The following is a 136,868-nucleotide window of genomic DNA, read 5'->3' as shown; positions in this document are numbered from 1 at the left end:
AATCCTGTAATTACTCAGTAAAGTCCTGTGTTCCCACCAACCTGATTCCCCGGGGCCGGCTCGACCTGCAGAACCAAATCCAGCAAGTCCTCTTCCCCGAGATAGAAATTAGGGGCGCGGGCGGGGCGGGGGCCTCCCAGAGCGTCTTCACAGGTGAAGTATCCTCGGAGCCTTGAATACTGGGGAGAAATTGGCAAAGAAGGCAGGAGAACCTTCCTCTGTGTTCGAGAGGGAAGCAGGCACAAAAGGGAGAAGCCCCCAGGGCCCCAGACAAGTCAGGAGTTCAGAGCGTGGTCAGGCCGGGGGAGGGGGGGGGGGCTCAGACCACCCGGCCACCGCGGGGTGCCTTTGTCTCTGAGACCCGCTTGCTTTCTTCCACTGAGGGGCTGAGCCACACTGCACGTGTTGTCTTATCACAGAGGATGCTCCTAGCAAACGCCCCCAAGCAGAGGCTTTGGAAACAACCCGCTATGGCTCATGAGTCAGCTGGTGGCTCGGCTTGAGCTGGGACTTGCTCACAGGACTGGAGACACTGCCGGGGCCGCAGTGACCGGGCCACGCGTGTCCCGTCTTCCGCAGGCTAGCTCGGCCTGTGCACGCGGCAGTGGGCAGCGCAGGAGCCGCAGTGGAAGGTACAGGCCTCCTGAGGCCTGGGCTGGGAACCAGGACACCGCCACTTCTGCCACATCCGCTGGGCAAAGCGGGTCCAGCGGCCCAGAGGCGGGGGAGGGGGACCCTGTGGGAGGGGCAGCACCGCAGGGCAGGGGAGCAAGGGTGCAGGAGGGACGGGGAACTGGATCCATGTTTGTAATCGGTCCACCGAGGCCGGCTGCCTGGGGTTACTGCAGGACTTACAGGCGAGGCCCCTCAGGTTCTCTGCACATGTAAGTGTGCAGGAAAGTGCGGGTCCGCTGGTTACTAGGAGCAGAGCAGAGACAGGCGTGGGCTCCTGGCGCCTGACACCCAGGCCGCCGGCCTTCCCTCTGCGGAGACAGACGAGGAGGTCGGGCAGCCTGGATCTGGGTTAGGGCTAGGGTTAGGGGTAGGGTGTGGGTGCCTGCCCTGCCTACCCCGCCTGCTACAGCTGTGTGACTGGAGCAGCTTACTCCCCCCTCGAGGCCTGGTGTCTGCCGTGCAGAGGGGCGTAATGCCCTCCACAGAGCAGCACGGGGACAACAAGAGAAACTGGCCCTGGCTCTGGTCATTGTCACTTTCTTCTTAAATCCAAGCCCCACCTGTCTGGAGAATTTGTTTAGTTCTACTTTCTGTAGCTTCCATTACAAGATACAGGAAAAATAACTAATTTCCTTTCATTTTCCAAATAATGCGGTATTCTTTAATACAGAAATGCTTTGTCAAACCAGATATTTCTTCATGGAGATTCTGGTGCATTCTATGCGCCACACCCTGTCCTGCCCCCACCCCAGCCCCCATCTCCTCCCTGCTCCCCTTCCCCCACCGCAGCCCCATCTCCTCCATGCTCCCCCTCCCCCAGCCCCATCTCCTCCATGCTCCCCCTCCCCCAGCCCCATCTCCTCCATGCTCCCCCTCCCCCAGCCCCATCTCCTCCCTGCTCCCCCTCCCCCAGCCCCATCTCCTCCCTGCTCCCCCACCCCAGCCCCATCTCCTCCATGCTCCCCCTCCCCCAGCCCCATCTCCTCCCTGCTCCCCTCCCCCAGCCCCATCTCCTCCCTGTTCCCCCTCCCCCACTCCATCGCCTCCCTGCTCCCCCTCCCCCACCCCAGCCCCCATCTCCTCCCTGCTCCCCTCCCCCACCACAGCCCATCTCCTCCCTGCTCCCCCTCCCCCACCCCAGCCCCATCTCCTCCATGATCCCCCTCCCGCACCCCAGCCCCATCTCCTCCATGGTCCCCCTCTCCCACCCCAGCTCCATCTCCTCCATGGTCCCCCTCCCCCACCCCAGCCCCCATCTCCTCCATGGTCCCCCTCCCCCACCGCAGCCCCATCTCCTCCCTGCTCCCCTCCCCCACCCCAGCCCCATCTCCTCCCTGCTCCCCTCCCCCACCCCAGCCCCATCTCCTCCATGCTCCCCTCCCCCACCCCAGCCCCATCTCCTCCATGCTCCCCTCCCCCACCCCAGCCCCATCTTCTCCATGGTCCCCCTCCCCCACCCCAGCCCATCTCCTCCCTGCTCCCCTCCCCCACCCCAGCCCCATCTCCTCCCTGCTCCCCTCCCCCACCCCAGCCCCATCTCCTCCCTGCTCCCCTCCCCCACCCCAGCCCCATCTCCTCCCTGCTCCCCTCCCCCACCCCAGCCCCATCTCCTCCCTGCTCCCCCTCCCCCACCCCAGCCCCGTCTCCTCCATGCTCCCCTCTAGGCACCGTCTCCCCTCACCCCATCCAGGCTTCATCTCTTCCCCTGCAAGGTGCCGTCTCTGCATCTTTCCCCGACCTTCACTCTCTTTTCAGCCAACTCTCTCTGTCTGATCTAGGTCTCTGGCTTTGGGCACCAGTGCCTGGGGGTCCCTGACCTGGAGGGATGAGAGGGACATCAGTAGTGTCATCTACTCCCCTTCTTTCTGGGACCTGCCAGGCTCAGACCTCCCCAGCCTGCTCTGGCTTCAAGCCTGGGCTCCCCCCACCCGCCTGCTGCAGGCAGGCCTGGCCACTTCCCTCGGGCCACAGCTTCCACATCAAACCCGTCCTCATTAAGAAGTTCTGTGTGTGCCAGGGTGACATCTTTATTCGTGCACCCAGAGACTTCAAAGCTTTCAGCAGATCTCCTCGGTGGATTAGACATGAAAACTGTCGGAGATGAGACGGAGCAAAGAAGCAGACGGCCGCTCCGGGTGTTAATTAGGCAGGGGTGGGGGGCCCCAGCCCAAGGAACGGGGTGCGGAGGGCGGGCTTCTCCTGGCAGGGGAGTCCAGCCTGCCGCGGGCTTGCTGAGGCCACAGTCCCAGGTCGCCTGGAGGCCAGAACCTGCCCCCCTGCCGGCCGGGCCCTTGGAGGTGGGCGAGGCTGGACCCTCGGGAGAATTCACTCTACAGCCGGGATCCGCTCCACTGCTGGCCCACAAATGCGGGTTGAGCCTCCGACTGCGCAGACCTGTGATCCTGTTGGGAGGCGAGGAAGAAGGGGGCTCAGGCCACGCCAGGAGCTCACAGCCTGGGGAGGCAGGTAGGAGCAGTCAGGAGCTCCTGGGATCAGCTCTCCAGGAGAGGCGGGTCCAGGAGGCTGTGGGAGCTGGAATTCCCTGCAGAAGGAACAGCACATGCAAAGCCTTGAGCGTTTGAGGTGAGAGGCAAAGCCGTCCTCTGGCTGGAGTGTCACTGGCAGGGTCCAGGTTGAGATGGAGCAGAACAGGAAGCCACCGGTGGTCTTCAGCAGGGACAGCATGGTCACAGTCACGGATTTGAGGATGTGTTGGTGGCCTGGCTGAGACCCAGCCTTGGGGGCAGAGGGTCTGGACCATGGCCATGGTCCTGGTAGAAGATGTAGGCATGAAACAGGGGCAGCCGCAGGCACCCAGAGGAGGTAGGGGAAGGGAACCATCAGATGAGTCATGAGTGGGGCAGGGGGGCTCCCAAATGGTAGCTGGAGTTTGGGCCCCCGTTGGAAGCTGGGGCCATCGCGCGGTGAGGACACAGAGGAAGAGCAGGTGTGGGGAAGATGCTGGGGCTTGAGATGCCTTCAGGATACTTGGTGAGATGGTCAGAGGTGGGGAGTTTGAGCCCAGAGCCCAGGGGAAGCATGGAGAGACTGGGGGGGCCCACTGTCCACCCAGGATGTAGGGGCAGCGGCAGGCTCTCGCTAGGTGTCCTGTCCGCAAGGAGATTGGCTCAGACCTGCGGGCTGGGCCTGCACTGGAGCTCGAAAGGGAGAGGTGAGGAGCCACCGCTGAGGGCCAGGGGCCCAGCTGGACCCCGAGAAGGGACAGAGTGAGGGCCCAGGGAAGGACTGCCAGTGGGCCGAGCAGCCACAGGGGCCCAGTGTCCAGCAGAGCGCGGTAGTACGTGCTGTAAAGCGGAGGCGCAGACAGACGGTCCTCTCAGCTCCTGTGTGCTCCTTGCCCGGAGCCCGGGGAAGGTGGACGCCAGGCCAGGAGGTAGGACTCTGGCTGTCCCCACAGGTGTTTCCCGAAACATTGCCAAGGGGAGATGTCAGGTCAGTGGAGAAACAAACGTCTCTGGGCTCTCTCATGCCTGTGAGACGAGAAAAAAACAGAAAAGCTTCGTAAGTGAGCTTTCCTTCCCCCGCCAGGGTGGGAAGGGGAAAATGGAGCTATGGATTGGCTCATCTGGGGCGTCGACTTTGATTTGGCGTGTGTCGCCCTGGTGACTAGTTGGAGCAAGCCCGGCTCTGATCAGGGGGTGGCTTCAGGGTCTCCTGGCAGGGGCACCAAGGCTGCACGGTGGCTTCATGAAGGGAGGACTGGGGGTGGGGCCTGTGTTCCAACTAAAAGCGTAAAAGGAGAAAGAGAAGTAAGTCTGTGAGAACGACTGAGTGATTCCCAGAATGAATCCCCTGAATTCCAGGGGACCCCAGCTGGAAAGGCCCTGGAGTCAGAGACCCACATCCCGTCCCACAGATGGGTAACTGGAGCCCCTAGATGGGCCCCAAGACCTCACATTAGGACCAGGCACTGAACCTGTCTCTGGTCTTCCTTCCAGAGACGCCGGCACCCTCCCTGGTCGGGGGGAGGTGGGGCGGGAGCTCTGCAGAGGCCCCTGTGACCGAGCGCTGAGCTGCCTTTCCTTTGTTCAGGCTTATCGTCATTTGTAATTAGAAAATAAATTACTTTTTCTCAAAGAAACATGCCTGGTTCTAGCCAGGAGGGTAAGGGGATAAGAAGTGACGAGCAGTCCACGGCCTGACAGGTGGAGAGCCGGCACCCTATCAGCCTGTCCAGGCGGCTGAGGCCCAGACAGGGGAGCGCAGGAGGGGATGGGAGGGGGGCAGAGTGGGCAGCCGCTCGGCTGTGTGTCCGCAGCACCAGCCCAGCAGCCTAGAAAACAGAATCCAGAAAGAGGACCCCTTGGATTCTCGCCCTATAAGGGCCCCTCCTCGCCCCTCCTCCCCCTTTTGCATGGGAGTTGACAGCATCCATCCAGGTGTGGTTACCTGGCTGGAGCCTACGAGGCGAGGTCCCCCCAGGGGCCAGCCTGTGGCTCCCACCCCCTTCACCTCTCTTACTTCACCCACCCTGCTCCAGCCACTCATCCCCACCCTGGGGCCTTTCCCTGGCCCTTCTGTCTTCGTAGAGACATCCTTACCGCATGGCCTCTGTCCTGGAGGTCTCTGCTCTTGAGGTCCATCGCTGACCACCCCTGCAACCTGGCACTCCCTCTTACCCTCCCTGCTGATTCCTCCAGAGCACACATCACCTGTGGACACTCCGTCAAACTTGCACTCCTGTGTTGTCTATCTCCCCTACCGGATGTAGACTCAGCCCGGGGCTCCCGGCCCTGACAGCAGACCTGAGGTCCCAGGCCCCTGGAAGCTGGGCAGACCTGGAGCGGAGTTTACTTCACTGTGTCACACCACCCGCTTCAGGGCTTGTTGAAAGCCCCCAGCCCGTGGGGCAGTGAAGCAGGGCACAGGGGGACCCCGGTGGCTGGAACTGGAGAGAGATTCCCCGGGGCAGGGAGTCTCAGGGGTCACAAGTCAGTCAGGAAGACCCTCCATGGAGAGCTCCCCCAGGCCAGCTGCAGATCTGAGCGGCCTGGTGCAGGGAGAGGGCGATAGACACTGCTGGCAGCGCCCTTACCTGCGGTGGAGACACCTGGCGGTGACAGCCACCACCCGCCCCTGGGAGGGGCTAGGCCAGGCCTGATTGCGGGGAGCGCAAACCACAGCGAATTCCAGTCCCATCAGGCCTTTGCCAGAGTCCAGAGGGTCAGATCCCAGGACACAGCTGGATTCACACACCTCTTGCTTTGGCTTTCCGGTTGCCCCTGAGGTCCTGAGGGATGATTAGGGATTCAGGCCCTGAGGCCTTGGCCCCGATGTGACCCCCGTAATGTTAGAGAGGGCCTCAGATGCCCCCCACCATCTGTTCTTGGAATTGTGTGAGACTATAATTGCTGTGCAAAGCCGCCAGCTTCCCCGCATGAGGAATGATAACAGACGAGACACCTCGGATGTCACCCGCCCCCCAAAGGTGACCACGTCGCGACTTCTGACAACCCAGAGGCATCTTTCCGGCTCTCGAACCTTCCATCCTTGAGCCCTCCTGTCTTGCTCTCCATCAGGGTCGGCGTCGCATGGTCGCAGGCGGTTGGTACGATGCTTCAGCTCGGGCTGTCCTGGGGAACACTACCTGTCCAGGCTCCTGGTGACCTGCAGGCATTTCTGCTGTGCGCGGACCCCGGTGTGGAGCTGCCGGCTCGTGGGAGAAGGTGTGTCCGCTTAGTAAACAGTAGGCTGCCAGCAGCTTCTGGTGCGGGCTCGCCAGCTGCCTCCCCCAGAGTACCAGCTGCAAGGTCTGCCGGCCAGTGTGGCCTGTGGACGCGTGTGGCCACTTGGTGGACCTCACCTGTTTTTACTCTTTGTCTCCATGCTGACAGCACAGAGTGGACGTTTAACAAGCATTTTCATGAAAGGAGCCCAGGACGAGGGGGCCAGAGGGAGGGAAGAGGGAAGGGGGAAGTAACGAGGGAAGGAGGGGCCGTCCCTCACATGCGTCGGTGCAGCCTCTAAACGTCAGCAGTGGAGGCGCCCGCGAGGCCAGAGGGCTCCGCGGATCCAGTAGGAGCCCGCCAGCCCCCGACGACTCCTCAGGCAAAGATCAGAACAATCTGGGCGCTTCGAGCCAGCTCCTGCTAGGAAGAAAAAGTCCCTGCAGGCTTGGCGGACACCTCCAGACCAGTGCAGCCTCACGGGGAAGGAGAGGAGTCTCAGGGACAAGGAGACGCGTCCTCAGACAGCCCCTCTCAGGCAGGGGAAGGGAAGCAGAGAGAGCCAGCGGCACGGGGGGGCCGGGAGCTGCCCGGGGAGGCCGTGTAGGGCCCGGCCGAACCCTCCCCCGCTTGGTTTGAGGGCACGCAATGAGCTCTGAGAGAGGCATCGGGAACAGGACGCGACCAGGCCTCCTCTGCAAGTGGACAGAAATTAAGACGGGACGAAGGAGCCGGGAAGGTGTCAGACAGGGCTGAGACTCCTGCACGTGCGTGTGTTTAATTTAAACCTAACGAGAGGAGCAAGGGCGCCAGTGCTGGCATCAGACAGAGCCGACGCCGAGCGGCCAGAGGCTTGTCGTGTCTACAGATGGTGCGGCAAGGCCAGCGTTTGCTCGCCTGCTCTCCACCTGCCGACTCAGGCCCTCCTCACGGCAGCTCCACGCGCTGAATGCCCACAACCCGTTACAGAGACAGGAAAACCGAGGCACAGAGAAGTCACAGAGAGCACAAGGTGGGAGGGGCTTGAACCCCAGCAGTCCCGCCCAGAGTCCGCGCTCTTAGACCATCTCAAAAAAGGTTCAGTTAATCATGACTTCCCTTTTTCCTTTCTCTAACATTTTTTTTTAAGATGTCGGGGGTAGGAGTTTATTAATTTATTTTATTTATTTTTGCTGTGTTGGGTCTTCGTTTCTGTGCGAGGGCTTTCTCTAGTTGTGGCAAGCAGGGGCCACTCTTCATCGCGGTGCGCGGGCCTCTCACTATCACGGCCTCTCTTGTTGCGGAGCACAGACGCGCAGGCTCAGTAGTTGTGGCTCACGGGCCTAGTCGCTCCGCGGCATGTGGGATCCTCCCAGACCAGGGCTCGAACCCGTGTCCCTGCATTAGCAGGCAGATTCTCAACCACTGCGCCACCAGGGAAGCTGTCTAACATTTTTTAATGTTAGAAATAAAGGGAGAGAAATCTGATTACGGTAGGACTTTTAATTCACTAATACTCCTGTATGAAATATTAAATGAAAAAAGCACAGAGGATGTGAACTGTGTAATTAAGAGGATAGAATTAATATAGAAACATCTATCATTATAACCCACAAACAGAGAACATGCCGCTAGGGTGAGCGTCGTGGAGGGACCATGAGGCATCTTTGAAGCTGACCCCATAGAGTGCAAACGTCAAAAAATATCTGAACAGATCTTTTAGAGACAACAGTCTTGACCACAATATAATAAAACTAGAGATAAATACTTTCTAAAAATAGAAATAAAATTGGAGATTTAAAACTACTGTGGTAAGTAACATCTAGGTCAAGGAGGAAATCAAGCAGGAACAGACTTCCTAGAAAACAATGGAAACGCGGCCCCATGAATCAAAGCCTCTGGGACTGTCCCGCCCGCCTGGAGCCTCTCCCATAACTTGCAATGCGTTTATTGTCCCAAACCCACTTGCACACACCGAGGGAACATGAACAGATGAGCCTTTCAACCTCAGATTTCTAAGAAAAGAACAAACCCAGAGGAAACAGGAGAAAGGAAATCATAAAGATAAAAGCAAACAAATAAATTAGAGAACATAAAAGCAGTGAAAATAATAAATAAATACCAGACCTGGTTCTTTGAAAAGAAACTAATAAGAAAGAAAAACCTCCTACAAATCCAATCAAGGAAAATTCTGTAAATATGAAGTCTTCCCACTTCAAATTCAGTGCTGTTTAATTTGTTTAAAGGCAGGCAGATTATTAAACTGAGAAAAACATAATCTCCACTAAGGCCACAGGGAAGGAAACTTCAGCTGACACGCACAACAGATGTCCGTCCACAGGGCACCTGTGGAACAGGAGACCTGAAGGTCCCTAGCCTCATGCCAGGGGCACCCTGATTTCTGAGAGACAGCCTCAAAGGCATCTGGGGTGGGCTGTCGTCCGAGGTCCTGAATGCTGTGGTAGGTGGGCCCCGCGGCCCCCGAGCCCATTTCACGGATGTGAACGGTGAGCTGAGACAAGCTAAGTGACATCAGAAGGCCCCCAGCCCTGGCCCCCTTGTGCCCCCTGGAATGGCCTCCCAGCCTGCTCTCCCTTTCTCTGTTCTAAGTTTCCTTAATTCCCTTTTCTGTTGAATTTCTTTCCAGAATTCTTTTATTTCTAAGCAAGGAGATAGAGGTCTCAATGGATCCGAGTGGACGGCAGGCAACTTTGATCACCCACGAACTACTCCAGTCACTGAGGCCTACATGTGAGGGGCCCCGCTGCCCCCCCTGCCTTTCTCAGCAAATACGTGGAATGGTGTGTTCTGTCATCACTTTGACATGTAGACGAGGTGAGTTCACAGTGCACGCACGTTACCACGACGATCATATAAGGTAACCAAGCGGGGAGTTTCTTTTTGTGGTCAAATCTACTTTACGTGTCTTGGTGTGTTCCTTTTTCAGTTAATCCTGTTTGGGACTCTCTGCGCTTCCTGGACTTGGGGGACTGTTTCCTCCCAGGTTAGGGAGGTTTTCAGCTATTATCTCTTCAAATACGTTCTCGGGCCCTTTCTCTCTCCTCCTTCTGACACCCCTCTGATGTGAATGTTAGCGCCCTTGATGTTGTCCCAGAGGTCTCCTAGGCCGTCCTCGTTTCTTTTCATTCTTCTCTTTTTTTCTGTTCAGCAGCAGTGATTTCCACCACTCTCTCTTCCAGCCCACTGATCCGTTCTTCCTCTGTATCATTCAGCCTACTGTTGATTCCTTCTAGCGCTTTTTTCATTTCAGTTATTGTATCCTTCATCTGTTTGGTTGTTCTTTGTATTTTCGCTTTGTCAAAAACTTCTAACTTCTCGCTCGGGGCATCGTTCTCCACCCGAGTTCCTGGACCATCCTTAGGGTCACTGCTCTGGACTCTTCCTCGGGCAGGTCGCCCAGCTCCACGTCACTTAGTTCTTCTGGGCTTTATCTTTTCCTTCGTCTGGAACATGTTCCTCTGCCCCCTCGGTTTGTCTGAGTTGCTATTTGTATTTTATGTCTGTTAGTGACGTTTCTCGACCTTGGAGAGGGGGCCTCTGTAGGAGACGTCCTGTGTCCCAGCGGTGCTCTCTCCTCTCGTCACCCAAGCTGCATGCTCTGGGGGGCTGCGTGAGCCCTTCTGCGGCAGGGTGCTGACCGCGTGGGGCGTCTGGTGGGCCTGGTCGGCCCCTGGCCTGGCTGGTCGCCAGGCCTTGCCACGTGTGGATGCCGCTGGCTGCTGGTTAGCGGGGTCTGGTCACGAGGCGGCGGGTTGTGGAATCCCAGGGGACCCCAGGCTAGTGCTGGCTCCCTGGTGGGCAGAGTCGGGGTCCAGGAGACCCTGGGATGTTGCCCACCCACTGGCGGGTGAGGCCAGGTCCTGGGGTTACTGCCGGTCTACTGGCAGGCGGAGCCGGGCCCAGGGGTCCCCGAGCTGGTGTTGGATGGCTGGGGGCGGGGGGGCCGGTTCCTGACACAGTTGGGTCTGGGGTCCAGGATGTCCTGAAGCTTGCGGTGACCTTCCGGTGGGCAGGGCCGGGGCCCAGCTGGTCCCAGGGCGGACCTGGCCTGCTCTGGGCGTGCTGGGTCCGTGGGCTGCAGGAATGTGGTTTTTCTGGTGTCTGCCCTCTGCTGGGCAAGGCTGGTCTAGCGGCCTGAGCAGGCTCCCTGGAGGGTAGGGCAGGTGCCTGCCCACTGGTGGGTGGAGCTGTGCCGTCTGGTGGGCAGGGCCATGTCCCAGGGGGCTGTGAGCTCAGCAGGTCCCAAGGCAGCCTGTCAGCTGACGGGTGGGGCTCTGTCCCCCAGGGGGCTGTTTGGCCCAAGGCTCCCAGCACTGGACCTGCAGGCTGTTGGGTGGTGCTTGGTCTTGGCGCTCACAGGCCAAGATGTCAGCCCAGCAGCACAGCAGCTGTGTTCACGGGCCGAATGTCCCCCAGTGTATCTGCCACCGGTATCTGTGTCCCCAGGGTGAGCCTCAGCCACCCCCCACCTCTGCAGGAGACCCTCCAAGAACAGCAGGTAGGTCTGGCCCAGGCTCCCATCAAATTACTGCTTCTGCCCTGGGTCCTGGTGCGTGTGAGGTTTTGTGCGGCCCTTCAGGAGTGGGATCTCTGCTCCCTCGTCCTGTGGGGTCCCTGCAGTCAAGGTCCGCTGTCTTCACAGCCAGATGCTCTGGGGGCTCCCGGTGCCAGACCCCCGGGCTGGGGAGCCTGACGTGGGGCTCAGAGCTCTCACTCCTCGGGGGGAACCTCTGCAGGGTCGTTATTTTCCAGTGTGTGGGTCGCCCACCTGGGGGTCAGGGACTCCTACTGTCTCGTCGTCGTTCCTGCTGTTGTAGGAGAAGGGGCACGAGAGGATGGTCAGCTCCCAAGTCTCGTGAGGGTCCTTGACTTCGGGCAAGAAGGAACTCAGGAGCGAGACATAGTAAAGGGAAGGCGAGTTTCTTGAGAGAGGTGCGCGCTCCGTAGGCAGAACACGGATCTCAGTGGGTGAGAGCGGCCCTGTGGTGCAGGCGATGGGGGTAGCGGTTATGAGCTGGGTAACTGCACAGCTAACAGGTGGGGGGATTATTCCAGCTATTTTGGTGGAGGAGCTGGGATCTCCAGGAATTGGGCTGCCGGCCTCTGTCCTGGCACCTGTGGGGGTTGTTTAGCTGCTGTATTACCGCGAGCTGGTAACAAGGCTCGAGGTCGCATCTTCCGCCCTCTTGGTTCTAGTGGGTTCTAACCCGTTTTTGTCGTATCCCGTTTTTCTCAACAGCTGTGTCGTTCTTTCAGCGGTTGTGCCCTGCCCCCTTCCCTCCTGCCTCACTCCCTTATGCCTTTAGTTGCGGACGGCCTTTTCTGGTAGGTTCTGGCCTTTTCCGTCGGCGGTTGTCCTGCAGGTGGTTGTGATCTTGGTGTACTCTCGAGAGGAGGTGCTCAATGTCTACCCCGCCACCTGGCCGCTCGCCCCGGTATATATCCAGATTGCCAAGTCCACTTTAAATGCTCTCACGTCATCTTGAACTGACAGTCTCATTAATTTAACATTTTTATGTAACTGACTACATTTCAGGAGGGGATAAGATGCTGGTATTATGTCACTTACAACTTCCAGTGGATGAGAACCCAAATCAAACTCGTTTAAGCAAAACAAAACAAGACAAGTGGGCCTCTCTCGGCTGGGGCCCTGGGAGACCCTGAGGCTGCAGCATGGCCGTCAGAGGCTCTCCAGCGCCCAGTGGATCTGCTTCCTTAGTGTCAGGACTCTCAGCAGAGGCCAGGAGAAGTGCCTGGGCCCGGGGACCACGGATGTCACCTCTGCCCATGCAGGGGACCATGCTGCTGGTGACCACGGACGCCCCTGGATGGGCGTTTGAAAATCCCAAGAGTCACGCAGGTCTCCGGTGACCCGAACGTGTTCTCGAAGACGCAGCCTGAAGGGTTCAGGTGTCGTGATGTGTGTTACTTACGTTCAAGTTCAGCAAATATCGAACGCACGAAGACAGAAGGGCAGATGAGAAACTGGCAGAACTGTCCTGATGTTTGAATCCAGGTGCAGGTTACTCACATTTCTCTCCACCAGTCTTTCCATCTCTCTCCCCTTTAAATGTTTTCATAAGAAAAGTGTCAGAAGAGTTTCCAGCCAAATTTATTTTTCAACAAGAAAGGAAGGATGCAGATTTTGTCCATAAAGGCGGGCTTTCTTTGCATGAACCTGAGGGCCCTCCCCTGGCCTGGTGAGCACGTGTCCCGCACGGGAGCTTCCTGCCCTGCCCTGCACTATCCCGGGGTCTCAGCAGACAGGAGAGGGCGCCCTCCCCGAGTGTTTACAATCCAGCTCAGAAGCCTCAAGAAAAAGTCCTCTCATGGTGAAACCGGCCCTTTGTCCTAACAACGAAAAGTGCATGTGGAGGGGACACAGATGGGGCAGTGGGAGCTGTGGAAGGGCACAGAAAGTGCTGGGTTTTGAGCTGATCCACAAACACTCAGATTGGTCGAGGTCCTTTGATAAAGAAGGACAAGGTCTCGAAAGGAAGCAGCGTGCAGACTTTGGACTCACCTAACGCCACACACCTCCCAGCGACACCAGGCCTTTGTTGGGTGACCTTGGACAATCATTAAAGTCCCTTTTGCCTCAGTTTGCTCGCCTGTGGAGTGGGGATAAGAGCCCTCCCAACAGGGCTGCTGCGTTGGTTAAACAGCTCTCCCAGGTCCCCAGGTAAGGGAGCGGGTTGTAGACCCCAGCTCAGTGAGCATCAGGGCTGTCGGAATCCATGGGCCGCTGGCGCCCCTCCGGCCCCTGCTCCTGTCCTGCTGCTACCACCGCTCACTCCCCCAGACTCTGTCTTCTACAACCTCACGCCAGGAACACACGGGTGTGTTTGTTGCACTGTTCACGGTCCTGGGAAGACACATCAAGACCAGGAGGGAGAGAGCCCAGCGCGGTGCCACACGGGGCCCCTGTGTCCTGGGGCTCTGATCCCAGGTTGCGACACGACGGACCACATGGAGAGCCAGACCTAGACCAACACCATTTCCAGTAAATCTGCCGCTCCGGGAGCCCCAGGCAGTGCAGACGCGTCCAAGCTGAGATTCCCTATGGAGGGAAAGTCCACGCGTGCACACGCACAGAGGGAATAAAACCGGGAGTCAACAGAACCTTAAGAATCACAGTAACGTTCAAGCCTATCGAGTGTTTTGCAGCCCGCGGAGCCCCTCCTGCCCATCGTCTCACCTGGGGCCCCCCACCTGGCAGGGTTCCCTCTCTTCAGGCTCAGCTCCCGCCATCACCAGAAATCTCAGATGCCCTTCCATCAGGGCGCTTTAACCGCCCCGCCAGTCCTGGGGCAGGGCTTTCTACCTACTTCCCTGCCGGTGTCTCCCCAGCAGCCCTGGGCAAGGCGTGGGCCCCAACCTGTGGAGCTGGGGCTCCGGGGGCAGGGGGGGTCCTCCCGGGTCTCTGGGGGCCCAGTTTCTTTCCACCCCCTCGTGCCAGGGCTGGCAGAAGTGCGAGAGCAGAGGGATGACGACCAGTGGCTTCACCGCCTGGTTTTGCTCCTGTGCACAGACGAGCACCTGGGGCGCTGGAGGAGGCCAGTGGGCAGCGGACACGTGGCCCCGACCCCAGCGAGAGCCTTGGTCACCTGCACCCCACGGACCCTGGAGCCTGGGCAATGAATACGTATTTGCTGCCGGAGGCTGCAGGGTCCTGGGGTGGTTAGTTAAGCAGCGGTGATGTGGCCATAGCTGATGGACCATCTCTAACGAGGATGGATAGTAAAAAGAACTAATTATACCTTAGGTTAGTTTTCAAAAGACTTCTGCATCGATTTTATCAGGAAATACCCGTTTTACATGTGGTGACACTCAGAGAGCCAGTGGATGACCCACCCTGGGCCTCTGTCCAAAGAGCTCTTCCCTGGATGCCCTCGGGGGCATCCCTCACCGCCTGGGGTCTTTGCTTGGGAGTCCCTCCCTGACCTTCTGTTGTGCATTGAAGCCCCTTCCCACTGGCAACCCCTACTCCCCTCCCCCACTCCTTCTTCCCTCCTAGGGTTTTCACCTTCTAACAGGTGATGTCATTTACTTATTTCTTTCAATTTCTCTCTCTTCCCTGTCTAGGATGCACCTCTCTGAGGGCTGACATGTTTGTTCTGTTGACAGCTAAGCCATGACCCTGGTCCTGTTTCTCTTCTCCTCGGGACCTCAGTCCTTTCCCAGCATAGTCAGGGCCCCGGGCCTCCCCCTGCACCTCGCAGACCTCTTCCCCCTGCTCCCTCTTCCTCTGCCGATGCGGCCCCTCCTCGTCTTCAAACAAGCCAGGCACGCCCTGCCCCAGGGCCTTTGAATGGGCTGCTGCCTCTGCCCAGAACCCTTGTCCCCGAGATCGGCACAGGACTGCTTTGTCGCCTTCTCAGTAAGGGCTTCTCTGGGCACCAGGTTTAAATTGTTTGCGTTCAGGGAATTCCTCAGGGGTGCAGTGGTTAGGACTCTGTGTTCTCCCTGCTGAGGGCCTGGGTTCGGTCCCTCGTTGGAGAACTAGGATACCACAAGCCACGCGGTGCAGCCAAAAGAAAAAAAAAAAACTTGTAAGTTCATAGGTGCTCAATAAAAACTCATTGTATAGGGACTTCCCTGGTGGTCCAGGGGCTAAGACTCTGTGCTCCCAATGCAGGGGGCCCAGGTTCGATCCCTGGCCACGGAAACTAGATCCCACATGCAGGCCGCAACTGCGTCCACATGCCACAACTAAGAGTTCGCATGCCGCAAGTAAGAGTTCACGTGGCGCAACTAAAAGATCCCGCGTGTTGCAACTAAAAGATCCCGCATGCCGCAACACAGCCAAATAAGTAAAAATAAATAAAAATTTTAAAAAGAAGGAAAATTCATTGGGTAAATAAGAGGGAGGAAGGAGAGAGGAAGGGAGGAGGTGCTGAGTGAAGAGCCGCCAGCCGTTTTGCAGACAATAAACACTCAGGAGGTGGGACTTAGAAGAGGGCACCCTTGAGGCGTCCCGTCCTTGGGGGTCCGACACTCCACATCCCCAAGGCCTTATCTCTCCAGGCACAGACATCCCGAGGCCTGCCTCACGAGCTCAGCTGCCTGGGGGTTTGGTTCTGCCAGAGCAGAGAGAGAAAGCTCTGTGGATTTTGCACGTGGGGCGAGTGACAGTGTAGCAGGAAAGGGGACCCTTTCCCGTGCCCGAGAGCAGGCTCTTGTCTAACACTTGGAAATGAACTGTCCCGGGAGACACACATGCCGACAAAGCAAGGGGCGCCCGGCCGGAGAGCAGGAGGGTGAGGGGACCCAGGAGGACGGCTCTGCCACGTGGCTTGTGGTCTCAGGTTCATGGTGGTGGGGTTCGTTTCTGGCTTGTCTCTGGCCAGTCATCTTGCTTGGCCCGAATTTGGAGACTCAGGGTCCTTCCCGGCGGTGCATGCATCTCTCAGCCAAGATTCCAGCGCAAAGGACTCTGGGAGGTTGGCAGCCCATATTATGGGCTGGCGTCTCCTTCCGGCCCCCCCCCCCGAATTCTCCCGGTTAGTTTTCAGTGGCAGCACCGTGCTCCTTATCAGGAGCTCCTGTTGTGAGAGAGCTCAGGCAAGTGGTTTTCATCGTGCCTGTCCAGGCGGGTGGTTTCGGTCAACGGTTCCGTAACAGCAGACTCCCAGACCGCGCTCCTGCCAGCTCGAACCTGGAGGGGAAGCAGGCTGGCAGGCAGCCCAGGCCCTCCCCTCCCGGGGCCCAGGACTCCCAAGGCAGGGAAGGAGGCTGCAGAGGAGACAGCAGGTACAGGGCCCTCCCCACGCCGAGCACTGTGGTCCCTGAGCCCCCAGCCAGCTCCGAGAGGATGGGGTGGTGGAAGGAACACAGGCCCGACTTGCCCACAGAGCCCGCATGTCCTCGTCTATACATGGGCGTCACGAGAGCCGTGAGGTTGTGACCAGGCGAGAGCGCAGGGAGCCCGCGCTTTTCTCCAGACACGGTTCCGAGTGCCTTCGCGCTCATCCCACCCTCCCAGTGAGTCTCTGATGAGGCCGTGTCGGCGCCCCTGCAGGCGAGGACCCTTAGGGACTGGCCGGGCCTCACAGCAAGGGTGCAGCGGAGCTGGCCACCCACCCTGGTTTCACCCCTGTCTCCCCAGCTCGACCCCCAAAAGCCCATGCTGCGAGTCAGGCACGTAGAGCAGAGCGCTCACTGGAGGCTGTAAAACCCTCTCCTGGAGACGGGTCAGGGCAGGACAGAGAGTGGGGACGGCCAGATGGCACCTGCAGCCCCCTCCTCGGTCGGCACCACCCCTGTCCGCACGCACCCTGGGCTTCTGGACACCGAGAAAGGAGAGCAGGCGCCCCCCACTGAGTCACCAGGTTCTCCTCGGCCCCCGCGGCACAGGGGCCGGCTGAGCGCTCAGCAAAGCCCCATCTCGTTGCTCTGGGCCAGGAGGCCAGCGGGCGCCATGCCAGCCCCTTGCCTGTGGGCTGGCCGGTGAGCGTGTGGCGTGGAGGTGACGGTCGCCGCCTGGACCTGGACCACAGAGCCCCTGCACGGCCCTCCCACGTGCTCCTCCCGCGTCGGCCCTGCGGTTATGGAAGGCGGCAGGTCCCCGCCAGCCTGGTCCCTGGGTGCCCGCGGGAATCAGCCACGCCGCCGCAACTGCCCATCCACTGCGCGTGCACAAGCACGCGCTCCGCCACGTTGTTACAGCAGCGGGGCCCCGACTCCTCGTCCGGCAAACGGGGTTATGGTTCGTGCCTTCAGAAGTTGCTGAGCGGGTGAAACTACGTGTGATAAACCTCACGTGCTGGGGCTACGCCGTGAACGTTTGCTTAAACGTTTGATGACTGTTTGAGCGAGTCGGGGAGGGGGCCATCCATCCGGAGGGCTCTGGGCGCCCCCCAGCCCTGGTGTCAGGCCGGCCCCCCCCACTCAGACGCTGCCAGGGTCATGGCTCTTCCTACCCGCACTCACCCCTTCGTGGTCCCTGCCCACAGCCGTGGTACCTGCCCAGAGCCAGGAAAGGGGACTGGCCGCTTGTGGGCAGCGCAGCATCTGGCAGAGACGGGAGGGGCCAGGGGAGTTGGCCCGGGGCCCAGAGAGGGGCGGGGTGGGGGAGGGCACTTAGCAGCCTTGGTCGGGAGGGCAGCGGCTGTTGGGATGAGGGGCCCAGAAGAGACTGGAGCCAGGAGTGGGTGGAATCGGGGCAGAGATCAGAGCAAACACAGCTGCACGCACGCCCTGGGCCCTGAGCACCGCCACCCCAAGCGAGCTGGGCTGGGCTATCTTTGTGCGCTGGTCTGAATCCTTTCCTAGCAAACAGCAGATTCCCACTCAAACGGGTCAGAGTCTTGACCACGATGGATCGTCTCAGACACCAAAAAACCCACTTAAGGTCAAATTGGGTGGACCCAGGACTGTCCCTCCTGTGTTCCTCTTAGTGGGACCCACTCAGAAATCTCTTGTCTTACACTGGCCATGACCTTATTACATCCTGGTAGTTTAAGATGTAAATTCCAGGATCTGTTCTCTGTTGCTTGGGAGTCATATGTTTTCTAGTGAATGAGATGCATCTACCATTTGTTTTTCTGTGAGAGTTCCCGTTTTTCATTTACTGTGGTATCTTTAAAAGCATCTGGTACTCAATTATTTTTGATACTCCTCTCTGCACAAGGCAGTGTTTCATGGATGAGCTGTTTCATGCAGGGACCGTGGAGGGTTACGGCCAGGGCTGGCTGCAGTGTCGACCTGTCCCCACCTGGCGGGGCGGTCACCTGGAAGTCTGGTCCCAGGTAAGACTCTCCCCTTCTCACCGGGTCACATGGCCAGGGGCTTGCTGCCAATGCGTGCTCCTTCTGTCTAGGGCTGGAAGTCTGGTCCCAGGTAAGACTCTCCCCTTCTCACCGGGTCACATGGCCAGGGGCTTGCTGCCAATGCGTGCTCCTTCTGTCTAGGGCTGGAAGTCTGGTCCCAGGTAAGACTCTCCCCTTCTTACCGGGTCACATGGCCAGGGGCTTGCTGCCAGTGCGTGCTCCTTCTGTCTAGGGTTGCTGGTGAGGACAGTCCACTGGTTTTCAGACCCAAACTGAGTAAGAGAAGATACATTTTTCTTTTTCTTCATCAGAAAGGATTTGGGTCTTATGGTTAAGAGTTTGGTTCTCACTCAGATACGTGCACCTGGTCAATGGCTTCTGGTACCCGCAGCCATGGGCGCTGTCACTGTGTTTTCTCCTACATTCCTGTTCAAATTGTACTGCTTTTTTATGCTTCACGTACTTTCTTGATTTGATGTTTCAGCTAAATGCTAGTTCTGACCAACCCGAAGTCTGATTTTCTTGCTCTATCTGAGAGGTTTCAGTGAGATGGGGCTGTTTCCAAAAGCCTTGTTTGTATTTTTTAATTTTGTAACAATTTTGCTTTCAATCAATGTCATCGAATTTATATGTCATATCTGATATAGTAAGAAGACAAATTCATACCTAGGTCTTTGGAAAATACAGATTTCAAGGAAAACGTCTAGCTTATTCACAGAGCTTACGTGATACTGCTTTTGATCCTAGACGACAGCACGGTTTCAGTCTGAACATGGCATGTTACTATTTTCATGCTCTAGCAATCTGGCTTCTTAGTTGGAAAGCGCAAAAACCAACTTTAGCTGATTTATTCAGAAATAGAACTTGTTGAAAGGATACTGGGTATCTCACAGAATTATAAAAAGATCTACAGTAGCGGTCCCCAACCTTTTTGGCACAAGGGACCAGTTTCGTGGAAGACAATTTTTCTACGGACGGGGTGGGGAGGGGGATAGTTTGGGGGTGATTCAAGCACATTACATTTATTGTGCACTTTATTTCTATTATTATTACATTGCAATATATGATGAAATAATTATACAACTCACCATGATGCAGAATCAGTGGGAGCCCTGAGCTTGTCTTCCTGCAACTAGATGGTCCCATCTGGGGGTGCTGGGAGACAGTGACACACAAAGTATGTTGCTCATGTCCAGTCTACTCCGGGATCTCGTTTTGGTTGCCATCCCTGCAGAAAGCCCTGCTTCACAAAGATAGGATGTTGGAAATGGAAGGAGGCTTTTCAGTGCTTTTGCGGCAATCTCAGGATATTCCGCCTTGACTGTAATCCAGAAAGTATGGAGATTTGAAATTGTCTCAAACATACTTTTAAGGCCACCATCATCTGTGATCTCAAGCGGTTGATCCTTTCCTAGCACAGACAAAGTCGATTCCCCTGGCTTATTCACACATGGGTCGCGGACCCAGTTCAGGGGTCTTTTGTGGTTGGGAAGTAACGCTCAAACTCTTCTGAAAGCTGAGTTAGGTGACCATGCACCAGCTGGGAGAAAGAAGGCCCTGGCTCCGTCTCTTAAAATCTCTGCTAATGTTTGAAACATGTCAAAAATCCCAATGTTCACTCGTCGCCCCCATAATTCCAGTCGGGCTTTGAATGCAGCCACTTCATCTGGGGACTTGAACACAGTCGTCATTCTCCCCTGAAGTGACGGATTGATGTTGCTGAGCAGGTTGAATGTGTCACACGAGTAAGCAAGTTTTGCGACCCCTTCTGTGTCACTGAAACGTGCTGCCAGTGGTGACTGTTCTTCTAAAGGAAATCTCTGGAGCGGCTCTCGTGACTCAGAAACTCTGGCCGGTGATCTGCCTTTAGAAGCCATCTCACCTCTGTGTGTAAGAGAAGACGTGTGTGCTCTGCGTCCGTCTCCTCACAGAGCTGGGCGAACAGACGTGAGTTAAGGGCATGGACTTTAACGTGGTTGATAATTTTAGTCACATCCTGCAAAGCGTTAAGTTCAGGTGACATTTTCCGGCTAGCCGGCACTGCTCTATGGATGACACAGCGCGTAGACTCACGCTCAGAAGCGACTTCTCTGACCTGAGTAGTGAAACCAGAGAGCCGTCCAGTCGTGGCAGCTGCTCCATCCGTGCACATACCGACGCGAAATAACCGGTTCAGTTTTCTTGATATGTAATCATTCAAAGACTTGAATAGTTCTGCAGCTGTGGTGTCGATTGGCAACAAAAGTGCACATAACATATCCCCATGCACATCCTCCTGAAAAATACATCACACGAAAACAAGCATCGTGGCCTCGTTGTCAACATCAGTAGGCTCGTCAACCTGGATTGCGTGCCACGGGGACTCATTGATCCCCTCTAACAATTGTGCCTCAGTATCCTCTGCTGTTGCATCAGTTCGTCTAGTTACGGCGCCAGCCGAAAGAGGCACACGCGCCACCTTTTGAACTGCAGCCTCTCCTGAAAGTTCACGACACATGTCCTTAGCAGCGGGCAGGATCAACTCTTCACCAACGGTAAAGGGCTTCTTAGCTTTAGCAAAGTGGTTAGCCTCTAAGAATAATACTCTCAGCGCAAACACATTTGATGAAGTGGTGGTCTTCAATAATTGCTTCTGTTCTTCGTGTTCACGTTTTTTTTCCTTTGAAAAACTCCAAAGCGTTGTCTTTTAATGCAGGGTACTTGGTCTCCATGTGGAGAAGCAGTTTTGAAGGTTCCACGGCCTCATTGGATAGCCGGTCGCCACATATTATACAAAGCGGGCTTGGAGAATGTGAATCACCTGCTACAATGAACCCATAATTTAAGTAGGACTCTTGGGTTTTTTTGTTTTTTTTTTTTTTGGCTGTGTTGGGTCTTCGTTGCTGCGCGCGGGCTTTCTCTAGTTGCGGTGAGCGGGGGCTACTCTTTGTTGTGGTGCACGGGCTTCTCATTGCAGTGGCTTCTCTTGTTGCGGAGCATGAGCTCTAGGCGCACAGGCTTCAGTAGTTGTGGCACGTGGGCTCAGTAGTTGTGGCTCGTGGGCTCTAGAGCACAGGCTCAGTAGTTGTGGCGCACGGGCTTAGTTACTCCGTGGCATGTGGGATCTTCCTGGACCAGGGCTCGAACCCGTGTCCCCTGCATTGGCAGGCGGATTCTCAACCACTGTGCCACCAGGGAAGCCCGGTATTTTCTTTTAAATGCAGCCTTCTTTTTGTTGGCAGTCTTAGAGTCTTCTGCTGTCTCATCGTTGGGTCTTTCCCCCTTTTCAAAGAAGCTCTCCAGCGACGTTTGTGTTTTTACTCATTTTGGCTAGGGTTAGCTTGTGGGCTTACCAAAACTGTGACTGAGACAAGGGCGCAGTGCAGGAAAGAGGCGTGGACAGTAGTGGTAAATAAAAGAACGGGTGGGCCACACGTAGACTAAAACAAGTGCTGGATTCTGACTCAAAGCCTGCCACCAGATGCAGCTGTACAAGTGAGGTGCATCAACTCACCTGCCACTATAAGGCCTGCCACTAGATGCAGCTTAATTGTCACTTGCCACGCACTGACAGGGTTTATTTTTTGCGGTACGCGGGCCTCTCACCGTTGTGGCCTCTCCCGTTGCGGAGCACAGGCTCCGGACGCGCAGGCTCAGTGGCCATGGCTCACGGGCCCAGCCGCTCCGCGGCACGTGGGATCTTCCCGGACCGGGGCACAAACCCGCGTCCCCTGCATCGGCAGGCGGACTCTCAACCACCGCGCCACCAGGGAAGCCCTCTGACAGGGTTTTGACATAAGTCTGCAAGCAATTGATTTATGATGGACTCTGTGCAGTCACACCTCTCTGCTAATGATAATGTGTTCTTGCAGCCGCTCCCCAGCGCTGGCGTCACCGCCTCAGCTCCACCTCAGATCATCAGGCATTAGATGCTCATAAACAGTGCGCCACCTAGATCCCTCGCATGCGCAGTTCACAGCAGGGTTCTCGCGCCTATGAGAATCTAATGCCGCCGCTGATCTGACTTGAGGCGGAGCTCGGGCGGTGATGCGAGCGAGGCGGAGCGGCTGTAAATACACATGAAGCTCCCCTCACTCGCCCACCGCTCACCTCCTGCTGTGCGGCCCGGTTCCTAACAGGCCAGGGACCGGTACTGGACTGTGGGGGTTGGGGACCCCTGACGTACAGGGCTGCTTTCAGGGCTCCATCTCTGGACCACACTCCAGAATCCTGCTGCAGACCCCAGGCCACACCCCCGGCCCCGCTCTGCGCCCCGGGGTCTGGGGTGCGGGTCGTACGCCGTCTCAGGCCCTGAGTTGGACTGGAAGGAGGGTGCTGGGCTGTCCGTAGCTTCTGAGCGGTCAGTGGGCTCTGCCTGCAGCTGGACTCAGGAGGGGGTACTTTGTCCCTGTAGCTCCTCCTCCTTGTCCCTGTGGCTCCTCCTCCTCGTCCCTGTGGCTCCTCCTCTTCGTCCCTGTGGCTCCTCCTCCTCGTCCAGGGGCTGCCCATTCGCTCAGATGGTGCTGGCTTCCTTCTGGCCTGTGATGTCCACCGAACCCCTGGCTGGGGCGTCACCTGCCAGCAGCCCTTGTGCCCTGTATTCGCTTTGCCCCTCAGTCCCTCTGTCCCTGCCGAGGACCCTCCTGAGAGAACAAGGCCAGGGCTGCCCCTGACAGCTGCTTTCTGCCCAGTCGCCACCTCTGACAGGGGTAGCTCCCTGGATTTTCTGCCCTTTGAAAAGTGTCGAGGTCCTGCCCACAAGCTGGGTTCGTAGGGTTCTCTCATAAGTAGAACACGTCTGTAGGACTGTAAGAGGAATGTGCTGAGATTCTAGTTGCGAGACGGGTCAGCTGAGCACACGCTGGCCCAGGGGCTCCAAGGGTTTTGGTGAGTCCTGAGGGTGACCTGGAGGAAGTGCTGTGTCTGCTCGCAGATGCTCGTCTCCTAACTGTAGGTCCTCTGGGCCCTCTGGGAGCAGAGACCTGGCACTGTGCTCAGGAGGTGGGACAGTGGTGATCGTCCAGGCCCGAGGCAGCACCGGGAGAGGGACCCTTAGCCCCCAGCACGCACACACGGTGCCCCACCTGCGCCGACACCTTGCTGCGGTTCCCCCCGCCTGCCCTGCAGCCGGGGGCGCGCGACAGCTCATGTGCTGGGGAAACCTCTCTGTTTTTCTGGATAGATTCCAACTGGATGTTTAAAATAAAAAGTAAAGTAAAAAGAAACCTAAGATGATTCTAATTTGATTAAAAAAAAATCCGTACATACGGGCCTAGGGAAAACTATTAGAGGGTATATACCTACATGGTGACAATGGTCACCTCTGAGAGGGGAGATACAGGTGATTGCATTTTTTTCTTTTGGTTTTTCCCAATTTTCTAAATTCTCTACGGTTCTGTAGAACATGCACTACTTTTAGCATGAGTGGAAAAAAAGAAATAAAAAGTATCAACAACAACAACAAAAAAAGTGTCAACACCTGAAAATACAGGCCCGTATAGCCAGCAAATTAAATGAACATTTAGTCACTTGATGAAAGAACATTTCAGGTTTCAAAGGGGTTCACAGTTCTGTGAATAAAATAGGCACTCGATAAATATTTGCCGAGACAATTAATAAATGAATTCGCTCTGGGGTTTCCTGAAGCGGAGGCTCCCCAGTGCATCTTAAGTGAAGTCAATCTACAGAAAGGGTGATTTATGGGCTTCCCTGGTGGCGCAGCGGTTGAGAGTCCGCCTGCCGATGCAGGGGACGCGGGTTCGTGCCCCGGTCTGGGAAGATCCCACATGCCGCGGAGCGGCTGGGCCCGTGAGCCATGGCCGCTGAGCCTGCGCGTCCGGAGCCTGTGCTCTGCAACGGGAGAGGCCACAACACTGAGAGGCCCGCGTGCCGAAAAAAAAAAAAAGAAAAGAAAAGAAAATGTGATTTATACCTGCCCCCCCAACACATCCACTGCGAGAAGTAAAAGATCGGACGTGACTGAATGTTCTGGCTCCTGCTCTGCCACCGAGTTCAGTCGTGGGCCCCTACCCCCACCCCCAGCCCCAGTTTCCTTATCAGAAAAGGGGGACTAGCAGCCACCTGCTAGCAGGACACTTTCATGTTTGTGAAGGACCTTAGGAAGTGTGAACTGCCGCCAGAGAGTGTCAGAGCTAGAGTCTATGCGGACAGATTGGGGCCAAGGACACAGAGGGAGTCAAAGAAGTTCTTCACGTGAACCACGAACACATACAGAAAATTGCAGTAAACAGAAATGTACAGGTCAGTGAATTATCACAGGCCGATCCCAGGGAGCACCTGGCAGGGGGGGAAAAGCAAACACTGTGGATGCCCCCCAAGGCCCCTCGCAGGCCCCCAGTCCCTGCCTCTTCCCCCCTCCCCTAAATGACCACTTTCCTGACTTTCATGGTAATCGCTTCCCCTCTTTCCTTTATAGTTTTATCATTGTGTTAAGCCTGCATCCCTAAAACATGCTTGTTTAGTTTTACCTGGTTTTTGTGTGTTTTTTTATAATTTTTATTGGAGTAGAGTTGATTGGCAGTGTCGTGTTAGTTTCAGGTGTGCAGCAAAGTGAATCCGTTATCCATATACATAAAGCCACTCTTTTTTAGATTCTTTTCCCGTATAGGCCATTACAGAGTACTGAGTAGAGTTCCCTGTGCTGTACAGCAGGTTCTTATTAGTTATCTATTTTTAATTTTGCCTATTTTTTTAAAAAAAATAGGACGGAATCATGTAGTGTGTCTCCTTTATTGTTTGGCATTTTTCGTTCAGCAGTTTTTGTGAGATTCACCCACACTGTTGTGTAGTTGCAGTTCATTGCTGCGTGGTATTTCGTTGGGTAAATACACCTCAGCTTACAGCTCTGTTTTCCTGTTGATGGTCACGTGGGCTGTTTCCAGTTTGGGGCTTTGCTGGTGGTGGGCCGGGACCCACTGACCCAGCTCTGCCTTCCTGAAGCGCAGCCCGCATCCCTGGCCCGCACAGGTCCTGGGACGTTCGTCTATGACCTCCACATCTTCCCACCTCATCCCTCGCCATCGTCCTTCAGATGATGGTCCAGGAGGATGGCGTTTCATCGCACACACACAGGCCGGCAAATGGGAAGAGGCTACCCGGAGGGCCACGTCGAGGATGACCCTGAGGCTGAGCCTGGCTCGACAGGAAAGGCGTTCTCATCGCTCAGCAGTGTCTTCCCGGGCTCCGGGGACAGGGCCGCCCGAGCGCCAGGGCTCTCCCAGGCCTTCGCTCTGCTGTCTCCTTACCCGGCACTGCTTCGCCCCGGATCTGCAGGTCTGAAAGCCTCCCTCGGACAGCCCGCTGTCCTCACCGCTGTTTTCTGGGGTTCCACAGGCCGCCACTGGTGATGCGGAAGGCACAGGGTCTTGGAGCTGGTAGACAGGAAGAAGTGAGGGGCCGGGCGTTCCCTGGCAGTCCAGAGCTTAGGACTCGGCACTTTCACTGCCGGGGCCCGGGTTTGATTCCTGGCCGGGGAACTAAGGTCCCGCAAGCTGCATGGCCTCGGTTCTTCGCGCCTGTTTCCTCGTCCGCCGCTCTCCCAGGACTCGGGGGTGCGAGGCTTCACGGGGTGGTGAGTGCTGATGTGGGAGAAGCGTCCATCTGTGACCCCGGCCCTGCGGAGGCGTGCAGCTGAGGCAGGGAAGGCAGGCGAGACCTTCCACACTGGAGCGGGGGAACAGATGGGGGCAGGAGGGCCGTCTCCAAGGGCTGCCAGGGTGGGCTGTTGATTCCTGCGTCCCCAGCACACTCTCGCTGTGGTTCAGATGCCCCGTTGCCTTGGAGACCAGACACAGGCTTCCCAGGAAGGAGAAGAAAGCTCTGCTGGGGGGAGGGCGCCAGGTCTGGTGCAACCACAGGGTACACGACCCGCCCACTGCCCTCCTGCACGGACAGGGAACCAAGGCCCGAGAGGGCAGTGACCGGCTCAAGGCCAGGACGCCTTCCAGGCTTCTCAGCAAGCAGGGCCTTGAGCTCTCCCCGCACAGGCCTGGTCAGCCAAGCACAGCTGCTGGTGCCCACCAGGAGGTTGGGCTACTGGGTCCAAGCTGCAGGCCTCTTCCCATGCTGGGGTTGCCCCTTCCAGGGTGACAGGTGCTGCCTTTACATGGCACTTACTGTGTTCAGGTGCCGTTCTAAGTGCTTTGCTTGTTGTAGCTCGTTAACACTGAGAATGATTCTTTGAGGTGGGCACTTGGGTGATCCCCATGTTATAGGAGAGGAAACTGAGGCACAGAGAGGCTGAGAAACTGGCCCAAACTCACACAGCTAGTGAGCGACGGGGCCAAGGTGCGAGTGCATCTCCATCTGCCGCCCCCCTGTGTCTCAGTCACTCTTTGGCCTGCGCACCCAGGCTCCCTCGCACCCAGGCTCCCTCGCACCCAGGCTCCCGCGCACCCAGGCTCCCTCGCACCCAGGCTCCCGCGCACCCAGGCTCCCGCGCACCCAGGCTCCCTCGCACCCAGGCTCCCTCGTGCTGGGTGTGGCCAGTGGGAGGCCGCAGCAGCGGTGTGTGGGGTGGTGGCAGGGAGAGAGGTGGGGGCGTCCGTGCGGCCCCCGCCTGCTGTCAACTCTTTGCCACGGCTGAGCCCCGTCCTGCCACAGCTGAGCTCCACATCCGGTTGGGTTCTCTTTGGGGGACGTGCTCCATCTTCCGATCTCCTTCCACGCCCTTCCTTGAAATCCCTTCAGGACAGAAGCAAGTTGTATGCATTCGCTGGCGGCCAGGCAAGGGGTGAGTGGCTTGGTGTAGGGGCCAACGCTTGAGAAGAGACCCGAATGCTGAAAAAGAGCCCCCAGTGCATAGATGAGGGGCTGGTGATGGCAGAGCTGCCAGGTAGAAGGTGCAAAGGTCCTGGGGCAGGTATGTTCTTGGCATGATTGAGAAAAAATGTAGCAGCCAGTGTGTTGGAGCAGAGTGAGAGGAGAAAGTGGAGGGGACAGACCATGCGGGGCCCTGTCAGCCACTGAAAATCCTTTGGGGTTTATGCATGGAGTAGGGCGACGCGGGGTGGGGGCCTTGAGCAGAGGGTTATCTGACGTACTTGTCAAAGGTTCCCTCTGGCTTTTACCTGTAAAGTGAGAATAGAGATGGGGAGAGTGAAGGGGGCTGTGCAGATGTCTGGGCGCGTCAATGGTGACTGGGACCAGGGTGGCAGCAGTGGGGGTGAGAATTCCAGCTGGATTCTGGACAGATTTTGAAAATGGGGCGAACAAGATTTTTTGGCCTCAGCACCGGGGAGAATGGAGCTTATTTACCAACCCAGAGATGGCAGTTGGAGGAGTGGATTTCGGGTACAGGGTCAGGAGCAGCATGTCCACCGCACTGCTCGAGACTCATCCTGGATCAGTAAGTGGAGACACTGCGGTCAGTCAGTCTGGAGTCCTGGAGAGTCCAGCTGGAGATGAGACACGTCAGTGCAGAGACAGTATTTAAACAGCAAATAGTATGGGTCGTTGTTGAACTGTAGCAAGGAGACCCCCAGGCAGGGCTGGCCGCGTGGTCATCCATGGCAGGAGGGGTTCCCAGGCAGGTCAGCAGACAGGAAAGGAGAGGCCAGTCTGTGAGGCTTGGCCCTTGACCCTCCCACGTGGGTTCTGCCCACCTGTAGCCTGGCCCATGTCCCACATCTGGGCAGTTGCCCACCGGCGCCTCGCTACCTCTGTCCTTTACTGGACACCCTGGGCTGCCATGCTCCCAGCTGCAATGACCAGATGATTGTTTTTCTCCTCCGAGCTGAGGACCCCACACCCCAGAGCTGCTCCTGTGATGACGTGGGTCCATTGGAGTAACTCCAGGATGCCCATGGAAATGTCAGGAAAGAGGAGTCACTGCTGCCATAAAACAAGAACACATAGTAGATACAAGAGCACAGCAAAGACTGAGCTGGACACGAAGACAGAGCACGGCTGGCAGAAGCCAGGAAGGATCAGAAGCCGCACCGAAGACCGGTCGTCCGCCTGGACCCTCCGGCAGATTCTCTGATGCCCACAAGTACCCTGGTGACAAACACGCCCGCAGACCTGGATGTAATATTTCCCTCCCTGTGAATTGTCTCCTGTGCTATGGCTACCAGATTGCCCTCATTCCAGAGGATTTGTCTTCTGTGTGGGTTCTTTTATGCTGAATAAAGCCCTGCTCTGAGAGGTTTCTCACCCCCATTATTCCTACATGGCTTCTCACTGTTCACTTTTCTGAAGACCGTTTGAATTGTTCCCCTGCAGTCTTTGAATGTGCCAGATGCTCCAGCAGGAAGATGAGAACACGCCGAACACTTTCCTCCATTTCATGGCCTCACCAGGCTTGCTCACGATCGGAGCTGCTTTCACACCTGCCTCCCGGTTTGTCTGACTGGTCCCTACAACAGACATCCCCACATGGGAAGCAAGGCTCACTCCAGTCGCTTTCTAGCTTCACCCCAGGTCATGGTTCTTCATCTAAAATGCGCTGCGTGGGTCTCGAAGAGATATTTGCACACCCACATTCACAGCAGCATTATTCACAGTAGCTAAAAGGTGAAACGACCCAGGTATCTGTCAACAGGTGATGGATAAACACAATGTGGTCCATCCATACAGTGGACTATGGTTCAATCTTTAAAGAAAGGGCACTCTGGGGCTTCCCTCGTGGCGCAGTGGTTAAGAATCTGCCTGCCAATGCAGGGGACACAGGCTTGAGCCCTGGTCCAGGAAGATCCCACATGCTGCAGAGCAACTAAGCCCGTGCGCCACAACTACTGAGCCTGCGCTCTGGAGCCCACGAGCCACAACTACTGAGCCCGCGTGCCACAAGCACTGAAGCCTGCGCACCTAGAGATCCCACATGCTGCGGAGCAACTAAGCCCGTGCGCCACAACTACTGAGCCTGCGCTCTGGAGCCCACGAGCCACAACTACTGAGCCCACGTGCCACAAGTACTGAAGCCTGTGCACCTAGAGCCCGTGCTCCGCAACAAGAGAAGCCACGATGATGAGAAGCCCACGCGCCGCAACGAAGAGTAGCCCCCGCTTGCCACAACTAGAGAAAGCCCGTGCACAGCAACGAAACCCCAACACAGCCAAAAAATTTTAAAAACAAATAATTAATTTTTAAAGAAAAAGGCACTCTGAAACCTGCTACAACATGAACGAACCTTCAGAGCATTATGCTCAGTGACATAAGCCAGTCACATGGTGCACTTGAAAATGGTTAGATGGTAAATTTTTTAATTAATTAGGTTGCGTGAGGTCTTAGTTGCAGCAGGCGGGCTCCTTAGTTGTGGCACGTGGGCTCCTTAGTTGCGGCCAGTGGGCTCCTTAGTTGTGGCTCGCCAGCTCCTTAGTTGCAGCAAGTGGGCTCCTTAGTTGCTTGTGGGCTATTTATTTTTGGCTGCATCGGTCTTAGTTATGGCACACGGGATCTTCATTGAGGCATGTGGGATCTTTCGTTGCGGCGTGTGGGCTCTTCGTCGTGGCGCACGGGCTTCTCTCTAGTTGTGGCGTGTGGGTTTTCTCTTCTCTAGTTGTGGCGCGCAGGCTCCAGGGTGCACGGGCTCTGTAGTTGTGGCGCATGGGCTTAGTTGCCTTGCGGCATGTGGGATCCAGTTCCCTGACCAGGGATTGAACCCACGTCCCCTGCATTGCAAGGCAGATTCTTTACCACTGGACCACCAGGGAAGTCCCTAGACGGTAAATTTTATATTATATGTATTTTACCACAAATAAAATTTTTAAAAAATTTTAATGCCCTACATTGAAGCCTATTTTTCTCATGCAATCAAGGTTCCCAAATCTGGACAGTTGCCTTGAAAAAAAATTTTGACCCTTCATGACTTATACCCTCAACCCAGCTGGGTCTGGTTTGGGATCAGATGGCCTGGGATGCAGTGGCCAGTGTCACCTCAACCTGATGACAAGCTCTCGAGGAAGGGCTGTCCCCTCGTCATGTGGTTAGCGGCAGTGACAGGATCCAGCCTGGGGTCCTGAGTCCCCGCGCCCCCTGCACTGTGCCTCTTATGATATACATCCAAACGTGCTCTCGTGTGCACAGAAACTTCTGGAAGTTCTCTCTGGAACTGTGGGCAGGGTGCCGAGGACTTAGGGTGTTTGGGGGGGGGCGTCCCTGAGCACCCTTCCCCTCAAACCCCCATACATTGTACATCTGTTTTATAATCTGTTCTTTACCGCTTAACACGTTACTGCATACGGGGTTCTGTGCCATTAAATGGCCTACAACGTTCTTAATGGTTACCTGGCATTCTATTGTATGAATGCAAAATAGATGATTTAATCACTTCTTCTCTCCAGATTATGGTTGTTTCTAACTTTTTGCTATTATAATTGTCCCTATAGGGAACACAGTTGTAGCTAAATCTTTATTCACTTAATTATTACCTTGGAATAAATTACTAGAACTAGAATTGTTGGTTCAAAAGGTCTGCGCATTTTAAAGGCTTTTGATGCGCATTGCCAAATCGCCCTCCCAGAAACGTTCTACAAACATGCACTCAGACCAGCAGGGTGTGCAAGTCCGCATTCCCCTGCACACCCCCCAACTCCGAGTCTTATCTTTTTGGTTTCTTCATCTCTTGCCAATTGCACTGCTTTTTTTTTTAAAAAAAGCATCTTATTGTTGTTTGCATTTGCATCTCTATGATCGCTGGCGATGTCGAGCACTTCTCACATATTTATTAGCCACTTAGGGTTCGTCTTTGTCCGCATCCTTTGTCCGTCTCCCCATCGAGGCGCCCATCTTCTCCTTAATGATTTATAAAAGCTCTAAGTGTACCTGCTCTCCTGACGCGGGGCCCAGCTGCGCTCGGCACCCTCTCTGGTTGCTATGCAGATGTGTCAGTGGCAGGACCAGTCTCCATGGCCACGGATGCCCGGCTCTCAGTGAGGAGTGGAGTGGGGAGAGCGTTGCCATGGCGATGCTACCCAAGCGGGGCCTGGCTCCCCTCCCACTCGCTGAGCAGCTTTCCTGGCCGTGGGGCCGCCGGCCCCAGCAGAGGTTTGTTTGTTTGTTTGTTTTACATGTTACATTTTGTTTGTTTTATTTATTTATTATTATTATTTTTTTTTTGGCTGCATCGGGTCTTAGTTGCGGCTTGTGGGATCTTAGTTCCCTGACCAGGGATCGAACCCGAGCCCCTTGCGTTGGAAGGCAGATTCTTAACGACTGGGCCACCAAGGAAGCCCCCAGGCAGAGGTTTTGCAGGCTGCAGGGGGAAGGTGGAGGGAGCCCCCGGCCCTGGGAGACCCCCAGACAAGTTTCCCGTCTGCACCGTAAGGCCCAGGATGTGCCTGGCACGGCTGGTCACAGAGAGTCAGGCCACCCAGGCTCAAGGAGTCAAAAGTTTAGATGACTTATCCCTAAGTATAGAGATGCATGATCCAAGAAGAAGCTTCTTGTCGCGAAACTTGAAAATCATGTTCCATAGCCAGACCAGACAATCTATAATGCACCAGAGGAATGCTTTATTAGTAATATTGGAATTGACTTGTTATCAGCACAATTGAAGTGCATTATTTGTGTGAAGTGTGCTTTTGTTGGTAATTTATTAAAGTAACCATTTAAAATATAGACTAGGGAATTCCCTGGTGGTCCAGTGGTTTGGACTCGAAGCTTTCACTGCTGAGGCCCTGGGTTCGACCCCTGGTCTGGGAACTAAGATCCCGCAGGCCGCGTGGCCAAAAAGTAAATAATAAAAATAAAATACAGACGAATGTTTTAAACCCTTGAGGCACATTTTCATTTTTTAATATGCCAAGATCAAAAAAAAACAACCCAGCTGAAAGTTGAGGGCCTCTCTCAACCTTGGAGAAGAGCCGGCCTCCCCTCTTAGGAGCTGTTGTTCCCAGAATTCACATGCGGAAGGGCTAACCCCAGACCTCAGGACGTGACTGTCTTTGGAAATGGAGCCTTTAAAGAGGTGATTAAGTTACACTGAAGTCACCAGGATGGCCGGAATCAGTGTGACTGTGTCCTTCTAAGGAGAGGAGATCAGGACACAGACACGCACAGAGGATGACCGTGTGAGGACCCAGGGAGAACACAGCCACCATCACGGTGAGGAGAGAGGCCTCGGGAGGCGCCAGCCCTGCTTACAGGCTGGAGAGAAAATATCAACGGACACCCCGTGTTTGCGCTGCGCAGCCCAAGCAGAGCGCTCCGCCGTCACCCCGTTTCGCTCCATTTGCTCCACGGGGGGCTCATCATCAAACCCTTTTATAGATGCAGACACTGGGGGCCAGGGGGTCAGCGGGTGTGAGGAGGGACAGGCTGGATGGCGATTCGAACCTCGGTCAGCTCATCCCCGGCAGCCGCTTTCTCCCCACTGCACACACTTTTCCTGGGAGGCGGGAAGCCTGCCCTCCCCCTGGCTCAGAGCTGAAGAAAGGACTCTCCCAGCTCTGAGTGGTCCCAGCAGGCCCAGGTCCCTTCTCCCCTGGGCAGGTCATGTGTTCATTTGTTCCGTTACCTCACCCACGTGGATTGAGCACCTACTCTGCCCCCTGCGCTGTGAAGGTGACGGTGAGCGCGAGCCCTCAGGGAGCTCACATTCAGGGGAGACAGACTGAAGCCACGTAACTGAGTAACATCATTTTAGAGAGACCTAAACACAACAGTGACCAGATAGAGAAGGCCCTGGGCAGGCGGGGGACTTCGATGGGGTGGTCAGGGAAGCTGATGTCTGAGCTGAACCCTAATGACCCAGAGCAGCCGTGTGAAGGCTGGAGGGGGCGAGCTGGGACGGAGGCGTGCAGCAAGGGCATGGAGAGGCTGGGGCGAGCCTGGCAGGTCCAGGTTCAGCAAGGAGGCCACAGGCTGGGGCGGGCTGAGCCGGGAGGGGAGGAGGGCAGAGGGGGCGGGCCGTCTGGGGCCCAGGAGCGGCGCAGACCTTGTCTGACTCAGGAGCAACGTGCAGGGGGGTGTGAATCCAGCTGCAGGTCCATCCCCTGGCAGTGCGTCTGCCTCGGATGGGCCCTGGGTGGTAGCCAGGGGCATGAGAAGGAGCATGAACTAAGGGGTCTCAGCCGTGAGCCAGCAAACCACGTGACCTCGAGTAGGTGGTTTTGCGGGGCCCGCTGTCCTGTGCAGCCCGGACAGGCTTCAGACCTACTTACCCCACCCCCACCCCCAGAGCCAGGGAGCATTGAAGGTAGACACTGAGGGCTGAGTCCCTGGGAGTTGCCTTGGGTGCTGGTGGCAGCTGCTTTGCCCAGGGTCGTGTTATTTTTCCCCTGGTCTGGCTTTTACGCTCTGTTTGGCCTTAGACATATGTGTACATCCGTGGGGCCCACGGCAGGCTCGCTGGGAGCAGGTGCTCTGTGTGCCTGCGCAAGGTGGGTGCACGGCACAGGGCAAGGGCTGCACTCGTCGTATTTATTAGAAGATGAAGCAGAAACTGCTCATTGTCCCCCAATATCCATTCTCAAGCCTCTCGCATGGAGACAGAACTCTAGACTTCTAGCTGGATACAGGGTCTTCCAGAATAAAAGCTGCATCTCCCAGCACTCCCTGCAGCTAGGTGTGGCCGTGTGCCTAAATGCTGGCCAGTGAAGTGTGAGCAGAAATGATGTGTGCAACTCTGAATTGTGTTCTTAAAAAGAAGGGGCATGCTTTCGCCTTCCCACTGGCTGGAATACAGATGTGATGGCTGGAGCTGGAGCAGCCACCTTGGACCACAGGATAGTGAGCCACTGCAGAGTCATCACATGTACCCAGAGCTGGATGCTTGCTGGCTCTGCTGCAGCAAATCTCTTACCTCCCAGCACCTCAGTGTTTGCACATGTGGAATGAGAATGAAATCCTAAGTGAGCCCATCTCAAACAGAGTCTTATTTTATGTAATGGTTCTATTTCACAGGGGAAAAAAAAAATCCCTTAAAACTGCAGAGCCTGGACCTTTAGAAAGTCTTAATTCTTTTTTATCTTAATATTTATTTATTTATTTAGGCTGCATCAGGTCTTAGTTGCGGCATGCAGGATCTTTAGTTACAGCATGCAGGCTTCTTAGTTGCGGTATGCGGGCTTCTTGGTTGTGGCATGTGAACTTCATAGTTGCAGCATGTGGACTTTTAGTTGCAGCATGAATGTGGGATATAGTTCCCCAACCAGGGTCCGAACCTGTGCCCCCTGTATTGGGAGCATGGAGTCTCACCCACTGGACTACCAGGGAAGTCCCAGAAATTCTTAATTCTAAATTAACTCCTTAATTAACTCATTGTGTTCTATTTGCTTTGAGGCACAGGCTCCCTTTCCCTGGGATGGTCAAGACCCCCTCACTGGGGGGCATCAGAGGCCACCTGGGAGTGGAGACTTTCACCACCATAGTCCAGCAACCACAGGCACCCACCCTGCTATCTGGAGGAGGCCATGAGGTGGCAGTAATGAGGCATCCCTCCCAGCAAGGGCCACATCAGTGGGATCTGGCGGGGAGCTGGAAATCTCACCTCTCCCAGCAGTAATGAGAAACCCCTCCACCCCCAGTGTTAGAGGAGGGCTAGTGGGGAACCTGCACTTCCACCCCAACTGGGCAGTGATGAGGCGGTGTCCCCTCTCCCCCACCAGAACAGTGTCAGAGGAAGCCAGATAAGACAGAGGTTTAAATAAGGCCCAGAATCTCATACCATAACCCCCAAAAATCCAGGTTTCAATTGCAAACCACTCTTCATACCAATATCCAGAAAGATCTCAACTTGAATGAGAAAAAGCAATCTACAGAAACCAACCCCAGAGGATATAGAAGTTAGTACTATCTACCAAAGATTTATTTATTTATTTATTTATTTATTTATTTATTTATTTATTTATTTATGGCTGTGTTGGGTCTTTGTTGATGCACGCGGGCTTTCTCTAGTTGTGGCGAGTGGGGGCTACTCTTCGTTGCATCATGCGGGCTTCTCATTGCAGTGGCTTCTCTTGTTGCGGAGCACGGGCTCTAGGCACATGGGCTTCAGTAGTCGTGGCATATGGGCTCAGTAGTTGTGGCTCACAGGCGCTAGAGTGCAGGCTCAGTAGTTGTGGCACACGGGCTTAGTTGCTCCACAGCATGTGGGATCTTCCTGGACCAAGGATCAAACCCGTGTTCCCTGCATTGGCAGGCGGATTCTTAACCACCGCGCCATCAGGGAGGTCCCTACCAAAGGTTTTAAAGCAGCCATTATGAAACTCCTTCAACAATGAACACAGTTGAAACAAATGAAACAATAGAAAGTCTCAGCAAGGAAATAGAATATGTCAGGAAGAGCCAAATGGAAAATTTATTTGTTTATTTTTCAAGTGGAAGTTTTAGAACTGAAAATGCAAAAATCAAAATTTAAAACTCAACAGGTGGGCTCAACATCAAAATGGAGGGGACAGAGGAATGAATCCGTGAACTTAAAGACAAAACAATAAAAATGACTCGATCTGAACAACAGACGACTTTAAAAATGAGCAGAAAAAAAAATGAGCGGAACCTAAAGAACCTAAGAAACTATTTAAAAAGAAAAAAAAAAAAAAAGATCTAGCATTTGTGTGATCCAGAATCTCAGGAAGAAAAAAAAAAAGATGAGGATGGGACTGGAAAAGTTTTTAAAGAAACACTGGCTTAAAAATTCTCAAATTTGGCGAAAGACATGAATCTACAGATTCAGGAAGCTGAGAAAACCCCAAAAAGGATAAACCAAATGAAATCTATGCTGAGACGTAGCATATTACAACTTCTGAAAACTAAAGACAAAGAAGAAATCTCAAAAGCAGTAAGAGAAATGACATCTTAAGTATAAGGGAAAAACAATGTGATTGAAAGCAGATTTCTCATCAGAAACCGTGGAGACCAAAAGGAAATGGCAGACATTCTTCAAGTGCTGAAAGAAATGTCAACCCGGAATCTTATATCCAGTGAAAATATCCTTCAGGAATGAAAAAGAAATCAAGACATTCTCAGAAGAAAGAAAACTGAAAGAATTTGTCACCATCAGACCTACCCTAAAAAGGTCCAGCTGCACAGCGGGTGTGGGTTCCTGTGCCCGGGCTCGGGTGGGGCAGACGGGGGAGAAGCAGGCCTCGTGCGGGCTCTAGGATTCCAGCTCAGGCAACGGGTTGGATGGCGGACCCCTTGCTGACCTGGAAATGCTGGAGCGTGGGGCCGGGGGTCTTGGAGTCCTTCCTGCCTGCCCCCTGCCGCCCCCCCCACCCCGTGCCAGGCCTCTCCCCGCAGGGCCACCACTTCTGTGTTCCCAGCAAACCAGTTTCTCCGCGACCCTTAGCGCTGGCGGGACAGAGTGTGCTTACATCTGTGATGAAACAGAGGAATGGCAGTAATCTCTGCGCAGGTGCGGAAACGCAAGGGCTTCTCCCGGGGCAGGCGGTGCCGACGGCACCTCGAGTCTCTGCTGATTTGAGTTATTTCACTGAGCACGTATTATGCTATAGTGAGAACCACAGCAACGAATTTTTAAGCATCTGGAATTTCTAAACTTTTCCTTCTGGAATAACTTGAGTTTGACCAAGGAGGCACAAAGCTAGGAGCTTCCCGAATGCGCTACGTGACCGGGCGCGTTGATCGTGGCTAAGAAATGAAGTCGGTGGACACTGCTGACTGAAGAGTCTCCATGTCTCCCACCGCGTCCTCCTTCTGGCCCAGGGTCCCGTCCAGGACCCCACCTGGCCTCCTGGTCCCTCCGGGCTCGTCCTCCATGAGTCCCTTAGGGCCCGCTGACCCTCTGGAAGAGCACGGCCCGGTTACTCTGTAGGACGTCCGTCCCTCAGCTTGCGTTTGTCACTTTCTCGCGATTCCACCGAGTTGTGGGTTTGCAGACAGAAGACCCAGAGACGGGCGCCCCCATCACCTCACGTCAGGGGTCCTGAGACACAGGCGTGTTGACCTTGAGCACTGGTTAAGGTCCTGTCTGCCGGGACCCTCTGCTGTCAGGTTTTAGCTGGTTTTCAAGCAGTGTAGGATTCCACAGGGGCGGGGGATGGAGTGGCCGGGGAGAGGCAGGGCAGACGGGTCACTGAGGGCCTTGACTGTGGGCTGGGACCTTCTCTCAGAGGCAAAGGGGAGTCTGAGGAGGGCAGAGCCGAGATGTCCAGGTGATGGGGCGGAAGCACGAGAGGATGGAGGTCAAGAGCGAGGGAGCAGCAAGGACGAAGAGGCCTCCGTGAAGAGCTTCTGTCTCCAGAAGGAGCGGGAAGTCAGGGGCTAGGGGCTGCCCTGCCGGAGGATGCGGCGGGCCCGCGGCCAGCCCCACCTCCTCCCGGCGGCCCTGAACAAACAGCTGCCCCCCACGCGGGCTCCCTTGTGCCCTGGGCCTTGGGACCCCCAGGTGAGGATGAAGGTTCAGGGCTTCGTCCTGAACCTTCCCGGGTGTCCCGACCCAGTGGCACAGTCAGTGGTCGGACCAGGCCGGTGGGGCACCGTGGAGCCCAGAGCTGAGTCTTTCCCCAGATCCCGCAGGCCCTTCCCCAGTCTAGCCATCAGAGGTGAACGGTCTGCCCTCCTCCACCCGTCCCAGAGCCCCCTGCCCCCGGCCTCTGCCCCGAGCGTGGAGTGTGGGTGGGTGGCAGGTTCTGTCCCGTTACCTTTCGCCGTGTGGAGCAGAGTTTGGGAGGGACGTTGTGCTTCCTCCGGCTGTGGGTGGAGGATGGACTGCTGGGGGTCTGGGGGTGCGGGGGGGTGGTCCCAGGAGGAGCCCCGTCATCCAGTGGGAGGGAGGCCGCTTGGACTCGGGGGACGGCGTGGAGCTGGCGGGGGCGATTCTGCGTGCGTCTGGGGCAGGGTCGGAAGGCGCCGCCACTGGCTTGGCCGCAGGCTTTGCGGGTGAGAGTGCTCAGGAAGAACTGGGGGCGGTTGGCCTGCCGCTGGCTGCAGACGGTCTCAGCCCGCTCCCCGGGGGCCGCAGGGGGGCAGGGACGGGGTGCGGGGCAGATGAACACTTGTAAAGGGATTGGATGGGCTGCCTCGGTCCTGTGCCCGTGGCCACCAGTGGGACACCGTGGGCTCCAGGCTGCGGGCGTGGCCCCCCGGCCCAGGCGACAGGAGGCCGGCCTCGCGGAGGCTGTGCCAGTGGCTGCGAGCGCCGCCTACCTCCAGGAGCCCACGCAAGTCAAGGATCATTGGTGAGCAGAGTGTATAACTAAGTGCTAAACTGTGGCTGCAGGAGTGCCAGGTGGGGGAGTCGTGCCAGGCGGGGGCGCTGGGGCCGCGGCTCGTGCCCAGGGGGCTGCCGATCAGGGGATGGGTTCACGGGGGCAGAGCAGAGCAGGGGGTGCAGATGTGGAGGCCTCCCACCCCAGAGGAGCAGCGTGGGGTTGGGCAAGACGGGTGCAGGCTGGGCGAGCGCTGGGTGGTCTCGGTGGGCCTCAGCAGCCCCACCTGTGAGATGGGTTTCTCCGAGCGCCCCGTCTGTGTCCAGATGCCAGCACAGGGTCTGGCTCACCAGGGATGCCCGGACAGAGGGACACACAGGCACACAGACAAGAAAGAGACTTTCAAATAAACAAATGGCTGGCCTCGCGCCTCCCTGTCCCCTCCCCTCCCCCCCCCCACAGGAGCCCCGTCCAGAGCAGGTCCTCCCTCCCCTTCTTGTCCTGGTGGCCCAGGGCCTGGCCGAGTCCCAAGGGGCCTGTGCAGCAGGACGTCCCCACCGAGGCCTCCAGAAGCTGAGAGTGCTGGGCTCACCCCAGCGCCTTAGGGAGCCAGGGTCAAGGGGAGCCTTTCCAGGAGCTCAAGCAGACGGCTGTGGGCGCTGGAGCAGAGGGGGCCTGGGCTGGAAGGGGGCGGGGAGGCGGGGGCCGCGAGGGTCACGGGCGCCCCGCCCCAGGGCAGCCAGACAGACGCTGGATCCTGGGCACCGTGTCCCCAGCGCCGCGAGGGAGCCCGGCGGCAGGAGGCTGCCCCCCTTAGCAGCACTGTGTTTGCAGCCTGGCTCAGCAGGCCGGCCTGTTAAACAAATATTGTGACAGGCCCCTCCTGCACTCAGGGATAGCGGCTGTCACCAAGGCCACCGTCCCAGCACAGCCTCTCCTTCCAACGCCGAGGCAAAACGCTCTGCCTAAACCACCCCAACTTGGCCGCAGCCGAGGGAGACACACCGCACATGGGGGCAGGGCGCGGGCACAGGGCCACCGCCGCACTCGGGCCTCAGCTCCACGCACAGGCAGGAGGGACACAGCATCTATTTATTCACCCGGCGATGGGGGCAAAAATGTAAAACCACAAGGGAGAGGGGAGAGAGTATGACAGACAGGGGTCGGGGAAGGCATCTCTGAACTTCAGGACGGAGACTCAAGGGAAGCAAAGGGGCTGACGGGGCCCCGGGGAACAGCATCCAGGCATGGGGAACAGCAGGTGCAAAGGCCCCGGGGCAAGGCTGGCCTGGCACGTTTTGGGGCTGAGTGGGAGAGGGCTAAGTGTGGCTGAAGTGAGAGTACCGGGACAGATGGCGTGGGCTTTTCCTCTGAGGAAGGGGAGTGCAGCCGGTGTGGGTCTGAGCCCTCTGGCTGCCAGGGGAGCAGAGGCAGGAGCAGGGTGTGTCAACAGCCCAGTGGAGAGGGAGGGGCAGTTCAGAGCAGAGGGAGGCTGCAGGGGGAGGGGCCGGGGTTTCTTTGGAGACCGGGTGTGGGGAGGAGGGGAGGGGAGAGCTGGGGAGACCCCACTGGTCCTAGGCTTCTGAATTTCCTCATTCATTCGCTCAGTCATACTTTCATTTTCCTTCTATTTTCAGCACAGGAGGAGTGGGGAGAGAAACAAAGAAGTTCACTGCAGCATTAATTAAGCTACAGGACTCAACGGGGGTAACAGACCACTAGACCACGCAGCTGTCCCTTCTCCTCGCCATGCACACGACCCTGGGGCCCTGAGACACAGACCAGGGTGATGGGGAAGGGGGCTGGGGGTCTAGGTGGCAGGGCACAGGGACGTCTGTCCTCTCGGGGGGGTGACAGACTGAGCCCCCTCCTGCCCTAGCTCAGGCCAGGACCCCTCTTCCCCATCACAGCCCCATCCTCTGCCCCCTCCATCCACAAGGCTGCCAAGGGGCAATATCTCAGTCCTTCAGTGGCTGCCTGGGGCCTCAGGACCAAGCCCACATCCTCAGCCTGGCAGTCCAGGCCTCTTAGGCCCTGCGGCCTCATGCCCAAGCTCCCTCCCCATGACACAGCAGCCTCACAGACTGGCTGCCCTTCCCCAAGGCTGTCCGCTCCCACTCTCCTCCGGATCTTTGCCGCACTGTCCGCGGCCCCTCGTCCTTCAGGTCTACGTTCAGTGTCGCTGCCTCGGGCCCCTCACTCCCCGCCACTGACAAGGCTGGTCAGGGGCCACTCCAGCTGCCTTTTGAGCCTGTCTCCGCCCGTCTCTTCATGCAGCCCTGGTCCCAGCCTCACTGTGTGACTGTGGGCAGGTCCCCTGCCCTCTCTGAGCCTCCAGGGAAGGGCTGAACCCCAGGGTCTGTCAGCCCAAGGACCCGTGATCTTGGACCAGCCGGTCCTAAATCCACACTTCTCCTTGCAGGGCCCAGCAGCACCTGGCAGGACGGGGCTGCAGCCGTGGGAGAGCTGAGCCCTCCACGGTGGTATAGCTGAGCAGCCAAGTTCAGTATCTTTGAACAAAGCCTGCAGATGGACCTCGGCTGCTGGGGAGGCCAGCCAGCTTTTACACCGCCACGCAGGGACTTTCCACTAATTGGATCCCCAGGGAAGGAGAGCGGCCGCCATCCCCAGCCATCGCACCCATCCACTCACTCACTCATTCATTCACTCACTGAGAGCCTACGGTGCAGCCGAGGGCGCCCAGCTCGGCTCTGGGGACCCTGGGGTGAACAAGATGAAGCCCGGCCCAGAGGCAGCTTGCCCACCCTCGGGTAGGGCCTGGCCGCTGCGGCGGAAGAGTCTGGACTTTGTGCGGAGTGCGCTGGGAGCCTGGAAGGTAGGGCCTGCTGTGACCCACTCCCACGACCGTGCACAGCCCTCCCAGCCCTCTCACACCCGCTGGCCCACACTGTCCCCCTTCAGGTGGGAGAGGGGAGAGGCTCTGGTCGGGCCCTGCCCCAGCCCGCCTGCGTCACACTTGGCCTTGTCCCTCGTCTCTGCCCCCCCCCCCCGCCCCCTGCCATGCAGCATCTGAGGTTGCCGCCCTAGGCCGCCTCTGGTTGGGCCCACTGGCTGCTCCGCTGACGAGGGGCACGTACGCTAGGGATTCTCTGAGGGAATCACAACCTCAGCCCCCGCCCCCGTGATCCCACCGCTGTCTGCTCACTTTCCTGCCCCAGAATCCCACCCCCAGGCTTCCAAGACGTGGATCCAGAGGCCCCTACAGCCAGAGACCCCAGAGGGGGCCCGACCCTGAGGGGACCCTGAGAGCCACTCAGCTAGTTGTTCCCAGAGTCTGGGAGGGGCGCAGTAAAGGTGTGCATCCATTCCCAGAAGCCCTGGCCCCGAGCCCCAGCCTGCCTGTGTTTACCTGTGCGACGGCGGCAGCCTCAGTTTGCCCGGCTGTTCCCTGGGGTGGTCGTTGTGATGCCCTGTGAGGCCTCTCCTAGCTCACGCGCCTGTTGTCTCAGGAGAGAAGCAGTTCGTCTCTGGATTCAAACTCAGCCACCTCTGCTTCTACCTGTGTGACCTTGGGCAGCTGGCTTAACCTCTCTGAGACTCAGTTTCCCCATCCATAAAATGGAGCCATAATTCATGGGGTTATTATGAGATACCATCAGACGGGTTGAGGAAAGCTCATAGCACACAGTAAGCCCTCAGTAAGTGTGAGCAGGAGCTGTGAGTCCTGAGCTGACCTGTGTCCCCCTCCCCAAGGGCTCAGGCCAAGGTCATGGCCAGTGTCCAGAGAAGGCTGGGCCCCAGGCCACCTGATCAAGTGTCTACTTGCCTGAGCAGCAGAGTCCCAGCTTGAGGTCACCTTGACCCCTGACTTACTGAGTCTCTGCCATGTGCCACGCACCCTGGTCCGCTGTGGAGAGCCGGCCAGTGGAGACTGAGACTGGGAGGGGCTGCCCCAGGTCTCCTAGGGGTGTGTGTATTGGGGGAGGGGGCATGCAAAGCAGAAACATGCAGGTAGGAATTGGGGCTACTGGAGATCCGGTGCGGAGGAGCGTCCTGAGGAAGGTACGTTAGAAAGGGGGGCGGGGCGGGGTGGGGGGCGTGAGTCCCGGGAAGGTCATGGAGGGAGGGGAGGTAGTGCCTGCGCAGGGAGCTTTGAGACTGCTGGAAACGGCAAGAAGGCGGAAGAGCGATGTGAGGACCTCAGGAGAAGTCGGCGGAGGAGGTGACGTCAGCCGGGCAGGGCCTCTGCAGGTCTGCAAGCCACCGCATCGGGATTCTATTTTAAGGTGACAGGAGCCCCCGGTGGGTTCCAAGGCAGCTCAGCGGTGGGGGGCGGGGGGGCTATTTCGCTGCGAGGCCCGCGGCCGGCCCCGCCCTGCCCTGGCTCTGACTCCAAGCCCACAGCTCCAGGCAAGAAGATGAAGCCGGAGGGAGGGGCTGGGGGGCCGGTGGAGGGAACGGGCTGGGGTCTGGGGATGTGGGCGCGAGGTGGGGTCGGGGTGGGGCACAGGCTGAGGCCTGGGTGGGATACCAGGTGGGGACCGGGGTGCGGACACAGGCCGGGGTGCCGAGGGCGCAGCAGGGCGACCCGCGGGGTCCGAGCGGAGGGTCCGCGGGCCTTGGGCCCGGCTCTGCCCCGTCAGCTGCAGCCCCGCAGCCCCGTGGCGGAGCGAGCGGACAGACCGAGCGCGCCGTGGCCGGTGCGACACCGCCCCCTGCCGGCCGCGCCAAGCATCGCGCCGCTCTGCGCCGGGAGGGCTGCGGGGCCGCGGGGGGCGCAGGACGTGGGACCCACGCCGGGCTGCGAGGCGAGCGCGAGGAGGAGGCGCGCCCTGTCCCCTCGGACAGCCTCTCCTGCCCTGGGTCTCGTTCCCAGCGGGGCGGGCGCGGGTCACGCAGTGGGAGTGGCGGTGCTGTCCACGCAGGCCTGCAGGCTGCACAACCTCTGAGCCTCAGTTTCCTCGTCGGTAAAAAGGGGTCATCGTACCCGCACCTGCCTGAGAGCCTTCACACCTCAGACCGTTAAACCCCCTGCCGGAAGAGTGCAAGTGCTAAATTCTCCAACAATTTCTAGACAGTTTTCGTCTAAATCTGCCTTTTTCGTTCATTTTCTCTTAGCTCTGGAGCGAAACACAAGTGACGCTGAACTGCAGAGTCTGGTACGTAAAGATCGTGCATTTTGAGAAGCAAGGACCCTCCAAAGTCAAGCAGCTTTTAGCCTATGGAAAGATGTCCGGACAGCTAAAAGTTTAAAATGCACTTAAAACAAAAGGAAAAAAAAAGTCAAAAGATAAATGTCAAACTGGGGGAAGTGTTTGCAACTCACATCACAGAAGTCTTATATGGGAATCAGCATACTTTCCCTGTAAAGAGCCACGTGGTAAATACTGTCCGCTTCCAGGCCACAGGCTCTACTCAACTGTGCTCCGGGGGAATTTTATTTGTTAAAAACATAATAAGCCAGTGGGCCTGATTTAGCCCACAGGCCATAGTCTGGTCTCATTTAACCAATATATGAAGAGGTCCTAGAAATCAAGAAGAGACAACCCAATAAAAAATGGGGAGAAAACATTAATAGATGGTTTTTAAAAAAAGGAAACTCAAAGGCCCTGAACCAATGTGACAAATGCCTGACTTCACGTGTGATAAGAGAAACGGAAACGAAGGACCCAGAGATACCCTGCTTCCCACCAGTACGCACCTCCATCAGGTGTGCACACACCGACTTGGCGACTCCATGGGAAACAGGTCCCTGCCGTGTCGCTGGTGGGAGCACACAGCACGCACCCTCGGGAGGGGACGTTGTCTGTCCATCAGGCTTTCCCCCGACCCAGCAACCCACGCCAACCCTGGCCCCTGCAGGCACAGCCGGGTACCATGTTGCCAAGATTACATCAGGAGGGCCACTGCTGCTGTGTTTGTGATGGTGAAATCACAACCCACCCAGGAGCCGTATAGAAACGCTGCCTCGGACGCCCCCGGGGGAATAGTACGGAGCTGTAATGGCAACGAGGAGAGTCCTGGCAGGTAAGGGGAAATCTACGTGCCGGTGGACATTAAGGGAAAAAACTGACGTGCAGAACTGGGTGTGGGAGTAAGAGGCCTGTTGGTATGTGTTTGTACTTGTGTAAAGAAACACTAGAAGGATCCCTAAGAAACCGAGCAGGTGTGTAGCCGTTTGGGCAGTGGCGGTCAGGTGCAGGGAGGAGAGAGAGTACTCAGTGTTGATCATTGCACCTTTGAAGCCCTGAGAGGATGTATATTCCAGTCGAAGTTTAAAACTCTAAAGTCAGTGCATATGGCTTTGTTGGAGCAAAAGGGAAAGAAGCCGAGCACAGGAGAGTACGTACAGGATGCTACGGTTTGTGCGGGAAAGGCACGTTCCCTGATGTGTGGAGCTGCTTTGGAAGGACAACCCCCCCCCCCCACAGGATGCTGCCGCGGTGGCCTCTGGGAGGAGCTCGGCCAGGGCTGGAGGGAGACACCCTTCACCGTTGATCCATTTGAATGGGTGGATTAGTATTTTCTTTCTTTCTTTTTACCATATACGTGTTTCGAAGTTTTCAAGTGAAAAAAAGGAGAAGAATAAGTGATGGGAGCCCACGGGCTGCTGAAATAATTCAGCAGCTCCCCAGCACGGGCTGCGCCTCAAGCTGGGCTCTCTTCTAGGGTTTGCACTTGCTGAGCAAGTACCACTGCCTCCCTCTTATAGCTGCCTCCCTTTTATAGCTGAGGAGACGGAGGCCTGGAGAGGTCAGGGCCTCGTGAGGTCAGGGCCTTGCCTGGCATCACACGCTGGCGGGCGTGCTGTCCATCGAGTCCCCAAGACGCCCCCAGGCCGGGTGGAAAACAGACGCGCTCCCACCCTGCTCAGCACTGGAGTTCCCTCTGTAGAAACCTCTCAACGGGTTGCCCTACTTTCCAGGACAGGAAGCTCACCACCTTACAAGGAGGGGATTCCATGGCCAGTTGGTTCTGTTAAAAAGCTCCTCCGGGCTTCCCTGGTGGCGCAGTGGTTGAGAGTCCACCTGCCGATGCGGGGGACGCGGGTTCGTGCCCCGGTCCGGGAGGATCCCACATGCCGCGGAGCGGCTGGGCCCGTGAGCCATGGCCGCTGAGCCTGCGCGTCCGGAGCCTGTGCTCCGTCCGCAACGGGAGAGGCCACAACAGTGAGAGGCCCCCATACCGCAAAAAAAAAAAAAAAGAATAAAAGCTCCTCCTCTCTCCGCAGTTGCGCTTCCCCGCCCCTGGCTCTGCCCTGGGGGCCACCTGCTCCTCTGTCAGGGCAGCCGCAAGGCATGTGGAGGCCAGAGCACCTGGCGCCGGGCTTCAGGCTGCGCGGTCCTGGTCGCAGTGTTGGGTGACTCCCCTTCCCTCCCAGCTCCAACGTGGATAACACGCCCCTTCCACACGAGCGCTCTGAGCTTCACGGGATGCTGCCAGCCCACAGGCAGGCTCCAGCCCGTCCCTCCTCTTTGCTGCGTGCTTTGGCCGTGTTAACCTCTGGTCTTGCCTAAAGTAGCCGAGACTGGGCATACCTCGGGACCTTTTCACTTACTGTTCCTGCCCTCTGGAAAGCTGTGTGTCTGCATCTTCCCAGCCCCAGCTTCAGGGCAGGAATGTGACCTCCTTGGGGAGGCCTGAGCACTCTAGCTGGCCCTCTTCCCCACCCGTTGCCTTTCCCATCTTCCCGTTTCATCCTGGAATTGTCTCGCTTATTTCCTTGTTATCTGTGTCCCCTGGCTCCGGAGGATGAGGACTTCGTGGATCCCAGTGCCTGGGACGGTGCCTGGCACGTGCTGGATGTTCATTCAATACATGAGTGCGTGGTTGAGTGCAGGACATACCGGCTCCCGTGTGCGGGGACGAGCCGGGAGGGGCCGCGGGTCTGAGGGCCTGTCTCTGGGGTCTGTCGCCAGCCCTGCCCTTTCACCCCCTGCTCCCCTGCCCACCAGTCAGGGCAGAGGTGAGGCCACGAGGCCACCCTCCCAGAGAGACATCAGGGCTCTGAATTCCATTTAAAACAGTGTAATTGCCTAATTGCTCTGCTCTTCGGTGCAGTTGGTTAACAGAAGCGGCTCTGCAGCCGCCGGGCCAGCCTAGCAGAAAATTGGCAGCTCAGCCAGAGGGAACTGGAGAGGCAGAGCCCTGGGTGGCCACTGCTCCCTGCTGCCCGCCCGCCCGCCCGGCCCCACCCGAGCTGAGCCTAGCACGGAGAGCACGTGTGGGCCCGGCGGGCGCTGCTCGGGCATCGCGATGAGCAGGTGCTTGTGCTAACGTGTTCGGACGCCCCTGCTGTGTGCTAACCTTTTTCCTTAATGTTTCCGTCATGCTTTCGAACAGGGAGCACATGCAAATAACGTTTTGATTCAAGGTGTGGACGGGTTTGCCGCTTCCACGAGCCTCGCTTTTCCACCCTGATCCCGGACACCTGTCCCTGCCCCAGGCATGGGCCGCTGTGTGTCCTGCAGGTCCTCCCAGAGATGGTTTATGTTCCTGCGTGCATGAAAACTGGTTTATACAAAATGATCACGCACCATAAACACTGTTCTGCTTTTTTTCCCATTTACTGTATCGTGGAGTCTGTTCCTCACCCGGTGTACCTGGGGGCCCTCCCTGGTCACAGTGGCAGCAGCGTCCCCGCTGGACACCACGGCTGCCCCAGCCGCCTGCCATTAAGGCAGCGTTGTGACCTCAGTCTTTATTCACAGCTCACGGTTGCACACGGGAGGGTAGGTGTGTGCAGACTCCATGTTCATCTTCCAATCCGGGTTTGTTTTTCTCACCCACAAAGCATCACTTACTTCCTGCGGGGACAGAAAGCCCCACAGCCCTGCTTCCTCTGGTCCTCACTTGCTTTACACAAGTGGGCTCAGAGCATTTAGACTGTTCTCAAGCTGCGGCCTTTTCTTCATGTGACGGTAAACAAGGCTGCTCTTCCCGAGGAAGGGAACCGCCTGCATTTGGTCCGAGGGCTGAGCGCCGTCGTCGTGCTCTCCTGCCACGTTGGAATCCAGAGTGCTGCCAGCTTCTGAGCTGCGCTGCAGGGAAACTCCCTGAAGCTGAGTCTCGGCCCACACCCTTCATTCTGTCCTTCGGGCAGCTTCCCAGAAGTGGAATTTCTAGCTCAAGGGGCGTGTCCTTTTTGTGGGGAGAGCTGCACATTTTTGAAATGTGTGTGTTTCCGTTGTGTGTCTCTGGGCCGGTGCCCGCAGGCTCATGCCTGCAGCTGCATTGGCTTTGCACACTGGGCGTGCGTGCTTACCCTCCACCCTGTCTCAGAAGCGCTCGGAGCCGCCGCCTCTGCCCGAGAGCTGGGAGAATGCACCAGTGTCTCCACCCCTGCAGCTGCCCTTCCCTCCGGACTCAGCGCTGGAGGGGCTGCAGACCTCACCCTGGCCCCTGAGCTGGGCCAGCTCTCCTCTGCCCTGGATCCTTCCGGTAACCAGGGTCAGACACCCAGCCAGACTGGCCTTAACGACACGGGGAGAGAAGCCCACGTCATGCAAGTCCAGGACCTCGGGCCCATGTGGATGCGAGCATTGAAAGAAGTCGTCCGGAATCTCCATCTGTCCCTTCGTTCTGGTTTGCCGTGTGCTCTCGGGCCGGCCTCCGTGTGGAGACAGAGGCACCTGCAATGAAGGGAGGCTCTTTGAAGCTGAGCCCGAACCTCCACCACAGGCGATGCTCCCAGCCCCAGGTGCTCTCAGGCTGGATGTCTGTGCTGCAGTGAACTCCTACTCATCCTGCAAAACTTACCCAACGTCACCTCCTCAGGGCAGCCTTCCCTGGCTCCCACTGGCAGGGTTGGCCCAGGATGGCCCGTCTCTGCCCCCTGAGCATCCATCGTGTATCAGTGCTCTGCTCATATCCCTTCAGTCCACGAGAGGGAACTTAGGATGAGGGTGTTTTGATCACTTAAGGGATCATTTCGTTCGTTCGCTCGTTCAGCCAATACATACTGACCACTTACCAAGGACAGGGCCTTGTGTCAGGGCCCCCGACAGAAACCGCAGTAACCACATACCATCACAAATAGATTCAGCCCTACAAAGGCAGCGCATGAAGGAGAGGCAGCACGACACAGTGGTGGAAAGCACAGGCCTGAGCCCCACTGCCTGGATTAGAACCACAGCTCCACCACTTTCCAGTGGTAGGAGCTTGGCCAGGTCACCAAACCTCTGAGCCTCAGTTTTATCGTCTGTGAAATAGGGACAGTAATAGCCCCTGGGGAATTCAATGTCTCAAGGATTAAGGGGGCCACTGGAGGTGCAGGACCTCCTGGCAGCCTGGCGCGCGGGGCAGGAGCTACACACGTGGCTCTTCTGCAGACACCTGAGTGCAGCCTAAATAAATAAATAAATAAAGATGACAGTACTGAATGTGCACTAAAATTCCAAATAAAACGTTTGCAAATATGTAAATGAATCCTGAGCTGGGTCTTTTTTTTTTTTTAATTTATTTATCTTTGGTTGCGTTGGGTCTTTGTTGCTGCGTGCGGGCTTTCTCTAGTTGCGGCGAGCGGGGGCTGCTCTTCACTGAGGTGCGTGGGCTTCTCATTGCGGTGGCTTCTCTTGTTGTGGAGCACGGGCTCTAGGCACGTGGGCTCAGTAGTTGTGGCTCGCGGGCTCTAGAGCACAGGCTCAGTACTTGTGGCGCACGGGCTTAGTTGCTCCGCAGCATGTGGGATCTTCCCGGACCAGGGCTCGAACTCGTGTCCCCTGCATTGGCAGGAGGATTCTTTTTTTTTTTTTTTACATCTTTATTGGAGTATAATTGCCTTACAGTGGTGTGTTAGTTTCTGCTTTATAACAAAGTGAATCAGTTATACATATACATGTTCCCATATCTCTTCCCCCTTGCGTCTCCCTCCCTCCCACCCTCCCTCCCTCCCTCTCCCACCCCTCCAGGCGGTCACAGAGCCCCGAGCGGATCTCCCTGTGCCGTGGGGCTGCTTCCCACGCAGGAGTGCCACCAGGGAAGCCCGAGCTGGGTCTTTTACACCAGTATATCAGGTGTCATGCCTGAGAGGGCTAAATACAGCGCCCGACTGAGACTTTGTTTCCTGGACCAGGCCTTTGGGTTGTTGATGTTGTTGGCGGGTGAGCCCCGGCGGGAGGGGCAGCAAGAAGGGCGAGCGCGTGGAGGCCGCTGATTCTAGTGTCGGGTGGGAAGTTCCCAGGCCACGTCGCCAAGCTGAATTAGAGATCACAGCTGGAGCCAAAATAATAGCCCATACAATTCCTGATGAATTTAACTCAATGGCTGTAAAACAAGATGACTCAGTAACCATAAACATTCACAGCCACGAGCAATCTCCTTCCGTCCGTGTCTGGCAGGTTGGCGCTGGGAAGCTCAGAGTCACAGGGGCCCACAGACCAGGGTGCTGGAGCCCAGCCAGGGAGGTAGGCTCCAGGTAAGGCAGGTGAGGAGGGCAGGGCCTCTGGGAGCTGGGGGCGGGGACGGGGGAGGGCACAGAGGGACAGAATGGGAGGTGCATTTTTAAAGAGCCTCTGGCTTCAGCCTGCAGAGGGGATGGGAGGGGTGCGGTGGTAGCGTGGACGACGCCATAGCTGGAAGTAGAATGCACGGGACCTGGTGACAGGACGGTTGTGGAGGTGAGGGGCGGGCGGTGTCAGGAGGCCCTTCAAGGCCTGGCTTCTGGAGCTGGGGGGCAGGGATGCCCTTTGCAGCGGGGGCAGCGTGCTCTCCTTAGCAGGGCGCCAGCTGGCGTTGGGGAGGGGCATGTCACAGGTGAGCCCACCTCCCAGTTTTCTGGGGAAAAGTCCTGCTTTATACCTAGGGTCCCTGTGTAATTATGATTGTGCCCCCTTTCAAAAGGGTCCCTGTTTTCCTCTGAATAATAAATAAATATAAATAAATAACAAATGGATGAATGGATGAGGAGAAGAGGTTCCTCACAGCGGCAGCAACCTGGCAGCCTGGGGTCCTGAACTAGATTCTTTTGCCATAAAGGACATGACGGGGACCATCAGCAAAGCGTGTGTGGAGTCTGAGGCTTGGACGGTGCTGTCGTATCCGTGTGCTTTCCTGACACGAGTGCTGGCGTAGTGGTCACGCAGGAGGAGTGTCTGTTTGAGGGAAATACACAAAAAAGCGTCCGTGGTGCTGGGCATCGTGTCGCCCATGGCTCTCAGATGGTCCAGGGAAAGAAGTTCTTTGTTCCTTTTCCGTGCGTCTGCACCCGGGACTCGGCGGGTAAAGGTCGCTCTTGGGAGCAGAGTCTGACCTGCACCAGGCTCCCTGACTTCCCGCCTCAGCACCTCCCGCCCCTCCCCAAGCCTCGAAAAGGATTCCCTGCTCAGATGCTCAGTGTGCCCAGCGGGACAGGATCAGAGAGGTCAGGTCTGTGACACGCCTTCAGCGACCCCCAGCGGCCGAGGGGTCAGGCTGCGGCTGTTCTGAGAAGTGCCGAGAATTCCAGGCGCACGAACGTCCTCTGGGGGCCCACGAGCAGGGCCGGTCAGCACATCTCCGGCAGCCCCGTGTGCCATCACTGTGCCACCGGCGCCCCAGGAAGTGGGAAGGAGCCACGCAGCTGCCACAGCCCCGTCGGGCCCCGCCCTGGGGTCCAGGCTGTGGGTCTGTCCCACATCCTGTTTGGTCTCAGGACTTCTTTACACTCAAAACTATTGAGGGCCTCGAAGAGCTTTTGTGGCTTGGAGTTTTGTCTACCAACATTTACATATTCGAAATTATATACTCAAAGTTTAATTTCAGTAACAACCAAAAGCACACGTGCCTTTGGCCATCATTACTTGCAGAAGAGCCACGTGTGACATTACCACACGCTGGTCTGGAAAATTCTACGGTGCACTCGTGAGAGGGTGAGAAAGGCTGGAACATCTCACACTACTACGAAGATGGCTTTGACCTCAGGGACCCCTAGAAGGGTCTCAGAAGCCCTGAGGGGTGAGGACCCCAGTGTGAGAGCCCCTGGCCTGTGCCCTGATCGCCACCATCGACCACCGGGAGAAGTTTGGAGCTGCAGACGCGGACGCCCGTAACCCCAGCAGCTCCGTCCTCTGGATCCGCCCGAGAGCCCCTCGAGGGCACGTGGGAACCAGTCAGAGGTGGGATGTGCATCGGGTCGCCGCTCGCTTTCACGGTTTGGAAACAACCTGAAAGATAGAATTGACAAGTAGACGATGCTCTGTTTACACAACGGAGTGCTGTAGGAAGTAGCAACGTAGGAGAAGTCCCCCACACAAAACTGAGTGAAAAAAATCAAGTCGGGGAAGAAGAGCTCAGAATGAAGCCGGTTGATTGACTCAGAGCACATTGTTTGCGGACACACATACGTGTGCCGCGGGGATAAACACGAAGTTCAAGCTGGCGGGAAAGTGGTTACCTGGGGGTTGGGGCAGAGTCAGGAGGGAGGCTACACGGGGGCTTTCGCTGTATCCGTGATGCTCAATTCATAAAGCTGTTTTCAAAACACCATCCAGGGACTGTGGGGAAATGGCAAACAGACGAGCTGGCGGTGCGTCACCAGCTACCGATGGTCTTCGTGTCCCGGGGTACGTGGCGGAGCCCGCCAGCTGCCTCCCTGACACCCCTTTTCTTTCTTTCTCACTGATCTATTGGGGGCAGCACGTACCAGCTCAGAAAAGAAAAGGAAACCCTGCCACGTTCAGCCGCCCTTGCGGCACGGCGGCCGCCAGGGCACACGGCGGTTATTCAGCGCAGCCTGTGGGAAGCTCCTCCCTCAGGCACAGGGGACAGTGGCAGCCCTGGCTCCCCTCCCCCACCTCTTCCCGCCCCTGGGCCCCCTGCGTTTATGGGGATGATGAGAGCCAGAGTTTGGAGTCAGATCTTAAGGGGAAGAGCAGGAATGTTCCGGAAGGCCACCCTCACCGGGGCTGTTGGATGACTCCAGGGGGGGTGCTACCACCCATGCCAGGCAACCAACTCGGGGCAGCCCTCGGCCCCCGTCCCGGGCAGGCCCGGCCCCGGGAGGACCGTGTCTTCAGGGCCGCTCTCCAATCTTCCCGACTCGACCCCGGCCGAGTGGAACTGATTCTGCGTCCGGGGGCCTCGAGTGCCTAACGAGATCTTGACTGCAGCCCAGCTTTAAACGCTCTTCACGGTGGGTGGTGATTGGGCCTTGATTTGCTGAATGATTCAGCTGAGTCACCACCTGCAAACAATATGAGAAATAAAACGCTGGCCACGCTCGGGCGCCCGGCGCAGCCCCTGCTCCCGGGGCCGATGACACGGCCGCTCCCCGCAGGCGGCTCCGGCACCCCGGGAGGTCCTGCCTGGAAGGGAGCTGCTCGGTGCCAGGCCCTGCACAGGGTGGGCCTGGGGGCTGCACGGAGGCCAAGGAGGCACGGCAGCAGCACGCTCCGCTGGGGGATCCGCCCGCGAGGGGCCTGCTGGGGTCACAGGTGGGGAACAGCGGAGCTGCGCCAGGAGCCGCTGGGGCGGCGCGCGGCCACAAACACCAGGGGCTCCCTTTACCCCCAGGCAGCCCGCTGGGGGCCCTCTGCACCGCCCCCCAGACTGGCCTGGCGTGGCTACACAGCCTCCTCGCCTTGGTCTGATGGCCCCAGCAGCAAGGCTCGGAGCCCGTCTCCTGAGGGAGGTGCGTCTGTGAGTCTGGGCAGCAGGCACAGGGTTGGAGGCCTGGGGTCAGATGGCATCCGCCTCTGGAGGCTGTGTGACCTCTGTCCCTCTGCTGCTCCGTCTGTAAAGGGGGCATTGTGTCAGTGTGGGGTCCGGAACACAGGACCTCGGGATGTGACCGTATGTGGAAACGGGGGCGTTTAAGGAGTCGTTAAATGTAAATGGGGCCATCAGGGTGGGCCGTAATCCAATCTGACTGGGTCCTTGTGGGCACAGGGACCCCAGGGATGTGCACACACAGAGGACGCGGCCAGCACGCCCAGGACAGAGGCCTTGGGAAAAGCCAACCCTCGATCTTGGAGGTCCAGCCTCTAGAACTGTAAGCAAGAGACGTCTGTGGTTCAAGCCCCTCCCCGCGTCCATGGAATCCATTATAGCAGCCGAGCAGACAGATACGCCGTGGGTCCTCCAGGGCTCCTGGCCACGGGACCTGCAGGTGTCAGAGCCACACCCGGGCTGGGGGACCCTCTGCAGCCGCTGAGCGCTCTGTGCCCTAAACCCACAGGGGAGCATCTTATCTGCAGCCTGGCCTCACCCGTGCCTGGTCCCCAGTGCTCGGGGATGGAAGGACCTCACTCCAAAGGGAATCCCACCTGTGTCTTCCCACAAGCCCCTGCTGCCTCTGTAGCCCAAGGCATCTGGAAACAAAGTCAGAGGTCGTCCACCAGCCGCAGTCTCCCTCAACAAGTAAGCCCAGGCCCAAACTCTCTCTGATGGGGAGGGAGAAGGGTGGGCTCAGGAAGGAAAAGACACAAATTGGTGTCTGGAAATATCCTCCCTCCCTCACGTGACGCCTTGGGGGACACTTTCGGATTTTCACGTGTTTCCCTTAGGATCGGGATTGCCGTAAACGAGGTAGTCTTTCGTGCGTGAGAATTCCGTTCTATCGCGTAGTAGCGCTGTGCTGGTATGGCAGTGCCATCGTCATTAGGGACAGGGCTTGTTTTGTCTTTCTGTTTGACCATCCTTGTTGACTAGCTTCCCAAAGTCACCTCATCATCCAGGCTGGCTGCTGGAGTCAGTCATCGCATCTGCATTCCAGGAAGCAGGAAGGAGCAGGCAGGAGGACAAAGGAGCACACCTCCGAGCTCAGTCAGCTCCCTTAAGCAGTCTGTGCTATAGGAAGTCTCATACTCCTGCTAACACCCTAATGACCAGGACGTGGGCACCTGAGTGAATGTCAAGGGGCAGGGATGCCACCTTCCATCTGGTGCCTCGCTGATCCTCCAAACATCCTGACGCAGTTACTGAGGGAGGGAAAATGAATATCACGTGGCCACCGGTCACCCGCAGCCCTGTGTCACTGATGAGGAAACCGAGGGTCAGAGAGGCACGATGTCAAGGTCCACAGGCTGTGAACAGCAGGAGGCCGTAAGACTGGAACGTGGAGCCAATATGGTGGATTCGTCATCCAGAGCGCCCCACATCCTGGCCACTCGTCGGCATGAGGTCTGTTCCCGCCCAGATGCAGCACACGGGGTGCGCTTCCAGCAGGACAGACATGAGCACGGACTTGTGGAGCAACCAAGAATTTGAACAGCACACGGCCCTGGTGAGGCTGTGCTCATGGGGGTCAAAACTGGTACAGCCTCTTTGAAGCGTGTGTCGGTTCAGATTAGGTTCGATTATGAGTGAGAGAAAAATCCAAAGTGGTTTAAGAAAGACAGAGGTTTACTTCTCTCTCACATCCAACAGGTCATCCAAAGGAGGAAGGCTAGGGGTGCACTAGTGTCGGGGACCTCGTCTGCTTCTACCTTGACGCTCTGCCATGAGAGGCTCCCATTCCAAGATCCCCCGATGATTCAAGATGGCTGCTACAACTCCAGCCATTGCAACCACATCCCAGTTTGCAAGCAAGAAAAGCCTATCCTTTCTCTTCAAGGAAGCTGCACACACACTGACATCCCACTGGCCAGGCCCTGCAAGGAAGGCTGGAAAATGTAGTCTTTGTTCCAGGCAGCTGTGTATCCAGCTACAAGTCAGGTGTCCTGTGACAGCGGAAGGAAAGGAGAACACGTACTGGAGGACGACGATTAGTCTCGCCGGAAGACTGCGAGACTAATTAACTAACGAGTGAAGGCTGTGCTCCAGCAATGCCACCTGTGTGAGTTATTTGTAAGGATTTGGGTTGCTGCATTGTTTGTTGTTGCAAAACATATTAGGAACCAAGGTCCCTCCCAAGGGGACTGGGTAAATCAATTGCCACGTATCCAGAACGTTCGCAGCTCTCCCACCTGACATGGAATGAGCCCAAGACCAGGTGTTAGCGTGGGAAACGAGCTAGACGTTCACGCTCCCAAACTAGGGGTAACGTGCATACACGCGTGTGAACACAGGTGCTCCTGGAAGGTTAGGAAGACCCCGGCCTTGCGGTGCTTCTGGGGAGGGGGGCAGGGAGACGGGGTCAGAGCAGCGGAGGTTCCCCCCGGCCTCCACAGTCTACCAGCTGCCCTGCAACGGGCTCCAGGCCTCCTGTGCTGCCCCCTCTACCAAGTCACCACACGGAGCCAACGCAGGCTGCCGCCGTGCCGTCTTAGACACAGCCCGTCAACGCTGCCAATGGCGAACCCAGCTCTGGATCTGAGGACCAGTTCCTCCCTGTCTGGCCCCCCCACACCTGCCCGGCTCGGAATGCCCCGCTGGCTGCCCTCCCCACCTAACAGGCTCCTGTGAGAGCTGTGGGGTGGCAGCCGGGCCGGGCACGGCGAGGAGCCTGCAAGAGCGCCCTGGCAGCCCCGCGGGCCCCGGAGTCCAGCTCGCTGGCTGTGCCCACGCCTGCTGACAGCCCTGGATCCGGGGAGCCTGGCCGCTGGCCCCCCAGTCATGAGTGTGTTGGAGCTGGTGCCCTCGGTGCCCTCCTGAGAAAGAAGGTGGGCAGTGGAGGGGGAGTGCGGCCTGGCCCTCAGCCCCCCAGGGCCCCGGGCTTTATTCGGACCTGTCCCCACTTTCAGCTCATCACATCCATGATTATGAACATCAGTCCCCACATCCTACCTTCCGAGGGCCTACTACGTGCCGAGCACTATTCCGGTCCCTAAAAATAACGCCTGTGGTCACCGTCGCTCCACCACCACGTGCCAGCCAGCCACACCTGCTCTCCGCTAACCCTTACAAACATCCCTGCGAGACAGGCCTTCTTATCCCCATGTCACAGATGCGGAAACGGAAGCTGCAGGAGGGGAATGCTGCCCGGGATAACAGAGCGTGAGGGGCAGACAGGACAGCGCACAGGAACCACGGTTCTTTCCACGGCCGTCCCCTCTGCTCCGACGGGGCCTCGCAGCAGGTACTCCGGGCTCCCAGTGCAGAGGGGCACCCTGGCCCCGGTATCCCCGCACAGCCTTCGCGTCAACACCTTCTGCTCCTTTTCCTTTTTATTAGAAAACACATCAAGAAAATATACACACTTCAGCCCATCCGCCAGAGTGGGCTTTGGGGGGGGGGGGGCGGGCGGAGGCTAAGGGGGATCAGAGCAGTCCTGGGGGCCCAGGCTGCAGGGAGCTGCCCTCGGCCAGCCTAGCCAGGCCTGGCCCTGAGACGTGAGAGTCGGGGCCGAGTCGCCGAGCAAGGCGAGGGCAGGTGGAGGGGGAGGCGGCCCCCAGCTGAAGCAGAGCTGGCCGCAGGCAAGCGGGGGACAGAGGGTGGGACAGGGCCTGCACGGGGCCGCCGCCCACGCACGGGCCTGACCCCTGTTCCCCTCTGCCGGGGGCTCCGCACTCCCCAGCCGGCCCTCCACAGGCCCCCAGGCCCTCCCGCCCTCCCGGGGCAGCCAGGCTAGGTGTTGATGGCCTTCCAGCGCTCACTGTCCGTGCTGTTGACGCTGCCCGTGTGGCAAGGCATGGAAGCCACATCGTCCAGGTAGGCCACCCCCCCGGCCGAGTCGAACTGCGTGCTGGCGGCCACCGCCGCCTCTAGGCCCTCCCGCCGGGCCACCGCATAGGGCTGGGGCAGGTGCATGTCTGGTTCCTCGGTCTCGTCCACTTGGCATTTGTAGGAGAAGAGGATCTTGGGCTCCGAGCTGGGGGGGGAGGAGAGAGGCAGGGGAGCCCCACCGTGGGTCAGGAAAGGCCTTCCTCGCTGGGGCTGGGCAATGAAGCATCAGACATGGCAAGAAACGTGCTGACGGCCCCCTAACACCCACCCCGCGAGGTCCCCTTCCTTGCTTTGATGTTGGAGTCCGCTGGGACACCGGTATTAAAAGCGGCCCTCCTGCTGCTGGCATGGGAGCCTGGCGAGCGCCTGATTTCTCACCGTAAAATGGGTGGAAGGATTTGGACCCGGGGAAATGACGGGCCTTAAAACAGCACCTGCCCACAGTGTGGGGCAGACGCGGGCCCAGACCCCTGCCCCGCAGCACTAACTACCGCCCACCAGGTGCCCGCCTGTCTTCAGTCCTCTGGGTAACTGTCCAGGGAGAAAGCCTCACTCCCCATTTACAAAAAGGAGCCTGAGGCCAGGGAGATAAATCACGTGTGAGGTCATGCACATCAGGGCTGGGAGGATCCAATCTAGTCCTTCTTGCTCCAGAGCTGAGGCACCCCTGCAGCCCACCCTCAGACCTGGCAGGCAGGGAAGGGGGAGCTGGGGGCAGAACGCCTGCTTCCGCCACGTCTGAGTCACAAAAGTGTACCCCACCCCACATTCACAGACACACTGGACTCCCCCCAGCACTGCTCCCCACTCCGGTTGCCCCCAGATGGAACACAAGCTCCGCGAGCTCAGGGGTTTGTGTCTGCTTTGTTCCCTGTTGTGTCTGCGGCTACAGCAGGTGCTGAGGAATGAGCTCATCTATCCTTAAATGAAAAACACAGTGCAGATCGGCAGGCATGGCCTGTCTCTCTTGTGGGAAAAGTGCACGTCTTTGTGTGTGGTGTGCATAATGTGTTATGTCTGTATTTATATATATATCTATGTGAACCTGTGCGTGCCTGTATGGGTGTGCTATATGCATGCATGTGTGTACATGTGCATATAAACGCATACATGTGTACACGTGCGCGTTACACATGTATACACCTGTATACACGTGTGTGTGTTTATATCTATAGGGGCGCATGCATATGTGTGCGCGCCCGAGTGTGCACGTATATCCGCACGCACGTGCATGTACACACATGTACCCTGTCCGCCTCCTCAAGCTCCGGTCCCAGCCTGAGCTGCCCCCCAGCCCCGAGCCCAGAGGCTGGGATGCTGCAGTGGCGGCTGCGCATGCCCAAGAGGCAGAAGGCGTGATCCCGACGGCGGCCACGCGGGGGCGCCCGCAGCCTGGAAGCTGGGGGCGAACAAGCCCAGAGCGCGACCTGGAACCCCGTCCCCCAGTCCCCCTCCCTGCAGCCCCTGCTGGAGGACTCACCCGAAGAAGCCCCGCAGGAAGGCCACGTAGATGAGGGGCGCGAAGAAGCTGAAGTAGAGGAAGGTGGTGGCGTCCACGCAGCTGGGGGGACGGCGGGCAGGTTAGGGTTGCGGCGGAGCGACCCGGCTGGCCCCCGCCCCCTCCCGGCCCCGGCCGCTTACCAGAGCCCCTCGATGACGTCTGCGCACAGCAGCGCGCTCCCCAGCCCCTGCAGCAGGTTGAGCAGCGCCAGGATGCCCGCGTACACGTAGAAGCTCCTCCGTGCTGCAGGGTGGGCACGCATGAGGTCCTGCCCAGGTGTTGGGACCGGACCGGCTCCCTGCTTCCCACCCACCCAGAGCTGTCCGCTCCAGGCCACCGCAAGGCCACCAGCCCACCCCGCGCCCAGCCCCGTCCCCAGGCGCTCACAGGGCAGGGAGATGCGCTCCTTCAGCGGGGTCTTGGGGAGCACGACCACCAGAGAGTAGACCTGCGGAGACACTGGCGCTGACCGGGACGCAGGGAGCTCCTGCCCAGTGCTGAGCCCGCTAGCAGGCCGTGCCCGAGGCTCTGGCCACCCCCCAGCTCACCAGGAAGAAGAAGCAGGAGCTGACGAGCCAGAACTGGCGGCCCCCGTGCCCGTAGATGTTGAAGTCCTCAGCCGAGAGGTGGGCATCCGGGTACAGGATCTCCAGCGTGCCCTGCAGCGGCGGGCAGGGGAGGGTCTTAGGGGCTCCTGGACCTGGAACGCCCCGTCCCTGGGCTCCCCACCACACCAAGCCCCGCTCTGCCTGGCGCTCCGTCCCCTTCTCTAGCCAGCTCTCTGGCCACGCCCTGCCCCCCAGCTCCAGCCCTCAGAACAGGCCCGGGGAGGGGCAGCCCCCAAGTAAGAAAGGGGTCTCTGGACGCACGGGGATCTACAGACCTGCACTCTCCCTACCTGGACTGCTTGTTGAAACGGTAAGTTCAACCTACTGGATCGGAACTGGAGAGGCCCAGAACCTGCCTTGTTAACCAGCAGCCCAGGTGATTCCTTAGCTGCATTTAAAGTCTGAGCCACTGCACACTCAATTCTGACTCAGGGCCCGAAGGCAGTGGATGCCCAGCCCCGGTGACCCCCGGGGCTGCCCTCCCCCACCTCACCTGGGTGACAGAGTAGGCCAGGGCCAGCACCGTGGTGATGGCCAGCACCCGCTTGATGCTCGACTTGCTCTCCAGGTGACCTGGAAGAAACGTGCTGGTCAGTCAGCGGGAGCCAGCCTAGGGAACCACGGTGGGGTCGGCCCCAGCCAGGGAGGGGCAGGGGAGCCCTGGCCGCAGCAGCAGACGCACCAAAGGCGAGGCCCAGGATGACCACGCTCAGCTCGATGGCCAGCAGGAAGAAGCGGGTAATCTCCCACAGGATCTGGACACAGAGTGGGCAGAGCGTCAGCCTGGGGGCCGGTTGCCCCCTCCCAGTGCCCAGCAGCCCTGCCAGCAGGCCCAGCCCCACCTTATCAGCGACAGTCGCAGCATCTGAGGCGCTGACCGTCATGGACACCACGGCCCGGGCGATGCCCACCAGCGCCACCACGAACACCTGGTGAGCGAGAGAGGGGTTGGGGGGTTGGCGTCGGGGGACAAGAGCTCCGGGAATCGCAGGGCCTGCACCCCACACCCCACGTCTGCAGGAGCCCTCAATTCCTCAAGAATGGAAGGATTCCACACTAAACGAGCCGCCTGGGTGGGATGCAGGGAGGCCTGGCCTCCCCTCTGGGCCTTGGCTTCCTGGCTACGCTGACAGCCTGGGAAGGCTTGTTAGGGTGACGTGGTGCAGCCAGCCTGCCGGGTTCTAATCCCAGACCTGCCGCTCGCTGCCTCTGGGACCTGTCTGTGCTGCACCTCATCTACGAAATACAGGGAGACAGCACCCTGGGATCCAGCTGGGACTGTCAGTTTCTCAGTCACTACTACCCCGCACCCACCCACCCCACCCCACCCCACCCCACCCTGGGCTTCTGTGAGCTTAAGTTCAGTTTTCTGACACATATGAACGGAAGAGCCCAGATTTGTACACTCTGTCCTTTGTGCCTTGAAAACCATGTCCCATCTCAGGGAGGGTGACACCACTCAGGGCCATGTGCCCACTGTGTGCTGGGCCCCCACGGGGCTGGAACTCTGCGCAGTCTCACTGGGTGCTCACGGGAGCACCGCAAACTAAAGCAGATCCACGTCACGTCGTGTAGGAGGGCACTGAGGTCCAGAGAGGCCAAGTTGTTGGCCCACGGTCACTCAGCACAGCTAGGGTTCAGAATGCAGTGGGCTTTTTCCCCAGCCCAGCATCCATTCCCCTTCCCTCTAGTAACCATTCCCCGATTTTCTTCCTGGGACCACCACCCCTCCTCAGTCCATACAGTCTGGCTGAGCTGACCCCACCATCCCAGCTCCAAAGTGTCCCTTTCCCTACTAGTCACAGATTCTGGCTCAGGGATGAACAGGGGTTCCAAGGTGGGCCACTCAGAGGGAACTGCAGGTCAACACTGCAGCATCAGGAAAGAGGTACCCTTCTGCTGGAGTTGGCAGGGAGGTTAGCTCAGAGCTGCTCTTGGCTACCTCTGATACCTTATGGGGAGAACTCATCTGCGATAAGGCCAGAGGAGAGCAGAGATGCAGAGAGAGAGACAGTCCTGATGACATCAGTTAATGCCCTGGATCCAGCCATACCTGAAGCTGGTTTCTCATTACAAAGACAGCTTAAGCCAGTTGGAGTTGGGTTTTCTGTCACCAACTGGAACTCACCAGGATATAGAAGGTGATAAAAATGGGGCTGGAGGTGACTCGAATCTTGGCCCGAGCAAACGGAAGCTTCCAGAGCAGGAAGATGAAGAACAGCACGTTGGGGACGAGCAGCAAGAGGTCCCAGTACCGGACCCTAGCAGGGGGGTGCAGAAGGCGGCTCACTGCTGGGGTTTTGTCTGCAGCCCACCCGGCTCTCTCTCTGTCTCTCTGTCTCTCTCACACTCACACACACACACACACACACACACACACACACACACACGACCCCGGAAACCCGCCGTCACGCAGCCCGGCAGGACTCTGCCGGCCTCACCTAGAGGTGCCGATGTCCTCGTAGAGCAGCAGCAGACAGTGGTGCGGCACACTGATGTTGGGCGCCGGGGGCGGGGCCCCGCTGGCCCAGATCTCCTCCTCCGGGGTGTCCATCCCGCCAGCCGCCGGCCCTGGGGGGTGAGAGCCACCACGTGAGCAGCGCAGGGGCTGTGCAACCCTGGGCCTCTGGTGGGTGGTGGGGGCCAGCAGGTGGGGGGCAGGTGTGGCGCTCCCTCCCGCCCGGGTCGCAACCCAGCCCCTGACAGGGTCCATTCCTCGCTGTCGGCTCTGTGTCGGGGACTGGACGGCGGCAGCAGCACGTCGCAGGGAGCACATGGGCCCGGGCGGCAGCGGGACGTGACAGATGCCAGCCTTTAAAACGATGACTGAACAGACTGGGCTCCTGACCCGGCGCCCCCATTTCTGGGCCATTCGCGACAGCCCCAGGCGGGAGCAGCCCAAGTGCCCCCATCAGCAGAACTGACACGTCAACAGGGCGTCCGCATGACCGGTGGAACGCCGGCCAGAAATGAGAGTGACTCCTGTCCTGCGGTGACACGGAGGGCCTGGCAGCCGGGCACTGAGCAGAGCCCGGCCAGCTGTGGGCACGCGGCCTGCCCCTACACGGGCACCAGGAGGGGCGCCCTGTGGAGGGTCGAGGGCGCGGGGCCAGCCCTGGAGACACGACCCGGTGGCGGGCACGCTGGCGTGCTCCAGTGTCGCGGTTCATGGAGCCACGCACCTGTGATCCAAGCGATTTTCCGTATGGGTTACGCGTCAGTAGATTTAAAAAAATAGAAAAGATGAATCGTTTATGCTGAGAGCGCAGGTCTCCCGTTCAGCAGGGAGCAGCCCAGGACGCCTCCTGCAGGGTTTGCAGGGAAGCAACAGGATCCCGTGCTCGTGCTGCGCTCACGTCCCTGGACAGCAGGCTGCAGGGCAGCACCCCGCGGGCCAAGCTGTGGAACGAGCTGCTCTGCCGAAAGTGGGGAGATTCCGAAGCGGGAGGGCCGAGACGTAGGGCTCAGAATCCCCATCCTTCTCTCCCACAGGCCACCCAGCGGCTCTGGGATGGCGTCCCCACTGGCAGCCTGAGGATACACCAAGGACGGGAGGTACTGCAGGGGAGAACGTGTGCCTGACACGGTAGGTCCAAGGAAAGAAGCTGGTTTCCTCCCTGTTCCCGCGCTCTGCACCCTTCCACCGGTGCTGACGTGGCCGAGCACCTGCTATGAGCCGGCAGGTCCAGGTGCCAGGACGCAAATACCCTCTTGGGGCCCTCATTCTCGGAGGGGAGGCCGACAGCCAGCACGAATACCATACTTCAAAAGCAAACCTCTCCTAGAGATAAGTGCTAAGAAGAAAACACAGGCTTGGCCTGTTCAAAGGGCAAAGAGCAGGCTGGAAGAGAGAGGAGAAAGGGTAGGGGCCAGGTCAGCCGGGACCACCGGCATGGTGAGCTCACTTTAAATGCAACAGGAGGGTGTAGGAAGGCGGGCGACGCGGCCCCGCTCCCACGTGGAGAGGCTGCCGTGGAGGGGCAGGGAGACCAAGGAGTGCCCGGCCAGGCCGGCGAGGACAGTGGCCGAACCGGCGGGGGCAGCGGGGGTGGAGTGGAGGGATCTGGGACCCCTTTGGGAGGGCTGGCCAGCAAGACCCGCAGACAGACGCACGTTGGGGTGAGGGAAGACGGCAGGGCAGGCTGAGGCCAGGGCTCTGGCCCGAGCCTCGGGGTGCCCAGCCCAGTGTCCCCATGACACTGCCCCTCTGCCTCGCTAACAAGGTGCCCCGCCGTTGCAGGACCCTCCTTGATGTCCTGCGTTCAGGACAGGGGCCCCTTGCCAGCGCCAGAAGCTGAGCCTTGGCTGCTGTAAGCCAGAGGTTTCGGAGTGGGGGTGGTGTGGCGCAGCGCGGGGCACCTGAGCAGGGCGCAGGGTGCCCATGCGACACAGGGTCGGGGTCCAGGGCTGCCTGACGTCCTGCAGGGACCCCACACGGCAGAGAAGCCCGTGGGGATGAATGGGGACAGAAACAGGAGGGCCGGATAGAGTGGGGAGGGGGGGCGGTCAGAGGGCTTCTCTTGGCCTTGCCTGTCCAGCACCCCATTTTCCCGTGGGGGCACCTCAGCACCCCAGTCCCCATCCACAGGGTTTAGGTACTGCTGACTCCACCCCTCCACAACTCCAGGGAATGTGCACATTGGAGTCCCACGTGGAAAGAAAGCCAACACAGAGGTGAAAGACTGATGGAAATAGATCCTGGAGATAGCGCCTTGCAGGAGCCCCTGGATCCAGCCACACCTGAAGGTAGATACCCGCACCCCAGGCCGGACTTTTCAGTTACAGAATCCAACAAACTCCCTTTCCTGCGTAGGCCGGTTTGACTCCGAGTTGGGTAGACCTTGGTTGTGCTTCTGGCTCTGCCAGGTTCTTTCTCCGTGACCTTGGGGGAGTCTTTCCCCTCTCTGGGTGTCACAGGACAATAACACCCCCCCCCCCAACAAGGCTGCTGTAAGGATCAAGCAAGACCAGAGAAGTGAATGTCTACAAAAGGTCACATACAGACAGGTAACTGCTGCTCTTCTTCCCGGAGGAGGGGCTGGGGGACGTGCAGCAGGGAAGGATCTGGTTCACGGGTCCAAGCGCCACTTGCTATGGAGTCTGAGGTGAGGAAGGAGCGCGTCAGCTAAGCCCCCTCTACCAAGCCCTGCTAGCTCTGTAATAACTGCAGAGAAGGCTCACGGAGCCCTGCCACCCTGCAGGGAGGTACTTATGTCACCCCCTGCACAGAGCCCGGAGCCGGGCAGCGCAGGCCCCCAACCGGCAACTTGCCAGGGGCCCCTCCTGGGGCCTTGGTGTCTCCACCTGCAGCCGGGTTTGATCCAGAGTGGAGTGTTGGTAAGAAGCAGATTCGGGTCAGGCAGGTCCGGGGGCTAAGAGTCTGCATCTCTAACACCCTCCCAGCTGGCACTGCTGCTCTGTTGGCCCCAGACCACACTTGAGCCACCCCAGAACTGCCACTATGTGTCAAAGCTCACAAAATCACTGAAGCCACGATAGAAATGACAATGCACCCTTCCTTGCCCGTGTGCAGTTGAGGCTTTCCACGGGGTCACCTGCTGAGCCACCACACCAGCCTCCAAGAGAGGGGACTGCTAACATCCCATCACACAAAGGGGAAAGAGGCTGAGAAAGGTCAGCCTGTGGCCTGTATTCCCCTCTCCCCACCACAGGTAAGCTCCTGGCCTTGCTGGCAGAAGCCCAAGCAGTGGCAAAGTAAGGGGTGCTCAGGAAAGAGGGGATGGTGGGAAGGCTGGCTGAGGGCAGGGGAGGGAGGGGTGAAGCCAGACCAGAGGGATGGGGAAGGGAATTCTCAGAGGGCAAGTTCCTGGGATGCCAAGTGCTCTGGGGCACCGTCTGGGGCGTTTCTTCCACCTGGGAAGGACTCTCCTGACCTCATTAACATTCCAGTGGCCTCTTCCCACCCACCTCCTTCCCTCCCTCCCTCCCTCTGTGGGCAGGATGCCAACTGGCTAGGGTCTTGCGAGCTGGACCTGCTGTGAGACCCTGGACCAGAAGGACCTTCCCCTCTGTGGGCCTCCGCTTTCCCATCTCTCATCTGTGCAGTGGGTCTGACCACCCAGAGCTACTGGGTGGGAAACCCTGGGGCAAACAAAACCCTGAGCAGAGAGGCTGCTGCTTAAACGCCCCTCAGGGCTTCCGACCGGAGCTGGTTGATGAGCCTTAAAACCCTGGAACCGAAACAGGGTGAGGAAGACTCCACAGGACAGAGCCAACCCCTTAATCCTTCAGACTTGGGGAGGGGGGAGGTGGACCCTGCCAGGAGCCCCCAGGAGGAAGGACAGCCCTGGGCCTTCAAGGTCCAACCTGGCCTCACCCCTGCCACCTGTCCTGACGATTCCCTTCCACTCTGCAGCCCGTCTTTCAGCCTGTTCTCCAAGCTGCTGTGCTGTTCCTACCTCAGGGCCCCGGTGTGTACTCCTTCCCAGCTGCGGCTCACCATTCGGGCCACCTCCTCTGAGAAGCCCTCCCTGACTACCTCTGTTTGTCTGAAGCGGCCCTCGCTGTGTGTTTGTGGGTTGTCCAGCCCACGCATCTCATGACCCAGCCACCCAGGACAACAAACGTTGTGAGTGGACAGATGAATGTCCAGCAGAGTGCGGCCCAGCCCTTCTGGGGAGTGGGAGGACCGTCAGGGAGGCCCTCGGCCCCGTCCCTACTGCACCGTGAGGGCAGGTCACTCCTCGCTCCCTCTCCAGTGGATCCCCGCCCTCTCGGACCCGGGGAGCCGGAACTTGGACTCGGCCACTCGCAGGGACGTCTTCACGCACGACCTGGATCGCAGGGTCCGCAAGCCCGGCCTCCCCGGGGACCCAGGACGCCGGCCCTCTGCGCCCCCTGCCTGCCTCTGGGCGGGAGGGTCGCTCCCGGCGGCAGGAGCGGCAGGCGGGACGGGGGCCGCCGGGATCAGTTCCCGCAGCTGGGGCAGGAGAGGGGTCTCCTCCTTACCTGAGGCCCCGGCCGCCCATCCGCCGCCGGCCGCGGACCCCGCAAGGCCGCGGGACTCGGCCTCCGGCGCTCGGGCCGGGGAGCGTCGCACAAGAGGCGCGGGCGGCTGGCTCCCGCAGACTGGGTGGGCGGGCGGGCGGGTAGGGAGACGCCGTCGGGCCCGACACCGCGCGGCCCTTCCGACAGCAGTGACCCGGAAGGCTGGCGCGTCCTTTTCGTTCCGCCGAAACTGCAAAACAGCCACTGTCCCTACTTGCGGCACGCAGGCCCGCCCCCAGTCCGCAGCGGCCTATAGGAATGGGGTTACGCAGAAAAGAGGGCGCACGTAGCGGGAGGAGCCAATCAGATCCCCAGGGGGCGGGGCGGCCCGCCCCGCCAACCTCTTAAAGAGACAGCGCACGGCCCTCTCGGCCGCAAGGGGCCTTGTCTTCAGCTGTCCGCGACCTGCGTGCCCCCCCCACCCTCGCCCGCGACCTTTCTCCCGCAGGCGGCAGCCGAGCGTTCGGGGAGGAGCCTCCGCCGCCTGCCTGAGGACCTCTGGTCCCGGGGGACAAGCCCCGCCCGGACCGGCGCTTCCCCCGCGCACCTGTCCTCGCGGCCGCGGTTGACGCAGTGCTGCGCACCCTCCGCCTCACGGCAGCTCTTCAGAACAGCTGTAATTAGTCGCATTTCAGGAGAACCTGAGGCTGAGACGTTAAGTGCTTGACCGAAGCGACAGGACCAGGAAGTGACAAAGCCCAGAACTGGGGTTTGATCCGCCTCCTCTCACCTCTAACTACAGGCAGCCTCCTCCGGGAAGCCTTCCCGGATTAATCTCCTGCGTTCCTGCTGTGTTCACTCCTCTTTCCCCTCTCCCGGGTTCCACCATGTCAGGCCCCTCCTGCTTCTGAGTCCTTATCCCTCCCAACTTATCCCTCCCACCCGCTCCTCACTGGGTGCTCAAGCCACACTGGTCTCTGTTTCTGTTTTTTTGGCTATACCAAGCTTGTTCCTGCTTGTGGGTCTGCACCTGTCTCCCCACCCCCACCCCGGCCTGGCTCCTGTCACATGATCCCCCTCTCCTGCTTGACACCCTAGCCAAAATAGCTGTCCAGTCTCTGTCACACAAAGCCCCTTTATTTCATTCCCAGTGTTACCAAAACTGGGTTCGTCTGTTGGTGGACGTCGAGCGGAAAGACACAACCAAGGCAAAGAGCAGGAGAAGGAAGAACTGATCACTTGCAGTAAGTAAGGAGAACATAGGGGACTTTTCCCAAATTCGTGCTTCCCCAAACAACAAAATTGGGGATGTTTTAAGCTAAGGGTACATGCGTATTCATCAAGGGGCTTGGGCAGTCTAAGTTTTAGTTAATTGAAGTCATGAGGCTCAGAGGTGGTCACCATCATCCTCCCTTAGGGTCCAGTTGATCTGATGGTTGAGCTCTTCAGGCTGATTTTTGCCATTGAATCAGAACAGGGAATCTTTACAACTGATACGTTGTCTAGCATTGTTACTTCTCTCACCTGATAACAGTTTGTTTCTGCATTCTTTTGCTCCTTTAAGATCATTCGTTACTGAGACCTGTTTAAGGGTAAGCACTGTGGCCAGGCTTCCATCCCAACCAAGCCAAAAATGGCTTCTCTTATGTCAAGAAAGCCATTCCTGGTTCTCTTTCTCGGGAACCACCTGCCCCATCTGCTTACACCGCAGCACAATCTCTCTAACGGGTTTATATTCATTTAGTCACTTCCTAGTTCAGCATCAGCCTCCCCAGACTAGAATGTCAGTGTCGTGAGGACAGAGCCATGCTTATCACAGTCCCTGAACGTGCGGAGGCTGACTCAGGGCCTGGTGCTTGTCGTAGGCACCCACTGATCACAGTAGCCCCAAGATACACACCCCGTGACACCACACTTGTTTTACAGCTGGGCTGGAATGAGACTGGGCCCCAGTCTTGGCCTTGCTCCTGTTCCGAACAAGGGGAAGGTGAGGAAGCCGCTGCCTTGTGACCATCTGGGACCCAGTTTATCTGGGCCTTGGTCAGCGTGCAGTTTCTGTATCAGCCAAGAGAGGCTGAGCTCCATGAGGCGCCTGTCTTCCTGAAGGGACAGCTCCAAGAGTTTCTGCCAGGAAGTTACATGTATTCCCCCTGCACACCTTTAATCAGCAAAACAAGTCATAGGCCACTTCTGACCTCCAGGGGCAGGAAACTTCCCTTCCACCCTGTGCCAGGAAGGAGGAGAAATGGAGAATCAGTGACTAAGCCAAATGAGCCCCCTCCCTCCATCTTTGTTTTTTTGAGACAGTACAGACACTTTGGAGGAGGCGGGAGTTTGCTCTTGCTACCACCATGCGCAATTCTGCATTTTGTACTCTGAGTTTTGGGCCCCACGCATAGGTTTCGTGGGATTTCATTTGTGGAGTAATGAGGGTATCTATCTCCCCTCCCTCTAGGACAGAGGAGTGCTGACTCACTGCAGTGTCCCCTGCTCACCAGACAGAGCATGGCAGCAGCGAGCTTCCCTGGACGGTAGTTCAGTAGATAAAGATCTGACTCTCAGGTTCCATCCCTCGCCTGCACCAGGCTCAGGGTGGTGTTCCTCCCGAGGCATGGCTGACAGGAGGAGATGCTGCTGCAGAACCGGGCTCCCTAAATAATAGACACAAGTGTTTGGCTCAGCAGCCGGACCACGAGGCAGAGGCATCCAGCAAGCCCTCCCCAGGCCCAAGCCCAGGCCCGGGCCCACGGACACTGAGACAACGTGGCAGCTGTTTTAAGCTGCTGGATTCCTTCCCTGTCTTCCTCCCGCGCCCCCATCTCAGAGGTGGCACTGTCACCCACCCAAGCCAGAATCCTGCTGCCATCCTGGGTGCCTCCCTTTTGCTGTCCCCGGTCCCCAGGACCGAGAGACTCCATCTCCTGAATACGTCTTGGATATTTCCCCTCGTCGTCATCGCTCCCGCCCCTACCCGGGGCCCCATCCCGAGATGCTTGTTCACCGCACAAAAGTGCCAGGGCAAGAGGGCTGAGATCCAGCCCTGCCCTGGTCGCCTGCCCTAGCCCAGGCTGCCTGTACCTGGACGAAGAATCGCAGCACACTCGTCCCTCTGTATCCTTGGGAGACTGGTTTCAGGCTACCTGCAGATACCAAAATTCAAGGATGCTAAAGTCTCATATAAAATGGTGCAATATTTGCGCATAACCTAGGTACATCCTCTTGTGTACTTTGTCATTTCTAGATTACTTACAATACCTAGTACAATGTAAATGCTATGCAAATAGGTGTAAATGCTGTGTAAATAGTTAGCTGGCCTACAGCAAAATCAAGCTTTGATTTTTGGAACTTTCTGGAATTAAAAAACTTTTTTTCTAACCACCCTGTTGGTTGAATCCGCAGATTTGGAACCAACTGTGACTGCTTCCCACCTGCCTCAATCTACGTCCACCCCTGGCAGCCTGAGGGATTTTCCTAAAGCCCACATAGCTCTCCACTGCCCTCAGGCCAGCTCAGTAGAAAGACTTGGTGATCTTTCATGATCTGGGCTCTCCAGCCTCAATTTTTGTCCTTTCCTGAACATCACAAGCGGTTTAACTGGAACTAGGAAAGTGCTTGCAGATGCCCACCGTGCCCTGCTCTCCACATCTCTGCGCACGAGGCTCTTGCTACCTGGAACACCCTTGCATCTCGGCTCCCTTGGGGGGGTAACCCCCACTAGAACGTCACAGCTGGCCTCCTACCATCCCCCGCCTTTCGGCGCTTGAAGGACGCAGCCTGAGCTTTTGGAGGAGTTGACATCACACAGTAAGAAGACGTCAGAAAACAAGGCCCCCAGCCGGCCACAGCACCAGGTCATACACCTCGGCTGGCCCCGCAGCACAGAGCGCGGGCTAGGCGGGGTCTCGGGCAGCGTGGGCGGGGCCGCACGCTCGGGCCCGCCCCCGAGCGCCGGCGTGACGAAAATGGACGCCAACGTCATGACGTCGTGCTCCCTCAGACGCTTCCCGGGCACGGGCGGTCACGTGGGCCGTTTTTCGCGCGAAAACTGGCTGTTGCTGGCGGAGCGGAGAGGAGCACTGAGCAGCGATGGCGGTGAGCGCGGCGGAGTCTGTGCGTCTGCCGTGCGGAGCGCGGGCGGTGGGGGGCAGGGCGCGGAGCCGATTCCCGTGCTCCAGTCGGGCGGGTCTGCGAGGCCGGCGGGTCCCACCCCGGCAGCCCGGGCCCCCGGCCCGATCCGCGCGCTCGGGCCCTCCTTATCGTGCTGCTTTCGTCCGCAGCCTCGTCAGCTGACTGCCCCTCCACCAACCTGGGTCCCCGACCCCTTAGGTTGTGGCCGCTCTCGTGTCCCGTCACCCCTGGCAGCTCCTGGTGCACCGGGGGCCCAGAAGGGCGGGAACGCGTGCTGGGGGGAGGAGTAGGCGGTAAACAGGCAAACCAGCTAACCAGGTAGTCTCAGTGGGTTGTCCCGGAGAAAAGGGGGTCGGGTGAGTCACGGTGTGTGTGAGGCATGAGCCGGCGCTGGGCGTGGAGAAGCCTTGGGCTCAGGGAGCGTTCCAGGCAGAGGGAACAGCAGGTGCAAAGTGTGCAGGCTGGGAGGGGTTTGCAGCGTGGGAGGATAGGGTCAGCCGTGGAGAGGGAGACCCTATGGGTGGGGGCGCCACCGTACAGGAAGCTGAGTGGGCCCTCACCCGCTCCAATCCATCTCCTCTTGCAGGAATCATCCGAGTCCTTCACGGTGGCGTCCAGCCCGGCCCCGAGGCGGAGAGGCATCGATCCTCTGACCTCCAGCCCTGGGCGGAGCTCCCGGCGCACGGATGCCCTGACTTCCAGCCCCGGCCGCGACCTTCCTCCCTTTGAGGATGAGTCGGAGGGACTGCTCGGCACAGAGGGGCCCCTGGAGGAGGAGGAGGAGGATGGAGAGGAGCTTTTCGGAGATGGCATGGAGAGGTTCGGCGCTCAAGACCCTGCTCTCAGCAAGCTCTGCTGGGGGGCTGTTGTGTGTCCCGGGGAAGCAGATATATCGGAGCCTGCTTGCTTTGAGCACATCTTGGTCCAGGGTCTGGGGGGAGACAGGTTCATGGAGCCACAGCATATGTCCGTGTAACTTGCTTTGTCTACCTTAGAGTAGACCCAAAGGCCTTGGTAAGCCCCAGCGCTATGAGATGTACACCCCAGGGGACGCAGGGCATCTCTAATCCGGGGCCACGTCAGGGACCCCAACCGGGAAGGACAGGAAGCAGGTAGCCAAGAGTTTCTCTGCAACTTCAGAGAAACTGTGTGTGGGGGGGGGTGATTAATCAAGATTTAGATTTAATTCAGCCCACAGTTATTGTGCTTAATCTGTAGCAGACCTTGTGTTCACCGTTATTGATAAACGTACGAACGTAGTAAAGGTTATGGAGGCTCGTCGCTAAGATGGTGGAGTAAAGCCCTGTGAGTGAGCAAGGTTAGATTCCACTGGTGTCTCACCCTGTGTTAACAACTAGGATTTGGCCTGTACATTAGCACTAGAATTATCTGAATGCCCGGGAACCTCGTGGGGATTCTGCTTTGGGGCTCTCTTTACTCTGACGTGGGGGCTTCAAACTTGGTGTGTATGAGAGTACTGTTCAGGCCGCCCCACAGTCCACAGGGAGAGCCCTTTGGGAGCATCCAGGGCACTCTGGACCGTTTGGATCTTCGCTTTAAGCTCCATCACTCCAGGTGATGAGCCTGGGTGTGCAGCACAGGCCAGAGTCTGGATGGATGGGGAGTCTGGACAGAACAGCCCTGAGCAGCTTCCCTGCTGTGCCCTGTGAGGTTGTGCAGGCAGGACGCCCCTCCCCGGCCGGCCACCCTCCATCCGCCCCCTCTGCGTCTTCTGTCCTTCCCTCACAAGGACGCCTGGGTAGAGGTATCTGAAGACTAGATGGGCCCAGTTAGGTTTTGGTTTTATGGCCTGTTTAAAAAATCACCTGACTGAGCTATAATTTTTGTAATGTAAGATTTATCTCTTATAGGAATACAATTTAACACGTTTTAGTACATTTCCTGGGTTGTGCGCCTATCACCACAATCCAGTTTTTTCCATCATCCCCGTGAGATCCCTTGTGCCTGTTGATAGTTAATCCCCGTTCCCTTCCCCACCCCTAGGTAACCAGTAATCTACTTTCTGTTTCTTTGGATTTGCTAGTGCTGGCTGTTTCGTGCAGGTGGAGTCTGTAATACACGTGTCATCGTGTGCAGGCTTGTTTGGCTTACTGTGTTTTTCAGGGTCCATCCACGTTGGAGCCCACGTCAGCACGTCATTCCTTTTCGTGGCTGAGTCGTACTCCATTGTACGGATAGACTGCGTTTTGTTTACCCATTTATCAGTTGGTAGACATTTTGGGTGCTTTACACTTTTTAGCAATTAGAAATAGTGCTGCTAGGAGTTTCTTATGTGAATGTATTTTTAAGTTCCCTTGGAATGGAATCGTTGGGTCACGTGATAAGTCTGTTAATTTTTTGAGGAACTGCCAGACTTCTCCAAAGCAGCTGCACCATTTTACATTCCCACAAGTGGCATATGTCGTTCGAGTTCTCCACATTCTCACCAACACCTGTTATCTTCTGGGTTTTGACAACAGGCACCCTAATGGGGGTGAGGCGGTGTCTCACTGTGGTTTTGATGTGCATTTCTCTGATGACTAGTGATGTCGAGCAGAGCTTCATGTGCTTGTCGGCCATTTGAGTATCTTTGGAAAATTCGTCTTCAGATCCTTTGCCCGTTGTTTATCAATAGTTTGTTTCCTTGACTTTTTATCATTGAGTCGTAAGAGTTTTTAAAAACTTACTCTGGATATAAGGCATTTAGCAGACAAGTGATTTGTGAATATCTTCTTCTCAACCTATGGCTTGTCTTTTTAATTTTTTTTAAATGGTGGGTTTTGATGTGTACAGTTTTAAAACTTTGCTGAAGTCTAATTTATCAAATTCTTTTAAATTGACCAATTAGAATTTCACTGAGGGCATCTCACATGACTTGAAATTCTTTTTTTTTTTTAATTTATTTTTACTTATTTATTTTTGGCTGTGTTGGGTCTTTGTTGCTGCGTGCAGGCTTTCTCTAGTTGTGGCGAGCAGGGGCTATTCTTTGTTGCGGTGCGCGGGCTTCTCATTGTGGTGGTGCGCGGGCTTCTCATTGTGGTGGCTTCTCTTGTTGCGGAGCACGGGCTCTAGGTTGGTGGGCTCAGTAGTTGTGACACGTGGGCTCAGTAGTTGTGGCTCGCGGGCTCTAGAGTGCAGGCTCAGTAGTTGTGGTGCACGGGCTTAGTTGCTCCGTGGCATGTGGGATCTTCCCAGACCAGGGCTCGAACCCGTGTCCCCTGCATTGGCAGGCAGATTCTTAAGCACTGTGCCACCAAGGAAGCCCATGACTTGAAATTCTTAACGAGTTAGACAGGTACCTTTTCCTTGAGAACACTTAAGAATTTGGAAGCGATCAATCCAGAAGCATACCTGGTTCTGGGTTCTGTTTCTGGTGTCAGTAGTGTGGGATTATCTGAGAGTGTTCTTTGACAGAGTCTATGGCCAAAAAAAAAAGAAGTTCTCCAAATTACCACATCCTCTGAGAAAGGGAGAATTCAAGAGGACTGTCGTGGGGCCAGTGTGGTATTGGAAGCAGCTAGCCACCTTGATACCCAGCTCTGTTGAGTGACCTTTGGCAGAAATCCCATCACCCCCGCCCCCTGTCCTCGGTTTCTTCATCTTTCTGATGGAGGGTGATGTGTGCTTCCCCAAATCGTGGGGAGGGGAGCTGTGTTTGCCCTGGTGGGGGTCCTTGTTGAGGCATCAGTCCTTCAGATGTCTGACAGGCGGTCACGTGGAAGGTCCCGCTGTGGCTGGAAGGACTGAGCCACAGATGTGTTCGGGAGAGGCTGGTTGGGCTGATGTGTGTGGGCCTCCTGGGGTCCGGGGTTCGAGGCGGGGCTGCCAGAAACAAGAGTGCAGGAGGATTCCTGCCCGTGGGGAGCTGCGTTGGCTCTCTGAAGGCCCTTCCAGCTGAAGGTTTTGTGGGTCCTCCGATTCCTCTTTCCTGCTGGTGCTCAGAGCTCCCCTTTTTTACTGTGGGAAAACGCACATGACACAAGATTCCCGTCTCGGCCATCTCTGAGTGTAAGTTCAGCGGCATCACGGCACTCACGTCGTTGTACGACCGTCACCACCCTCTCCAGGACTTTCTTCCCCAAACCCAATCACGCAGGATTTCTGTCCTGTGACTGGCTTGTCTCACTGAGCACAGTGTCCTCAGAGTTTGCCTGTGTCACAGCAGGTGTCAGGAGGTCCGTCCTTTTGAAGACTGTGTCCTTTTCCGTGTGGGATCCGTGGGGGAGCCTTTCGGAGCCTCTCCAGGTGCCCTGGCCGGGGCTCCGGAGCCCTCGGGAGCCCGGTTCCTGGTGGGGTTTTGTTTTGGGGTCTGGGTGCTAACAGGCTGCATCTGGGGGCCTCGCAGGGACTACCGCCCCATCCCGGAGATAGATGTCTACGAGCCCGAGGGGCTGGCCCCGGACGACGAGGACGTGGACGAGCTGACCGCCAGCCAGAGGGAGGCGGCCGAGCGGGTCATGCGGCGGCGAGACCGGGAGGCTGGCCGGGGCCTGGGCCGCATGCGCCGCGGGCTCCTGTACGGTGCGTTCTCGGGGAGCCCGGGGGAGGCGGGAGGCGGTGCGGGGAGCCGGCCCTGAACGTGCCCCCGGCCCCCAGACAGCGACGAGGAGGAGGAGGAGCGCCGCAGCCGGAAGCGGCGGCAGGTGGAGCGGGCCACGGAAGACGGTGGCGAGGCCGACGAGATGATCGAGAGCATCGAGAACCTGGAGGACCTGAAGGGCCACTCGGTGCGCGAGTGGGTGAGCATGGCCGGCCCGCGGCTGGAGATCCACCACCGCTTCAAGAACTTCCTGCGCACCCATGTGGACGGCCGCGGCCACAACGTCTTCAAGGAGCGCATCAGTGACATGTGCAAAGGTGCGCCTGCCCCGTGCCCGCGGGAGGCCGCCCGCCCTGGCCTTGTGGCGGCGGGTTTGACAGACGGATGTGCGGGGCACGTGGGGCGCCGGGGCCGGGGCCTGAGCCCGGGGTGCCCGTCTTTCAGACAGAGTATCGTGGGTCCAGCGCACTGTCCAGGGACTACGTACGTCTGGACCACAGCAGTCGTTTTTTTGTTTTATTTAAAATTAATTAATTTTTTTTTTTTTTGGTTGTGCCGTGTCTTCGTTGTTGTGCGCGGGCTTTCTCTAGTTGTGGCGAGCAGGGGTTACTCTTCCTTGCAGTGTGAGGGCTTCTCATTGTGGTGGCTTCTCTTTTTGTGGAGCACGGGCTCTAGGTGCGCAGGCTTCAGTAGTTGTGGCGTGCAGGCTCCGTAGTTGTGGCTCATGGGCTTAGCTGCTCCGCGGCATGTGGGATCTTCCCGGACCAGGGCTCGAACCCGAGTCCCCTGCATTGGCAGGCGGATTCTTAACCACCGCGCCACCAGGGAAGCCCCAGAAGTCGTTTTTGATGGACTTACAATTGGGCAGACTTTATGTGAAAATCTGGATTACTGCTTTGATCAGAGTGTAGCAGCACGTTTCTGAACAAAGCAGCATGTGAGGAGGCATGTGGCTCCTGGTCCCCCACCGGCCCCTCCCCTCCCTTTTGTCTCACTTCCGACACGTTTCTTCGCAGGTTTTCTCCTGGCCTTGTAGGCACTCTGAGTTTGCGGCAGGCACCCCATGTGTTACTCCACTGTATCCCCCACAGGCACTTAGGTCCCGTTTCATAGGTCCAGAGCTTGAGACCTAGCATCGGTCACTTCTCTGGGTCCCGTCGCTAACGCTGAGCGGACTTGGGAGCGAGGCTGCGCCTCCAGCTCCGAGTCAAGGGCTCAGCGGGCTGGCCTCCCCTTCTCGTAGCGAGGTGGGCCTGCCCCAGCCTGCTCCGCGCTCAGCCTCTCTTCCCACCCCACCCACCTCAGAGAACCGCGAGAGCCTGGTGGTGAACTACGAGGACCTGGCCGCCAGGGAGCACGTCCTGGCCTACTTCCTGCCCGAGGCGCCGGCTGAGCTGCTGCAGATCTTCAGCGAGGCTGCCCTGGAGGTGGTGCTGGCCATGTACCCCAAGTATGACCGCATCGCCAGCCGCGTCCACGTGCGCATCTCCCACCTGCCCCTGGTGGAGGAGCTGCGCTCGCTCAGGTGAGCCGGCGGGGGCTCGGGCACCCGTGGCGGGTGGCGGGTGGCCGCGGCCAGAGAAAGCCCACCCCGTGGGTCCTGGCCTCACTGACGGGCGAGGGTCCGGCCCCCGCCCTGCGGTCTCTGACGGCGCCTCGCCTCCACAGGCAGCTGCACCTGAACCAGCTAATCCGCACCAGCGGGGTGGTGACCAGCTGCACGGGCGTCCTGCCTCAGCTTAGCATGGTCAAGTACAACTGCAACAAGTGTGGCTTCGTGCTGGGGCCTTTCTGCCAGTCCCAGAACCAGGAGGTGAAGCCGGGCTCGTGCCCCGAGTGCCAGTCAGCCGGCCCCTTCGAGGTCAATATGGAGGAGGTGAGCGCGAGGCTGGCACCGTAGCCGCGGGAGCCAAGTTGCAAGTGCGTGTTGGCCCCACGCTGGGGCAAGCAGGCCCGTGTGGTCAGCCCACGTGGTGTTCTCAAGAATTCAAGCCAGTATGTACAAACCAGACATTTAAAGCATCAACGTTTATGGCTTTTTCTTCTCGAGCGGGAAGATCTGGTGAAACTGGGCCCACGTCTCCCCTGGCTGCCCTTCAGCAGGGCACCTGCTTTCCGGTCCAGACTCCCTGGTACCTGCCTCTCTGGCCTTGCGCTGGGGACCCCTGATTTGTAACTGTCTGCAACACTGCTGTACCATCTTCAGGAGGCCCTGCTGGAAGGCTCTGGGCCTTAAGACCGCAGGCACGTAACACCCGCCTTTGAACGTGAACCACTCCCAGTGTAAAGTGTGGCGGGGTCATCACGATCGCTGCGGTAGAGCCCAGACCCCCCTCTACTGCTTTGCTGCCACGAGTGATGGGCTGACGCCTCACTGCTCTATGATTCTGAGAAGCGCCCTAGCTGGAGCCGCCTTGCCAGGAAAAGCCTGGCAGCCCGCAGGCAAAGGCTGCCCTGTTTCAAAGTTCAAGTGCGCCTTGCCTCGGGGAGCGACAGCTGCAGGGCTGGGCTCCAGCTGAGCCCGTGCCTTTACCCAGAGTCCCCCCTCCCCTTTACAGGTTCCCCCTTCACACACGTTTCTTGAGAAGCTACTTGAACGAGAGCAGAGTTGCAGGCTCTGCTTGCAGGGCAACTGGGGCAGTAACTGGTGGTGGAATGATAATTACACCGAAGTCTGTGGAGCACTTGCTAGTGCCCGGCGGTGGGGGTGCATTATGTGGTCTTCACACCTCGTGAGGCGGGTGCTGTTGTTGGCCCTATTTGACCTCTGAAGTAACCGGCTGAGGTCACCCAGCCAGGAGGTGGCCCAGAGGATTAGAACGGAAGCATTTTGATGCAGAGCGTGTGCTTAAAACCACCTTTTCCTGTGGCTCTTTTCTAGACAGTAGGTGAGATGATGGATGTTAGGTTGCATGCACAGTGCTGCCCTGTGACCTCGACAGTAAGCCCACACTTGGTGTAACTTGTTTCGTGGGCGTTGGTTTCAGTGCTTTTCACGTGTGACGTGACTTCCTTCTCCCTGTGTGGCTGAGGCTGCAGCGTTGGACCTCCCTTCTGCGGGGCAGGCACGGAGAGGGGGAGGCCTCGCCCGGGCCACACAGCTTAGGCCACAGCGGAGCCTGGCTCCAGTGTCCACGCGCACTGCGCTCAGCTGTAGGGCCTGTCACAGGGCTCTGGCTTCTGGCAGGAGGGAGGCATCCTGGGGCGGGGGGGCGGGGTGGCAGGAGCGGGGACCGTGCACCGTGGCGCTGGTCACAGTGGCTCGCCCCCCTGCCATCGTTGGTTCTGCGTATCCTAGTCAGTGGTGGGAATGATAACGCTGCTCTCCTTGCCCCAGGGCACTGGTCCAGTTCAGGTGACAAAGAATCGGTGCTTGGACAACAGCCCAGGCTTCGCCGGCTAGGGACGGGTCCCTTTGACCATCTGTTTGTCCCACGCAGACCATCTACCAGAACTACCAGCGCATCCGAATTCAGGAGAGTCCTGGCAAAGTGGCGGCCGGCCGGCTGCCCCGCTCCAAGGATGCCATCCTCCTCGCGGACCTGGTGGACAGCTGCAAGCCGGGAGACGAGATAGTGAGTGGCCGGGGGGCCGAGGAAGTTGGTGTGAGCGCTGTGGCGGGGGACGGGTGGCGGTAGCCCGGGGAGCGGGTCAAGGTCAGCTCTCCCATCTCTAGCACTGAGCTTCTCCTTGCGGTGGACGGCCAGCTGGGTGCTGGGCTCGGGAGCAGCGTGCTGCGGTTCTGCTGAGTTACTGCTCTCCTGCCGGTGACCCAGGGACCCGGAGGAGGGGTCGGGTGAAGCCAGTGAGGAGGCGGGCCCGGCCCGTGCTTCTGGCCCCGGGGTGGCCCTCCTGACCACTCGGTACCCCCCAGGAGCTGACCGGCATCTACCACAACAACTACGATGGGGCTCTCAACACTGCCAACGGCTTTCCCGTCTTCGCCACTGTCATCCTAGCCAACCACGTGGCCAAGAAGGACAATAAGGTGGCCGTGGGAGAGCTGACTGACGAGGACGTGAAGAAGATCACCAGCCTCTCCAAGGACCAGCAGATTGGGGAGAAGGCAGGTGGAAGGCGGGCGGGCGGGGCGGCCGCAGAGTCAGGGTACCCGGGGCTCACCGTCTGGCCCACCCTGCAGCCTCCGTCTTGGTGCCCGGGTCTTGGAAGCTGGTCCCTTTGTTTGGTTCCCTGTGTCCGCTCAGTCCACTTGACTTGGCGGGGGCTGTGCTCCAGGGGAAGAACGTCCGGCAGCCCCCCTGAGCCTGTGTCCTGCCTGCGAGGACACGGGTGAGGTCAGGGTTCCTCAGGTTGTGCCGGGCTTGGACTGGAAGGGAAACCGGGGGGGCAGTAGGAAAAGCTTGTCTGGTAGGGTGTCCCGTGGCATCAGACCCCTGTCCCCAGTCGTTTCTCCAGGAATAGCGCTACCCCAGCACGGGGGTTTGCTTTTCCCTTTAACTGTAGGCTTTTTGCTGAGGTTGGGGGGACGGGGGTTTTCGTTGCAGAATTTACAACTACAGGCGACCCCTGGACAGTGCAGGGGTGAGGGGCGCCCACCCCGACTCTGTTGAAAGTCCACGTGTAAGTGGACCCGCGCAGATCAAACCCGGGTTGTTCCAGTCTCAGCCGTAGGACGTTAAGTTCCTGTTGATAGAAGTTCTGCCGCACGGCCCTCGGGCTCCTGGGTCGCTGGGTGGCCCCTCAGGCTCGTGGCCCTCCCCCAGCCCCCTTGGCATCCCTCTCCCCTCGCCTCCCCACTTCCTGTTCTCTTGTTGGTGCAGGACCGCCCAGCTCTCTCCCTGGCTGCTCTGCTGCCGCACAGCTCAGGTCCTTGCACCCCCGTTGGCCACCTTTATTAGTCTGCCAAGATTGGGGGCACATGGGGAAGGCGGGTGTCCCTAGCCCCAGGAGGACAGGCACTGCAGTTCCACCAATGTGCTGGGTCCTGAGGGACCCTCCAGGGCCGCGTTGTTCAGGCTTCTCGGTGGGAAGTGAGACCCGGTTGTCACCCTCATGGGGCTTGTCCTTTACTACAGCCCCGGCAACCCCCCTTCTCTGCCCCGCCCCCGCCGAGGGAAACCAGTGCTAGTGTGACGAGCATGTTTTCAGAATCTTGACGGAGCATTTGGGCCGGTTTCTGAGGGCGGGGGACTCTGAGTCCCAGGCATGTGTCAGCTTGTCTACACACACACCTGACGTGTGCAGGTGCGGGGGGTCCGTGTGCTTCTAGAACACTTCCCTAGCGCCCGCCTGCCCTCTGCCTGCCGTGACTTCCCTCTGCGCCCTCTGCCACTTCGGAGACAGGTTGACGGGTGACAGGGAAGATCCAGAAATGGTCAGGCTCATTGGAACGGTTGGAGCCGGAGGTTTGCCGGCTGGTGGCTGGTGGGCCCCATCCAGCCTGTCGACGGGTTTTTTCCAACTGGTACGTGGTGGTTTTTTTGTTTTTCCAAATGTTTGAATGAGTTATCATTCCTTAGGAATAGGGAGACTTCACATAAAAACGTGGGCGCCCAGGTTTCGATATCCCAAGTCGGGTGGTCTGTGTCTTTAGGAGCAAGTGGTGTGCTGGGTGGCCGCCGCCCTCAGATGGGTTCCCTCCGGTCTGCCGGCTGCCCACTGCGGTGGGCTCTGGGCTCTCCCGCCTGCATCAGTCCGGCTTCCACCCAGCTTGCCGCCGTGGGCGTTGGATCTCGTGGGTGCTGGCGGGGTGAAGCATTCGAGAGATGTGCGTTGTGCCTGACACAGAGTTTGAAGAAGTGACAGGAGACGCACGCAGCCTGGAGCCAGACTTAGGGTTGAGGTTTGGCATCGTGCTCGGTGTGATCAGATGTGCTGCCCCGGCTGCGAGCAGAGACGGGGGTCGCACCCACTCGCGGAGTTGTTCTAAAGGTTAAGCAGGTAAGCGAGCAGGCGTGGGGTGTCCGCGGCCAGCGGTCACGGTTACAGGTTGTTACAGCTGGGGCGCTGGAAGGGCCAGCGGGAGGATGAGCACAGCTTTGGGGCCTGCGCTCGACGATTCCTGTGCTCCCTGTGGCCGTGCAGGTGGGTGCTGGGCTGTCTGAGGGCGGTGGGCGGTGCACCTGAGGCTTAGGAGTGTTAGGAGCCTGGGCTCGGGTCCTGGGCCTCCTCAGCAGTAGGTGGTCTGTCTCCTCCTGTGTGACGTGGAGGTCGTAGTGGCAAATGGAGTAATCCTTGGGAAGTGGGCGTCACGCCCTGGCAGGTCTGGGTTTGGGTTCACCCCTCTTACCAGGCGCTAAGTTGCCCTATCACTTAAGGTAGCCGGGTCAGCACGGGTGCACCGAGCAGTGTGGCAGTGGTGTGGCCACTCCTGTGCCCTTCAGGCCGGCAGGGACGGCACAGGGAGCCTGCGAGCACAGCGGGCAGGAAGCAGGCTGCTGCCCTTGGTCCCAGAGGGAGACATTACCTCATCCTGCGAGGTGCCTGGTGCCCAAACAGCACCGAGAAACGGTCTGGGTGGAGACGCCCAGGCTGGGCAGTCCTGGCATGAGGTCTCTCCCAACAGAGGTGGGGGCTCAGTAAGGGGATCGTTAACGTGTACGGAGCGCCGAGTATCCGCTGGTCACTGAGCGATTTGCAGAGGGTTGTCTGTGTCTTGTTATTGATGAGTAACCCGAGACGTGGGGCGGTGGGGGCCTGGTTTACGTAAGACGCCCACGTCACGCGGCTAACAAGTGGCAGAGCCAGGGTCCCGCCAGGCCGTCCGGCCTCCACCCCTGCTTCCAGGGGCCGCCCTCTGCCCCCCCATGCGGTTCCCACGTGTGGGAGGTGCCTCTGAGTGTTGGGTTCCAGGGGACCCAGCTCAAGGTTATCGTGAGTTCCAGGGGACCCTGGCCCACGTATTAAAAGTCACCACAGAAGTTGTGAGACGCGAGTGTGGCATGGTGTGGCAACCCTGCGTGTCCTTTGCCAACTTCTCCTATCCCCGAGGTCATGGCTGGTCTGGGCTCCTCTGTGCAGCCCCCTTCCCTGTTTTTGTGTTTTGTTTTGTTTTGTTTTTTGGTTTTTTGCGGTACGTGGACCTCTCACTGCTGTGGCCTCTCCCGCCGCGGAGCACAGGCTCCGGATGCGCAGGCCCAGTGGCCATGGCCCACGGGCCCAGCCGCCCCGCGGCACGCGGGATCCTCCCGGACCGGGGCACGAACCCGCGTCCCCTGCACCGGCAGGCGGACTCCCAACCACTGCGCCACCAGGGAAGCCCCCCCTGTTATTCTGACACAAATTCAGACCCGCCCTTGCACCTGCACCTACATCAGTGTGTCTCTCAAGGCTCTTTTTTTACTAAACTGACCCCACTACCACTGTCACACTTGAAGATACCAGCAGTTCCTAGGGTTGATGTTCACTTGGGTCTACAGTTCCCTGGTGGTCTCTGTTTTTGAAAAGTTTCTTGTGGTCAGTGTCCAAGTAAGGTCTACACACTGACTCGTTGACTGTCTCTCATCTTTTTAAAAATTTATTTATTTTTAAAATTTTTGGCTGTATCGGGTCTTCGTTGCTGCACGCGGGCTTTCTCTAGTTGCCGCGAGTGGGGGCTTCTCTTCATTGTGGTGCGCGGGCTTCTCATTGCGGTGGCTTCTCTTGTTCTGGAGCACAGACTCTAGGCACACGGGCTTCAGTAGTTGTGGCGCGCAGGCTCAGTAGTTGTGGCGCACGGGCTTAATTTCTCCGCAGCATGTGGGATCTTCCCAGACCAGGGATCGAACCCGTGTCCCCTGCATTGGCAGGTGGATTCTTAACCTCTGTGCCACCAGGGAAACCCTCTTCCTCTCTCTTACACACACACACACGCGCGCGCACACATGCACACACACACACACCCAGAGCAATTGGCGAAATGTCTCGACGGCTTTCCAGGTGAACGTCTCACCTCCCGGTGGGCCCATCTCCCGGCCGCCCCGTGTTCTGAGCTCGGTACCTGCAGTCCTGCGGGAGCCGGGCTTGTGTAGACGCCCTCCTGTAGTGCTCACAGCCCCCGTGACTTGGGCAGTGTCATCTCCTTTCCATTCGAGGACACAGGCTCAGGCAGGCCACCGATCCTGGGTGGGGTCTTCTGCGTCCGTGCTGTTGGAGCCCACCCCCGCCCACGCGGGCCTGGGTCTCGTCTCCTGCTCCTGTTCTGCGTGCGACCTTGGGGTGGTCCTGCAACAGGACGAAGTGAAGGGGGTCAGGCCAGGGTTCTGGTCAGCTTTCAGGTTCGGTGACTCGGGAAGAGCCAACCAAGTACAAGGCCCGCAGTTGGGGGTGGGATGGGGGTGGGTCTCAATGCGGGGTCGGGGGAGTTGCAGCTGTGTATGGGCGCTCCAGGCCGGAGCACATGGTGACCGTTCCCATCGCCCCGCCCCCCACCCCCAGATCTTTGCCAGCATTGCTCCTTCCATCTACGGGCACGAAGACATCAAGCGAGGCCTGGCACTGGCTCTGTTTGGAGGGGAGCCCAAAAACCCTGGTGAGTGGGGCAGGCGGGCTACCTTCTCTGCAGGGGGCTTGGTGGGAGCAGTTCCCGGTGTCCCGGGAGAAGGATATGTCCACGGGTGGCTCATCATCCCAGGGAGAACGCAGCCCACAGCCATGCCACTGTGCACAGATTTAACTGTAGAAATAATACCTGAATGTGTGTTTGTATTACATCCTTTTCTGGAGTTGTTAGAGGTTTCAGAGGGGCCGAAGCCCCCGTTGACCTCCCTGTCTCATCATGGTCCCTCCCTGCAGGTCACCTGGTTGGTGTCGGGGGGACATGGGCAGAACTTTGTGTGGCTGTTCAGATAGATTACACGTGTGCTGATACGGAAAACACGGCACTCCGTGACTGTGGCATGTTTCTACTAGCCAGTGTAGTGCTCCCTGTCTGTGTGTGAGGGTCTGTCCGTGACGTACCCAGCTGCCCCGTCAGCACGGCTTTGGCATCGTTTCCTGTGGGCACACAGAGAACGAGCTCACGCTCTGAAGTTACTGTGTGCTGGTCCACATCGTGCCGCATTCAGCTGTCCTCCTGGCTGGAGAGCACGTGCATGGCCTCCAGTGTGTACATTACAAACAGCGTCTTCATAGGCACCTCCTTGTGCACCATGGTTCTGGGTTCTGTGCTCAGAGTGGGGTGGCTGGTCCTGGGCATTACATCCCTTTCTAGAAAGAATATTGCTTTGTTGTTTGCAGTAAGCAGGCTGGGAAATCGGGGATAATCCAGCTCTGTCCTGAGCCCCCCTCTGCCCCGTTCCTGCCCCCAGGCGGCAAGCACAAGGTGCGAGGTGACATCAACGTGCTCCTTTGTGGAGATCCCGGCACGGCCAAGTCTCAGTTCCTCAAGTACATTGAGAAAGTGTCCAGCAGAGCCATCTTCACCACCGGCCAGGGGGCCTCGGCCGTGGGCCTCACGGCGTACGTCCAGCGGCACCCCGTCAGCAGGGAGTGGGCCTTGGAGGCTGGGGCCCTGGTCCTGGCGGACCGAGGAGTGTGTCTCATCGATGAATTTGACAAGGTGGGTCCCCGGGCCCAGAGCTGACGTGTGGGCTGAGCCCTCGGTGGGGAGCGCGGGGGCCTCGTCTGAGAGACCGCGGTCGGGCAAGAATCCCGCGTTTGCCCGCCGTGCAGATGAACGACCAGGACAGGACCAGCATCCACGAGGCCATGGAGCAGCAGAGCATCTCCATCTCCAAGGCCGGCATCGTCACCTCCCTGCAGGCCCGCTGCACCGTCATTGCTGCCGCCAACCCCATAGGTGCGTGGCTGCGACGGCCAGGGGGGAGCAGACCCGGGGGCCCTGCTCTGGGACCCGTGCCGCTGAGTCTGAGGAAGACACCGAGCAGCAGCAAGTGCCCCTCCCCTGCGTTTCCTGCTGGGGGTGGGGTGGGGGGACGGGAGACCCCCAGGCTTTCGCTGAGCCGTGTTCTCGGGAGACAGGAGGAGCACCTAGCGCTTAATAGGGTGGGACTGGCCCTTGGTCTCAGCCAGCAAGTGGTTAGAGAGCCCAGGCGCCCCTGCCATCTTGTCCCCGGGTTTTCCTCGCGGGAGGCAGCTGAGCGGCCTTGGGCCGATTGGGGCAGCGTGGGGAGAGCCTCACGCGGGCTTGCCGGGGTGCCTGAAGCAGGCCCTGCATCCCTCCACCACTGATTCCCCTCTCGTCACTGAAGCCACACGGGTTGGAAAGAACCTTGTATAGTCAAGGAGAAGAGGGGCCCCGGGGAGCGGGAGCCCTGATGGGGACCTGCCTTTGTGATGCAGGTGGCCGCTATGACCCCTCGCTCACCTTTTCGGAAAACGTGGACCTCACGGAGCCCATCATTTCCCGCTTCGACGTCCTGTGTGTGGTGAGGGACACGGTGGACCCAGTCCAGGTATGGAGCCCACGCCCTGGGTGTGCGCAGTGAGTTTGGGGACCTGGCGTTGGCCCAGGGCTGTGGCTCGCCAGGCTCAGGGAAGGGCTGCCATGTGGACCGTGTGTTTTCCACTTGCTCTCAGTCCAGAGTTCCTTGATTTCTCTCCTTCGCCAACCCCCTCCCTGGCCACCCACCCAGCATCGCCCACGCTCTGCCACCAGCTCCCGAGTCTCCTCACTTCTTGCTGCTATGAACCTCGTCCCAGCTTCCCTCCTGTGGCCCGATGCACTGCAGCCTTGGTGCTGGGCCCCCGGCTTCTCCTGTCAGAGGCCAGCTGTCTTTGGGGGCACGGCGGACCTGCCTCTCCTTACAGACCTGCTCTCGGCCTCCCATCCCATCTCTCTGGCAGGGAGTCCACCATCCCCGAGAGGTCTCTCCCCCTGCCCCTTCCTCATCCACACCCCCTCACCTTCTCGGGCTTCACTCGCGCTCTGTTCTCTTCTCCCAGGTGTCGTGACTGGGGCTCTGGTGGCCTCAGCTGGAGGCTGTCCTCCGGCCTCCATCCCACCACGTGCTTCTCTTCTTCCTATAGTGTGAACTCTGTCTGTCTCCTCTGCCCTCACTGGGGGGGGTGCACCCCGGGAGCTCCCGGCCCATAGCAGGTGGGGGACACGTGTCGTTACAGAGCGTCTTCAGTGAGCTGACCTGCTCCAAGCCAGGCGCCAGGCTCAGCACGCTCTTGTCCTCTCCGTCTTGTCTCAGGATGAGATGCTGGCCCGTTTCGTGGTCGGCAGCCACATCAGACATCACCCCAGCAACAAGGAGGATGGGGGCCTGGGGGGCGCCCCGGAGCCCCCCATGCCCAACACATATGGCGTGGAGCCCCTGCCGCAGGAGGTCCTGAAGAAGTACATCATCTACGCCAAGGAGAAGGTCCACCCGAAGCTCAACCAGATGGACCAGGACAAGGTGGCCAAGATGTACAGTGACCTGAGGAAGGAATCCATGGTGAGGGCCAGGTGGGGCAGGTGGGGTGGGGCAGAGGGGGACGCACGGCAGAGCCTTGTCTGTGTGCTCAGTGGGTCCAGGAGCACTGGAGCAGCAGGACGGCCTTAAAGACACGATACTTACTCGCCTTAACTGTTTTGTTTAGACGGAACTTAAACGTACGTGCATTTGTCTGTCTCAGGGTACAGCTGAGGTCTTTGTTCTTGGGCCGTTGATTTAGTTCCAGTGACTTTGCAAATATCTCACCCGAATGAGCACGCCCCTGAGCTAGTTTTCGTTCACTCGTGGTGGGGAGAGAATTTAAAGGCAGCTTGCAAGCAGGTGGACTGCAGAGTTCTTGCAGGTTGCTCCCTCTCACCTACCTAAGCATGACAGCCACCGCTCCTGCCCTTTCCCTCCCTCCTAACAACACCTTTTCACTTAATCAGGTCATTTCAGAGCATTAGCTTGGGCTTCACAGCAGCACAGCTTTGTTTTCTCCCTGTGCTGCACTGCGTCAGGCGGTCCCTGGTACCTGACAGTAACAAATACAGTCACCCACAGGCGTGTAGACTCCAGGTGCCCGGGAGCTGCCAGGAGCACACGTGCTGGGCTGGCGGTGGCAGCCGTGAGCCTTCGTGCTTTGGGAACCAGGGGAAGCTTGGGCGCGCCTGGCTCCGGTGGGCGCCGCCCTGCAGGGGGGTCAGCTGGGCCTCCCGGCGGCACCAGCTCTGCCCCTCCGCCAAGTGCTGGCTGTCCCGCGGGGAGACCTGACGCGGCCCTCCCTCCAGGCCACGGGCAGCATCCCCATCACGGTGCGTCACATCGAATCCATGATCCGCATGGCTGAGGCCCACGCACGCATCCACCTGCGGGACTACGTGATGGAGGATGACGTCAACATGGCCATCCGCGTGATGCTCGAGAGCTTCGTGGACACGCAGAAGTTCAGCGTCATGCGCAGCATGCGGAAGGTGGGGGCGGGGCCTGGGCCATGGGGGCGGGGGCCTGGGCCGCGGGAGTCCAACCTGCCTCTGCTGCCAGGAGCAGCTGGCTTGGGGGGGCCTGGCAGGAGGGTCACCTCTGCTCTCGCCGTAGACTTTTGCCCGCTACCTGTCATTCCGCCGGGACAACAACGAGCTGCTGCTCTTCATCCTGAAGCAGCTGGTGGCCGAGCAGGTGACGTATCAGCGCAACCGCTTCGGGGCCCAGCAGGACACGATCGAGGTGCCCGAGAAGGACCTGGTGGACAAGGTATGGGCATGGCCAGGGGCGGGGTTTGCCCGGGCCGTCACAACGCACGTGTCCTACTACTGTCCCATTACTGTCATCCGTCCTGCCGACACGCCGGGCCGGGGCAACCACGCAGCTTGTCCAAGTTCACGGCCGTTGTCCGGGCTGAAATTTCAAGCCCCGTGTCCAGCTGCAGACCCTCCCTCGGCCTCAGAGCGGTTCGCTCTTCCCTGTGACGGGGACAGAGGCCCCGCCTGCCTGCCTCCCCTGCTGGGGCCTCGGGCTCGGGACCTGCCCACGCGTCCGCACGGCTCACCGGTCGTCCCCTCTTTTCAGGCTCGTCAGATCAACATCCACAACCTGTCTGCCTTTTACGACAGTGAGCTCTTCAGGATGCACAAGTTCACCCACGACCTGAAACGCAAGATGATCCTTCAGCAGTTCTGAGCGTCCGCGGCAGCTCCGTGGTCCTGGTGGAAGGTCAGACCTGGTGCTGACTTCACTCTGCTGCAGGGACCCAAAACCAAACTGCGCGGGGCTCCGAGTCGTGGGGCCGGGCTCGCAGCGGTGCCGTGTGGCTCCATCCACCCCACGTCCGAGGTGTTTTATTTCCTTGACTCACTTCCTCTGCTCTCATCTTGGGGCACTTGACTTCCCAGAGCTGCGTTTTCAGCCCTCTGACAACCGCCCACCACTTGCAGGAGGTTTGCCTGACCTTCTGGGGATTGAAGTCGATTGTGTTCGGGCCCCTGGGGGCTGTTCTAGGGTGCTGAGCACGGAAGGGTGTCACCAGAACTGCTGGCCTCTTGGCATGAGTTCCGTGTCCTGTTGCTTTTGCTGCCTGTGGTTGAAGAGCAAGTTCTCAGTATTTGCAGCGTTTTTCTGAATTGTGTCCTGCAGCCTTCTCTAGGCTCCCGTGAGTAGGGGCAGCGTGTGGGTCCTGCACAGATGGGACCCTAAGCTGTCGGCACAGCCTCGCGTCCTCTGACGGCCCTGCAGCCTTGGCCTCCGCCAGTGGGAGGAGTGGGTTTGGGGTCAGATGGTGAGGGTCATCGGAGCCGGGCCACCCCCTCACCGTTGCTGTGTGATCTGTTCTCCTACCTGGCCCTTTCCTCATTCTCTCATTTGTACACTGAGTTCTTGTTCTGTCGTTGTAGTTTTTAATAAAGTGGAGTAAACCTGAACACTGGTCTGAATTCCGTTTTCATACTGTAACGCAGGCTCTCCTGGACTTGCCCTGAAGGCCCTTCCACCTTTCGCCTCTGGTTTCCTGCAGGCGAGGATCGGGCTAGGAGAGCGGCTTTGTTTGTGCGTCCGGTCTTGCTGGGGAATTCGGTTGCTGCCTCTGTGGTCTCCGTGAAATCAGGGGACCTCGGGACAGACCTGTACACCCAGAGGGGCTGGAGGTGACCAGGCTGTGGAGGGAGCAGCCCTGCTAGCCCTAGCACAGCCGCGCTCTGACAGCTCCCCCGGGGCGCTGCACGCCTCTGGGTCTTCCTGCTTCTTACCCGAGACGGAGCGGAAGTGTCTCCTCGCGTTGGATCGTCCCTCTTGTGCAGGTTTTGCCTTCTGGAACCTTTCAAGGTGAGGACTCGGGTGAAAGCCCTGCGGACGTCTGATGACACGGTATGTCTGATGCCTCACTCACCTCCTCCCCCAAATCCTGGAGAGCCTGCCGTGCGGCTGCCAGGCCTGAAGAGCACGTCAGACGTGGTGTCTGGCGCGATGGGGCAGATGGACTCCAGTCAGCAGGTAAGGAAGAGCCGGGAGGAAGGATCGGTGCTGTGGGCCTGCGTTAGGGGGAGGTGACCCCCTAAAGGGGCTCCTCACAAGCGGGAGTGGGTACGGCTGAAGCAGAGCAGGCAGGCTGGGCTTGCAGGCTGAAAGGAAAGCTTTTTCTGCGCGTATGCAACACCTCACGTGTGCATTTTCACGCCAACCCATTGTCCGGTTGTCTGCGGTCACAGACTGGGCGTCAGCTCCAACGCCAACTACAGGAGTCCAAGCAGACCCCACAGGTTCGGCTCAGACGCCAGCCACAGCTCACCTGCGCCTCTGTCCAGCTGGGCTGCAAATAAGAGACTCCTACGCCCCGTCTCGGGTTCGGTAACTCGCTGTAACGGCTTCCCAGACCCAGGGCGAGTTTCTTTCCATTAACCGATTTATTACAAAGGCTATATTACAGGATGTGGATGAACAACCAGACGGAGAGTCCCGGGCACAGGAGCTTCGGTCCCCATGGAGAGCGGGGTGCATCACCATCCCAGTGTGGATGTGTCCTTGTCACCAGCCTGGAAGTCCTCTGAACCCCTTCAGTTCAGATTTTTGTGGAGGCTTCATTATGGCGTGCGTGCTGGTCGGATCATCAGCCTGGGTGATTAGATTAGCTCCTCCTCTAGCCCCTCTCCCCTCCCAGGAGGTCAGGGCCTGGGGCAAGTTCCAACCCTCTGATCACCTGGTTGGTTCCCCTGGCAACTAGGCCCTCTCCTTAGGGGCTTTCCAAAATTCACCTCCTTAACAAACTTAGGAGTGGTCAAAAGGGTCTTGTTAAGAATAACGAAGACATTCTTTTCACCTAAATTACTCCAGAGCTGTTTCTGGAGCGAGGGATAAAACCCAGATCTTACTACAAAAGACGCTTCTATCAGTGTCTCTTATCACTTAGGAAATTACAAAGGTATTTTTAGAGTCTGGCCAGGAGCTGGGATGAAGACCAGAATATATATTTCTTACTCTATCACAGTATCACACAGGTCCAGTAAGGCTCTGAGTCTGACTGCAGTACATGGCCCTGAGGCTTGTAAGCAGGAGACGAAGCTGGTCCCACGTGTTTTACAGGGAGGTCCTCTCCGGCCACAGGGAAGTGAGTGGAGAGAGTAATGGAGGGGCTGAATGGGAGCATGGGGTGTAGCCTAGAGATGGCGGTGGTCTGGACCAGGGGACGGGGACAGTGGACCTATTTTAGGTGTATTTTGCATCTCATGAATAAGAAGTACTGGGAGAAAAGCAGCCATGGGTGATGACCAGGCTTCTGGCCTGAGAGATAGGCTGAGGTCAGGGGAAAACCGGGAGCTTCATGTAGACGAGTTGGCTGGAAATGCGTTTGACGTCCCAGGAGAAACGGGAACTTCGCGGGCAGGTTTGAGTCTGGGCTGCTGAGTGGAGGTTTGAGCACGAGCTGTAGTGGTCCAACAGGTGTCCCCGTGGGGCTGGGTGTAATCACCCTGCAGAGAGCAGAGAGAGGCGATCGCCGCTGGAAGCTTGAGTGCCCGTCGTGTGAACCAGCAAAGGACACTTAGGAACGGGCAGGTGCTGGGGGAAACTAGAGGAGGGATTATTCTTGAAGCCAGGAAAGGGAAACCTTTCAAGAAGGTTGAGGTCAACTGGGACCCAGACAGCTTCAGGTCAGGTGAGACGACAGATCTGTCCCCTGTGCCGTGTTTCATCCAATGTCAGATGCCACCTGATACAAGAATCACCATTATTTTAATATGCTACTAAGGCAAAAATGCTAACATTTAGAAGGGCTGGATGCCGTCAAACCGTAAAACGTCCCAGTTTAGAGTTGTTGGAAATAGTTGTAAATGTGCCTCTTAAGTTGAAATCCGGTATCTGTGGTAACACGGAGGTTGACAGTGACCTTGACCAACAGTGTCAGTGCAGCGTGAGTAGAATAAAGGGGGTGGGAGTGGGTAAGGAAGCGGAAATTGTACGCGTAGAAACTTGAGAAGTCTCGTTCTGAAGGGGAGCGGTGAGATGGGGCAGCTGGCAAAGTGTACGGGATCGAGGGAAGGTTTTCCTTTGGTATATTTTAGGATTGAACAATTAAAAGTTTTTATTCATACAATAAGTTTATTAATGGATTAATCTGAAAGATAACTGTGACTGAAAAAATAAGATACCAGGAGGTGTGATATACAGGTAAAAACTTTTAAGTATACAGTTACTACATAACTGCTGTATGTGCGTTATAAAGACTATAAAATGTATGCTTGTGGACTTGTGTTATTTTAAGTAACAGGTTTATTGAGATATGGTTAAATAAGATGATTTAAAATGTACGGCTCAGTGGTTTTAGCACATCATCAAAATCAGTTTTGGGACATTTTTATTATCTCCCCACCAAACCCATAGCCGTTAACGTTCACTCCCCTTCCTTTTCTCCCACCCCTACCGCAGCCCTAGAAAACCACAAAATGTACTTTCTGTCTGTGTAGATTTGCCTGTTCTGGACATTTCATACACATGGCATCATATGATATACGGTGTTTTGCAACGGGCTTCTTAGCGTAATGTTTCTGAGGTTCATCCCTGTGGTAGCATATGTCAGTGCGTCATTTTTTATCACTGAGCAACGTTCCGTTTTAGGGATATGTCGCATTTCACTTATACACTCATCAATTGATGAGCACTTGACTGTTGTGAATGATGCTGCTGTGAACATCGCTGTAACAACTTGCTGTGTGGACGTGTGTTCTCTCCTCTTGGGTATGTCCCCAGGAGTGGAATTGCTGGGTCATATGGCAGCCCTGTGTTTCGCTGTGGAGGAACCACCGCACTGTCTTCCAGAGCAGCTGCACCATTTTGTTTTCCCAGCATCAGTGCCTGAGGGTTCGGTATGACACACATTGTCTTTTTGATTTTGCCCATCTTTAGTGCCTGTGAAGTGGTTTCTTACTTTGGTTTTGATTTGCATCTCCCTGATGGCTAATGAGGTTAAGCGTCTTTTCGTGTGCTTACTGGCCAGTTGTATACCTTTGCAGAAATGTCTATTCAGATTTTTGCCCGTTGTTTTTAATTGGGTTGTCTTTTTATTATCGAGTTATGAGTTATTTATGTAGTCTAGACACAAGTCTTTTATCAGATTTATGATTTCCAAGTATATTTTTTCCCATTCTGTGGGTTGTCTTCACTTCCTTGATGGTGTCCTTTGAAGCACAGTTTTTTCCATTTTTAAAGGAAGTTAATTAATTAATTAATTTTTGGCTGCATCAGGTCTTTGTTGCTGCGCATGGGCTTTCTCTGGTTGTGTCCAGTGGGGGCTACTCTTCGTTGTGGTGCACGGACTTCTCATTGCGGTAGCTTCTCTTGTTGTGGAGAACGGGCTCTAGGCGCACAGGCTTCAGTAGTTGTGGCGCACGGGCTTAGTTGCTCCACGGCATGTGGGATCTTCCCGGACCAGGGCTCGAAGCCGTGTCCCCTGCATTGGCAGGCGGATTCTTAACCACTGCGCCCCTGAGCTCCTATCTATATATCTTTTATGGCTTATGCTTTTGGTATCATTTCAAAAACGATTACATAATCCAAGGTCTTGAAGATATACCCCTATATTTTCTTCAAGTAGTTTTATAGTCTTATCTCTTAATTTAAGTCTTTGATCCGTTTGGAGTAAATTTTGCATGTGATGTGACATAGGGGGTGTAACTTTCTACACGGGGATGTACAGCTATCCCAGCACCATTTGTTGAAGAGACTCTTCTTTCTCCACTGGTTGCCTTGGCAATCATATGACCATAACTGTGAGGGTTTATTTCTGAACTCTCAATTTTATTCCAAGGATATGCTTATCTTTGTGCTGGTGCCAACTTTGTTTTTCTTTCTAAGATTGTTTCAGTCATTCTGGACCCTTTGAATTTACCTGTGAATTTTGAAATCAGCTTATCAGTTTCCACAAAGAAGCCACGAGGAATTCTGATGAGGACTGCATTGAGTCTGTAGATCAACTTGGGGATTACGATTTTAGCAATTTCATTCCTTCTCATGCATGAAATGGAATGTCCATCCACTTACACAGGTTTTCTTTCACGTCTTTCAGCAGTGTTTGTAGTTTCGTGTTTATTAGATTTATTTCTAAGTTGTAAGTGGGATTTTCTCACTCTGTTGCAGTTTGTATGTTTCCTATTTCTGCTATAGCAAATTACTATAAATTCAGTGGCGTAAAACAACACAAGTTTATTATCTTACGGTTTGGGAGGTCAGGAGTCTGAAATAGGTCTCACTGAGGTAAAATCAAGGTGTCAGCAGGGTTCTGGGTGAAAATTCCTTTACTTGCCGTTCCTGCTTCTAGAGGATCCCTGCGTTCCTTGGCCAGAAATTGCGTCACTCTGAGCTCGTCTTTTGTTGTCCTGTTTTTCCTTGACTCTGACTCTCCTTCCTCCCTCTTTCCATTGTAAGAACCCTCGTGATTACACTGGGCCCACCTAGATAATCCAGGATCATCTCCCATCCCATATCCTTAACTTAATCACATCTGCAAAGTCCCCTTTTCCACGTGAGGTCATGTATTCACAGGTGCTGGAGATTAGGGACATCTCTGGGGAGCCGTGATCCCGCTTACCACACAGTGTATAGAAATACATTTGATTTTCGTATATTGATCTTATATCCTGCTACCTTGCTGAGCTCATTTATTAGTTCCAATAGTGTTTTTAGTGGATGAAAACCTAGGATCGTCTGTGTACAAGATGATGTCATCTATGAATGAGGGTAGTTTTACTTCTTCCTTTCCACCCTTGGATGCCTTTTATTTCATTTTCTTGCCTACTTGTCTGGCTGGAACCTCGGTACAACATGGAATAGAAGTGGCAAGACTAGACAGCCTTGTCGTGTTCCTGGTCTTGGGGGAAAGCTTTGTCTTTCACCATTAAGCATGATGTTAGCAGTGGGGTAACATGCCCTTTTTCAGGTTGAGGAAGAATCCCTTCTGTTCTTAGTTTCTAGAGTGTTTTTGTCATGGAAGGGTGTTGAATTGTGTCAAATGCTTTTTTTCCATCTATTGAGCTGATCATGTGGGGTTTGGCCTTTATTCTATTGATAGGGTGAATTGGTTTTCAGATGTTACATGTTAACCTTGCATTCCTGAGGTAAATCTCACTGGCCATGGTATAAGACTCTTTTTATATGTTGCTGGATTTGGTTTGCTAATACTTTGTAGAGTGTTTTTGTATCTATGTTCATAAGAGATAATTGGTCTGTGATTTTTTTCCTTGTAACGTCTATGTCTGGTTTTGGTATCTGGGTAATACTGGCCTCATAGAATGAGTTTGGAAGTGTTCCCTGTACTTCTAATTTTTGGAAGAGTTTATGAAGAATTGGTATTAATTTTTCTTTTAATGTTTGGTGTTCATTTTTATGTGGTGGTATATCTCATTTCCCTTATGCCTTTTGTGTTCGGTTAATAAATGACCTATATTACTTCACAATATTTAAAGCAACTTTTTAAATGATTAGATTTAGTACTTCAGTCTAATGGGTATGATGTATGATGTGAAATCTGGATCTAACGTTATATTTTCAGATTAATTGACATAACACTGTTGAATGAATATCTGTTCTCCACCATGTTGAAAAGCTTCCTCTGTAAAACATTTTCATGTGTACAGTGGTCTGTTTCTGACCTCTCTTTCATTTCATTGTTCATGCATCTATTCCAGATTCAGTACCACAATATTTTAATTTCTGTATGTGTTTTGTTCAAAATTTCTATTACTCTTGAGTATTTTCTCTTCAAGATGATTTTTTTTAATAAATTTATTTATTTATATTTATATTTGGCTGCGTTGGGTCTTCGTTGCGGTGCGCAGGCTTCTCATTGCAGTGGCTTCTCTTGCTGCGGAGCATGGGCTCTAGGCACGCGGGCTTCAGTAGTTGTGGCATGAGGGCTCAGTAGTTGTGGCACACGGGCTTAGTTGCCCCGCGGCACGTGGGATCTTCCTGGACCAGGGCTCGCATCCACGTGTTCTGCGTCGGCAGGCCGATTCTTAACCACTGCGCCACCAGGGAAGCCCTCGGGGTGAATTTTTAAATCAGCTTGTCAAATTCCACAAAACATTCTACTGGGGGTTTTTGTTGGCATTCCATTGCATTTGTTGATTACTCTGGGGAAGAAGTAACATCTTTACAACACTGAATCTTCCCATTCGGGGACAAGATACATTTCCCCCTTTGTCCTGGTGTTATATGAAGCTTTAGCGTTTTCTTCATTTAGACTTTATACCTCTATTTGGTTTATTCTTGGCTTTCAGTAGTGGTTGTGGATGAGATCTTTTTTCCTACTATATTTTCTAATTGGTTATTGATGATGTATTAAAAAGTTATTGATTTCTATGTTATTTTATATCCAGAAATCTTCCTCAAATCGTACTAGTTTTCAATTAGTCTGTCAGTTGATGGTCTTGAATTTTCTAGGTATGCTTGCAAATAATTAGTTTTACCAAATTTTCTCCCAAATTTTTATCTCATTTTATTCCTCTATCAAGCCTATTGCATTGTTTGTTACAGAATATTCAGTATTTGTGGTGGTAATGATAGTCCTTTTCTTGTTCCTCACTTAAATGGGGATGCTTCTAATGTTTCTTCACTAAGTACGATGATTGCTGTACGTTTTTAGGAGATACTCTTTACTGAATTAAGGAAGTTTTCCTTCCCTTCTATTTCTTGTTTGCTTCTAAAGTTTTTGTTTGTCCCTTTTATCAGGAGTAGAGGCTGTTTCATTGCATGCCAATGGTGGGGGGGGCATCTCCAGAGATTAGTTATTTATTGGCCTTGCTGCCAGGCATGTGGGGTCTAGTTCCCTGACCAGGGATCGAACCCGTGCCCTGTGCAGTGGAAGTGTGGAGTCCTAACCAATGCAACTCCAGGGAATTCCCTCCTGAGATTTTAAAAAAACTGATCCTCTTAATGCTGAGAAATGAGTGAGTAGCTTTTTCTTTTTTTTTTTTTATTGGAGTATAGTTGTTTTACAATATTGTGTTAGTTTATACTGTACAGAAAAGTGAATCAGCTATACGCCTACATATATCTCCTCTTTTTTGGATTTCCTTCTCATTTAGGTCACCACAGAGCATTGAGTAGAACTCCCTGTTCTGTACAGTAGGTTCTCATTACTTATCTATTTTATACATACTATCAATAGTGTATATATGTCAATTCCAATATCCCAATTCATCCCCCCCATTCCCACACCGCGCTTTCCCCCTTAGTATCCATATGTTTCTTCTCTACGTCTCTGTCCATTTCCGCTTTGTATATAAGATGGTCTATACCAATGTTTTCAGATTCCACATATATACGTTAATATACCGTATTTGTTTTTCTTTTTCTGACTTACTCCACTCTGTATGATAGTCTCTGTGTCCATCCATGTCTCTACAAATGACCCAATTTCATTTCTTTTTATGGCTGAGTAATATTCCATTGTATATATGTACCACATCCTCTTTATCCACTCCTCTGTCGATGGACACTTAGGTTGCTTCCATGACCTGGCTATTGTAAATAGTGCTGCAGTGAACATTGTGGTACATGACTCTTTCTGAATTATGGTTTTCTCAGGGTATATGCCCAGTAGTGGGATTGCAGGGTCATATGGTAATTCTGTTTTTAGTTTTTTAAGGAATCTTATGTTCTCCATAGTGGCTGTATCAATGTACATTCCCAGCAACAATGCATGAGGGTTCCCTTCTCTCCACACCCTCTCCAGCATTTATTGTTTGTAGGTTTTTTGATGATGGCCATTCTGACCCATGTGAGGTGATACCTCACTGTAGTTTTGATTTGCATTTCTCTGATAATTAGTGATGTTGAGCATCTTTTCATGTGTTTGTTGGCCATCTGTATGTCTTCTTTGGAGAAACGTCTGTTTAGGTTAGGGTTCTAACACTCAATCAATCTTGCATCCCTAGGGTAAGCCCCACTTAATCATGGCATATTAACGTATTTAATACATTGCAGCAATCACCTTGCTCATATATTTTTGTGAAAGTTGCATCTGTGTTTAGTAAGATTGGCTTAGGGTTTTTTTTTCTATTTGTGTTATTCCAACTTCAGAAAGTGAATTGGGAGGCTTTCTAACTTTGTTCAGGAGGAGTTTGTTTCTTGAAGGTTTGACAGAATGCATTCACTCCAAGGAGCGATCTGTCTTCTTTAAGAGGAGAATTTTTAAATTATCTTTTTATCTTTCCCCATTGTTGGTTGTTTAGCTTTTCTATTGCTTGAATCAGTAATTTGTGTTTTCCTTAAAAGTATCCATTTCAATTAGACTTTAAATTTTGTATTGATATGCGTCAAGTTTTGCTTATAATTTTAAAATCGTCTTGTTTGTAGTTTTTTTCCCTTTTTCATTCCTAATGGTATTCACTTATGTCCTTTTCTGGATGCTAAAGATTTGTGTGCTCTATTCATCTTTCTCAGGCTTTTAGCAGTCAGTTCTACTGGGGTTTTGTTATTTCAACGATAGAAACTTACTGATTCCTCTGTGTAGGTGTGTGTTAAAGCCTCTTAAGTTGAATACTTACTTCGCTTACTTTTACTGCCTGTCTTCTAATAAATGTGTTTGTGGCTATAAACCCTCCTCTGTGAACTGTTGGCTGCACCCCACGGATTTTGATACGCAACGTTCTCAATGTCATTAATTTATAAACAAAGTAACATTTATCTTGTGATTTACCCCGCAACCCTAGAGTTATTTAGAAAGGCATGCGTTTCTGGCTGTGGTTAATGAGCCCTGCGTCCACCGGCGCGGCCTAGGGACTAACCCCTCATGTAAGTTGAGGACCCGCGCTGCGATAGGGCCCGGGGCGCGCAGGTGGGCGACCGCTTCCGCGCCGGGTCCGCGCGTAATCTCGCGAGCGCGGCCTTCAGCGCCGGGGCCACGCCCCTCCTCCACGATCCGGGCTCCAGGTGGACGCGGGCCTGAGAGGCGCGAGGTCTGAGGTGCGAGGTGCGAGGCGCGAGGCGCCGGCGACGCGGCCCCGCCCCCGGCCTCCGCGGCGCTGATTGGCCGGTGGAGGGCGGAGGGGCGGTGCGAGCGACGGCCGCGCAGACCAATGGGCGTGCGCGCGCCGCCGCCGCCGCCGCCCGCGCGGCCCTGAGGAGCCCAGGCGGCTGCGGAGCGGCGACGCGGCACCATGGGCAGGCTGCTGAGGGCCCCGGGGCAGACTCCGCTGCTGCCGCTGCCGCTGCCACTTCCACTGCTGCCGCTGCCGCTGCTGCTGCTGCTGGCCGGAGGTGAGCGGGCGGCGGCGGGCGCGCGCTGGGCAGCACCGCGCCAACAAAGGGCTAGGCGGTCTCGGCTGGCGGCGGGGCGGGGCGGCCGCCCGCGGTCCGGGCGCTGCCGACGGCGCGGGGCGGGGGCCCGCGGTGCGTGTCCGGGTGACAGAGGGCCGCGGGGCCCCGCACTGTGGTGACGGCCGCGGGGGGCGAGCGCGGTGCCGGCACGTGCGCGGAGGTGACGGCAGGTGTGAAGGTGCGGGGGGAGGGGCGCGGGGGGACAGGCCACGGCCACGGAGCGGCGTGTGCGGGGCGGGTCGCACGAGGACGTGTCCTGGCAGCGCGGCGAGCCCTCCGGGGCGGGGGTATCGTTGGGGGGGTGTGCCCGCGCGTACGGTCCCGCCCGCCCCCCGGGTGCCTGCGTTGGCTCCCATCCTGCGGACTCGGCCCGCGGCGCTCCCCGTGCAGTCAACCCGCGGGCCCGTGGTGCACACGTGTGTGTGTGTGTGTGTGTGTGTTTGGGTCCCAGCCGGCGGGGGGGTGGGTCTCTGCTTGATGGTGACAGCAGAGCGGCCACTGCCCTGGGCCGTGGTGCAAAATCCCGGGGAAGGGCCACTGCCCCTGAGCGCGTCCCTGCGCCCAGCTCAGCGAGGGGACGCCTTCTGCACCATCAGTCCAGGATGAGTAAGGACACAGGTGGTGTGCATGAGAAATGGCATCCGTGTTTGTCTTAGTCGCTGCCCCACCTCTGTCCTTGCATACCTTAAGTCCTCTATGGAAGAAGGTGAGGCTCACCAAATAAGTACTACTTGTCCATTCTTTCTCTGTGTGGCAGCCACCCCAGAACTGGCCAACGAAGTGAGTCAGGACCATGCCCAGCTGTTACGGTGCCTCTTCCTGGCTAGCCACAGATCACTGTGGGCAGCTTGGCTCCGTCTACCCCCTCTCCCGCCTCCGCCCCTGGGGCGCGCTCTCCATGTGCCTGTGATCACCCCTGTGCTTGGGTGGCATGTGTCCAGCAGCGTGTCTCGCTTGCACACCGTAGTGTGGGCACCCTGCAAGGACACACAGACATGCAAGCGTGTGTGTGTGGTAGGGTGGTGGTGCTGGACCATTTCTGTTACAGCTGCCACTCCAGGGTGTGGGCCACGTGACAGATGCCGCCGGGCAGCTCCCAAATGGGTGTCTGCCGAGGGCTTAGGGATCCCTGCACTTCAGAGCTGCTGATGCGGGGAAGGGTGGGGTGGGCTGATGGTGGAAATCAGAGAAGGGTGTTGGGATCAAGAGCAGATTGCAGGGGAGATAAAACATGGGGATTATCGAGAGGCCTTGTTTTCCCCACCCCCTTAAGATAGAAGCCTGCTTCCTTCACCTGGTTCTGAGTTCGTTCGGGTCAGATTTTCAGTTCTTTGAGGCTGATTTCCAAATCCTTTCCACGTGCCTTCTTTTCTCTCCTTTCCACTGGGAGTGATGGAAGTAGCAGAAAATTATAGGTGCTAGAGGAAAAAAGAAATCACAAGGAGTGTAATTCTGAAAGTTAAAATCAGGTGGGGGTCTGAAGGCAAATAATTCGTTCAATGCAAAAGCAATTATACACGGAATGGTTAGGTCTCAGCTACTGTTTCGGTGGGCAAGCTTGAAAATAAGTAATCTCTCGTAATTACCTAAAGAATTACCCACTGCGAAAGCTTTTGAAAATATCAAGGTCTATATAAAAGAAAAATAGTCATCAGAGGGAAAAGGAACTTCAAGAAAATGGAAATGTTTATTGCAGAAAGAATGAAAAACCAGATTGCTCGTTTTCACACACAGCTTTTCAGCACCATTATCAGAACCTCTTTTAATTCCTATCAGACTGTTGGGAAAGATAGACAAGGACAGACTGTGACAGGTGGAGGAGAGAGGTTGAGAGAATGGGGACCCCACCTAATGCAAATGGTCGGGAATAGACCCAGCGAATTCATCGCACCACAGTGCTCTGCGCAGAGAGCTTCACCGACTAAAAAGTATTTTATCCCCAGAGGCGGGAAATCAACAGGACTGCTGGTCAGACTTCCCCTGAGAGCGCACATGCAGGTTCCTTGCGGTCCGGGCTGGTCTGGCCAGCAGGACCGAGGCCCACGTGGCTGCGACTCCTCTCCCATCAAACCTCGGTTCAGCTCGCAGAGACACCTGTCGGGTTTTGACGAGGCAACGTGTGCTTGATCCTCCAGCGCTTTTGTGGAGGGTAAACTTCCAAGAATTCTTCAAGTCAGTTGTGCTTTTCTAAAACGGCTGAAGTAATGTCTTTCCCAGTAGGTAGATAATGAGCTTCACCTCTTGGCCGTCTCAAAGACGGCTGCTCTGGTGCCCTGGGAACCTGTACAGTTTTTGTCATTTAATTATTTCTCATCAATTGCCTTTTTTTTTCCTGGACTGCGTGAGTTTTTCCAGATTCCTGTCTTGTAGAATTTGGTTCCCCCAACCCTGAGGATACCAAGTCTGAAAGTGGACCTGTTGTATCAGCTGGTATTTTATATAAAACTTGCGTTATGTTTTCCAAACAGTGGTTATTTCCCTGAGGGCAGAGGCTGTCTTGTGTTCATTTCTGTGTCTCCAGAGAGGGCCTGGCACAGTACGTGGCACAGAATGGGAACTCTGGGGACCGCATTCCTCTGAGCAGTGAAAGTCTAATGCAGATGTTAGCTGCAGTACAGTACTGCCGCCTGCCTGAAACCAAAGTAGGTCCTAATTAGCAGCATATCTGATTGGCAATATTATATGATTCTGACTACTTAAAAATTAGAAAGTAGCTCTTAACCTGAGTACCGTCGATCGACGAACTATTTCCAAACATAGGGTCTGTGCAGAAATAGAAATAAAGGGGCTTCTTTGTGAAATATAGGGGGCCACTTTACCAACTTGAGGTCTTTCAGGAGAGGAGCCACCCTATGGTTTGGGTTTCTCGTGGGGACCCTGAGCAGAGTGCTGGGAGGAGAGGGTGTCTTCAGTCTTCAGGTCTGGCCTGTTTCCCTGCTCCTTAAGTCCTGTGAGGCATCCGTGCCATCCTGGGTGCTCTCTGCCTTACATATCCTTTGGAGGAAGGGCACATAAAGAGTAGTTTTCTGGCCTCTCTTTACGGAGCACCTGCAGGACCTTTCTGTGAGGAGAAACCAGCTAATTACAGTGCTTCTGCTGGCTGCTTGTTTGACCTTAGTGTCATGAGGCCTCAGTTATCTCATCTGTAAAAGAAAAGGGTGTTGATTTATTCGCTCTCAAACATGTCTTGAGCTCCTGTGACATTTCAGAGACTGTTGAGGCCCCGGCAGAACAAAGGTGAAGCTGACACAGGACGCTGGACTCGGTGCTCGCTGCTGAGTGAGGGAGGCTGTAAGGCGGTCTGTGACAGTTCAGTGAGGAAGGTGCCGTGACGTGTCCAGAGGCGATGGTAGTGGTGGGTGCCCAGCTGAGACCATGGGGGCCGGGCGGCTGCTCTGAGCTGAGGGTGGAAGCAGGAGTAGGAGTTAGGCGGGTTGGTGCAGGTGACCTGACGCGTCACCAGCTTCTTGTTAAAGGCTATTTGAGACTCTCATGCCGTCTATGTTTCTTCCCATTAGTCTTAGTTTTTTCCTTCAGGTCACATAGAATAACTGATCTTTATTATTCACATCAGCCTTTTGTTTTAACGCATTTGAAGATATCATTGTCGTTCTTAAACATTCTCTTCCTGGCCGAGAATGTCCAGGTTCTCTATCCTTCATGATACTTATGATTGTAGACTGCAGTGTGCTTTTTGCAGTGCAGTTTATACGCTGCACGGAGCTGACCACTGGGTGGCCTTTGCGGGCTGGCGGAATTCTTGTCTTGCTGTACAGATGAGGAGACCAGGGTGCTGGTGGGGCAGACGTTCTCCTGGAGTCATTCAGCCAGGAAGCCGGGTGCTTTCCTGCGCCACGCACTCTTGCTGTGTCTGATCTCAAGACCTGTTTAATCCTCTTTAGCACGCTTGTTGTTTTGTTACGCCCCTTTCCCTGTACCCCGGACTGCTTTCCTTACGAGATGTTTCATTCATGGTCCTGTGTTGTCCAGCTGGTGCGTAGCATACGAAGGCTCCGTCCCCCCCCAGACACGTTCTCTGTTTTGGGGGGGTTTTTTTGCGGTACGCGGGCCTCTCACTGTCGTGGCCTCTCCCGTTGCGGAGCACAGGCTCCCGACGCGCAGGCTCACGGGCCCAGCCGCTCCGCGGCATGTGGGATCTTCGCGGACCAGGGCACGAACCCGCGTCCCCTGCATCGGCAGGTGGACTCTCAACCACTGCGCCACCAGGGAAGCCCTGTTCTCTGTTTTTGATAGAACTCATTTCTGAGTCTGAAAAGCCCTTGTCTTCCTTAGCAGCCACTCATTGTGCGGGCACACAAAAAGCTTAGGGTTTACTACTTCATAAGGTGCTTATAAGGATTAAAATTCAGATAACGCTTAGAAAGCATTTAGCACGTGGCACCAGTAGTGTTATTGTTTATTTTTATTATTAAACATCACTAAAAATTTCTATGAACTGCTGTTCGGCCACATCATAGTGCGCTATAGGTGCAGAGTAGGAAATAAGTCCCGAAATTCCCTCTTTCCTACATCACTGAATGTTCGTTTTGGAAAAGAAAATTTGGAGGTCATTTCACCCACTTTCCTCATTTTTTGGATGAGGAGACTGAGGCCCAGCTTTCCAGAAGACTTACAGCAAGTTAGTGATATTTGTGTAATTAGTAATGACATTGTGAAACCAGCAAAGAGGGCTGTTTCCTGTTCTTAGTGAATGGGAGTGAGAGAGAAGGAAAAAAAGATGCCCTTTATTTTATTGTTTTTTGTTTGTTTGTTTGTTTTGTAAATTAGGAGAGAGGGGTCCAAGATTCCAAACAGACGTATCATTACCAGCTCTGGATGAGTTTGACCTGTGACCTCACATGGTTTTTGGTTTTTTTTTAAAATATTTATTTATTTGGTTGTGCTGGGTCTTAGTTGAGGCAGGCAGGCTCCTTAGTTGCAGTTCTTAGGCTCCTTAGTTGTGGCTCGAGGGCTCCTTAGTTGTGGCTCACCTGCTCCTTAGTTGCAGCACATGGGCTCCTTAGTTGTGGCATGCAAACTCTTAGTTGTGGCATGCATGTGGGATCTAGTTCCCTGGCTAGGGATTGAACCCAGGCCCCCTGCTTTGGGAACGCGGAGTCTTATCCATCGCACCACCAGGAAGTCTCTCACATGGTCTTAAAGACTGTGTGTTGCTGAAGCACAGATCACATTCTTAATGCAGTTTTGGAAAATGTTCAGCCTAGGATAGGAGCCTGTGGAACAGTGTGCCCACAAGGTCCAGGGAAGCAGGGCCCCTTCTCCGCTGCCCTGCGCCCGCACAGCGTGGTGGAGAGTGGGTACTCGGCAAATGTTTCCTCCCTGTCTCCCGCCCATCTCCCCGTCTCACCTTTGCCCCTGCTCCAGGGAAGGAAGGCTAAGCAGTTTGGCCTTTTGGAGATGAGTACAGCATCTCAGAATCCCCTCGCAGCCCCCTGGCGTCAGGAGTGTCCCTGAAGCCCCACCCTCACCCCTGGGCTCTTGGCTGTTGGAGATGGGTCTCAACCCTGTGCCGCTCTTCCTTCTTAACCACCGGCTTTCATGTCTGTGCAGGAGCATCCCTGGTTACGTGTGCAGCCGGGTCCGAGGAGCCTGGCCCAGAGGGCCTCACCTCCACCTCCCTGCTGGACCTCCTGCTGCCCACTGGCCTGGAGCCGCTGGACTCAGAGGAGCCCAGCGAGGCCATGGGACTGGGGACTGGCCTGGGAGCCCCTGGCTCTGGCTTCGCCAGCGAAGAGAGCGAAGAGTCCCGCATCCTGCAGCCGCCGCAGTACTTCTGGGAGGAAGAGGAGGTGCTGAACGACTCTAGTCTGGACCTGGGACCCACTGCAGGTAGCACTCTCCCCTAAGATGTGGGCTGCTCACAGCCGCCAGGAGGCCTGGCACAGTGCCAAACAGCCCTTTCCTCCGCCAGATCATCCCCTCTCCCTCCCGACCCGCGTTCACCCTCTGCTGTCCACCTGCACCTCAAAGCCAGGTCTCTGGGCTCTGAGGGTCTTATTGGCCCAGGAGGCCCTTTTTACTTTTGTAACATTTACTTCTGTGGTCATGTAATTCAGTGTACTGCTTATAGGCTGTGAGATAAAGAATGTTATCCCTGTCTTCAACATGAGAAAGCAGAGGCTGAGAGAGGTGAAAGCAAGCACACCTGAGGTCATACAGCTGTCGAGATGATCAGTCCTGATTCAAGCCGAGGTCTGTCCAAGGTCTCGGGTTTTGTTTGTCTTTTCCCTCTTCTGTGCTGTATTGTCTCTCTTTAAGGTTCCTGGAGGTCAGCAGATCCCGTGTCCCTCCTTGGGTCTTAGAGCCCCACAAGGCATTCTAGGTGCCCTTCCCTCGGCCCTGCACCAGAGCTGGGGTCTGGCTCACAGAGCGAGCCCGAGGCCTGGAGCCAGCAGCGCACGCAGCTGTGGGCTGATGGCAGGTGCAGCAGGGCGTGCTCGCCGTGCTTCCAGCTACAGCAGCTGTGCGAACGTTCTTGGCCGGCAGGAGCCGGTTTTTAAGCACTGGACTGTCAGACTGTGTGTGCACATGCGTGGGGTTGGGGTGTTCCAGGATTTAGCACTGATTTTCCTTTTTTAAATATATAGTATTTGGGGGCTTCCCTGGTGGTGCAGTGGTTGAGAGTCCGCCTGCCGATGCAGGGGACGCGGGTTCATGCCCCGGTCCAGGAAGATCCCACATGCCGCGGAGCAGCTAGGCCCGTGAGCCATGGCTGCTGAGCCTGCACGTCCGGAGCCTGTGCTCCGCAACGGGAGAGGCCATGACAGTGAGAGGCCCGCGGACCACACACACACACACACAAATATATATATATATATATATATATATATATATATATATATATAGTATTTTGGATTTATGTTCTGTAAGTACAAAAATAATGCATGAAAACTGTAGAAAATATGACAAATACAAAAACAACACAAGGAAGAAAATCCGCCCGTGGCATCAGAGCTGAAAGGTAATTAGTGCTAGTGGCTTGGGGTACATCCCTCCAATCTCTCTTACATGCAGATTGGAATCATTTTTTCCACTTAAAATACTTCTGAAATTTATTTTCACATCATTAACTATCTTTTATAACTTGGCTTTCAATGACTGCGTAGTGTTTCTTCATGTAGATCATGACCCTCAGTATGAAATGGTTCCCTGTTTTTGAATATTTAGTTTGTTTCCAGTCTTAATGATGCTACAAATATCCCTATATATTTTTGAACTTTTCTGATTGTTCCTTAGGATAAATTTCTAGAGTAAGATTGCTAGGTCTAAAGATGTATCAATGAGCGTCCCACCCAGAAACAGAAGACACAATCGAAGTCAGGTAATCCAAGGAGGTTGTGGTTTGTTTTTTTGTTTGTTTTTTGACAGATCCTCCTCAGGTTTATTTGTACAAATAACAGGAGGACACCAGCCCCGTGCAGACAGCAGCCCACCGGTCACACCAGTCCTTCTGTCCTCACGTTGGCAGATAAAGGCCTCCACTCTGTAGCCTTTGTGGGGGCCTGGGCACCCTTGGGAGCCGGCACTGGAGCCGCAGCTGCACCTGCCGCTGTAGCCTTGGCCTGGGACTTTGGCCAGCAGAGCCTGAGACCCTTGGCGATTGGGCACGAGCACGTTTCCCGAGCTTGGGGTGAGCAGTGTAGGCAGGTTGACTAAGCTTGCGGGCGCGGCCCTTTGGGATCCTGGGCTTGACCTCCTTGGGCTTTACGAGAGCCTTGATATCCTCAGCTGCACACTCACGGCCTTGGCGTTGCTGGCCTGCATCTTCTACTGGCCCTTCTTGTTGTGCTTCTTGGCAAAGTGTGTGTTCCTCAGGAACTTGGGGTCCACCCCCTTAAGAGATTCGTATCGTTGTGATTGGGGTTTCTTGATGCCGTTTCTGTGGCATTTTGGGGACTGGTTGTGCGTGGTGTGGTTCTTGGGCTTGGCCATGTTTGCACCGGGGCCCCGCGGACCCCGAAGTGCCTGGGGCCAGAAGAGACCAAGGAGGTTTATTTATAGACCAGTGGACTTACCAGGGGATGGCAAACCCAGAGGAGTTCAGGGCTGCCAGCAGAGGAGCGCTCAGCGCCCCACACCCCAGGGACAAAGAAAGGGACACATGACAGGAGCCTGCGAGGACAGAGGGGTGGGGAGCAGTGGTCCTGACACGCGCAGTGAGGCGACGGGGAAGAAAGCGGAAGATAGATGCCCGGCCTCTGGCTCCTCCCGTCTCCTGCCAGAGTCCCCGTTGCTCTCCTTCCCTTGCCTCTGTGGAGAGGAGTCCAGGCAGGAAGCAGGGATGTGTCCCGGTTCGTGTGATTCACTGGGTCGGTCCCCGGGCAGAGGACGGGGTGGAGAAGGGTGGGCAGTGCGCCTGGGAGTGGGGTGTATCTGACACAGAGGATGAGAATCTTTGCACAGGCTTTTGTTCCGTATTTCCCAGGTGACCTCCAGAAAGGTTGCTCCAGTTTGCGTACCCGTCAGAGAGGGAAATGAATGCCAGATTTTGACCCCTTCCCATCACTGAATTTTGTCACTTGGAGATTTTTGTCAGTTTGATAGGCAAAATTATAATGGTCTTTGATTACTAGTAAATTTTAACTGAAGCATGTGTAAGTGAAACCCGTACACACTGAGTATAGTATATTCATTGTGACCATTTATCTTTTTTTTTTATTTGAAGCAAGGCAATTAAGAGCAGGCTTTGGAGTCGGGCAGATTCCAAAGTTCCAGCACTGCCATTCAGTAGCTATGTGATTTTTGGCAGGTGACAACCTGAGCCTCAGTTTTGTCTTGTAGGAAATAGTATCACAGTGTCCTGAGGTTTAAATGCAATATTACGTTTAAAGTGCTCAACACATCGTTAAGTACTCTGAAAATATTAGCTACTATTATTACTTTTCCTTTTTCTTCTATTGAGGCTTTAATTTTTTTATCACTGTACAAATCTTCTTATAAAAAGGATACAACCTTTTGACAAAAACAGAAAATGTTTTTCCAGTTTAGTAATTTTATTTTTATTATAGTAACATTTGACATACATAAGTGAGGATTTTTATAAGCTTGGACAGTCTTTCTTTTGGAATGTTTTCATGTGTTTTTCATGTTTAGAAAAGCCTGTCCCTCCGTGAGATAGACGCTCGTTTATTTCTTGTATTCTTTTTCAGCTTAAATTTTACTTGTAACTTGTGGCCAGCTGTCATCTGTTTGCGTTGTGGTGTAGGGTGAGGATCGAGCTCATCTTCCCATGTAGCAGGCCTGTAGCTACAGCAGCGTTCCTTGATAAATCTGTCCTCTCCTCGTTGAAAAGAAGTGCACTTTCCCCTCGCGCTAGACAGTGCTGTGTACTGGGGTCTTCCCTTTTGTCCAGACTCTTGGGATTTTAGTGTGAGAGTAGCTGTCATCGTTCGAGAGCCTCGGTCTGGAGGGAGCAGCTGTGTGCCACCTGTCCTCGGATCCCAGTGGGATGCCCCTGGGCCTGGATGGGCTCCGTCTCGTCTGCCCACTGCCCCACCCCCGTGCATCCCCCCTTCTTTTTCTCTCATGTCGTTTCTCTTCTCCCAGTGGCTTCTCTGGGGCTCACTGAGTGTGGCCAGGTCCTCATGCCAGCTCCATGCGGGTGTGTTTCCTGTGTCTGCTGTTCACGCCTGATAGCTGGGGACGTGCATGCCCTGGGGGTGGGGGGCGGGGAGGGCTTCGTCCTTGCTCCTTTCCTGCTGCTCTGTTTGCCCACCGTCCTGCCCTTTCCTCAGCTCAGTCTTCTCCAACACCCCGAGGAGATGTGTGCAGAAAGGGGGCCAGGGAGTAAAGGCCAAACGTCTTGGCGCTGCAGAGAACGCCCTTGACAGTCTGGCCCAGCCTTACCCCCGGCCCCATCTCCTCCCCTCCTGCGACTGCATCGTCTCATTAGCCTGTTGTCCGCCCTGCATGGCAGACGTAGGACTGATGCACGGGGACGCTAAGTGCTTTGCCCAAGGTCACCGCTGGTGCTGGTGCGCGATGGGGCTGCACTGAGAATCAGTGTTTTCTTACTGACAGTGGCTCAGGCCCATCCCCCGAGCCCGCGACGCCCTTATACCCAGTCCCACCTGCTCAGCGTCTTCCTCTCCACCCCGACTGCCTGCTGGGCTGTGTCCTGCTTCAGCACTTATCTGGAGAGATGCGGCCTCTGAGAGGCTCTTCCAGCTCCCCCAGGTGACGGGGCCACTGCAGGTGGCTGGGCTGGTGGTGCCCTGGCCCAGGGGCTGAAGTCCAGTCTGTGTACCTCTCACCAGGCCCTGGGCTGGATGGAAGGCACACCGTTTCCTAATTCATCCGCCAGTGGGGACGTCCTTGTGCTGGCGATGGCCCTGAGGTCAGTCTGCTTGTTCCTGCCTCCGTCTTCTCACAGCGCACGATGCTGTGCTCTGAGGATGCGACAGAGGCAAAGCGTTCAGTCTGTGGGGCTGATTTGTACAGGAAGGGATCGTGTGTGCCGCTCCCCCCCGCCCTCTGCTCCCAACCTGGGAAGTCAGAGGCTTCCCGCCAGGGGTCTCTGGGAGGAGGGAGGGCATCACTCGTGGCGTTTGTTGCTCAGGTCGGGGGGACCAAGAGAGAGGCCTGCTAAGGGCCTGCCAGGGTGGGGAGTCTGCCCAGAGTTCAGTGCCAACCTAGCAGGCCCCTGGGGACGGGGGTCGCTCCGTGCAGCAGTGGCTGTGAGGGCTGGGGGCCATGCTGCAGACGGTCCAGCCTCAGGGCAAGTTCTTTAATAACGAGGACATCCGACCTGGGAATTGAATGTCGAGTTGTGCCAGGCGCCAAATCAGGTGTTGTAGAGTGTTCCCTCCTTTAATCTTCAGAGAAACAGTTAAGTCTGTATTGTTACTCCCACTGGACCAGTGGACAAACTGAGACTTACGGAGTTTGGGTAACAGCTCCATGAGCGTAAGAACCAGAGTTCAAAGCCGAGTTGTCAGACTCCAGAGCCTTGGCTCTTCCTGTCGTGTTGCCTCTCAGCTCAGCAGTTTTACTAGAGACCAGCAGTAACGTCTAAGGTTTTGTGTAGGACTTACCACCATTTTCTCATGGCGTTTTCTCTTTGCTTAGCTCACCGAACTTCACAGCCGCTCTGTGGGGTCAGCAAGGCAGCGCTTACTGTCTTTGCTTCACACGTGGTGAAACTGAGGCCAAGAAAGCTTGTTAGCTTTGCCCGAGGTCACACGGCTTGTGTGCGGCAGAGCTGAGTCTGGGGTCAGGGCCTCCCGAGCAGGTCTTGCCCTGAGAGCACATGGGTGGTGTGTGTCAGAGAGGAATCAGTGCCTCTGATTGTCACTGGAGCTCTGTTCTGCGTCTCCTTCTAGTTCGTTGGGCCTGGAAGAACTGGAGCTGGCACCTTTTCCTCCTGTAGCAGCGATCCTTGGGGGCCCGACGGCAGACCAGCTGCCTGGCCAGTGATGAGGGCCGTGACCTTGTGTGGGTCCCTTTTCTAATCTTGCCTTCAGTTTCCTCATCTGAAAGTGAGACCATGGGAGTGATAGATTGAAGTCTTTTCCAGCTTTAAAATATTATGATTCTCTGACATTTCGGGTGGGAAGAGTGGTCTCTACAAAGTAGGGAAAAGAAATGGAACGTAAATCACCACTCTCCCAGGTAATCAAGCCAGCCTGAAGCCTGATCATTTAATTCATGGAAAACTGTTAGTGACTCGGAATAGTTTCCCAGGTTACCTCTCCATCCCAAAACTGCCCTGCTGCCGCCTCGCCCCTTTCACTTTCCAGTCTCCTTAGTAACATTCTCTGCATGCAGCTTTCATCTTCCCAGTGAGCAAGCTACCTAGTGTGCTACAGGACAAGAGATAACTCTCTGGGATTGGCACGTCCTAGAACCGCAACTCAAACAGGCCCACAGACCTGTGTGAGAGAGGGGTGTGTATCGGCTTGTAAGGGATCGGTTGTTTCCGGCCCAGGCACGTGGGGTCCAGGTGTTGAAATGGCATCAGAAGCTGCCTCAGGCCATCGTGCTTTGCATCCGCTCGTCTGTTCACTCTTAGGCGGTCGTTCTCTGTGGTAGCTGAGCGAGGCCCTCCATCACTCTGCTGTCGTCCTCCTGTCACTTAGCAGCCCCAGCACCTCTGGGGAAGACTCAGGTGGAGGCTCGTTGGTCTGGTCTAATCTGGGTCCCGAGTCCCCACGGCCCCACACTTTGGGACCAAGAAGAGGGGAGGAGGGCCCCCCAGAGGAGAATCAAGGTGCCATTAACAGAAAGGGGGATGAAATGATGGCCTTGAGTAGGGACATTCCTAAGTGCTTATGTTTCCTCAGTCATCGTCACATACAGTTCTTTTTTTTTTCCCTCATGGCGACCTGATGCAGCCGTAAAAGCAGCCTGAGTATCTCTGTCTCATGGCGGAGGCGACTGGCTTAGGGAGGCTCACGGGTGGTTTGAGGTTGTGCTAGTGATTGGTGGCAGAGTGGCTCTCAGCTCTGAGGTGTCTGCTTCAGGACCCGCTCCTTCTCTGTGTGAGCTCCTCCCTCACGGTACTTCAGTTACTGTTCGTCTGGAGTGAATTTGTCGAAACCAGATCATCAAAGCAGCTGTCTGCTGGGGTGTGGAAATGGTTTCAGTACAGTGGTCTTGTTGGGTCGTATCTGTTATGCAATGATTTGACCTTCCGGGTCACTGCCCACACTTCAGGCATGTTTCCTGGCAGTAGCACTTCACCTGGACACCAAAAAAATAAAGGAAATGAAAAAAGCCCCATAGTTTTGATTTACGCTAGTAGTAAGTATCATTGTGTGAAAATCAGAAACACGCAACAAGTTAAAAAAAAATTCATAACTCCATTATCAACCCAGAGTTTGGGCACAGTGACATTCTGGTGTGTCTCTTACTGGACTCTCTACCCATATAGAAACAGATAAGATATGCTTTTATGAAAAATGGAATTCGAGGGTACAGATCTTGCGGTTTCACTTACTCACGTCTTTCCCAGGCAGCAAACAGTTCTCCAGCTTCAGCTTTGAGGCCGAATTGGCATCCCAAGTGTGGACGGGCTGCCCCTGCCATGTGAAAGCAGGAGTGTCCCATGAGCCGTGCCCTGACGAGAATCCTTGACACTGAATCGTCATGAGCTTCCTTAATTGTTGTCTTAGCGTGCGTTTCTGGAAGACAAGTGATAGGATCAGGGTGTTTGTCTTCACAGCTTTTTGTTCATGCTTTCCCCTCCAGACTGTGGCCCGATTTCTGTTCCCATCAGCAACAGGTGGAGTGCCTGTTCCCGCGCTCACCTGGTACCGAGTATGGTCCTTAAATGCACTCCTGTGTTGTCAGGTTGGTAGTCCAAAAGGTTTATCATCTGGTTTAATTTACATTTCTTTGATGACTACTGAGGTTGACCATTAAAAAGTCATGTTTAATTTACTGGAAGCTTCCCTTGCACCTCTGTTTTATACAAATCTATTGTGAATTTTGTGAATGTTTTTGTAAATATTAACACTCAGTTGAATAACTGGCTTGCGTGTTGCACTCAGGGGACAGTTTTCAGTGATTTGACATTAACCTAAAGGGATGTTTAAAGTGATCTTTCAAGGCCAGTGGCCCTGATGCCTGTTTTAATTCCTTGTCTTAAAGAGAGGAATCAGTTCATTACCGTTTCAGCTGAGGCCGAAGGTCACATGAGAGGATGGCCACCCTGGAAGGCAGAAATAACGTCCGGTGCAACCTTGATAAAAAGGGAAAAAGACCTACAAAACTTGGGTGAAATATTAGCAGGAAAAAAATGCGACATGATCTATTTAGGGAACAAAAGCCAGCACTGTAGTGAGATTAAGAGAAAAACAAAAAGGCCTAGACGCAGCTTACGTGCCGACACTGGGTGAGTTAAGAGATCTTCCTTTACCCTCTGATCTGTTAGCCTCAGGTTAGTGTTTAAAAGTCCCTTCACCAAACATTTACTGCATGCCTACTCTTGATTTCATGACCACCCTTAAAACTGGCGAATCCAGAATTTTCACAAGAGGAGATAAATGACAAGGGGAAGGGTTGAGAATAAGGAATAATTACGGTTATGTAGCCCCAGGAAAAGAAGGCTAAACTGGGGCAACTAAGAGAATATGTAGGGTTTTTTCCCCCTGAGGAAGATGCTTCCCAGGTTCTCCTCATTTAGCAGATAAAACAGAAATGGGCTTAAGTTGTAAGCGAACCATCCCAGTTGGGTTTAAGGAAATTGGGGAGAAAAAAGCCAATGACACAGAAATGTCTCCCTAAGGAGGCCAAGACATGTTCTTGAAGAAGATTGCAGACCATTTTTCTAGACGTTGTCTAAAAATTCCCTTCCGAATAATTTGCCCTTATGCGTACATAATTCTGCCATTTACAGTCTGTACAGTTTTATTTGTGTTGTAATAAAGATAAATAAGAAATTCGCTCTATTGAGTTACCATTAAAGTAACTTCTAGCAATGCCATCATGCCTCGGCCAAGGGCCAAGGCCCATCAGGGAACCTCCCAGGTCCTTCTGCTGTCAGGACCCTGGACTCTTCGGGATCCCGCCGCAACTACACCTCAGCACACATCCGTGTGCCTGGCTGTGTGCTGAGCTCTGGGATGCAGAACCTGCAGGTGACTTTCAGGGGAGGAAAGAGTGCCTCGGTGGGCCCAGGGTTGTGCATCCCTTATGTCATTCATTTTAGCCTCACGTTCCAGAGTGGTGGCTGTGCGGAGCCCCCGGGCGGGTCACCCAGAATTCCAGCCCCCCTTGCAGAACTCTGAAGCTTGGCCCTGGCTCTTAAATGTCACCCAGGCTGGTGACCGAAGCCCAGCTTCGGAGGATCGGGACCAAGGGGATAATGCTGCTGCGTCAGCTGAAGCTAGCTCTGGCGCTGCCTGGCTGACCGGGAACGTGTCTTGAGAGACTGGCTTCGACCACACGAGAACCTGAGGTTGGCAGCTTCACAGCTGCAACAGGTCTGGGCCTCACCACGCAGAGCAAGTGTCATCCCTTCTCTGAGCTTTGCTCTGCATCTGTGAAAGCAGGTCTGTGGGCCTGCTGATGTCACAGGGCCCCACTCTGGGATGCGCAGGCCTGATGTCCCCCAGGGCTCTGGGGAAGATGTTTCCAGCAGAGCCACTTGGGGGTGCTGCTGCTCCCCGCACTGTCGGCCGGTGTTTCAGGCAGGGGAGCTGATGGGGCCGGGTGCATTGGACGAGGTCCCAGGTGGGCCTCTGGTATCTCAGGGATAGTGAGGGCACCTGGCCGGCTGAGCCCCGGGCAGCGTGGCCACTGCTTGACCCTCCACCCTTTGAGGCCAAGCTGGAGCCTCCGCCTGGGGGACCTGCTCTGTGAGGGACCTTTACTGTCTCTCCATTGCCCCCGCTGTGACCGCCCTCCGGGGCACAGGGACAGGCTTTGACTTGCTTTCAGGCTGTCTCGAACGTGTCTCTTGGGCATCTCTGCTTGCTCACACCTGTGTCCAGATATGTGGTGTGTTTGTCCCTGACAGGCTATTGGGGTTTGTGGAACCCTACTCCAACGCCTGAAGCAGGTGGAAAAGGAGGGCAAAGCCTGGGCTACTAGCAGGATGGAGCACCACTCTCCATGTCCACGGGGCTGTCAGTGGACAAGTGTCTGGTCTGGTGTCCAGGATTTGGGGCATCAGGCCATGCTTGATGCTGCTCCCGGAGACGGGAGCGCTGGCAGGGGCCACCTCGCCTGGTGAGGAGACCCATTCCCTCCCTTCATCCTGCAATTTCTGGTGCATTTTCTCCACGACCTCCCTCTAGTCCTCCCCCCTCCCTCCAGTCCCCTCCTCCCCCTCCCTCCAATCCTCTCCCCCTCTCACCAGTCCCCTCCTCCCTGTCCCTCCATTCCTCTCCTCCCTCCCTCCAGTCCCCTCCTCTCCCCCCCTCTAGTCCCCTCCTACCCGCTCCAGTCCCCTCCTCCCAGTAGTCCCCTTCTCCCACCTCTTCACTCTGCCCATCTCCATCCCTCTCCTTTTCCTCCATTGTCATTTTACTCCTGGTCCCTGCAAGATGAGTGCTGAGGCTTCCTCATTCCTCCAAGGTCGCTACCCTCTGGAATCTTGGTCTTCCTCCCTTAGACACCTGAGTGGGACGAACGCTCCGCTTCTTCCCCACTGGGATTGTTCACCTGCCTTGTGCTCCTGTATTCCTTTCTCCTGGAGGTCAGAAACTGTTAGTCCACACAGCCTGCCCTGTCCCCTGCCTTCTCTGTTTTCTGGTGGGTAGCTTTGTGTTTGCAGAAAACTTCCAAGAATAATTCCCATATACCCTTCACTTAGATCCCCCATTATTAACATTTTGTCACATTTGCTTTGTTATTCTGTGTATGTATATATGGATGTATATACGAGAGTTTTTCCTAAATCACTTGACAATAAGTTGCAGGCAAATTCCCCTTGACCCTTAAGTACTTCAGTGTGTATTTCTTAACAAAGACATTCTGTTACCAAACCACAGTACTATGATCAAAATCAGGAAATTGACATCGATACAATACTGTTACATAACTACAAACTTTATTCAAACTTTGCCAGTTTTCCCAGCAATGTCCTTAGTAGCAAAAAAAAAAAAAAAAAAAAAAAAGTTACTGTTTCCACTTCGCTGTTCAGTCCAGGATCATGTCCTGCATTTAGTTCTCATGTGTCTTCTGTCTGTTTTATTCTGGAACACTCCAGTCTGTCTTTCAGGATTGTGATGTTTGCTTTTTTAAGGAGACAGGCCAGTTATTTTGTAGAAGACTTCTCAGTTTTGGCTTGTCTAGTGTTTCCTCATAATTAGATTCAGGTTCTGCATTTTTGGAAGGAATGTCATACACGGTTTTTCTTTCTCAGTTCATCAGTGCGCGGTTACTCTTGGACAAGGCTCAGTTTCTTTGCTTGTTAGTCTACATTCACATTCGGATCCACTCCCCTGGGACCACCGTTTCCATCCCACCATGGTCTGTCCCCCAGCTGCCCCTGTGTCACGTCCTGTCATACTTCTGTAGTCTGTGCCCCCAGTGGGCGTCCCATTAGTTCTCATTTCTGGTGTAAGAGGCATTTCCCATATTCAGATCATATGCAGGCTTGTCAATAGATGATTGGTTGTTTCCTGCCTCTCTCCTGGATCCAGACTGACCACTCAGGTGCTTACTGTGCTCCTCCTTTGTGGAGCGCACTTCCAGAATGCTGCTGTTTTCTCTTATGATTTAACAATGTGAACATTCCTTTAATATTGGTAGTGGAGGAGGAGGAGGTGGAGGAAGAGCTTAAATTAACGGGGTGCTTGTACTGTTGGTGGTGCCCAGCTTCATCTCACTGAATCCAGACCACAGCCCTGTGTGCTGCGTACTCTTCATTTTTTTACAGGTAAGGAAGAGGTGGCACATGGACGTTAGGTTCCGTGACCGAGGCCATACAGTTGATAAGCAGTGAAACTGAAATCACACAGTAAAAGGGAAAGGAATAATTTTGGATGCTGTGAGGTGGTAAGAAAAAGTAGAAAAAGAAAATTCTGCTGATTCCAAGCACCAGTGAGCATCAGTTAGTGATTTGTTCAGTCACCAGAGACGAGAGGCTGGAAGAGGGTGGAGGCTTGCTGGGAGATGTCAATTTGGGAGACTTTAGTGTTGAGGCAGTAGATGAAGTCTTCAGAAACAGTGAACTCACTGAGAAAGAAGTGCGGAAATGGTGAGTCCAGGGCGGATGGTTTGGAAGTGGTCACATTTAGGGAGAGGGGAGAGGAGCTGACACAGATCGTAAAGGAGACTCTGCATCGTGACTGGAGGCCCTGTTCTCTCCCTGTGGGGACACCCTGGGTGCGGGAGGTGGAAGGTGGGAGACGGGCTCAGCGAGCAGGCCTTGCTCTCCTGTCCACTCCGCCAGGCTCTGTGTTAGGTGCTGGGGACACAGGTGAAGAAGGTCCCCCTGCTTGTCCAGAGGAGCTTGTAACCTAGTGATTCCTATTTTATGTTGTTTAGGACAGTAGACGAGTGGTTGCCTTCAATGCTATTTTTATAAGACACATTTGTCAAAAGTGTCTCCAAAGCTTAGAATATCCATGCTAGAAAGAGCCTTAGAAATCCTAGGTATGGGCATCCTCATTTGTCTCGGGAAAAACTGAAGCCCAGGGTAGCTGAGGAGTTTGCCGTTGCTCAGACAAGCAAGGTGGTGGCAAGCCTTCTGGCTCCCAGATCATGTCACCAACAGCGTGACCACTGTGACCCCCGTGTTTGGCACGGGTCAGCATCAGGGTGAGCAGAGGGGTTGTCTGGTCAGCTTGCCCCTTGGGGACTGTCCCGCCCCAGTGGGACTCTGTGGGTCAGTGGCTCGCCATTCTGCCACGGCCCAGGCTCTCTCTGAGCTGCTGGTTGTTTCCACCGCTTCTTGAGGGTGTCCAGTGCCCTTTTCCTCTGGATTTCACTGTTTCTGTTAATGGAATGGCTCTTCGCACAGTGCTCACCTCCTCCCGTTAGCCAGCTGCCTCTGCCCCAGGGCCGGCTCTTGCATCCATTCCTGTCTCGTCACTTCCACTATTGTCACTCCATTTATCTCTCCTGATCCACTGCGACAAGCCCCTAACTCTTCTCTGCCTTTTTCCATCCCCTCCTTCATCTAATTCTTGTGCGTTGCTGTCAGATTAATCCTCTAAGAATGAAATTGCACGATTGTAAGGGCTTTTTATATGTTTTATTGCCCAGACACCCATCTGACGTTCTGTTACATAGGTTCCCGCCAGGCGGTCAGCCAGCCCATTTCAGTTTTAAACAGGTCTGTTACAAAGTTCTTACTTCTCTTGAAGTAAAACATTTTTGTTCTCCTTGTTTTATGGTGTAGTTGTCTCTTGAATCTCTGAAGAGGTTAATGATCAGCTCTTCAAAGCGCTTCTTTGTTGACAAGATTAGCCCTTCTCTCAGAGGCCAGTTGCTTTGCTTTCTCACCCTCGTGCGTTTTCCTGAGCCTGACTTTCCTCAGGTGTCTTGTGAGTCATGACTGTTCTTCCACGTTTGTACAGGTGGTACTAGATTGCTCAGTTTTAGGGGCTGTCGTGGGTTTCTTCAGCAGTTCTGTGGTCACTGTCCCACCAGCAGGCCTCACCCCAGCTGCCCTGTGTGGGGAACAGGTCAGCTTCCCTTCAGAGTGTGTGCAGGGGTGGAGGAGGGGAAGATCTTAAATTACTAAGTCTCTGCTGCCCTGAAGAGTGTGATTAACAAAGTGGGGGGTGGTGGACTGTTTTAATTATTCATTTAAATGTTATAGTGGGAGTTCAGTGATCATTCAGCTTCTAAAAATCATACTTTTTCTTATGAAAAGTAATAATTCTTAGAGCCCTCTGGATCCTTGTTCTAATTTGAATAATTGCTCTCTAGGCCTGCTTCCCAGCTTCTGTCCTGAGATTGATTTTCATGACATTTCTCTTATATTTCTTGATTTCCCATGTCTTTTTGGATTTCTTGGAGAACTTCCTTAATTCATTCTTTCAGAATCTGTGGATAAGAAAACCTTTAAATCCTTACGTACATGACAATGTCTTTATTTTGTAATCACATTTGAATGATAGTTCAGTTGGGTATAAAACTCCCAGTTCAAAATAAGCTTCCCTCAGGATTTTGAACACATTTTTCGCTCCTGCAATCTAGTGTTATTAATTAGAAGCTTGGTGATGATTTGATAATCTGTTTCTTGTTCCTTTATAGGTAGCCCTCTGAGAGTTGGACTGTTGTGAGAATGAGGCTAGGTGTGAGTCTTTTATGATTCACCTTGTTTATTACCTTTCCAACATGAAGATTCATGTTGTGAGGCCTGGGAACTTTGTGTGGCTATTACTCCATTTTATTTCTATCTTTTTGAAAATCATATTGGCTAGTTGCTAGACTTCGTACATTGATCACCTATATCTTTTAGCTTTTCTTTCCTTTTGCTTTTGCTCTGATGACTTTTCCTTGATTTTTCTTCTAGCTGTTCTATCGAATTTTCACATTTAAACAATCGAGTTTCAGTTTCCAAGAACTTTTCTTTTTTAAAGATTACTTCATTTTCTTATTAGCCTGTTCTTATTTTAGGGATGCAATATTTTTAGGTCTTTCTGAGGATACTCATTAGAATTTTTAAAATTATCTTGTGTTCCCTGAGTTTTCTGTTCTGTGTCCTTGCTAACCCCACAGTAGTCTCTCTCCTTAATTCTGATGGAAAGAGAGTCCCCCTCCTCCACTGCTGACTTTTTCTTTGTTAATTTTGGCTGAGGGGTTATCTGATCTTATGATCTCATCTGCTTTCCATGTTCCCAGAAATTTATCTACATTTTTTAGACACTCATTTTGACAGTGAAAAAAAAAATTTGTCATTTGACAGAAATTTGGGAGGAGAAGAATGAGCAGCTCAGTCAGTACCTGAGACCTTCCCCAGCCCTCTCAGTTCTACGCAGTATTTCAGAACTGTCTTTGATATTTATTATTTTGAAACAAAATGGCAGCCAACAACAGTTGGTACCTAGATATAGATTCTGATATTTGAATGAATTTCCAACAAACCTGGTCTGTGCTTTTCACGTGTCATTACCCTGACGGGGCCTGGGGTGCGCTGAGAAGCCAGATGTCCTGGTCTCCAGGAGGCCTCCGTATTCTGCTTCACAGTGTCGTTCCAGGGATGGCAGGGAGAGGAACCTCCCCTTCCACCCGCCGGCAGTGGCCCCGTGAGTGCTGGAAGGCTCCAGACGCTGGGTGGGCTCAGCCAGTGCCCCTCTCTGCTCTCCCAGCATCTTGCATTTCCCAGTCGGGACCTGATTTACAGAATAAGAGCACTGGCTAGGGACAGTGGTGGTCATCTGCGATCGCAGGGCTCTCAGACTTCATTGGGGGATTTCACCTGGAAGACGCCCACCCCAGCCCATTAGAAAAGGGGTGAAGGGTCGTGATGGGGTCTCCCGGGGAGAGCCCAGACAAGGCACCGCAGGGACCCTGTGCGCCAGATGTTAGCGGGGCCACTTCTGGGGAGCGTGTAGGCTTCGCACCTTCCCATGTTCGTGGGACTTAAGTGGCAGAATTGTGTCATTTTATTCCCATGAAGGAAGTGAGGACCAGCCTGGCCCTTGTCCCCCCAGCCTGTCTCCACCAATCCACTCCTATTTCCCACACGATCAACTGTCCAACCTCCCCCCCATTCCCCTGAGGATCTCACGGTTCTTTTTATCATCCGTTCAGCACGTACTCAGCAGATCGACGAATGATGAAGCTCGTGAATGAACTCTCCGTCTCTGTCTGTAGATTACGGTTTTCCAGACCTGACTGAGAAGGCTGGTCCCATAGAGGATACGGGCCAGAGTCAAGAGGGGGCGAGCCTCCCATCTCCCCTGCCCAAGATGAGCCTGGTGGAGCCACCCTGGCGTGTGGTCCCTGGAGAGGAGGAAGAGGCGGAGCAGCTGCTGCCTGTGACCAGATCCCAAGAAGAACCCCGAAGTCAGGTCCACGGCTTTCCTCCCACCGGCAGCAGCCAGACCCCAGGGGCCCCCGAACACCGGCACGAAGAGTCTGGGGACCAGGCCTCCTCGGGTGTGGAGGTGGGGAGCAGCATGGAGCCGAGCCTTTCCCTGCCCACAGTCGCCCCAAGTCCAGTGACCCTGGGCGGTCAGGATGTGGCCGACTGGGGGGCAGGGGGCACGGTGTTGCCAGCCGCAGGGCGCAGGCTAGAGTTGGAGGCCCCTCGGGAGCCCAGTGAGGAGGCCACTGCGGAAACAGCTGGCTTGGCCGGCCGGCCAGGGGAGGGACCGTCCCCGGCCTCGTTCCCTCAGACAGAAGCTCCCGGCGGGGCTGAGGCCTCAGACGAAGACCCCACGCACCCTGGAGCCTCAGCCTCTTTCTCACTGGCTCCTGGAGACACGGAGCTGACACCTTCCTCTGCTGCCGTGGGACGAGAAACCCTCAGCCAGCTGCCCCAGGAAGGGCAGCCCGCCGCTGCTCCGTCTGGGACACCCTGGGACTCCACGCAGGTAAGGGAGGGTGCTCGCGGGCTGCCTGGCCATGCCCAGCTCGCGGCATGGGGAGAGCTCTGCCGGGCCCCGGGACAGCGGGTGGATTCCGGGCAGAACTTTGGGGGGCACAGCTCGTGGCCCAGCAGTGGGCATCCTCTTCACACTGAGGGGCACAGGCTCGGCACCCCCGCCCAGTAGTCATGGGTTCGGGTGCCCTCTGCTCGTCACAGCCGCCGAGGGTGGGTGCTGACAGCGCTCTGGCCAGCCCCACCTCCACGCCCCCCACCACTGTGCAGTTGCCCCTGCTTTCCTCCTCACCCGCCCACCCCGACACCAAAAGGAAAGGAGGGTCCCAGGTGGTCAGCTGTGCTTCTGGGCCCCAGGCATGCTACTGTTTGCCCTTCAGAACGTTACACATGCGTTTGCCTTCGAAAGACTCCAGGCTGGCCCCTGCAGCCGGGCCCCTGTGACACGGCTTCCGCCTCCACTCCCTCCAGACATCGGGTTGGTGAACCTCGGCCGGGTCCTGGGCATGTCACCTTGCGGAGGCTGTCTGCTCTCACCCAGCTGTCACACCCATGCCTGGCCTCGCCCTCCTAGCTTCTCACTGGGTTCCGTCCACCCTCCCTCCAGATGCCCTTCTTATTTCTTTGCACAGGTGATCTGCAAAGACTGGAGCAACCTAGCCGGAAAGAACTACATCATCCTGAACATGGCGGAGAACGTGGACTGTGTGAGTGCTGGTGCGGCAGGCCGGGCCGGGGTGGGTGGCCTGACCCCCTGCGGGGAGCCAGCTCCCACCAACGTCTGAGAAAAGAGGGCTCTCGGGTTTTTAAATCCCCAGGGCTCTTTGTGCCTGCCCCCCTCCGTTTTTGATTCTGTGTGTGATGTCGTCTCTCTATGAGGATATTGAAATTGCTTTCTGAAGAGTTGTTTTCTCCCTGTACGGGACGCTTTCCCCATTTGTTAGTTTTGTTCTCAATTTTCCAGCATCCTCTCCTCAGATGTCTGGCGGCATTTGTCTGGTGCTGTTTAAGGAGGGCCAGCAAAAGCTGTTCGGAAGCTTTGAGCCTGGGGGTGGGCTTCACTGTAGCTTCTCGGGAGGGTGGTCTGGCCGGGCCATTTCATTTGAAAATTTCTAATGTGAGTGTCTTTAGGGCCTTCCTCTTGGGTGATTAGATTCTTGGAAAAAGGAACTTCTGTCCTTCGGGTAGGGTATGGGGCTGGCCGCCAGGGTTCTGGGAGCAGCTTGGGAGAGGGCTGTGTTTCTGTGTTAGGATACATGTGCCTGATGGGTGAGTTCATTCACCGCACCCATTCGCAGTGTGAGCCCCTCCCACAGCTGGGTCTGGTGTCCTCAAGGTCAGAGACCCTCTATTTTACCATCATTAAAGAACAAGCTTCCCGTCTTCTGCAGGGAGAAGGGATGTTTGTCAGCTGTGCGGTGTCAGGGGGAACTAGGGGTCCATTGCTTCTTAAACACACTCTCAGTGTGGTCCTGTGCTGGTGCCGTTTCCATTCTCTCTCCCAGAGGGAGCCAGTGCCACTTATCCAGAGCGTTTGGCAAGTTGGGCGAGAAGTCTGGGTGCTCCTCAGCTCTCCCCAACTGGCTCAGTGTCTGGCTCTCTCGGGCTTGCTGAACTGGGAAACTCTGACTCACCCATCCGCCTCCGGTGATCACATGCTGTGGCTCTTGTCTCCTCTGCTGTTTTGTTGTGGTTTTGTCTTTGTGGTTTTAGACCTTAGAAGAAAAAAACCTTCATTCTTGCTTAGTGTGTTTGGTAGAAAAGTGAAAGTACATGCACACATTTAATCCACAAGTGACCAACGAGGTGTTCTCTTTTTCCCAGCATCTTTATAAAGTGATAGATTGTTACATCATTGGTGTGTTTTAATCCAGGGCAGTGCAGTTATTAGTCTTACTGATGCTCACTCTGTTAACTGGAAATAAAGCACGATGTAAGGGCTGTGAGTCGAGTTCACTCAGTGTCTGACTGAGGACGGTGGCCTGGGAGACAGCCTCTCGGGTGGACGAGCCAGGATGCATATGAACTTCGGTGAAGGGGATGCATGCAGCGGAGACCTCAGGGAAAGGTCACTGCTGGCCTTGAGGACCAGATGTCTCAGTTAATGATTTGAGTGCTTTTCTGTGTGTGGGACAATGCAGGAATCTGGGGTCAATGCCATTCTTCCTTAGTATACATTTTAACTCTCTGGGGGCCCATATATCCAGACACAGAATGCTTCGTCCTGCATTCCTCTCAGAGTGTAGGTCAGCAACTGCAGTGGCTTAAGACTTGATCCTTGTGGAACTGAGTGGCAGGCAGCCTGCGTTGCCTACAGCCCCATCTTTGGCCAGTGAAAGCCTCAACTCAGAGTTGGCTTCTGAGTCCTTTTGACCAACCTTTAGTGTTTGCTAGTTTCCCTGCTTTCTGTGCACGAGGATGTTCCACGCTGTTCTTGAATGTTCCCTTCCCCGGACACGGAATCAACATTCTTCAAGGAGCTCTCATGGCTTTTATGGGGACTTGAGACTCTGGAGTTTGGGGTGCACATACTTGAACAATGAAGTCTAAAGTTAATGTCTCTGTTCTCTTCCCAAAGAACACATAGAAGCTTAAATGCTTTCATTCTGCTTTCCCTGTTTTTGTCTGGTTTGTTATTCTCATTTAACACTTGACATCCACCTAATTAGTCAATATTATTTTTTACGGTGGATTTTTTAATTATAAAAAAATCTTAACATAAAATTTATCATTCTAATCATTTTTAAGTGTACGGTTGTGTTAAGTACATTTACATTATTGTGAAACAGATCTCCAGAACTTTTTCATCTTGCAAAAACTGAAATTCTGTCCCCATTAAACAACTCCATTTCACCCCTCTCTCAACCACCCTTCTACTTTCTGTCTCCATGAATCTGAGTGCTCTGGGCCCCTCATATTAGTGGGATCGCACAGTATTTGTCTTTTTGTGACATCTTGGGCACGTTCCAACGGGTGGCGCCGTGGGGTCAGCCTGTATGCGTACGTTCACCTTCCCTGGATACTGTGCAGCGACTTTCCACGGTGACTGTGCCAGTGACTCTGCGGCAGCGCCTGGGTGCTCTGGGGCTGCCGTGTCTGCCGGCCACCGGTGTTGTTTTTCATTTTAGCCATTTTGCGAGGTGTGTAGTGTGGTGGCATCACTTGGTGGTTTTACTTTGCATTTCCCTGATGATCAACAGAGTTGAACAACTTTTCCTGTGTGTTTTAGCCTCTTGGTCAAGTGCCTCATCGGATCTTTTGCTCATTTATCGACGGGGTTATCTGACTTCTTATTTATCGACTGGGTTATCTGACTTTTTATTTATTGATGTCTGTAAATTATTCATATGTCCTGGATATGAAACCTCTGTCTCGTATACATATTGTAAATGTTTTCTCCTACCCTGTGGGGTGCCTTTTCACCCTCTTAATAGTACCCTCTGATAAATGGAAGTTCTTAATTTTTTTAAACTTCATCATAAAATACGCCAACTTATCAGTTTTTTCGTTCATGGTTAGTGGTTTCGTCGGGTCCAATTTAGAAATGTTTGCCTACTCCAAGGCCATGCTTGTTTCTAAAAGCTTTAGATCTGAAATGCATCTGGAATTGACTTTGGTGTATGGTGTGACCTATGAGTCCAGGTATGTTTTTTCTTTTCTGCTGAGATATCCAGTCGTCCCAGCACCTATGACTGAATAAGTCCTTTCAATCCTCACAGTAAGCCCACGGATTTAGGACCGATGCCCACATTTTCAGATGGGGAAACTGAGGCTCAGAGAGGTACAGTGTGTTGCTAAAGGTCACAGAGCCGATAAATGGCAGAACCAAGATTTGAATCCATATTTGATTCCAAAGCCACGGACACTCACTTTCCATCTACAGAATAAAATGTATGAGATACCTAGTCATCAGACCCTCCCAGAACTGACTTTGTGGGTCTAGGGCTTAAGCCAGGCAAACGTCTGGACCCTGAAAATGGGGGGTGTGCGCAGGTGGTGGAGCACAGGGCTGCAGCCCACACACACACGGGGAGGCGCCGCCCCAAGGAGGGCTCAGGCACGGCTGCCCCTCCCCTGCACGCACACACGGACGGTAGCGGCCATTTCAGGAGCTGGGGCTTCCCGAGCCGCTCGCTCGGGCCATCTCCAGGTACCAGCCTTCTCCCAGGTGTGGAACTGAGCAGGCGTCTCTTAGGCTGCTGAGCCTAACGCTCGTGAGAGCCTGCACTGGGCACTTGCCATGGCAACAAGGCCCTTCATCACGTTAGTAGCATGACAGCCACGCTCCTTAGCTTGGGCCCCAGCAGAAAGGAGGGCCCACAAGGCTGGCCTGGAGAGACGCCTGTGTCTCATGGGCAGAGACACCTGGCTCGCGGCCCCGCGGCTGGGAGCATTGGAGACAGGAGCCCACGTACAGGAGGGAGGGGCTGCTGGGGGCCACGGGTCGGGGGACCCGGCCAGAGGAGGGCCTCTTCCCAGACGGACCAGGAAGGGACAGTGACAGGCTGGGAGCCAGAGGCAAGGCCTCCTGCCCCATGCCGAGTTCCTGTTCAGTGCCAGCCTCTTGCTTTTGTTTTTAAGTTGTGTGATTACCTGTGTACAAGCTGAAGGAAATCTCAGCAGCACAAGAGCGTCAGATGGGAAAGAAGTCTCCTTTCCCCTTCTCCTGCCCCTCCCTGCGGCCAGGGGTCTACCATTATGGCCATCTCTGCTAATTGTCCTGAGCACCGCTGCACCCTGCGAGGACACAGGCGTCTTGTTTTTAAAATCTATTTTATACATATTAGTGTATATATGTCAACCCCAATCTCCCAGTTCATCCCCACCCCCCGCTTTCCCGCCTCGGTGTCCACACCTTCGTTCTCTACAGCAGACTCTTCCTTGACTCCCCAGCTTTGAGCCCTGTCTCTCCAGTGACAGGGGGAGGGGAGTTTGGGGAGGATGCCTCCCGCCTCGGTGGCCGTATTGACGCGCACTCTCTTGTCCTCCCCCCCCCGACATACTCGTCCGTCACATGACACGTCTGGACACTCAGGCCCCGCGTGAGTGCAAGAGGCCAAGGCAGGAGGGGGCACCTGGACGCCTGCAGGGACCAAGTGGACTCAGGTCTTGCTGTGCCCACTGTCCCCCGAGGCCAGGCTCACAGCCTCCTCCGCGGTCCCCAGAGGTCCCTGAGCAGCCACTCTGGGCAGCCCGCTGGCCTTTCCCGGGTCAGAGGGGCCCAGGCATAGAGGCTGGGGTCGGGGGGCATCACCCCTCACAGAACGCGGGGCTTTCTCTCCGCCCTCGTAGGAGGTGTTCCGGCGGCACCGGGGGCTGCAGCTCCTGGCCCTGGTGGAGGGGGCGCTGCCCCGCCACGGCCGCAGCCGCCACGGGCACTGGCGCATCTCCCTGAGCAAGCCCAGCGAGAAGGAGCGGTACCTGCTGATGACCTTGGTGGGCGAGCAAGGTGAGTGGGGGCCGCGGGGAGGGCAAGCTGAGTCCCAGCTGGACTCCCTGGTTCAGGGTTCAGTGACGCCCACGGGCCTGCGTTCTGGAGAGAAGGAGGATGAGTGCACCCTGGTCGGGAGGGAGGCGCAGGCCCATGTACTCTGTGTGGTGGGGGAGGGGCCGTGGGTGTGGCTTCTGGAAGGGGCCAGCGGGTGGGCAGCAGGTACGGGTCATGGTCTGTGTGGGCTCCAGGCTGGGGAGTGAGGTTCGGAGGCTCAGACAGGGGGTCCGAGGGTCAGGAGCCTGAGCACCTCTGCGGCCAGGGCTGTGCTGATGGTGCGTTTCCCTAGGGGTGGTGCCCACTCAAGACGTCCTCTCCGTGCTGGGCGACATCCGCAGGAGCCTGGTGGAGGTAAGAGTGCGGCCGTGCTCCCTGCACCCCTAAAACTCTGGGGCGGGGCTGCCTTCCCTGAGGCGTGAGGGCCTGCGTGGCGGGGTGCGGCCTGAAGCAGCTCTGGACAGCTCCTGCCTCCGGTCTCCGAGGCCCAGCTCCCGAGGAGCACGGAGCTACCAGCTGCGGTGCGTGTGACATGCGACAGCAGGCACAGACCCAAGCCATGGAGGGAGGTGGTCAGGAGAGGATGCAGAGGGAGGGGCCCGCCGAGGGGATCTTGGAGGGTAAGTGGAGTTCTTTGGTGGACGGCGGAGAAGCGCCACGTCTAGCCAGGAAACCGTGCAGAAGCCTGGTGGGTGGGGAGAACGTGGCGCAGTTCCCAAAGGCACAAAAGAAAGTGTCACCAGGCACTCCCCACTGAGAGTCGCGCGCTGGGCCAGCTCGGGGGCCCCGGGGCGGGGTGGGTGGGGGGGCGACCCAGGCAGTCCACCGCCCACCTGGCCGGCCCCAGGGACCTGGGCTGAGGAGACAGGCTGGCTGACCTCTACTCCAGATCCACCTTCCCCAGAGGAGGAAGTGCAGTTCCTCACCTCCCTTCTTGAGGACAGCCCGTGTCCTCCAGGCCCCGTCCACTCACTGGAATCCAGGGGCCTTATCAGTCCCCTTAGTTCTCAAGAGCTCTGCAGTATTTGTTTTTTGTTTTTTTATTTAATTTATTTATTTATTTTTGGCTGCGTTGGGTCTTCGTTGCTGTGCATGGGCTTTCTCTAGTTGCGGCGAGCGGGGGCTGCTCTGTTGTGATGCGGCGGCTTCTCATTGTCGTGGTTTCTCTTGTTGCAGAGCACAGGCTCTAGGTGCGCATGCTTCAGTAGTTGTGACACGCGGGCTCAGTGGTTGTGGCTTGCGGGCTCTAGAGTGCAGACTCAGTAATTGTGGCACATGGGCGTAGTTGCTCCGCAGCTTAGTTGCTCCATGGCATCTTCCCGGACTAGGGCTCGAACCTGTGTCCCCTGCATTGGCAGGCGGATTCTTAACCACTGCGCCACCAGGGAAGCCCCTTGCAGTGTTTTTAGTTTGTTTTTTATATATTTATTTATTTGGCTGTGTCGGGTCTTAGTTGCGGCATGAGGGATCTTTAGTTGTGGCATGTGAACTCTTAGTTGTGGCATGTGGGATCTAGTATCGTAACCAGTGATCGAACCCAGGACCCCTGCATTGCGAGTGTGGAGTCTTAGCCCCTGGACCACCAGGGAAGTCCCTCGAGAGCCCTCCAGTGTTTGTTGACAGAGCTGAGGCACCCGTGCCCGTGGGCCCCACCTCCTTATCTAGTCCACGCCAGGCTGGGGGTGGCCTCCGTGGTGGTTTGCGGCTTTTTGATAAGTGTGCTGAGTGCCAGACTGGGTTCTCTCACCCGGCCCTGAGCACCACCCTGGGGTTGTAAGCAGTAAATAAGGCCCCCTGTTGAGTACCGTAGGTGCCCCATTTAAGACAGGAGCTGAAACCCAGAGCAAGGAGGTGACTTGCCCAAAATGGCACAGCTAGTGCGTGGCTGAGCCAGGCTTTGGACCAGGCCTGAGAGATTCAAGAGCCTGGGCCTTTCACCGTGATGCTGTATCTACACCACCTGGGTAGCCATGGGGGGCCGGTCCAGTTGTGAGACTTGGGGTTCATGAACACTGGGGGGCTGGTGGAAAGTTGGGTTTAACCTTTTTTACAGACCCTTCTGCTTCTCCCCTCCCCTGGGTATTCTGGCTTTACCGGACGTTTCATTCAGACTGATTCGGCCGAAAAGCATGCTGGGTCTTTGGACGTATATTAGTGGGCAGATTTAGCATGTGCATTGGTGGTGAATCTAGCAGGAGAACTGAGCCTTGATAACTTAAAAAGTGAATAGAGAAAGTGCTGGAAATACACAGGTGGTTCACAGGAAGAAGAGCTAACACCTGGCTTTAGAAAGGGGGACTCCCAGGTCTCTGCGCCGGAGCCAGTGGACGGCACCCTCACCCTCGCACCTGTCATCTGATGATGGCACCTCGCCGTCCCTGCTTTCCTCCCCCCGAGATGCAGATTGTGGAGAGTGTCTGCCTGACCCGGTGGGGACAGAGCAGACACTCGGCCAGAGAAGGCCACCCACTCAAGACAACCCACAGTGTCGGGGGGTGCTGGGCAGCTAAATGACATTGGTGACCACTCCAGTGGGAAGAGGGAGGAAGCTGAGAGACTGGGGGTGGCAGAGGACGTGCACTCTCTGGCCCACAATGGCCATAATGATACCGGGACACCCCTGCCCCCCAAGGTAGAAGCTGTGTTTGCAATTCCTTGCGGTGTGTGGTGGAGAATGTGAGGAGAGAGCTTCACAGCTGCTCGTGTCCTTTTTCAAGCTGGTGGGGACAGTGTGGATTGTGACTGCCGGCATGGGGCCAACCTCAGTGGGGGGTTAGGGCCACCACCAGGTGGGTTTAGGGCCAAACGTCGCCTGCAGCAGGGTCAGAGCCACTTCGGGCTTGTGAGGAGTCTGGGGATGGAGGCGCCCTCAGGCAGCGTGGGCTGGGGATCGGGCAGGGTCCTCGCCGAGCACAGGTCCAGCCAGGCCTCTGAGGGAGCTTGTTCCAAGCCTGTTCCCCGTCCCTGAGCTGCAACCCCAAGGGCCCTGTGGGGAGCCCTGGCACCCTAGGATCTTGGCTAAGGATCCGGGCCCCTCCCGCCCCCAGATTGGCATCCAGAACTACTCCACCACCAGCAGCTGCCAGGCCCGGGCCAGCCAGGTACGCAGCGACTACGGGACGCTCTTTGTGGTGCTGGTGGCCATCGGCGCCATCTGCGTCATCATCATCGTGCTCGGCCTGCTCTATAACTGCTGGCAGCGCCGGCTGCCCAAGCTGAAACACGTGGTGAGCGAGCGTGGAGCCCAGTGGGGCAGGGGGCTGGGCCGCGGTGGTGCCGGTGAGGGGGTGCCCAGCAAGCTCAGACATCTGAGGCTCAGTGTCCCCATCTGCCTTGGGGTGACTGCGGGTGGGGCGCTAGTGCAGGGCCTGGCCCCCAGTCGCCCTCTGCAGGGCGCCAGCCTCGCATTAGGTGCCGGAGGTGCAGGGAGTGGGACGTTGGCTGCACCCGCAGGGCCGCTGCTGGGGGGGCGGGCGGCCTCGCAGGCCTGGGCTCCTGTGGATGCCTCACCAGACAGGCCCTGGCTTGGGGTCTTGGGGTCAAGAGGAAGCTCCAGCAGCCTGGCAGCTCCCCCCAAAGGAGGGGCCAGGGCACAAAGCTCCTGTTTCCCATGAGTCCCTTTAGAAGGGGTGGGTGGTGGTGGGAGGGATCAGATGGTGTCAGGGAGGCCGTGGGTCTGTTCCGTGCGCAGGGTCAGTAGTCATTTTAAGAAAGGACCCAGAGCCGAAGGGGCCTGCGTCCATCAGGGTCCGCTGGGGTTCCCTGCGTGCGGTTTCGCCGCCGGCCTGAGGACCGGTGAAGGGATGAAGCGGGGGCGGCGGGGGCCCGGCGTGCTCTCCCAGCGGCCCCTCCCGCCGCAGTCGCACGGCGAGGAGCTGCGCTTCGTGGAGAACGGCTGCCACGACAACCCCACGCTGGACGTGGCCAGCGACAGCCAGTCGGAGATGCAGGAGAAGCAGCCCAGCCTGAACGGCGGCGGCGCCGTCAACGGCCCGGGGGGCTGGAGCGCGCTCATGGGGGGCAAGCGCGACCCCGAGGACTCGGACGTATTCGAGGAGGACACGCACCTGTGAGGGGCTGTGCCCCGCCCGGCCCTCGGCGCGGGGTCCCTGCTTTCCCCCGACTCACGACGCACCTCGGCCCCATCCCCGTCCCCACCCGACGCCCCGAGGGGCTGCCCCGGGACCCCATTAAAGCCGCCCGGAGAGCACACCGGGCCCCGCGCCTCCGCCTGCGCGACTGGTTTTTGCGCTTGGGGGCGGAGTGGGGGGAGAACGTGTGTGATAAGCGGGGGCGATGGACTAAGGGGAGGGGCGGGGCGGGCGCATCCCGGGTCGGTCCTCCGGGCGCCAGGCGCCGCTGCGGAGCGGGCGGGGCGGAGCGGGCGGGGCGGGGCGGGGCGCGGCGCGGCGTGTTTATATCCGGCGGGGCTTCGCCGCTGCCCTGGGGTCGCCGGGCCGGGGTCGGGGACGTCCGCGCCATGGATACCTGCGACCTGTTCTCCAGCTGCAGGAAGGGGGACGTGGGCCGAGTGCGGTGAGGAGCCGTGGCCCCGAGGAGGGTGTGAGTGGGCCGCCCGCGGAGCGCCTGGCCGGGGGGGTGGGGGACGGGGGCGGCCCGGGCGCCGAAGCAGGACCGCCCCGGTCCAGGCAGCTCTCTGAGCGGGGCCGCGGGGGTCGGGTGCTGGCGTGACTCTTTCCGGGAGTCCCGGAGGAGAGGACTGCCACGCGGACGCCCGGAGGAGGCGGAGAGGGGCAAAGAGAAGAGAAGGGCCCGGAGGTCAGACCCTGGGGGCAGGCCTGGGACGCCCCCTACGTGGCTCCTCTGATGAGCTGCGGAGCCCGCGCTGGGAACGCCTGTGGCCCGGAACCAGTCTCTGGTTCTCAGAAGTTCGGGAACTCCTAATTGCGGTTGACGCAGCCCGGGTGCTGCAATCGCCGTCCCCGCGGGCCGCACGGGGAGGGGAGGGGCTGCTGATGTGGGATAAGAGGCACCTGTTTTCCTTCCCCCATCCCTGGTCCCGACCTCCCCTAGCGCTCTCCCCGGGCCAGTCGGGGACTTCCTGAGCCCCGCAGCTTCTCCGGGCTCCTCCCCAGGGTCGGGTGACACCTGGGAGTTAGTTGGTAGCCCCCAAAGTGTGGTGCAGTCTGAGATCCAACCTGGGCGTCTCCTCGAAGTGGGTTCCTGTCCATCACCATTCTTGGTGGTCTCCCCTCACCCGTCTCCTCTGCTGCTTTGTTTCCTGACTTCCGCCTTCTATATAATCTGTCCATTTTTCGTTTCCACGCTGCCAGGATGTCTGCAAGTCTCCTGGTCGTCCTGTCCACCTCCAGTCCCTCTGCTCTGGGAAGGCTAACCTGCCACCCCATGCAGCCCGAGGGTTCGGGTGGAGGCAGGGCCCCACCCCCTCCTCCTCCCTCCCTCCCTCCCTCTCTCTCTCCCTCCCTCCCTCTCTCCCTCCCTCCCTGTCTCCTCCCTCCCTCCCTCTCTCCCTCCCTCCCTCTCTCTCTCCCTCTCTCTGTCTCCCTCCCTCTCTCCCTCTCTCTGTCTCCCTCCCTCTCTCCCTCTCTCTGTCTCCCTCCCTCTCTCTGTCTCCCTCCCTCTCTCCCTCTCTCTGACTCCCTCCCTCCCTCCCTCTCTCCCTTAAGCCTTCAGCCCAGATGCTCAGCCTCTTCAGCTCTGGGGCCTCTGACGCCCAGGGGCTCCCACATCCACACTCTTTCGTGGTTCCTTTGCCTTAAATGCCTGTCCTGCTCTGGTCTCTGCCCTCACTTGGGGAGGCTTTCCTCCTTCCCCTTCCGCAGGTCTCCTCTCCAGACCCCAAACCCATCCTGACCCAGGCTCTGACCTCCTCTGCCCAGGTACCTGCTGGAGCAGCGAGACGTGGAGGTGAATGTGCGGGACAAGTGGGACAGCACCCCCTTGTGAGTGCCGGCGGGGGGCAGGGGGGTGGGTAGGGTGGGCGGGGCCTGCACGCCTGACAGCGCCCCTGCCCTGCCCATCTCTCTCTCAGGTACTATGCCTGCCTCTGTGGACACGAAGAGCTGGTGCTCTACCTGCTAGCCAACGGTGAGTGCGCAGGGCAGGGCTGGGTGGGGCGGTGGACGCGGGCTGTGCCCAGGGGCCCTGGCATCCCCTCTCAGTCCCGCGCGCCGTCAGCAAGTGCCCTTAGCTCTGCCCTCAGAGCCAGTTCTCCTCTCAGCTTCACAGCCCCGGGTCAGCGTCTCCCTGCGGCTGCCCCTCCCTGTCCTCTACCGTGTGTTGTTGTCCTTGCCACAGTGGGCATGCCCCACGGCCAGTGTGACCCGCTTCCTGGCCTGAGTGGCTTCCCCGCTGTGTTTCCCATGAGCTAGAGAACCTGGCCTGCCCTGAGCTGCTCCGTGACGGGCGTTGCTCCCCCTCCCGCCCCGGCCAGCCCTCTGCCGCCTCCCCACGTGCCCCTCAGGGCCTTTGCACTTGCTGTTCCCTTTGCTCAGAAGGCCTTTCCCAGGTCTTGGCATGGCTCTCACTCATTTCAGGTGTCTGCACCTTGTCTCTGCCACAGTGACCTTCCACAGCTTCTCCTGTGGCAGCTGCCACCAGTGTCACCCTTCGTCTTGCTTAGCTTTTTTTTCAGAGCACCTGACGTCATTTGCTAACCTGTGTATGTCTTTCTGCCCCAGGAACCTCAGTTAGGTGAGGACGGGGACTCTTCTGCCTAGGGTGTGTCCCCAGACCGCCAGTGCACAGATTAGGGCCGGCCTCCAAGCCGTCTGTTTTGTGTGGTGTGTGGCGTGTGCCTGGGCCCCGGCGGGGAGGATGCTGGGGCACGAGCAGGCCCAGGGCAACTCGGGCCCCGTAGGTGGGGTGGGGAGGGGAGATGCGCCTCTCCCCCAGGCCCCTCCCCAGCTGTGGCGGGCAGCCCCATGGCCCTGCAGACTGGGCAGCCCTGCTGTCCCCAGGAGCCCGCTGCGAGGCCAACACCTTCGATGGGGAGCGCTGTCTCTACGGGGCCCAGAGTGAGGCCATCCGCCGGGCCCTGCGTGACTACAAGCAGGTGACGGCCTCCTACCGGCGGCGGGACTACTACTACAGCTGCCTGCTGCGGTGAGACTGAGCACGAGACAGCCCTGCACAGGGGCTCCGCGGTGGGCGCGGCTGGTGTGGGGCTGAGGGGCGGCACTGCTCAGCACCCCCTCCTCTGCCCCCAGCCTCCTGGAACAGGGCATCCACAGCGACGTGGCCTTCTTAGTGCACGGCAAGTCCTTCCGGGCACATCGCTGCATCCTGGGTGCTCGCAGCACCTACTTTGCACACATGCTCGACACCAAATGGAAGGGCAAGAGTGTCGTGGTCCTCAGGCACCCTCTGGTGCGTCCCTCCCGGGGATGGGGAGGGCAGAGGGTGAGCAGGGAATTTGTGTTGAGCGGCTGTCTCTGACCTTGTCTCCCTGTGGTCTCTGCCTACAGATCAACCCCGTGGCCTTTGGGGCCCTTCTGCAGTACCTGTACACAGGTGAGCCCTGGGTCTGGGTAGGGAGGGGCTGCAGCACACCCAGACGTGGCTTTGGCGCCACTTTTTCTCTCCTGGGGCTCATCCCCTGGGGTGCAGGGTGGTTCCAGCTGCCTCCTGGGCTGGCTTTTCCCACCCACAGAGGAGCCCTTCTCGTCTGTCCCGGGTCCTGTAGAACTCGGGTGGTGGGCCGAGGCACGGCCGCGGGGCAGCCGAGGGCCTCCTCAGGCTCTGAGCCTCCCCCCAGCCCTGCACCCATACCCAGGCTGCCTGGACGTCGGTGTGGAGCATGTCGGCGACTGTGAGCGTCTGGCCAAGCAGTGCCAGCTGTGGGACCTGCTCGGCGACCTGGAGGCCAAGTGTGAGTGTGCGTGTCCAGGCCTTGGGGCCCGGGGCCTCAGGCAGCAGCTGGCGGGCCGCCCGGCTCCCTGAAGCTGTGTTCTCCCCTCCACAGTGGCTTCCAAGCCAGGCACGTGTGTGAAGGTGCTGACCATTGAGCCCCCCCAGGCAGACCCCCGGTTGCGGGAGGACCTGGCCCTGCTGGCTGACTGTGCCCTGCCCCCCGAGCTCCGGGTAAGTGCACCCGTCTGGGCTGGGCTTGTGGGTAGGGCGTGTCTGGGGATGGGGATGGGGATGCGGTTTAAACCTAGAGCCCAGTTGCTTCCCTTTTCTGAGCTGGCCTGCTTGCTTTAGTTGTCGTGTATCTAAGTCAACACACGGGGCAGCGGTCGTCCTCCAGGATGAGCTACAACAGGCTCTTGGCCGGGGCCGGCTGCTCTCCCATCTCCTGCCTGCTCTGATGGCACCTGCTCTGCTGTCCCCCGCCAGGGTGATCTTGGCGAGCTGCCCTTCCCTTGCGACGGCTTCAGCAGCTGTCCTGATGTCTGCTTCCGAGTGGACGGTTACAGCTTCCTCTGTCACAAGGTACTAAGTTTTTTCTCTCCGGACCCCCACCCCTGCCTTAAGCCCTGGGCCAGCTCCTCCAGGCACAAGTCTTGGCCCACCCTGAGCCCAGCCTCCCACAGGCCTTCTTCTGTGGCCGCAGCGATTACTTCCGGGCCCTGCTGGATGACCACTTCCGAGAGAACGAGGAGCTGGAGGCGTCAGGCGGCCTCCTGGCCATCACCCTGCACGACATCTCGCCTGCCGTCTTCACCCACGTGCTGTACTACATCTACAGTGACCACACCGAGGTGTGTGTGCTGGGCAGGGATTGGGGGAGCTACACAGGCCATGTCACCACAGGGCTTAGAGGAAGCGCCCAGGTCCGGACTGGCTCTGAGAGGCCTGTTCTCCATGAGGCTGGAGTGTGGGTCCTGTGTGAACTTTTCTATCAGGTGGAGGGGCCCTGGTTCCAGGGCAGGAATGTGTGACAAGACTCATGGCATGAGCACCTGGCACTTGGAGAGACAGTGTAGCCATCTGAGGTCCCCAAGTTTTCCATCCAGGGGGTGGGCGGGGACAGTCACCCTGAATTCCTGCAACAGTGGGGATGCATTGGGGTCACCACAGGGCCCTTTGGCTGCCCCGAGGCAGCTGCCCCAGGTGAGGAGGCGGCAGGTGTGTGCTGCTTGCGTGCGCGCGTGTGTGCTGGTCACTGTAGTAATATGGTGACTGAGGAAGGGGGTTTGTTTCTTGTTTCTCTGCGGTGAGTGCCCAGGGCAGGGTTAGCACACTTCCTCCCAGAAGGGGTCAGTGGGCTGTAGGGTCCCTGTCACAGCTGCTCCCGGAGAACGGGGTGACGGCCAAGCAGGTGCCCCCGCCTGGACTGGGTGAAAGTTGCACCCAGCTTCCCTCGTCCTCTGGAGGCTGTGCCTGCCACAGCAGGTGGGAAACACGGGCTCTGGCTGCGGGGCTCGGGACAGAGCTGGCCTGCAACGTGAGCCCCTGGCTTGGCCCGTGGACCCCATTCTTAAGTCTCGGGTGCCCTTCCTCACCTCCGTTCTTTTCGCAGCTGCCTCCCGAGTTGGCCTACGACGTGCTGAGTGTGGCCGACATGTACCTGTTGCCAGGCCTGAAGCAGCTGTGTGGCCGTGGCCTGGCCCAGCTGCTGGATGAGGACAGCGTGGTGGGCGTGTGGCGCGTGGCCAAGCTGTTTGGCCTGGCGCGCCTGGAGGACCAGTGCACGAAGTACATGGCCAAGGTCATCGAGAAGGTGAGCGTGGGCCCAGGGTGGCTGAGGGTGGGCAGCAGGCGTGCCCTGAGCCGGCCTATCCGCAGCTGCTGGAGCGGGAGGACTTCGTGGAGGCGGTGAAGGAGGAGGCCGCGGCCGTGACGGCCCGGCAGGAGACGGACTCCATCCCGCTGGTGGACGACATCCGCTTCCACTTGGGCAGCGCCGCGCAGACGTGCAGTGCCATGGAGCAGGCAGAGCGGCAGCTGCGGGCGCTGGAGGACCTGCTGGCGTCCGTCGGCCTGGACTGCTGAGGGCTGTGCGCCGCGTGGTCTGTGAGCTTGGGGCGTCACCGCGCCGGCAGGCGCTCGGCGGGGCTCCCCTCCTCTTTGTGCCTGGGGACCCCGGGGAGGGGTACCTTGGGATGAGGCCTCTCCCGCAGCACAAACCAGCCCCAAGGCCCTGGGGCTGGGCACCACTCAGGGAAACCTGGCAGGCCGTTTCTTAGGGCCTCCGTCCCCTGTCCCACCTGCTCCTGGCCCCTCCTGGCATATTTTCCTGGGCGGAGGTGGACAATAAAGCTTGAATTCACTGTGGGAGCCTGTGTACCAGGGACAGGGTCGGGGGAGCTTGGGTCAGGGCCCCGCATCTGTGGGTCTGAGTAGGCAGCCCTCTGATGACCAGACTCCCCTTGGGGACAGGGTTTCCCCTTGGCCCTGGGAGGTTTCGCGGGGCCAGAGGTGTTTGTTTGCCCTCAGGTGAGCTAAGGCGGGGCTTCTGAGCTCGCTTACTGAGCAACTGCTGCTCTTAAGGCTCGCTGTGGGCCTCAGCCCAGCCCAGCCTGGCTCCCTCCACCTGCCTCAGCCACTGGCTGTGGTGCGTATCAGTCCAGGGGGTGCTGAGGAGGGAAGCCACTGTTTTTCCCTCAGCCCAGGGCCTGCTTCGATGTTGAATCAAGAATTTCCATACATTTTACTGGAAAATATTATATGCATTCTATTCCATCACAAGATCTCATTGGGAAAAACAGATCAACTGTTAACAACAGAGTAAGCAGAAACAGAAAAGAAGAACAGCTTGAAAGAAGAACAGCTTGTACCTAAAGTGGGGTGTAAGGGCGGAAGAGGGCCTGCCGGCGGGGCAGGGGCCACAAGCCGACCGACCGTGCTCTGCCGAGTCCTGGGGGACTGGAGCAAAAGACAACCAGGAATCCTGTTTTGAAATGTCAGTATTTAGTTTATCATTAATTTTGATTTAAAAGTAAAGTATTACATTAAAATATTGCTTATTTTTAATGACTACGATTTTTGGTGCACCCTTGTGTGCCTGAGGGGAGTGCCTCACTTGCCTCGCCCTAGTCCTGGCCCTTACCCAAAGATAGATATACGTTTTTTTAACCCATCCTATAATAATCTTCCCACCTGCAAAAAAAAAAAAAAAAAAAAGGCATGCATATGTTCGCTCCTCTACCTGGAAAACTCCTACATAGCTTTCAGTGTCCGCCTCAATGCGGCAGAGTGAGGAGGGGTGAGGGTGCCGTCACAAAGTTAGGAGTGCTTGCCAGGGCGAGGGGCAGCCTTAATTCCTGGAGCACTCTACTAGCATAAAAATTTCTCACTTTGGTAAAAGTCTGAAGCACAGCCTCAGGCAGGGACTTCTGAAGGGAGGGGCCCTGGAGCCAGGAAGCTGCTCTCAGGCACTCCAGCCCCCCACCTCCCCTGCCAGTGGCTTAGTTCTCGGAGTCCCATCAGCACCCTGCACCTGGGTGGTCACCACCTGCACCTTGGGGA

The 136,868-nt window shown here is 56.5% G+C and overlaps 4 protein-coding genes and 1 pseudogene across 21 annotated transcripts; 3 read left to right on the top strand and 2 right to left on the bottom strand.

The window, feature by feature from the left end:
- Positions 1-49,048: 49,048 nt before the first annotated feature.
- TPRA1 (transmembrane protein adipocyte associated 1) lies at positions 49,049-66,009 on the bottom strand. Of its 6 annotated transcripts, none has more exons than XM_022562584.3 (14): positions 65,746-66,009; positions 61,218-61,347; positions 60,905-61,037; positions 59,619-59,705; positions 59,459-59,531; positions 59,270-59,349; positions 58,717-58,827; positions 58,556-58,616; positions 58,309-58,411; positions 58,148-58,228; positions 52,703-56,812; positions 52,024-52,306; positions 51,518-51,617; positions 49,049-51,287 (listed from the first exon to the last, which is right to left on the bottom strand). In XM_022562584.3, exons 2-11 carry the CDS (start codon positions 61,328-61,330, stop codon positions 56,569-56,571), a joined length of 1,086 nt encoding a protein of 361 aa, XP_022418292.1. In that variant the 5' UTR covers positions 61,331-61,347; positions 65,746-66,009; the 3' UTR covers positions 49,049-51,287; positions 51,518-51,617; positions 52,024-52,306; positions 52,703-56,568. The 6 variants fall into 6 exon arrangements, with proteins under 6 accessions (XP_022418292.1, XP_089775965.1, XP_089775964.1 ...); XM_089919839.1 differs by lacking the exon at positions 65,746-66,009 and adding an exon at positions 61,959-65,728; XM_089919838.1 differs by lacking the exon at positions 65,746-66,009 and adding an exon at positions 63,778-65,728 and having other exon boundaries at positions 61,218-62,307.
- Positions 66,010-66,185: 176 nt separating this feature from the next.
- On the top strand, positions 66,186-88,133 carry MCM2 (minichromosome maintenance complex component 2). 4 transcript variants are annotated; one of them, XM_030759424.2, is made up of 18 exons: positions 66,186-66,968; positions 69,124-69,834; positions 70,439-70,671; positions 74,198-74,373; positions 74,449-74,709; positions 75,698-75,917; positions 76,061-76,268; positions 77,833-77,967; positions 78,267-78,458; positions 82,769-82,862; positions 83,641-83,891; positions 84,005-84,131; positions 84,635-84,747; positions 85,492-85,737; positions 86,508-86,690; positions 86,815-86,970; positions 87,286-87,429; positions 87,715-88,133. In XM_030759424.2, exons 2-17 carry the CDS (start codon positions 69,811-69,813, stop codon positions 87,394-87,396), a joined length of 2,730 nt encoding a protein of 909 aa, XP_030615284.1. In that variant the 5' UTR covers positions 66,186-66,968; positions 69,124-69,810; the 3' UTR covers positions 87,397-87,429; positions 87,715-88,133. The 4 variants fall into 4 exon arrangements, with proteins under 4 accessions (XP_030615284.1, XP_030615282.1, XP_089775957.1 ...); XM_030759422.2 differs by adding an exon at positions 68,180-68,933 and having other exon boundaries at positions 66,187-66,968; positions 87,286-88,133; XM_089919831.1 differs by having other exon boundaries at positions 66,187-66,968; positions 87,286-88,133.
- Positions 88,134-88,244: 111 nt separating this feature from the next.
- PODXL2 (podocalyxin like 2) lies at positions 88,245-129,698 on the top strand. 3 transcript variants are annotated; one of them, XM_022562576.3, is made up of 9 exons: positions 88,245-89,050; positions 89,135-89,323; positions 103,588-103,866; positions 119,257-119,978; positions 120,619-120,693; positions 125,279-125,435; positions 125,767-125,828; positions 128,522-128,701; positions 129,335-129,698. In XM_022562576.3, exons 2-9 carry the CDS (start codon positions 89,188-89,190, stop codon positions 129,545-129,547), a joined length of 1,824 nt encoding a protein of 607 aa, XP_022418284.2. In that variant the 5' UTR covers positions 88,245-89,050; positions 89,135-89,187; the 3' UTR covers positions 129,548-129,698. The 3 variants fall into 3 exon arrangements, with proteins under 3 accessions (XP_022418284.2, XP_089775958.1, XP_022418286.2); XM_089919832.1 differs by having other exon boundaries at positions 88,245-89,323; XM_022562578.3 differs by lacking the exons at positions 88,245-89,050; positions 89,135-89,323 and adding an exon at positions 89,330-97,956.
- On the bottom strand, positions 105,474-106,028 carry LOC149748329 (large ribosomal subunit protein eL29 pseudogene; annotated as a pseudogene).
- Positions 129,699-129,903: 205 nt separating the features above from the next.
- ABTB1 (ankyrin repeat and BTB domain containing 1) lies at positions 129,904-136,361 on the top strand. Of its 8 annotated transcripts, none has more exons than XM_022562580.3 (12): positions 129,904-130,010; positions 131,336-131,398; positions 131,488-131,543; positions 132,416-132,560; positions 132,665-132,824; positions 132,923-132,968; positions 133,141-133,332; positions 133,420-133,538; positions 133,794-133,889; positions 133,991-134,158; positions 134,920-135,120; positions 135,186-136,361. In XM_022562580.3, the coding sequence occupies exons 1-12, from the start codon at positions 129,955-129,957 to the stop codon at positions 135,390-135,392; spliced, it is 1,509 nt and encodes a 502-aa protein (XP_022418288.2). In that variant the 5' UTR covers positions 129,904-129,954; the 3' UTR covers positions 135,393-136,361. The 8 variants fall into 8 exon arrangements, with proteins under 8 accessions (XP_022418288.2, XP_089775959.1, XP_022418287.2 ...); XM_089919833.1 differs by having other exon boundaries at positions 133,108-133,326; XM_022562579.3 differs by having other exon boundaries at positions 133,108-133,332.
- The last annotated feature ends 507 nt before the right edge of the window (positions 136,362-136,868 follow it).

Source organism: Delphinapterus leucas, chromosome 10 (assembly GCF_059928025.1).
Source record: "Delphinapterus leucas isolate spDelLeu-1000000601 "Yukka" chromosome 10, BTC_Dleu_Yukka2, whole genome shotgun sequence".
Classification (NCBI taxonomy): domain Eukaryota; kingdom Metazoa; phylum Chordata; class Mammalia; order Artiodactyla; family Monodontidae; genus Delphinapterus; species Delphinapterus leucas.
The sequence above is the reverse complement of the archived record's forward strand: the minus strand, read 5'-3'. Positions and strand labels throughout refer to the sequence as shown.

Excerpts from the sequence above, each read along its gene's own strand:
- TPRA1 (XM_022562583.3), bottom strand. The coding sequence starts at position 61,648 with ATGGCCCAGAAATGGGGGCGCCGGGTCAGGAGCCCAGTCTGTTCAGTC. Across the intron at positions 61,038-61,217 it reads GAGGACATCGGCACCTCTAG|GGTCCGGTACTGGGACCTCT; the intron begins GTGAGGCCGGCA and ends CCCCCCTGCTAG. Across the intron at positions 58,617-58,716 it reads GCTCCTGCTTCTTCTTCCTG|GTCTACTCTCTGGTGGTCGT; the intron begins GTGAGCTGGGGG and ends GTGTCTCCGCAG.
- MCM2 (XM_030759424.2), top strand. The coding sequence starts at position 69,811 with ATGGCGGTGAGCGCGGCGGAGTCT. Across the intron at positions 70,672-74,197 it reads TTCGGAGATGGCATGGAGAG|GGACTACCGCCCCATCCCGG; the intron begins GTTCGGCGCTCA and ends GGGGCCTCGCAG. Across the intron at positions 86,971-87,285 it reads AGAAGGACCTGGTGGACAAG|GCTCGTCAGATCAACATCCA; the intron begins GTATGGGCATGG and ends CCCTCTTTTCAG.
- PODXL2 (XM_022562576.3), top strand. The coding sequence starts at position 89,188 with ATGGAGAGCGGGGTGCATCACCATCCCAGTGTGGATGTGTCCTTGTCA. Across the intron at positions 89,324-103,587 it reads TGGTCGGATCATCAGCCTGG|GAGCATCCCTGGTTACGTGT; the intron begins GTGATTAGATTA and ends ATGTCTGTGCAG. Across the intron at positions 103,867-119,256 it reads GGACCTGGGACCCACTGCAG|ATTACGGTTTTCCAGACCTG; the intron begins GTAGCACTCTCC and ends CTCTGTCTGTAG.
- ABTB1 (XM_022562579.3), top strand. The coding sequence starts at position 129,955 with ATGGATACCTGCGACCTGTTCTCCAGCTGCAGGAAGGGGGACGTGGGC. Across the intron at positions 131,399-131,487 it reads AAGTGGGACAGCACCCCCTT|GTACTATGCCTGCCTCTGTG; the intron begins GTGAGTGCCGGC and ends TCTCTCTCTCAG. Across the intron at positions 132,969-133,107 it reads TCTGCAGTACCTGTACACAG|AGGAGCCCTTCTCGTCTGTC; the intron begins GTGAGCCCTGGG and ends TCCCACCCACAG.